Consider the following 144,179-nt stretch of genomic DNA (forward strand, 5'->3'; position numbering starts at 1 on the left):
GCAGCCACACACTATCATCAATGATTAACATCTCAAATGCTATCATTTCTACAGCAGTTTTAATCCAAAGGTAAAAAATCACTTCATATGTAGTCTCTACATATGTAGTCCATTATTTGGCTTGATTGAAAAACAAGTAATTGCGGAAACTAATGTGATAATTATGTTTGAGATTGACCCAACCGATACATCAGTATGAAGTGAGAAGACATGGAGAATCCAGCTGTTAACTGAGTTTCAAGCTTCATTATTCCTGTTTATCAAATCCTTCCATCTTCAGAAAAGATCTTCAGTTTTTTGTGTGTGCTGAGATGTGACGTGCTGGTGAGAACATGAAGTAATGTTTTACTGCACAAATGACGGAACAGAACACCATGAAAATGGTAGTAATAGATGAAACCCAAGATTTTTAATCTTTATTTTATTGATTGAAATACATAGAAGGACTTCAACATTTAGTTTGCAGAGTTTACAGTACAACTACATTTTCTATAAAATTTTTTTTTTTTTGCTTTTTCAGGGAAGAGTCAATAAAATATAAAGTTAAATAAGTCCAATGTGATAATATAGTAGAATCATCATCTTCTTCAGGACAAATGATATCAGCTGTCCTGTCTTGTGAAGTGCTGTCATATCTCAGTGACGTCCCAATAAGCATTCATGCATGTCATCAACCACTGAAGAGGAATAAGATGCTCTCATCCCTGTAATACCAATCATCACAACTACTACTCAGAGTAAACCTCACCTACAAAACCACACTTGCTCCACAGAAAGGGAGATATTTAGAAGTGCTTTAATTTCTAATCCTACTTTACAAATCAGCTAAAAAAGTGGAGTCACAGGTTGTTGCAATTAGCTTGTGTGGACACATGAGATTTTCTTAACAATATGAACATTCTACCACAACATATTGTCCTCAAGGTAAAAAAAAATCAAGGGTGACATACAGATATTTGCACCACTTGTATATGGAGAAAGCCTGTTCTCCTGTCTTCCCCAGTGTTCAGCACTATAGTGACTTTCACTCTCTTGCATTAACACTGATACAAATAAGACAAGACAGAGAGTCTTGGTGAAGTGCAATCTGCAAGCTGAAGAGAAAAAATAACCTGTTGCACAGACCTTTGCTGGTTATTTCTCACAACACCCCTGTGAGGTAGGAATAAAAACATCTCCTTTCCCAGCAACAGGAGACAAGGCAGAGAGCACAGATGACATTTGTCAAGGCAGTACGTGGAGAACTGGAAAAACTGAAACTCAGGAGTTCTTGGCTCTTACTTCTTTGCTTCAGAAAGCAAGGTGCTAACCTCTCAGACATCAGGTCATCAGTCTTTTTATAGCCATACATTAATGGCAAATATGGTTTCTGTGCGTATGCCAGCAAAGCACAGTTCTATGGTAGAAGCAGCATACTCCTGATGCTGCCCTTAAGACACTTCCCTTGTACTTTATATGTCAATAAATGTTTGCTGCAATAAACTAATCAGTCTTATAATTAATGTAGCAGAGTTAATTGCAGTAGATCCACATTTCACTTATAGACTTCTTAAAGACTTCCCAGCTATTTAAATACATTTTTGTTTGTTTGTTTGGATATATTAACAGTTACTCCCTTTCCTTGTATAATAGTTTTTATACTCCTCCCCTAAAACCAGCATCCATTCTGGTTATTCTTTATGAGAGCTTTGAGGGACGATGAACAAGACACTTTCAGGGATCACACACATCCATCCCATCAGAGCAGCTTTTCACCCATCAGTGGCTATGAAGGTAAAGGTAGCCACCTTTTGCTTGTGTACAGCACTCCACAAAGGTCAGAATTGTCACTGAAGTGTCTTTATGTATGGGAGAAGAGGCCTCTGGTCTGCTCTACACAAAACCAAAACTGTTTCATACTGAGCTAAAATGGAGTAAACTTTTCTTACGTAGAGAATTTTCATCTGCAAATACTCTGTGAGCAGAACTTCAGACTACCTCCATAGCAATAGAAATAGCCAAACTTTAAGAATGTCACTTGTTTGGAATGAGTAAGTCACATAGCAAATACACCTAAACAGAGACAACAGCTGAAAACTAAATCTAGGTAAAAACTAGCTTGTGCTAATCCTGCATTAAGATATTCTAAAGCACTTTGATCAATATAGTCTCAAGTCTTGCATGCAAATTAGTTATCAACAAAATCCCTAGCATATGTTTAGCAGTAGCCTTTGAACAACACATTTCTGTTCTGTGGGCTCAGCATCAGGCCTTGCCTACACATTCAGGCTGCACAACAGCCTATCACCCGTTAGCACCCACCAGCTCAAGTCATACAACTTGGTACTGTGGTAGTACTTTTATACTAGCATAAAAGTGCTTACAAAGGCATTTTGTTTATTCCTTTGTGGGAAGAGGGATAATATACGCTGTTATTGACAAGAAATTTAAAAAGAACTGTTTAGAGTTAAGTGTAACTAAACTAAATAATCTCACTAATCAAAACAGTTCTACTGCTTTCAATCCATGTGTGGATCAAGACAAATTTTAAAATTTTCCATTAGAAAAAGAAGCATTTCTTATTTCAGAATGGAAAAATGCAGTACAAAGGCTAGTACAGGAGCTAAGCATTGCTGGGATTTTTGTATATGATTTTTGGTTCCCTAGAAATGAGTTATACTTTTTCCACAACAAACACTGTCTATGGTGAATACCTCACCTATCTAGTATTCAGATGCCTTCCATACCATATCCCCATACTGTTTATCACTGCATATCACAGGTATGATAGGCATATATATACACATATTTATTCGTGCATCCATATTTTACATGTTTTTCAGTCACGTAATTTGCTCCAGTCCTGATGTCAAAATTATGTCAGGAACTATTGTAGCGGTAATGTTTAACACATTCCTGTTTACATGAATGACAGAAACCATTATACTTGGCGGGAACACTGCATTTTAGCAAATGCAGATCTCCAGTCAATTCATGATCTGTATAATAAAGACATATTGTGCCGATCAGGGATGTGATATCCAATGCTGTCATATTACCTATTTCAAAAATAACAGTAATTTTGTAATTAATAACAGGGAAAGGAAGATCTTTATCAAATAGCAGAATGAGCATGAGAGAATGACTTTTCATTTTGATTCTCTTGTGCTGATCATTCTAGTTATCACGAGTTTGGTTCCAAACTGTTAAACTGTTGCTGATTCCTCAATTGACAAGTGGTGCAAACTTAATGTTTTTACACTTTAACCAACTGTATTCCTTTAGAAAGAATCTTCAAAGTGCCCACAGTATTATCTTCCCAGTTCTCTGTGTAACACTGTAAGGACAGACTTCACTCCATAAACAATCTTAATTTGCCTTTGAATGGAGGCTAGGGAGAAGAATTGTACCTGGAAAGTAAGAGCAGTTCAAGTAGGAAAGTTGTGCAGCTACCGGTTGTATGCACTGGGGACAGAGACTAATCCTCCCCCTTCACATTAGGCCCATTCATGTTTGCATGATTTGATTTGCCATCCAGAGGGACTTTGACACACTTGTGAGGTGGGCTGATGCCAACTTTATGAAATTTAACCATGACAAGTGCAAGTTCCTACACCTGGGTCAGGGCAATCCCAGGCACAGCTACAGGTTGGGCAGAGAAGATATTCAGAGCAGCCCTGTGGAGAAGGACTTGGGGGTGCTGGGCAATGAGAAACTTAACATGAGCGCTCACAGCCCAGAAAGCCATCTGTATCCTGGGCTGTATCAAAAGGAGTGTGACCAGCAGGTCAAAGGAGGTGATCCTGCCCCTCTATTCTGCTCTCGTCAGAACTCACTTGGGAGTATTGTGTGCAGTTCTGGGGTCCTCAACATAAAAAGGACATGGAACTGTAGGAACAAGTCCAGAGGAGGGCCACGAAGATGATCAGGGGACTGGAGCACCTCCCATACGAAGACAGGCTGAGAAAGTTGGGGCTGTTCAGCCTGGAGAAGAGAAGGCTGCGTGGAGACCACAGAGCAGCCTTCCAGTATCTGAAGGGGGCCTACAGGGATGCTGGGGAGGGACTATTCATTAGGGACTGTAGTGACAGGACAAGGGGTAACGGGTTGAAACTCAAACAGCAGAGGTTTAGACTGGATATAAGGAAGAAATTCTTTACTGCTAGGGTGGTGAGGTACTGGAATGGGTTGCCCAGTGAGGTAGTGAATACTCCATCCCTGGCAGTGTTCAAGACCAGGTTGGATGAAGCCTTGGGTGATATGGTTTAGTGTGAGGTGTCCCTGCCCATGTCAGGGGGGTTGGAACTAGGTGATCTTGAGGTCCTTTCCAATCCTAACTATTCTATGATTCTACAATTTTATGAATTATAAGGGATCAGAGATTGACTGTGGGAGGTGTAGGACTGTTAACGTCAACAGATACACTGTGAAACATCAGATACAGCTAGGGCTAAGGACCTAGTTATTTCCATCAGTATAAAGAGTTTTGTCACTCATGAAAATGCTCAAGAAAAGGAAAGTTCATATTCCTGATATCTCTCTACAGGTGTGTACATTTGCTCTAGACCACTCTAGGAGAAAGCAACACATCTTTACAGGCACAGGAGAATGGCCATCCAAAGTGCTGTAGCTCCAGAGCAATGGAGTAACTGGTAAGTTTAATGACATCAGAAAAAGGAGAAGCAATTGTAAGTTTGCATGGACATTTTCTGGTTCTGTGTGAAAAATGTAATGTTTGGCAGAGAGACAACAGGGCTTATTTTTTTTTTGACAATGTTAATATTTAGCATAACCTCATTCAATAATTAGGGAATAATTTCACCCTTTCATTCAAATTGGTAAGGTAATGAAAGTAAAATACAATTCTGATAGTCACAGCCTGAGTTTAACTATCTGGAAACTACTTAACAAGCCCTTAGAAAAATTAAAAAAAAAAAAAGACAAAGAAGAAGTAAATTGCAAAACAGACATCAATTTCTCTTCACTGAGCTCCCGTTTGGAAACGAGCCTTCTGGCAAGTTAAGCCCAGTCTGTATTTCACGTTTAAATCTGCCTCATTGGTGTTAGTTTTGGTGAAACCTAGCAGAAAAAAGGGAAAAAACACAACAGTTGTCATAAAGATATAGCAATACAACCCACCGTTCACTGTCACCTCTATCAACACTGTGCCACTGAAGACTAGAGATACTGTATTTACTTAAACTAATATATTTACAGGATTTCTGAGATGAACATTCCCACTACTATATTTTCTGCTGCAGGAATGCAAAATATGTGTGGTGTGATAGTACCCATCCTCTAAACTTCATTTATCTTGAGTTGGGTTATTGATTTAAGAATGCAAGCAGATTAAATAAACGTGGAAAGCTGAACCTGTACTTGCCCCTGCTAACTGCATGGTCTTCTTGCATAGCTTCCAATGTCAGCAGAAGAGATAGCTGCACTCAGGTGCAGGAGCTCCTCAGCTGTACATTGCACGAACATCACTCAAAACCAGGCCTTGACCTATTTAATGCACTGGCCCATAAATTGTTATGGGTGCAGAAGTAGTCAACTGAGTTTTGGAGCATGCACATTAGAAAGGGATATACAATCAATTTTATATTACAATATACATACTGTACTTACAGCATACATAACCTTTGATTTGATATTAATTTGAAGATGACATAATTCAGTACTTCTAATCTTACCTATTTTTAAAAAAACTTTGCCTTCTTTCATTCACATTCATTTGATTTGTTTGATGATGATGTAGTTTAATATTTCTAATTTTATCTTTTTAAAAAAATTGCCTTTTTCCATTCATATTAATTTTTGTGTGACAACACATATATTCTATTGTTTTAATTCTATATACTTTTAAAAATAAATTAGTAATATTGGAAGACATCCAGCAGGACAAAAATAAAACACAGTAAGCTTAAATAGGAAACTAGATGAGGAAAGGTTTAAATGGAAACAATAAAAGACTTTGAAGAGTAGCAGTGGTTGAACCTGGACTGCAGGTCTACACAAGTATCCTGAAGAAAAGCTCTGCACTGAAGATCCAAGCCTCTTCAAATGTCTCCTGTTCCCAGCCCTACTTAAATATGTGCTCCACTATCAAAACCAAAACCAACTCGTGATCTTGTTCAGGATAAAAAACAATTCCATAGACAATGTAGCTCCTAGTTCATTAATTCATTCCTGTGAAATATCACATACTGCATTCCTTCTGCCTCCTTCTCCCATCTTTTTCACTTAATGGTACTGAACAAGCTAACTCATGCAAAAGTAATATATAAAGGTTTTCCCAAGCATTAAAGCCCTTTTTTCTTTTTAGAGTACAGGGCTGTATTTCCTGTACCAGTTATATTTTTACATTTTCCTTCCTCTAGCCATTATCTATCATTATTTATAATCTTATGAGAATAACCACCAAGAAAAGCTTAGTTCCTGAAGAATGTGTTTACTGTATCAAACACTAATGAAATGTCTTTAGGAGATGGAAACTATTCATTGATTTTTCAAAGTTGCATGTGAACTAGGATAATAAATAGACGGAATAGGTACAAGTGCAGAGATGGAGAAACTCCCTGAGTGCACCAGCTTCCCTTGACTAACTTCAGAAATGTTTCAGTATTCCTAACTCTAAGTACTTATGTGCCTCACTTAATTTGTGCCTACTTCTGCCTTACACAGGTGGAGGCAAAAACTAGAGAATGAAGATGGCAACATTAAAATTTTATGCTGCAAATAATGACAAAAGCCAATTACTGGAGATTATTCTTTTTCTGCTAACATAGATTTTGGTGCCATCAAAGCCTCAAGTGTTTTACATTTGAATAAGCATATTATGTTAAATGTAATGTCTGCACATCTGATGCTAACAGCTATCATTTGCGTGTACCACTGTCTGCTTCAGACATGGTCAGATCTTCACGACTGCTGAAGTGCCACAATGCTGGACAGAGCAGAGGTGGTGAGAACCCAGCACCACTCAGAAATGGACTCACATACAGCTGTTTACTCTAAATAAAATGGGATTAAATAAGCATAGAACTGCTAATGTAACAAAAAGGAAGGTTTGTGCTTGGAAAACAAGGGCTAATTAAGTCTGAAACACAGAGAGCCCTGCCTTTTAAATCCCATAAGAGTCAGTCAATTTGGTTAGGGCTGAATGTGCTTAATGATGTCTGTAAGGTACTGTACTTAGAAAGTTGTTACTTTCTTACAGTACCTCCTAAGCAATACATTCTTAGTACTATTTCACTTACAGGAAGAACAGCTTATCTTGGAAGAACAGCTTATCTTGGAAGCTTCACAGTACTTTGCTACCATTAAACAAGAAGGTATACTGGGGGAGAAGTTTGAATGGGCAGTTCTGTACACAGTCTCCAAACTGGTAAGAAAGAGGAGACAGGGCCTCCAGGATTTCCTGCAGTTCAAGCTCGCTGTCTCTGATTTCCAACCCGAACTACCCTTCCAGCTACACAACACAGCCCTATGCTTACTTAGTTTTATTTCCTTATAGCAAGCAGATCTTTCAAGACCTGGTTCTGAATGATGCTTAGTTCTAATAACTTCTAATGACCTCACCAGGTGTGTAAAAGCAAGTTATTGTTCAGGAATGTAAAGAATCAGAGAAAAGAAACACAAACCAAACCAAAAAGTTGGCCAGCTTTAGCATGTTTGTTAAAATAAGTTGCTTATCCCTTATTAACTCCTAATTATTTGAAATAGCAGATAAAAGCAAACTACATTTCCAACATCAACTTTTGTACAAAACTGTTCCTAATGTGACTCTGACAATGGGGGTGATTGATCAGTAGAAAACACAACATCCATTTAAAAATGGACTCAATACTTCACAGCTCGTTTCCTCAAAGGAAATGTTCTTCCAGAAAATAAAACTTTATCCTCTATTTTTTTTGCTCACTGGAAGATGCTTTTCCTAAACTCTATTATCTTTTAAGATCATTTTGTAAAAATGAACTTTTACATAAAATAAAAAAAAAAAAAAAAAAGAGACAGAGAGACTTATCCTGATTATTTTTATAATGAAATACAAATTCGGAAGTATTGTTCTCTCATGGTCTCCTCAATGATATAAACCAGTATCGGCCCAAACAGATTACCTGCCAAGGTGGTCTATATGCTAGGCTACAGCAAATCTGATTTAAGCATACAAAATAAACCAGCATTTTGTCTTTACAGCACAGTAAAAATCGGGGGTGAATTGTTAATTTTTTATGCAATGCCAGTCTTTAATGAAGATTGTTGACTCTAAATCACATGTTCTTTGACATTCTGTTGCTGAAAATGTCCTTTAGGAGATGTTTTCTCAAATAAGCAGGCTATGAAAATGGGGAATGCACAGCTGAATGCATCTCTAAGAAAGCTATATAGGCTATAAAATAGCCTATAAAGGAGTAGTCTGCACAGGGCAGATAGTTACATATAAAGTTACAGCTATCCCTTACAATCTCACTTGTAATGAACCTAGAGAGATGTTTGTTTCAGTTCAGATCACCCACTGCACTCACGGAGTAAAGCTACTAGAAAAGGGTCAACTCCTCATTTTCTACCCATCATTTGCTTCAAACTTGCGAAACATATGATCCAAAAACTGTAGCAATACAGTATCACTAAAGTTCCTGTCACTGATATAAACAAGAACAAGATGTCTCGTTTGGTGAACATAAATAATCAGAAGCACAACTGTTATTCTTGCAAGGAAGCCTGAGGCAAAGTCTTGAAATGTGGAAAAAAGGACCAAGGATGCTGCTTTCTTTGACAAAGTAGTAACTATGGCTCATGCTTCCTGTCTTTAGTGCTATAGAGATTTCAGGCACTTTCTTATTTAGCAATCAGTAGGTAACACTGACCCACACACATTCCCTGGCAGAGAGGTACATGCTCTGCAAGCAAGATCTGCTTTGCAAGCATTTAAGCAAGCTGAATGCTGTTAAGATAAGTATATAAAAGTGCATAAACCAAGCAGTATCTACATTTTTCGTGCCCACAGCTCCTTTAGTGCGGTTCATGATTTCATGCATGACCATGGCAGCTGTACAAAACACACTGCATCAGTTTGCCTCCAAGAGAACTAGGAAATGGTTCCTGTGAAATGTCCCTTTCTGATCCCAGTGAGACAGATCCCAGAGACCTAGATGGTGGACTCTTGCAATACCTCTCTTCAGTTGCTAACTTCAGAATACCCTAAAGATTCAAGATATATGCCACTGTTTTGTAACATTTACAGTAAAGTACTAAGGGATAGTGGGTGGTGCTAATCTTTTCTTTGGTCCTAATAGTCTTGCCCTATCATATGCACCATGCTGCTGTAAAGCTTAATCTCATAGCCATCATTTTAAGTTTACCACTTCTTTATCTGAATTCTTTGGCTGCTTCTGCTTTCATTGCCTTGAGCATAGGCTACGGACTTTGAGTAACTAACTCTCAATTAATACATATATACTTGTCACCTGAACCAAAAAGAAACCACTCCTTCCAAACAAGCAGGTTTGGAACGTGTAATGACTGGTGTCTTCTGAAAACAAAGGTCCCCTACTGTAGTGTCAGTCTATTTAAATGCTTACTATACATCATATCTTTAAATCATGAAGTTTATCCCCAAATTAAATATACAAGGCCAACACAAAGTTCCTGACTGTAAAAGGCACAAACTTAGAAGGTTGTCCTGGTTTCAGCTGCAACAGGTTTTTTTTTGGGGGTTTTTTTTCCTCCTTCCTAGTAGCTGGTGCAGTGCTTTGTTTTGGTTTCAGTCCAACAATAGTACTGATTGGTTTAATTGTTGCCAAGTAGCACTTACTCTGATCAAGGACTTTTCAGTCTCTCATGTTCTGCTGGTGAGGAGGGGTACAAGATGCCAGAAGGAAGCAGGGACAAGACACTTGACCCAGACTAGCCAAAGGGGTATTCCATACCACAGCACATCATACCCAGTATATAAACCGGGGGGGGAGGGAGGGGTCACCCAGAAGAGACCAGTCACTGCTCAAGTTGGGCTGGGTATCGGTCAATGGGTGGTGAGCAATTGTACTGTACATCACTTGTGTTTACTGTTTTTTTCCTTTCCCCTTTCAGTCTTACATTATCTCCCCTTGTTATTTCCCTTATCATTATTATTATTAGTAGTAGTTTTATATTATACTTTAGCTATTGGACTCCTATCTCAACCAGTGAGGTTTACATGCTTTCCATTCTCCTCCCTACCTCTCCCGGATGCTGAATGAATAATTTCTTTTAAACACAGAATTGTTGAGCATGGAAAGTTGCTTCTAGTGTAAATTAAAAAATGACAATGACCTCTATAAAATGTTACATGAAAAATTAATAAAGAAACAAAGAGAGTTTGTAGCAGTTTCCTGCCTCTGCAATTGCAGGACACTTGTCTCTAACCAAACAATTGTTTTCACATAAATGAATGTATTTTCAGAAGTAAACGTATTTTTACTTAGAATATTTAAGAAAAGTATACACTATCAAATTTAGTTATCAGAAATTACAGGAATTGTAGAGAAATTCCACAAGCTCATTCCTCAGATAGTTTTACTTACTACCAGTAGTACGCTCAACCCTTAATAATAAACACTTTTACTTACTAACTGCTCAGCAATCTTTCAATTATGTGTCCTAGCCCTGCCAAGTAACTGCAAAGAGGAAGAGGATTGCACTTGATTACCAAATATTCCCCAACTATTTTTACAGCAGTTTCTACACTGCCATATTCTCTGTCCTTGCCAAAAGAGGGCTGACCTGCCCCAGAAAACTTCACATTATGGAAGAAAAAATTTTGCAGTGTGCATGTAGGAGACAGTAAAGAAGCTGTATGTTGTCAATCACACATATGTAATTAGTTACAGTCCCCTGTGCTACAACTTTTCCACTGGGTTTCCCACTGATAAACCAGTTTTATGTTAGCATTGAGTAAGACTTCAGAATGAATGTGAAGGTCAAAAGGTAGTGGCTTTCTGAATTAATGCAGAGCATATGTTTCATTTGTACAGGGCAACGGGAGAGAAAAAGCAAAGATATCAACAGCAGAGTACTTAATTGATTGGTACTAGTAACAGAGTGATGTGCAGTCACCCCCGCTGAGAAGACTCAAACCCTACCTAAAGATAGCATGAAAACTTAGCAACAGTGTTAGGTAAACTAACTTACACAGTGGAAAAACAAATATTCCTCTACCTCTCAGATATGAATAAGCTCCTCTCTTCAAAGCATCATGAAAGTTCCATCTACACTTTGTCCTTTTAGTCTTCATCATTTCTCCATCTCTTCTGTTCATCCTAGCTGCTAATGCTTCCAATATAATAATATTACATTAGTCCTAAATTGTCTTCTTATTTTCACTGAAAATCCCACAGATAATCTATCCAGCCCTTACAAGTAAAGAGGAAGCTTACTGTGTCTCCAAGACTTCACGTGATGAGTATTTGTGGAGAATGTATGTTCTGATGCTAGACTAACTATATTTGTTTGTAAAATTACTTACTGCGAAGTCACAGCCAGTGCTTTTCTTGATATCATCCACTGTCAGTCCTTCCCAGATTTCCACAAGGGTCAATCCCTTCTTCTTGTCCACATCAAACACAGCCTGTCAGGTTCAAATAGCAAAAAATAATTTTTTTTATTATTAAAGCAGAAAATGAGGGTGTAAGTAGTAACATTGTACAAAATGGTGTGCTGAAGTAGGCAGTGTTCAGCCAGTAACAAAAGATGCCATTATCAGTGGATCTCACTTTTCACTTTTCTGACTGACCAGCTAAGATTTCTGCTACTTTTATATGTACATGAAAGAATCTAGAGTCTGAGACATTTAAATTCCGTGAGGAAAGTGTGCAACTGCTCTTCAGTGCACAAAATAAAGACCATGTTCCCAAACAACCTGGTGAGAACAGTTAGGTCCAAAAGAAAGGGCTGAGATGTTCTTTGCTGCAAGATAATGCTCATGAGGAGATTATGAAGAAAATCAGGAAAAGACAATGTCTTCCTCACTCTTTGATGTCGTGTTAAGGCCAGTAGAGAAGTACAGTGTGGTTGATCACCTTCATCAGATTATAAGATACTTCAACAGCTATTGCACACCCAGTACAAGTTTTAGCATTTCCATAAGCTAGCAATGGAAGAGAAGATTTCTTGTTTTTTTTATAGAAAGCCTGGGAGGAAGTGGCTGAAGGAGCAAAGGTTGTTCTTTCCCCTTGCAAGGCTCACAAGTGCATCAAATAAAAACATATGTAAAATGATACGCACTTTAATGACGCCTACCAGAGGGAGATATAAAGGTTGCAAGCTAGTTACCATGGAAACCGTAAGGTCTATAGTGATTTTTCTTAAAAAAAAAAGAAGTTAGTAGCAAAAGAACAATGAAGACTGAACTTGAAATTAAAGCAAAGTTTCAAACTTATCACATAAGTGTACTTAGGTCCAGCTGTCCTTTGAGCATAAGACTTATTTATAGGATGGAAAAACAACAGCTTCTCTAAGTCTTAACAGAAAATCTGGGCATAAGGAAGTTAGTGTGGAAATGGAATTTGTAACACTACCTAAGTATTGTATGTTTGTGTTATCACCTAATAAAGCAACCAGACACGACAACTGGTAACATAGTGAAAATTCTGTTTATTGTTTATTTTCTATCAGTCTTCGTTCACTCTAATTTTTTCTATACCTTACATTTGTATGAGGTCAGTTAGTAAAAGACTGAAAAAGTTTCAGTTTTAATTTGTTTTCCCTTACTTTGTAGAGAAAAAGAAAAAAAAACAAACCACATATCAAATTACAGTAGCAATATACCACCAGGAGAAAGCAAATTCTATACCAGCATCTTTGATGAATTCTATTTCGTATGACAGATGGCTTATAGAGGGACTATTCTAAGCTCTTAAAAATGTAAACACTAAAACTAAAAGGAGTATGACTGCAGAAAAAAATCTTAAGTCACTTATCCTTTGCTGTAAAGATCCACTAATGTACTTTGAGCAGCAGCGCTATCAGATGCTCACACGTACTTGCACTGGAGAAGAGAAACATATTGACAAGGATTCCAGAAAAGTATTTTACCTTCTCTGTAATGATGCGGTTTACACATTGTTTCCCAGTAAGTGGTAAATTGCACTTTTCCAGGATTTTATGAACATTGCCCTGTGTTTAACAATAGAAAGACAAATGTTAATTTTAAAAACCAACACAACTTACTTAGAATTCAAATGCTTACATGAAAATTGCAGATGTAGCCATTCAATGTTAGTGAAACATTCACTGTACTCAGAACACTCTTTGTATTAATTTCTATGACAGATTACATCTCCAGCAATTTGGGACAGTTATTACTTAAATCCCACATATAGGGAGATGAGTAATATGAATCTCACTGTACTACTGAGTGAGCTCCTGAGTTTAGAACTCCTGTATTCTGTTTTATAATTTGTCTTCTGCAATGTGAGGATAAAAGATACATTATAAGACCCCACTGATGAAAGACAAAAATAAGGGAAAGACATCACAGGCATGACATTTTTCTGTCTTGCACTTTATCACAAACTGTATGTGCAGGATCAGCCTTACACACAGGCATTTCAAATACCTAGAGCTCAAAAGCATAGTAATGCTCTGAAGTTACTAAATACAGTTTCTTTACCTACACTGCATTCACATTCCCTGTATCTCTCCAGGAAAGCCCAAAAGCACAAGATATGAGTGCAATAGGTGCATCTTCAAGTGCTACACAGTAGTTACATCTCCATTTTAGACAGAACAAATTAGCATGCAAACACAGAAGAAAATAATATATATATAATTGGATTTATTTTAAGGCACTTCCTCTTATGGGGCATTAAATGCCTGTTCCTCTAAACCTAGGAAAAATACTACCTAGTGAGAAGGAATAATTTCTGACAGAAAGGTTTGGGTGGTGAGTCTGGGGAGGTTTCTCTTCTTTTTTTTTTTTTTTTTAATAGGAGTTCACAAATGGCTTTATGTCCTCCTAAATGAATGTAGGCTGCAAAAGCTCTGAATGAATATAAAAGTGATGGATTATTTTATTTTCAGACAGTATTTGTAGGCGTAGCATTAAGTACACGATTCTCCCATTACCATATGCTTTTATTTTTTCTCTAATTATCAATTTTCAGCTATGCATTTTGAAACTCTCAGAGTATTACGTGTCTCATTTAACTAGCTGAATCTAATACTTTCTAAACTGACAATCATCAGCTTGCCTTAAGGCTTAATATAATCTCGGGAACCATCTCTCAGCCAGTTTGACTCCTGAATGATAACAAAATGAGCAATCCATGCACTTTTGAATTTATCTTTTTCTGTGAAGAACTATTTCTTCATTCTATTTCTAATTATACTGGCAAGATCCACTTCAGGTATCAAGGCAACTGCTTTGATGAAACTCCCTCACTCGTAATGAAAATAATGACTTGCCACTGTTACTTTCTATTCATCTACTTATATCTCATCCATCTCAGGGACCTTCCTGTGTGCTTTGCCTAAGAGACAAGATTAACCTGTGCTATTTGTAATATCTTCAGAAAGATATCAGGTATACTTTTTAGCCATATGAAATGAAGCGTCTCTTCAACTAAGATTGAAATGTACGTACTTGCAGAGGTGACAGCTTGAATACCTCCTGTGACCCTCAGAACTGGTACATTCCACCTTCCTAGCACTTCAGCTGAAAATCACTGTATTATCAGTTGGCATAGAAGGCCACTTTTGGAAGACATTCATCAGGGCACTATCAGAATAGGAATCCAAATGGAACTGCATGAATTTTTACTATCTTGAGTTCATACAGGATTTGTTCAGATAAAGGAAAAGGCTGCTGCGTAAATAAGTAAAGCCTTAAGGTGTTTAGCCTACTTTAAGCAAAAAATTCTGTTGTTGAAGAACATAAATGTCCTTAATCTTCCACAATAGATTAAATCAAAACTATTCACAATGATACGAAGGAGTTTTCAGTTCAGTGCTCCATGCTTCAGTCATGTCCAAATCAAGTGCTTAAAACTAGTTTCTGGGGTTTTTTTTTCTGAATGGTGTAGACAACTAATTTCACAACATGGAACAATTACCAGCCATTACTTTACTATGTTTTGCAAAATATGTCAATGATGCTATGAGGGTAAGAATTTGACTGTTATTTCTCTTAGGCAGTATTTAGCAGATTAAGCACAGCTGCACAGTGACTTTTAAAAGATTAAAAAGCAACCTTACATCCTATTATTTTTCCTCATGGTTATAAACAAAAACTTAATTTATCAAGAAGTACATGAAGAAATATTGTAATGAATTAAACTTAAGGTCTGTTTGCAAGGTCTTTCACTGTGGTCTAAGCACATGGAGCAATTGAGATACCATCCCAGAGATATGTACTCCTGGTTCCCACTATGCTGTGATGTATAGATTTTCTGACTTAGTGACTACTTCAGAGTAATGCTATATAATTGTCACTGGTGAACTTAAGATCGTAAAACAGTTTAGTCCCTTTCATATAAATATAATTCTTTGAGCTCCTGCATCATCCTGATGATCATATACAACTTCATTAGCTGGCTGTTTCTTATTGCTTTAAACATGGTGGTTGCTAATTTCAGTCAACTACCCCTACTTCTTTTATAAAGCAATGACTAGCCATTCTGCATCCATCTCCTCCATGGTGCTATAATTTTTTTTCATTTCTATGTCACCTTTCCACAAGATCATTTCTTAAGCCAAATAATCTTATCATAGAATCACAGAACAGTTAGGGTTGGAAAGGACCTCAAGATCATCTAGTTCTAACCCCCCGGACATTGGCAGGGACACCTCATACTAAACCATGTCACCCAAGGCTCTGTCCAACCTGGCCTTGAACACTGCCAGGGATGGAGCATTTACAGATTCCCTGGGTAACACATTCCAGTACCTCACCACCCTAACAGTAAAGAACTTCTTCCTTATATCTAATCTAAACCTCTGCTGTTTAAGTTTCAACCCCATTACCCCTTGTCCTATCACTACAGGCCCTAATGAAGAGTCTATCCCCAGCACCCTTATAGTCCCACTTCAGATACTGGAAGGCCGCTCTGATGTCTCCACGCAGCCTTCTCTTCTCCAGGCTGAAGAGCCCCAGCTTCCTCAAACCTGTCTTGTACAAAATTAATTTTATGCTCTGTCATCTTTCTTCTGTACCTTTTGGTTTTCATTACAAGTAAGAAGTTTAGTAATTAAAAATGCAAATAGTTTCTGGCAGAGTGTATTTAGGTTTAGTTGGAATATATTGTGTATCAGAGTTTATCGGTGTTCAGACAGATTGTAGTTTCACCTTCATAATTAAGTTAAATATTTTGCCTGCCCTGCAAGGACTTAGCCTATCCCTATGTTTAAAAACTACACGTGTACTCAAAAGGAGAATGCACTTTTAAACTCTTGGAAAACTTATTTTACTGCTTAATAATCCATTACTGTTACAAAAAAAAATGAAAAGGATTGAAATATCCTTCACAAGATCACAAATCAGACAAAACTGACTCCAACAGCTACCTATTGCAGCAACTCTTGAACACGTCCATTGCAGGTACTGTGTACATCTCATGCCTTTCACTTTATTTCCATCCTTCAGATCCTGACTGATGTTCATTTACAGAAGACTTTGGTGTCTAACGATAGATTTCTTATTATTTATTTGGAGATCAAGGTAACAAAAAGGCCCTTATTTTAAAAAGCCAGCAGACACCACAGACTGTCACAGTACATGCAGACATTTCTTTCACTCAGTAGGCACATTGAGCTTTGAGAAGGATAGAAGAATGTTCCTCTGATGCATAGATACAGATGCAGTAATTTCGTGAGAAAATATTTGGTGTAAAGAATTAGAAAGCTGTAGTGTGAGGTGTCCTTGACCATGGCAGGGGAGTTGAAACTGGATGATCTTGATCCTTTCCAACCCAAACTATTCTATGATCCTATGAATATAAAATCAGCTCTGTAAGAAACAGTCACTCCAACAAAAAGCTGAATTTCAGAACTGGTCTCACAGGTGCTATATCTGCTCGTGTTTAAAAAGATTAAAAAAAAAAAAAAGGAAAAAAATGATAGAGGAGCACCTGAAAACTCTAAGATCAGCTTTTGATTTCCAAATGTTAAATTTTCATATTTCATATCATCTTCACGTATGAGCAAACAAGAAGAAGCAGTATGAAGAGCCCCAAAACAGCTAAGGTAAAAGGAAAGAGGGCTAAGAATACCCTCTTTGAAAATAAGAGTAAAATTAAAAATCATGCATATAGTTTTGCTGTGCAGTCTCACAAAAGCAGAAGAAATAATATATGAAAGCCTACAACTGGATCTGTAGCAGTGCTCACCAAGCATCTCATGTACTTAAGAGCCCAAGCTATGTATACATATACCAATAAAAATAAGTCTGTGCCTGAACTGTTTGTAACAGTGAACATATCTATGTTTCCATCTTTTTCAGGTTTCTGTACTCCTGCTAACAGAAAAAAAAAAAATAAACCAACATGCAAACATTTCCAAATAACTGTACTGAAAAAAAAGATTTTGGTAATACTACTTTTAAGAGAAAAATTGGCATGAATAATTACATTTGTGGGGTCTCTGGGCCTTAACCAAATTCCACAACAACTAGAAATTTAGCATAAATATTTATTCAGATTATATTAGCAGCTCAGGTACATCTCTGAGTAAATGGATAATTACATATCCAGTTTTGGGGTGGCTGTGATATGGATGAGAATCACATAAATGAATTTGCTTTGTACATTAATTCACTGTGCACAGTGAATTCATTAATTCTGTGTGCACACAAATGCACACAGAAACCATCAGGTCAAACTCAGCTAATAATAAAAATGTGCTCCTTGAGATCACAGCTTAGTATAAACTGTAAAACTACTATATTTTATAACAATTTTTAAAGTGAAAATTCATTCTTCAAAGAATACTTAAAAACACACAACTGTTACTATATTTAGTCTTCCTATTTACATATTATAGTTTACCATGCAAATTCCTTGCGTTTGCCCTTATGTATCCTGAGAGGGACATTATCTTGAACAACACACAACTAATTCTTATTGCAAGCATTCAACAGACTTGGAATTACAAAAACACAGGAATAAAAGGAAAAAAAAATCATTTTTTAACCTTTGGTATACTTTCCCAAAAATCAAGATAGTTGTCCTTCAGTATATTTTTCTCATAATTTGGACAGTGCCATTTTAGAAGTTTCAAATTACAAGTTTATTTTACCTTCTGTGGGAAACTGTTTATACCTATAAAAACTGCCCCCCACACACAAAGAAGTCTCTAGATTAACCTCTTACCACATAATGTTGTAAGGCATCCAGCATTTCATCATGCCAAAAAGATTTGTGCTGTTAAGCTGTCAGTACCAATTTGACTGGCAACTTCAAGGTAAATACCTTTCCATCTAACAAGTATTTAACCATGGGGAATCTCATTTTCCAAATTATTCTGAGGCAAAGACTAAAACCTCTGGGGTAGCATCTACTGCAGCTTTAGCAATTGCCACCCTCCTTAAACTTGTATAAAGTAAATAAAAAACCATGTACAGCTTTTGAACATCAACTTACTATTTCTTTTTTTTTTTTTCCATAGTGAATGATTCGCTTACAAGAGGAAAGGATCCATACTATCCTAGCCCCCTGTTGCACCTCCATAATAATAAACAGCAAAACTGTCAAATTCTTACAAAGTAGCAGAATGAATGTAAGATGTCTTTTTCTTTTTTTTTCTTTTTTTTTCTGTCCTTTGTTTTTTGGTATAGTACAAAACACTTAACTAGGAAGAAGTGACAGAGCCTTACCTTGGCTGAGTGCTCCATGGTAACAACCACTTTGGTTTGTGCACTGGATACCAGGTCCATGGCACCTCCCATTCCTTTCACCATCTTACCCTAAAATAAAGTTTTTAACGGAAATGTAACATTCTGAATACTAAAAAAAAAAAAACAAGCAAACAAAAAAAAACCACCAACAAAAGATAGAATATGTTGGCTACAATGGCAGCACAAGATATTAATCTTTTCCTGAATAAAAATCCCACTTGTTTCATCACCACTGTATTCAAACACTAACAGAGCTTCACCAGACCAAAACCAACAGTCTCATTCTAGGCTCTATTCAATGCAAATAGAAGAATGGTGAGTAGAACAAGGACCTACTGCATGTAACTTAAATCTAAGCAGCACCACTGTCTTAATGGAAGCCCTGACATCCAGGAGTGATGAATTCGGTTCCAATGGCTCTGACATTAAAAAAGCAAAGTGTTCACTCTGATGTTGATAGAAATGTCATTACTTCCTCAAAAGAAATCTTTGCTTATGAAATGTAGCAACAAGAACATGTGAGCACTCTCTGCCTGCCAGTTTAGAAAGCCATTCTGATATCACTGTATCAGCACAAACCAACCTTTTTGTTCTATTCCAGATGCCTGTGGATATCATTTCAGAACATGGCCAAATAAATTAATGTGGATCAATATTCCCTTTTGTTTGCCCCTCAAACCACACAATGTTTTCTGCATCTGTAACTCATTCTTCTCTTAGAGTGCCTGAATTTCACCTGTTATCATAGCAGCTGTATTATGGCTTGGTGTTCAGCTACCTCTATTTTTATATTCTGTAATGCTACAAACAAGGCAACAACCTCATATTCAATTTGCTGAGAATGGCGAAAGGGGAGCAAAACGTCAAGGTATCTGCATGATACTGGAGGTCAGTAGGAAATACTAGGCAAGGAATTTTTACAGCTTAAAATAAATTAATTTCTGTCTCAAATGTTATGTATTTGCTCTCTTTTGACTGGTTATTATCTGTAATTAAAGTAAGTCATGGACAGTAATAGCATTTATTTTATGATTAACAACCTAAAAGTAAATGGTTAGTTGACTGGAAAACTTGCTAGTATAACCCTTCCCTCTTCTTTTTATTAGCTAGGTGATTCAGTACTTCACTAGTATGAGTACCTATAATCCATTATATAAAACATATGGAAGGAAAATTATTGGTCTCTTGATCATCATGAAGGCAATATGCACACACTCTTCCCTTAAAAAACAAACAAACAAACAAGAAAAAACAACCACATTTTCTCCCTGCACTGTAAATAATAAATAAAATCTTCCTGTATCTATAAACAACCCCTTTGGAATTTCTCACATCAGATTAATATTTAATGTTAATCACATTAATTAACATTACCATTAAGTATTTCTTGGCAAATACAAACCTGGAAGGAATGAAAATATTTATCTCTGTCCTTAACTTCCTAGCACTCGGATAATTCTCCATCTTACCTGGAAATACAGAGCTCTTACAGAGACTGCAATAATCTCCCATCTGTCTGGAAAAGGCTCACTGACAAGATACTGCAGAATAGCTGAAGGTGATGGATTATCTCCCTAGTAACTCAGAATGTGTTTGTATTGAGGATTATGCTACCAATACATCTGTCCTGGCAATGCAATTAGCTCATTTTCCAGGCCTTCTAGTTCAACTAGCTACTAACAACCTACAGCAAGTAGGAAATATCTGAAGAAATAAGTGATGATGAAGAACAAATCTACTTCTGGAGAAGATGTCATACAGGACTCAGAGAAAAAACTGCATCCTTTTGTGTATGCAGAAGACACAGAATGAAAGTTAAGTTCAAGAGAACGGACTTGTGTACCTTTAAATTGCTACATCTATGTCTCCTCTTTAAGCAAACATACTCATCAATGTAGGGTGCCTGATGAAGCAAAACAATTAAGCATTAACTCTAACTAGCCAAGTAATTGCATGTTTTTATTTTTTTTATCCAAAGCATAAGAGCTTTACATCACTCTCAGTGCATCTACCAAACTCCCATAACTTGCTCTTTCCCCCACACCATACTGGCATAGGGGACAGCTATATATTAGATTTGAATTAAAAATGCTTGAAACTCAAAGTGATTTCCCAAAGACATTTTGTTCCTTTTTGCCTAGGATAAGTACACAAAACAAAAGAGTTTTGATATTTACAAACACTGCACATTTACAAACAACAAGCAATTTCTGTTCCTTTTAAATTTTAATAGCATATTTGCATCTGACATAAGTCAGACTGTTTTATTTGAACACTTTGCATGTGTCATAAAAATAAATGTTTTCTCCTCCTGAAGACTGCTTGCCACAGCCACCTCTGAGGTGAAATCTCTGTTTTATAGTGCTGGATATTAGCTGAAGAGGGAACTATACACTTCATTTCAATAAAGTGTTAATTTTTATTTATTTTTTATTGAACAGAGCAAATTGCAGACAGTAAAACTATTCACTCTTGGTTACTTAGTAAGGCATTTAAGTGTAATGTAATAATGTGCACAAAGTTCAATTGTTTTAAACAAGAATAATAATATTAATAATATTAATAGAAGGTATTTCAAGCAACCGATGAAGTACTTTTCCAGGTTTCCTGCTCCTTCTTACCATGCTGATAAGTTTTGCATGCCCCTAAACTCTCATTTATTTAAGATTATTTTTGTGAGTTTCCAATTACATTGGTGGGGCTAGCATAAATAAACAGAAAGAAAGACTTACTTCAGTGGCAGAGCACTGGTAAGTTGAAGCACTATTATAAAGCCCACTTCAGCAGCAAAAGCTTGAAGTGAGAAGAAAAGACATTTAAATTAGCCATGTGCTTCCTGAGGGGTCTAAGGTTGACAATATTTATACAGAGGGAGAGGAAAAGGACAGAAACAAGCTGACAGTTTCCTTGTAGCTTCTTAGTTCCAGAAAAGGTCCATACTACAGACAAGAATTCTGCTTTTCCCATTGTGCTTAACCAAGAGTTCTTGTTAAGCTTCAGTTCAAACAACCTTGGGATGCAAGAGGTGGAAATTAATTTAAAACAGATATATTTTTTTTTAATTGAGATATTTAGATCTTCTGCAGCTTCACAGCCATAAACACGCAAAATTAGTGAAATATTTTATAGAATGCCTACTTTTTTACAAAATAAATTTTGTTATTGTGGTGATGCAGCATATTTAAGAAAATATGAAATAAGATACTTATCCTCTCATGATGTTTTCATATCTGAACATCATTTGAGTGGTCAAAATACAACATTAAAGGATGACCCACTGAGCTTTGTAGCTTTGTATAAAGCCGTGTAGCTTTGTAGCCAGTCAGTCTCACCTCAGTGCCTGGCAAGATCATGGAGCAGACTCTCTTGGAAACTGTGCTAAGAAACATGGAAAATAAGGAGGTGATTGGTGTCAGTCAGCATGGCTTCACTAAGGCAAATAGTGCCTGACATATATGTTGGCCTTCTACAATAGCGTTAGCACTGGTGAGTAATGGAATACCAGCTGATGTCACCTACCCAGACTTCTGCAAAGCATTTGACACTATACCAGGCAACATCCTTGTCTATAAACCATGGAGACATCAGTTTGATAGAAGGTCCACCCAGTAGATAAAGGCTGTATGGCCGCACAAAGAGAGTTGTGGTCAACAGCTCATTGTCCAACAGGAGACCAGTAACAAGTGGTGTCCCACAGAGGTCAGTGTTGGGACCAATCCTGTTCAACATCTTTGTCAGCGACATGGACAGTGGGATTGATGCACCCTCAGCAAGTTTGCCAATGACACCAATCTGTGTGGTTCAGTTGATACGCTGGAAGTAACAAATGTCATACAGAGGGACCTTGACACTCTTGAAACATGTCCAGTGCCAACCTCATGAAGTTCAACACGGCCAAGTCCAGGGTCCTACACCTGGGTTGGGGCAATCCTAAGCACAAATAAAGGCTGGATGGAAATTGAATTGAGAGCAGCCCAGAGAAGAAGGAATTGGGAGTGCTGGTGACGAGAAGCTAGACATGACCTGGCAATATGCCTTTCCAGTCCAGAAAGCCAGCCATATCTTGGACTGCATCAAAAGGAGTGTGACCAGCAGGTCAAGGGAAGCGATTTTTCCCTTGTACTCTGCTCTTGTGAGATCCCACCTGCAGTATTGCAGCTATGAGACTCAGAACACAAGAAGGACATCATCCTGCTGAAGCAAGCCCAGAGGAGGCCACAAAGATGATCAGAGAGCTGGAGAACCTCTCCTACCAAGACAGGCTGAGAGAGCTAAGGTTGTTCAGCCTAGAGAAAGAAGGCTCTGGGGAGACCTTAGAGCAGATTCCAGTGTCTAAAGGAGCTACAAGAAATCTGGAGAGGGCAATTTTGCGAGGGCATGTAAATATAGGACAAGGGGAATGGCTTTAAACTGGAATAAAGTAGGTTTAGATCAGACATTAGGAAGAAGTTCTTTATAAGTATGTGAGACACTGGCACAGGTTGTCCAGAGAAACTGGCTGCCCCATCCTGGCAGTGTTCAAGGCCAGGTTAGATGGGATTTTGGACAACCTGGTCTAGCAGAAGGTGTCCCTGGCTGTGGCAGAGGCATTGGAAGTAGATGGTCTTTCAGGTCACTTCCAACTCAGATCACTCCATGATCCTATGAAACAGCCTGAGAAAATAATTTAGCTTAATAGTAATCCCCAAACAGAAACCTTCCTGCTGGTTTGGTCACCTTTGCCATCCAAGACAATTTGTGGTGTCCCAGCAGAATGTTGTGTGTACCAGAAGGTGTGTGAGACAATAAAGATATTTTTTCAAGAGAATGTGAATTTTTTTTCACAATGATATAGCAAACAGGAAATAACTTATGAAAAAATTTAAACTGGATAAAAAGAGGTGGCTGAGAGTAAAGAGAACAAATCAGGAGCCTTCCAAGCTTTTGAAGGTCTTGAAACCATGCTGGTGTTTTAGACCTTTCCTTTAAATTCCCAGAGGAAAGGACTTTTCTTCCATAAACAAATCTTATAGCTAGTCCAAACATCATAAGATAAAATGCACCTAAACTGATCTGGTTGTGTTAAAACAACATAAACTTCCAAGACAAACACATATCACATTAACTGTACTGCAAAGCAGGTGCTAATGACATGTTTGAGGAACAGTGAGAACTGTGGTAACTGTGGAGTTTGAAGGATTAATACTCAGATTGAAGGAAACAAACACTTGAATAATTCCATTTAAAACTGAATATCAAAGGACAGCCAAGGTGAAAATATGTACCTGTTTGAAAAGGAACTAAGGTACTTCCTTATTGAGTCCCTGCCCATGTTACCAACTGACCTAATACTGTACTAAAGAAATACCATCCAGTCTGAAATTTCTTTCTTTCCATTAAATGAAAGAATATATATGCTTCACACTATGCCCAAAGTTAGTAAAAACTATTTCAAAAACTCTTACAGAAGATAATGAATGCTTCTAGTTCAAACTACAGTTGTCATGGAGGCTTCCCATTCAATCTGTACTTTAGTCATCTCCCTGGAAGCAGTTGAACGAGCTACTTAGGATGAGAGAGTGAAGATTTTAAAAATGTCAGTGTGGTCTCTGACAGCTACAAACACAGACTAAGTAGCAGGTATAGAATCCATCACCAGTATCAAGTTCCTTACAAAAGGAAATAATTACATCGTGCCAGTGATGGCTACTAAAACTTGCAGGAACTGGAATTGCATGAACTTAATGGAATTAAACCATGGTTTGTGTTGGAAGCGACTTTACAGACATCTAGTTCCAACCCGTTTGCCATGGGCAGGGACACAGAAATTAAAGTAATGTACTAGATACTTCCATGACCACCATCAATGGTTGTTAATACTGCAGTCAAGAAGATGAACTTCAGAATTTTGTGCTCTGCCCCTCTCTGCAGTGCTGTGTATGCACTAACATACATTAGTCACATAGGTTTCCCTATCCATATAGGTCTGTCTGTCTTCACAGATGTGCCAACTTCAAATGATATGCATAGCACAAGTTAGGAGGTCACCAGAGACATAAATAGTTATTTAACAAAAATATCTTGTTAACTGTTGTGCAGTTAGATGTTAGTTTGGGGGTGTTTTTTTTTGTTTGGTGGGTGCATGTTAACACAGAGCCTAGCTTTGTACAAAAGAGATACCAAGCAGAAGGTAATACGAAAAAATTACATGTGCAGAAACCTGCTCTAACTATATAACAATGTAGACAAAAATCCTTTGTCCATTGTTAGCAGTCCTGTCCAGTGTTTACAGGAAATGTACATCTATAGTTGATTACCAAATGAAGGCCACAACTCTTCCAGATTTCACTTCCCATTTCTTCAGTGAAAAAGACTGTGTAAATACTGTATCAAAAATTATGGATAAAGCTGAAGATTAAGTATTCTAAAATATACTTCCTTGTCCTATTTTCCATTGATTTGATGTCCTTATACGACACATTTACAGAATTATTGTAATTATGCTGTCAACTATGACAGCTAGATTAGATTTTACTCCAGGAATGTGACTGAATAAACATTACCAAGAAACAATGGGAAATCATTAATGGGATTTTTTAATCAGTAGAACTGATAATTCAACTATTCAACAACAGAGTTAATACTGGTTGAATGTAACAAAGCTGAGCAGACTCTACATGCATGAAGGTGAAGATAATTTTTAAAGGATATCAAAACAAAAAAATGACCTGTTTTTCCAGAATGCTAACCAAATATCTCCTAACACACACACACACAAAATGAAAACCAAATGTAAAAAGAAAATAGAATTATTTAAAAAAAAATGAAACAGAAGTTCTTGAGTGACTGATACTTCCTGACAAAATTAATAACTGTTCCCTAAAATGTAACATACACAAATATGTGCACTAACTATATTTATATTTTTAGTTGCTATAACCAGAAAATTAGGGAAGCATAAAATAAAGTGCAAAGAAAGTTGGCCTAGTTTTATTCTTTCATTAGTTGGTGACATTTTATTCCTTTATTCTCCCATTAAAATAATTTAAAAAAACCGTTGGCAACAGATTCAAATGACTGAACTAAATTCAAATGAATACACTGAGAAACTGCATCTCAAAAGCAACTCAAAACAGTCTGTAACATGCATACTGAAATGGATGTACTTCACAGTGATCTTAAGGTCCTTTCCAACCCCGACTATTCTATGTTTCCATGTTATTTCAGTGTGATAGGACAGTTAATCCTTCCATTTACCATTGCATACTGTTTCCAAAACACACAGCATAGCATGCAATAATTAAATATTACTGCCAACATAATACTAGTCTCACTTGAAAGTGATGGTTCTATATCATAGTCACAATTGTTACCACTAACCTGCAGATTTCGAGTCTTTTGACATACACTTGTATTCTTGGCAGAATTTCTTCAGCTGTTCTCATTTTACAAATGCCTAATGCAAAGCAGCCACTTCCCACATGAAAACTTAAGAAAGTATGAATAAAATACCAACAGTGAGCTCCTACATTCCCTCCATGCAGTCTGAAGAGAAAATAAAAACAAAATTGGTAGAACAACCCTCAAAAAGTTGGAAGAAGTAGAGCTAACGTAATACGCTCTCTTTCTCTTTTGAGGTTCCAGGACTCTTCAGTAGTGGTAATCATGTGCTGCAAGAGCTCTGAGGGCTTCCAGGTATATGTTTGTTGGGAGAGAAGCACCAAACTGATATACTACTGTAGGTTTTTATTCCAAGACATGTGCCTGCAAATACCTAACAGCTTTTAATATTAATATAATACCCCATTGAAATGTAAATTTCCAAGGAGAATAAGTAACTGCAGGTCCTGTCCTCTTTACTTCAGCTACTGCTGTATATCCCTTAGTCAGTCATGTCCTAAACATTAAAAAACTTCACATTGCTACTATGCGAAATACTGTCACTGAGCATAATTAACCTGCACATTTTCTATTCATACAGAATTTAGCTCATTTGTAGTACTTAATTAATTTTACAGTTAATAGTTAAAAAAAGTTTCCTAAAATTTCTTGTAATGCTGTACAACTTAAAACAAGAGTTTGATGCACTCAGTGTTACAGAAATACTAGAAGAGTGTTACTGGATGGTGCATTTTGATTCAAAAGTATAATAAGCCTTGTGCAAAGACTCTTCAAGCAAAGTGGCAAATACCTGGCAACAGGGCTTCTTGAAGATCTACAGTGTTCCCAGGCATGCAGGGATACATGTCCTTTCTCCCATCATTAAAATTACAATTTCAAGTAAGAAAATCATTTGCTGTGGAACCCTCTCCTATCAGATTTGGCATTACAAATAGTAATTAAAAACAAACCCAAACCCAAAAACCCATCCCACAGTCACATACTTAGCTAGCCTCTGCCAGTTTACTATCATTTTGAAAATATCTCTACCAATGAACATGCAGCTCACCTCATGGCCAAAGTGTCCAAAACTGTCAAGAAGATGTACTTTGAAGCTCTGCAGAAAAACTACCAATAATGTATAAAATTATATTCCTAACCTTAGGTTATACGGACCTCTACACCTAATAAATTAAATATTTATTACTAAATTTGATTTGTGCTTCCTGATGCCTTCTTTTCAGATAATCTTTTTTGCCAATGCTTAAAAGTTTTATATAATTTTCTTTTCATTTACGGTATTATTAGTGCTTTAATCATTTAGGTTTGACTAGAGCATTAAAAACTAAGACTGTTGCTTCTAAAATTTAAGGATTTTTTTTTTCAAGAATTATCAAGATTTATGTATCCAAACTGCATCACCCTACAAAAATTACATCACTCTCTTCTTCAGCCCCCTGACTGCACTACCTTACTTATCAAAACATGAATTTTATACTCCAGCAGAAGAATATACAAAGCTAGAGCTAATTTTCTTGCTCAGAATTGTATTTATTTTATTTTTTTTGTAGGGAACAGATATATTAAACAGCTCAGTCTCAGTAACACCCTCTCAGGCTGCTGCTTTTTAAATGAACTGGTAGCCACTAGGCTGTGAACCTGGTGGTTTAGGAAATTGCCGGCTCCCTTGACACCTTTGGATGTACCCTGTCTGCCCTTGTTCACTTACATGGGTCCAGTTTACTCAGTCGGTCCCTATTCCTCTTATACAATGCGTACTATACACCCTCCTTCACTGAAGTGTAGAGGTTGCTAACTATTTCTCCTTGGATTATCGGGCTTCATTCTGCTCCCTGTCCTTTTCTTCAGGCTCAGGGGGCTGATTACCGGATTTTACTACTAAAGAGGCAAAGAAGGCACTAAGTACCTCAGCATTTTCCTCATCCTTTGTCACTATGTTCCTCCCTCCCCCATTCAGTAAAGGATAGAGATTCTCCTTAGCCCTCCATTTGTTACTAATGGATCTATAGAAACACTTTTAATTGTCTTTTACGGCAGTACCAGATTAAATTCTAGTTGGGCTTTAGCCTTTCTCGTTTTCTTCATTCATAATCTCATGACAACTTTCTGGTCCTCCTGAGTATATTATCCTCTCATTAATGGTATGATCCCTAGGTATACTTTCACCCATAACAAATTTCTGCCTACTGGAATGCGACAACACAGACATTTCATCCGTTTTGCTTTTTCATATTCATGAACCTCCAGCTGCAGGGCTCCTCTGCCTGGTTCAAAGTTTTTTCTGCTGGTGTAGCATCTCAGCTGTATCAGTAGTCATATTATTAGTATGTTTTAATGGTTAAGGGATGTTCAGAAATTCATATTAAGAAGACAGAGGCTCTGGTGTTCTGTTTTGACCAATGCCCAGTCTCTTGACACATCAGAATGGCAATCAGGTACCTTCCATTAGGAAGGCTGTAGCAAATAAAGCCATACTTTGTAGTAAGGTATAGCAACCAAAAGGGCACAAAAACCTGTTTCATAAAATGTTCCTATTCTGAGGCTCTCAAAAATTCACCAACAGAAAGAAGCTACAGACAAAACAAGTAGGGGCAGGAAGATGTGCATTCAAACCCACAACTTTTAAAATCCCAAGCAACACAATGCAAACTGCCACAGGAGACAGGACTGCTGTGACAGCACAGGTTTATGCTGCTGTCCTGCCTGCAGCAATTTCTGACAGTTGCTTGAGAGACACAGACAGCTCAGACCCTGTGCCTGTCACTCACAAAGTGAACCGTGGCTCCACCCAGTGGCTCCTAGCAACCATGGGTTCCCATCTGCTCTGGCCTGTCTGCCTTACTGCATGGTGGTGGCCTGGCCGTTTCTCTTCCACTTCTCATCACCTTCTCCCAGCTACACTATGCTCCCAGGGACTCCACAGAGAATAACCTCCTTCTTTGCAGCCTCCTTCTCCTTTCCCTCTCCAGAAACCCTCTTGTTAGTTGGAGAAATACCAAAGGGAATAACATGAAAAGCCATTAAGTAGCAGTGCTTAACAGAATAAAACTACCAATTAATGACAGTGTTTAGGGAGTAACTTCTGCATAAGCAAACAGCACTGTTACTGCATGTACTTAAAATATTCTCACCCTCTTCATTTATTCATGGGATTTTCCTATGCATTAGAGATTAGCATATGAGAGCAAAGAAAAGGCTATTGTTGCAATGAGCCTTCTTAGCTCAGTTCCTAATAAGAGCAAGCAAATACTCACATGCACACACTAGGGCTCTTATGGGAGAAGGGTAGCTTCATGATGATACTATTCAAAACACAAAATTTAGAGTTATCACTTGCCTCTGAAATAATGGTGAATATCATCAATCCAAGCATCCAAAAGCTACTAGTGCATAAGAAGTACTTAAACCAAACCTAAATTCAAAACTAAGTAAAAAATGTTACAATAATACAGTTTAGTTTTGTTACACTATGAGCTTTCAGCAATCAATCTTTGTATCACCTCACACAAATCTTGTGACTAACAGAAGACGATTCATGCTCACAATTCAACTTAACTGATAATGACATATCAGCTTATTTACAGGAAAAGCAGGAAGTTCTGAATGCCTACATGCTGGTTAATCCCATTTTAAAAATCTGTACTGTAGAATAGTAATAACAGCAGTAAAGCAGATTAAAAATCATCTGAACAAATCTCAAAACAAAGTAACCCGAGGAAAATGATTGATGATTTGAAAGGCTGGATTTAGAGTCTCATAAGGCATATTTACTCGGAAGTATATACAAAGTCACTGCAAGGAAAATGTGCAGACAGACAAAGATTCGTAAGAGTGGCAAATGAAGACAGCAAAAAGTCACATATATGCATGTATGCTAGTAAAAAGGTACACCTCGAAGGTAAATAGAAAGACAAATAAAAGCTACCAAAAGTTTTATTTTATTCTTTCCTGTTTTAAAAATGCACACATAATTCCTAAATTTGGGACTGAACAGAATGAAAAGGCATTTTCATAAGCAGAATATAAAATTACAGATATGAAAAATAATGCCCTTGATATGGATGCTAAATTGAAATCAATATCTTAGAGAACATAAATCATTTAAAAAAGGAATATATAAGTCTGTTCAGTTTGAAGAAAAACTTAAAATACAATCTGAACTTCAATGTTTCATGAACTATATTTGTAAATACACCTGTTTTATTAATGCCAAATATTTGCTTCATCTTTCAATAGATCAGATCTTGAACGACAAGTCACAAAAGTTGTCAGTGAAGGAATGTCAACATCATGATCAGAAAAATGAGTTTAACTTCTATATGGGACAAAGTATTCTGAAAGAAAGTAAAAAATGCACAAAGCTACTGGAAAAGTCAATATTACTTAGAACCTGAAAGCATTGTATGATACCAATATTGAGATACCAATATGGTCAGTTAAATTACTGGGATTTTTTGGCATTAAAACCTATTCACCTATTCAGGGGTGCCTTTTTTCAAAAGTTTCATCTTCATGAGCTCACACTAGAGGTACATTTTTGCTAGTTTAATAGGAATACTTTAGTGCAGGAATATTTATTTATAACTTGTTCACTGAGTATTTTGAAGAATACTTCTCTTGCCACTTCAATTTACAAAATCAACAATAAACCAAATAGAGCTATTCTTCCTACCTAAAATTCAACCTACCCCCTTCCACTTTCTGATAGGCCTTTCAAAAACAGCTTGTGTAAATATAAGGCTTTAACAGGTGCAGGAACATATAAGACTGCTTTTGCAATACCAAAGGACTGTCAAAGAAGAAAATCCCAGGAGTTAAGTAATCTTGAATACAAAAGATAGTCTAGGGACACTTTTGTATATACAGTGTTACTTCATTTTGCAAAATTATAAAGAGAACATCAGTTTAAAGCAATTCATCTAAAGAAAACCTAGAACTTACCTGACAAAAGAAAAAGAGATATAGATTAAAATAATCTTGAACTATGCCAATAAGAAAACCTCTAAACACTACTAAACCCCCCCCCAAAAAAAATAAGTTTATACCATAACAGCATAACAACCTAAGTTTAAATGTTTTTTTCCCCTCTATCTTTAAAATTTTGACAGAGAATGTAATAATTCAGAATAATTTTTAAAAGCCACTATGGAAGCAAGTAATTTCTACTTATATAAAACACTATGGTCACCCCAAATTAACACAAAGGAAGTGCTTTCACAAAAACAGAACTACCTCACCCAGTGAAAGAAACAAGTAGTTCTTAGACTGACACAAAAAAAAATATCCTACTCAGCTTGTCAGTGACTGGACTGACAGTGTACATTTATTTATGGCGATCATCTGAAAACAGTACATTTGACTAAATAAGTGTTTCAAAGTTACGATTTAAAATTTGAGCTTGGGAGACTTATCCTACCTTTGAGATACAAAGCCACAGATAAATCAAGCAAACTCCAATTTCAGTTAAACAATGTTTTAACTCCTTGAAAACGTACACTATCATAATTTTGCCTTGGCTCAAACAGCAAACCTAGGGTCAAAATTTAATTTGATTTACCCCTCATATTTCAAAGTGTGTGGTGGTTACATGACAGAGGCTGGTTTCATTTTGGATTCTAGTGACAAGTTTTTGTAACTCTAGACAAAAAATAAATTGGAATTGAACAATGCAAAGCTAACCAGTATTAATTTAATGCATGTCATACTTGAACTCTTACAGCGTATCTGACTATCAGATTATGTTTAAAACACAGAGTTCCATCAAAACAGATAAAACAGCAATAGAAGAGCACACACAGGATCCCAGAGTGCTGCACTAACAGAAGCACTAATTTTCAGACCCTGCTTTTCATAGAATCATAGAATAGTTAGGGTTGGAAAGGACCTCAAGATCATCTAGTTCCAACCCCCCTGCCATAGGCAGGGACACCTCACACTAAACCATAACACCCAAGGCTTCATCCAACCTGGCCTTGAACACTGCCAGGGATGGAGCATTCACAACTTCCCTGGGCAACCCATTCCAGTACCTCACCACCCTCACAGTAAAGAATTTCTTCCTTATATCCAGTCTAAACCTCTGCTGTTTAAGTTTCAACCCATTACCCCTTGTCCTATCACTACAGTCCCTAATGAATAGTCCCTCACCAGCATCCCTGTAGGCCCCCTTCAGACACTGGAAGGCTGCTCTGAGGTCTCCACACAGCCTTCTCCTCTCCAGGCTGAACAGCCCCAACTTTCTGAGCCTGTCTCCATATGGGAGGTGCTCCAATCCCCTGATCATCCTCGTGGCCCTCCTCTGGACTTGTTCTAACAGTTCCATGCCCTTTTTATGTTGAGGACACCAGAACTGCACACAATACTCCAAGTGAGGTCTTACGAGAGCAGAGTAGAGGGGCAGGATCACCTCTTTTGACCTGCTGGTCACGCTTCTTTTGGTGCAGCCCAGAATACGGTTGGCTTTTTGGGCTGTAAGCGCACACTGCTGGCTCATGTTCATTTTCTCATCCACCAACACCCCTAAGTCCTTCTCTGCAGGACTGCCATGAATTTCCTTTTTGCCCAACACTCTATATACTTGATGACAGCACAAGTAAAAAAGTCTTGAAAAGCTAGCACCTCAATCAGTGGGGTCTGAAAAGATCTAGGCAGCACTAATCTGTCTGTTCTCAGTTGTGTGACCATAAAATCAGGTTATGCTGTGACATTTAAGGAAGACTGTTTTCTTATGGATTTCTCTTCTATATGCTGTATTCCAACCCAGCCATAACCCCTTCACATTCCCTTACAATCACTCACATGGAGACCTGGAATCACCCTTCACATATTCCATTCTCCCACATCTACCAGTACAGACCCTTTCTTTGTCCCCTCTTGCTAAAAGCAGCTTATGCTCCAGCCACTGCTCCATGACTTGTACATTCACAAGCCTGCTGGAAAAGTCACACAGACTGCTGGGCTCAACCAGTGCTCCTCCAAGAGACAGGACATTCATTGGGTTTTTTATCTCCTCTACCCAGCTTTCAGTTTTCAAAAGACTCTCCTGAAACTTTTAGCAGTGCTCAGACAGATAGAAATATGCCTCATTACCTTAAACCAGTCTAAAAAGAAAATTTGTTTCTAGACGTCTCTCACACAAACTGTATCAGAAAGAACCATATTGAAAATATTAAATTTGCAAACCACGTGAAAGGTAGATATGTTTTTCAATGCTAAAACAGAAAGTGTGTTCAAAGAATGGCTTAATGTCATCAACTGCTTTAATAATATACTGGGATTAGCTTGTATTTTTATGGAATTTTTTTGTGAACACCATAGTATTGCTGCCTTCTATATTTATTCAACATGGCAATGCTGTGAGCCTTTCACAGGAACACTGAGAAACATAATGCAGACATTTTAAAAATAATTTTATTATGAGCTACATATTATTTTACATTTTCCTTCAAGTTCTTGCTCCAGGTGCAACTATACAAGAGTTGACAGTCTCCAGAAACAGCACTAGATCTCACCAAAAGAAATGTAACATTTGAAAGGCATAGACCCAAGAGGAAGAAAAAAGTCTTGTGCATAAATAGTGTTTAGCTTTTCACAATGCTTAACACAAGAAAAATTTTAGGGGGCTCATTACTGATAATTGCAGTTTGGTGCCAGAAACAGGCAAAAAACCTATTAACCTTAAAATTGAATATATCCTATATTTTAATGCTTTAAACTTCGCAACACCCATTATGCTTCAGTCTTTTTCTCCTTTGCCTGACCCTCAGCTACATTTATATTATCCTAAATATAGTTCACTGACAGTAGTACAAGCATCTACTTACAGGAATCATCCAGTTGGCCAGGTCACCATACTTAGACACTTGCATAGCTCCAAGCATTGTCAAATCAACATGGCCTCTGGCAACAGAAAGTGTGTAATTAGCATTATCATGTTCAAGTAACAGCCCACAGACCATAACAAGCTTTTGTTCACATTATTATTACATCAATATAAAAAATGTCGCATACCACAAAGGTAGCAACCATTCTGTCACACACATAACCTGGGCATTTTTTCCCCCTGCAGATGTATCGCTGATGCAAATTTTTCTACTGAGCATCAAAAATGTTACTACTTTTTGTCTGGTTTTGGCTGCTGCATGCATAGTCAATCAGTTCTGAACTCATACTTTTAAGTGCACTCCTTTGCATGTTTACATGCAGTCATTATCTTTTCAGAGCCATTAGGATTTAGTGTTTGTTTGCATCCAACCTCCTTCCCCAAAAAACAAACAAAAAACAGGTGCAGATAGTGAATTTCCATTAGGGAGGTGGAATGATGATCACAGTTGCAAGCTGAGCAAAGAGAATATACAGAGTGCAAGTACAGATTAGGTACTTGGAAATGATGAAAAAGTAGCTGTTAAAACATAGTTACAAATGTGTTTATATATGGCCAGGTGGTGGTAGACATGAACATCACTATAGTATCTATTAGTTACAGCGTTTTTCTATTTCCAATAGTGTGACCTAATCCTCTGTAAACCGTCATTGCTTAAATCCATGTTTATTTTACAGGTTGTTAAATACTAACTACATTTCAAAGAATTACTAATGATTTCAGTCACTGACTCAATTTATTCTTTTCATGTTTCAAAAGATCAGGGTTTGTGTTGTTACGTACCCTCTTATCATTGCAAATGATTCATCACTAGAGAAATAGGAAGAACCTGGAAGGACAGTGACTGTCTCCTTACCTGTAAAACAAATAAGCTATAGTATGTGCATGTTATATCTCTTTGACAAATGAAGTCACAACTATTGATCAAGATAAGTTTTTTTTAATCAAATTCCTTTGGATTCTGCACAGCTGTGGACCTGATTACAGTTACTATGTCATATGTAAACCTAATCAATCATAATGAATTGTGTAGCAGTTTGTTACAGTTTTTAATAATAGGACTGTCCACTCTTCAACTACCAACAGTTCCAGGCAAGACACCGCTGACACCAGAGGCTAAGACATCTCTGAACATTTCAGTTTTCTGCTCTACCTACAGAAAAAGTGAGAGGTAACTCTTTTGAAACAGGGAGAGAGCACCATCAGGAAAGAGGGAGGTTGCAAGGAGGAGTGAGCAGATGGTTTTGAACAGTCTAGAGTGATAACAATGTACAATAGAGAAAAATGAATTATGGAACTAGTCTACTCTTGCTTTGTTAGAGTGCACCAGAGAATGTGCTTCTGTGTTCTGTCTTGTTCTTTCCACAGTGCACATGGAAGTGCCTTATTTTGACTCTGTCCAGACCCCTTTCCTTTCCCTCCTGCCAGCACAGAAACAGTCTAAGCAACAACCATGCATACAGAGTGCCTCTGGAAAAGCTTAAGAAACACAGCTGAAAGCAAAATTATAAACCAAGCGAGTCTTTATCACCAGATGACTTTATGAAGAAAAAGGGAAAGAGGAATGAGATACCTTTACAGTTTCCAGAAAACAGGGGAAAAGACAATGGGATTTATTAAGGGGATAGGGAAAAGGAAGAAAAAAGTGCTGGAAATTAAAATGGAGACCCAAGTTACTTGCTTTAATTTATTGAGTTCACTCGATATATATTATATGCCAAGATATTGCATGAGAATTCAATTTTGACACAAGAGCATAGAATTAAGGTTATACAGCAGTCCTGTAGTCAGACCTCATGAGTTAATTATGTTAATATACAGACCTTCTAAAACTGCTTCAGTTGTCTTTCCCTATCAGTTACCCTTCCAAGGCAGTGGGAGAGACAACACATCCTGCACGCAGCTAGATGGAGTAAGAACCCTGGGATAAAGTGACAAGCTAAGACAATGCTAAGTAGAAAGAGACACAGGCTGAGGATCACAGAATAACATAGAAGCACCACATTACACCGTAAGACCTAACTCTGCCTTGGGGAGAAAGAACCCATACATTTCTCAGAGAAATACAACTGCATTTGCAGATAATATCTGGCAAAAGCCCAAACCAGGAGTGTATTTTCAAAATGTGGACTTTGGGGGCCGATACAAGACCATTCAAGTAGATGAATACAAACAGAATTAAATCCTACTGTTTTGTCATATAGCTTCTGTTTTCTTCACATGTTTTTATATATTTAGCTAGAAAGTATCTAGAATGGTCTTAATCCAACTAAGTGTCTGAGAAGTTCAGCAGCTACTGAATGTTTCAGCAATGATAATGATAATTTTGGTGGTAGAGCTGAGGTTCGCCTATCCTGTGTCTTGTCTACTGCAGCTGCAGAGGAAGATGTAAAGGTGCTTAACAGTGAATTAACAATACTAGAATGATCTTATTTCCAGTGCTGCATTCTGACCTCCTAAATTAGCTTAATTCCTGCAAGATTACCTCTTCAAAAATATCTATCATCCATAAACAACAATTCAAGATCATCTTGACATCCATATAAGAGCACAGTGATTCTTCAGAGTATTTATCAAGTTCTTGGATATTTTTTCCCATCATCACTTTGTTAATGTGTTCATTTCTAATGCACCCATATTAGAACTTAAGTTCTAATGTGCATGCATATAATGTCACCTCTTATAGTAACCGGTTTTTTATTCTAAACATCTTTTCCTTTCAGTGATACCTTTAATTTTAAAAGCAAACAAACTAAACACAACATTTTCAGTTCAAGTGTTAACATAGCTCTCATATCCCTAAGACATTTTTCTTCATGCAGTTTATCACAACAGTTACCTAGCTACTATTGAAATGCTGGACTCAATTCCTTAACAATTTCTTGTTTCAAATCAATTTCTTATTTAAAACATTATACTGAAAGAGGGGCAATAACATAGCAGAATGATAATGGTATCAATTAGTTAAGCCAGGTAGCAAATATTTCAAGTCAGTGAACAACTGCTATACTTCATCCAGATATTAAATAAAAAGCAGATAACTAAAAAATAGAAAAGATTTTCTATATAAAAAAAAAGCAGCTCTAAGATGTCAGCTATGGGTCTATAACCTATACCATTAACATTAATGAGAATTTATACCATGCCATGGCCTACTTTTTTTTTGTCACAATGCAATATATAGGTGCAATTTTACATGGAAACAGAGAACAGATGCAGGCATAACTTTCCATAAAGAAAACAGGTATCAGAAAGACACATTAAGCCTTAAAAAGCTTACATTTTTACACTGTATGGCTACTTCTGAGGTGTCATGCCCCAAACCAGCTGGGCAAGAACAGTATGTGAGGACTGGCATCACTGGGATGCTCTTTCCCCCTAACCCGCCTACTGTTCTCTCTCTAAATGCAAATGAGTTACATTCCTGCAACTTACTAGGCTGGAATACAGCAGACCATCATATACAGGATGTTTTAAAACATGTCCCAAACACAAACCATTTTCTAGAAGACACAAGGTGAAAAGTATTAGGAAAATAAATCCACATTCGCATCTAGGCTTAACAAAATAATCTCACTTCTGAAAAGAAAGATTTGACCCTTTACAGCCTGGCCTCAAGGACAACTTCCTTTAGTAGCACCTAGAATGCATCAAACCATAAGCTCTTCAACTAGAATATTAAACATCTCCATTGATCAAAACCAACCTTCAGTTAAAAGAAGACAAATACATTCATATTCATAAACAAATAAAACAAGAGTCTGGGTTCATATACTGAATCAAAATTATATTTTTAGATTAATATTGATTAATAATTTCCCATTAAATACATTTATTTAAAATATTTTACCTGCATTAATCAGGTCTGGATCTACTTCATTTTCAAGTGGATAAGGACCCTGAAAACAACATAGATATATGTCTGCTTTATACTAAAATACATTCCAGAGAGAATTCACAACTTATATCTAATGCTTGATACTGAAAAGAGATCATCACAGACATGCATTTTTTTAATCTTCAGCAGAACAAAGTCTCTGACAAGAGAAGCCACAATTTACATCAACTATCATATGAGGACTGATGAACATATTGTTAGAGGTTGTCAGAATGACTACATAACCAGAAAGCTGGGGGTTTCTTTGGTTGTTTTGGTTTGGTTTTAACCAAAGTGACAGACATTTTTCAGAAAAAGGTAGATAGGTGAAACTTCATAAACCAAACAACAGTGAAAATAATGTTTACAATAAGATTTATTTAAAATTATATTTAATGAGGCTTACAAGACCTGGTGAAGGTTCTGACTCCTATCAAAACATGTATTTAAGAACATATTTAGCAAAGTAGTACTATAATCCTGAAATAAACATTTCTTGAAAAACTTCCCTCCACTAATGAGAGTTTTATCATTGTGAAATATCTGTTACAGCCCGCCAGATCAAGAGGACTCTGTGGATGAAGCGCTCTATAGACAGAGAGGAAGAGCCTCACGCTTGCAGGCCCTTGTGCTCATGGGGGACTTCAACCACCTTAATATCTGTTGGAGGGACGGTACAGTCTAGCACAAGCAATCCAGGAGGTTCCTTGATTGTGTGGAAGACAACTTCCTTCCACAAATAATAGAAGAGCCAACAAGAAGAGGTGTCATGCTTGACCTCGTGCTCACCAACAGGGAAGGCCTGGTTGGAAATGTGACACTCCAGGGCACCCTTGGTTGCAGCGATCATGAGATGGTTGAATTCAAGATCCTCAGGACAGTGAGAGCTCACTGGCCTGGACTTCAGAGAGCAGAATTTGGCCTCTTCAGGAACCTGCTTAGTAAGGTTCCATGGGATATAGCCCTAGAGGGAAGGGGGGCCCAAGACTGTTGGTTGATATTCAAGGAACATCTGCTCAGGAGTGTTGCATCTCAACTCGAAGGAAGACGAGCAGAAGGGCCAGGAGTCCTCCTTGGACAAATAAGGAGCTGCTGAGGAAACTTCAAAGGAAAAAATAGGCTTATAAAAGGTGTAAGCAAGGACAGACAGCCTGGGAAGAATACAGAGATGTTGTCCGTGAACTTAGAGACCAGGTTAGGAAAATAAGGCCCAGTTAGAATTAAATTTGGCTAGGGATGTTAAGGATAACAGCAAGGGATTCTATAGGTATGGAGCGGCTAAAAAACAGATTAGGAATAACGTAGGCCCCCTCCAGAAGATATCAGGAGAACTGGCTGCCCTGGATTTGGAGAAGGCTGAGGTTCTGAATAAGTCTTTGCCTCGGTCGTCACTGGCAAAGGCTCTGAACGCACCACCCAAGTCTTCGAAGGTGGATGCAGGGACTGTGAGAATGAAGACCCAGGCCCACTGTAGGAGAGGATCTGGTTCAAGACCATCTTAAGAACCTGAATGTATACAAGTGCATGGGACCTGATGAAATCCATCCACTGGTCCTGAAAGAGCTGGTGAATGAAGTTGCTAAGCCACTGGCCATCATATTTGAAAAATCATGGCAGTCAGGTGAAGTTCCCAACGACTGGAAAAAGGCCCCATTTTCCAATAGCCCCCATTTTCAAGAAGGGGAAAATGGATGACCCAGAGAATTACAGACCAGTGAGTCTCACCTCTGTGCCTGGTAAGATGATGGAGCAGATTCTTGTGGAAGGCATGCTAGGGCACATGAAAAACAACAAGGTGCTTGGTGACAGCCAGCATGGCTTCACTAAGTGGAAATCCTGCCTGACTGATTTGGTGGCCTTCTATGGTTGGGCTACAGAAATGATGGACAGGGGTGGAGCAGTTGACGTCATCTACTTGGACTTGTGCAAAGCATTCGACACTGTCCCACACAACATCCTTGTCTCTAAATTGGAGAGACGTCAATTTGATAGGTGGACCACTTGGTGGATAAAGAACTGGCTGGATGGCCGCATGCAGAGTTGTGGTCAAAGGCTCAGTGTCCAGTTGGAGACCAGTAATGGGTGGTGTCCCTCAGGAATCGGTGTTGGGACCGGTCTTGTTTAACATCTTTGTCTGTGACATGGACAGTGGGATTGAGTGCACCCTCAGCAAGTTTGCTGATGACACCAAGCTGTGTGGTTTGGTTGATACGATGAAGGGAAGGAATGCCATCCAGAGGGACCTTGACACGCTTGTGAGGTGGGCTGATGCCAACCTCATGAAGTTTAACCATGCAAAGTGCAAGGTCTTACACCTGGGTCAGGGCAATCCCAGGCACAGCTACAGGTTGCGCAGAGAAAATATTCAGAGCAGCCCTGCAGAGAAGGACTTCGGGGTGTTGGTGGATGAGAAAATGAACATGAGCCAGCTTCAGTGTGCGCTTACAGCCCAGAAAGCCATCTGTACCCTGGGCTGCATCAAAAGGAGAGCGACCAGCAGGTCAAAAGAGGTGATCCTGCCCCTCTACTCTGCTCTCGTAAGACCTCACTTGGAGTATTGTGTGCAGTTCTGGTGTCCTCAACATAAAAAGGGCATGGAACTGTTGGAACAAGTCCAGAGGAGGCCATGAGGATGATCAGGGGACTGGAGCACCTCCCATATGGAGACAGGCTGAGAAAGTTGGGGCTGTTCAGCCTGGAGAGAAGGCTGTGTGGAGACCTCAGAGCAGCCTTCCAGTATCTGAAGGGGGCCTAGAGGGATGCTGGTGAGGGACTATTCATTAGGGACTGTAGTGATAGGACAAGGGGTAATGGGTTGAAACTTAAACAGCAGAGGTTTAGACTGGATATAAGGAAGAAATTCTTTACTGTGAGGGTGGTGAGGTACTGGAATGGGTTGCCCAGGGAAGTTGTGAATGCTCCATCCCTGGCAGTGTTCAAGGCCAGGTTGGATGAAGCCTTGGGTGTTATGGTTTACTGTGAGGTGTCCCTGCCCATGCAGGCGGATTGGAACTAGATGATCTTAAGGTCCTTTCTAACCCTAACTATTCTATGATTCTATGATTATATGAAATATGGCATGTATTTGAATATGGCTTTTAGTAAAATTATAATGAAGTTGGGGGTGTGTGGGAACGAAACCCAGCCCCTGCAATGTAAGTACACCTCAGTAAGGGACTGAGATATGTTCTTACCAAGCCCAAGACTCCATTTTCACTCTGTAAGTGAACAGTTATGTCTGGACTGATGAAGTTACTGGCCAACAGTGGGATTCCAATACCGAGATTAGCTGAAGAGAATAGGTTAAGGCACAAACATGAACATACTGCAAACTTGTCAATTTAAAAAAAAAAAAAACCAACATTCTACTATGATTAGAACTGTTCTCTTCAGAAACACTTTCATTTTAAGTTAGATGCTTCATATTTGTGATGAATTATTTTGCCATTTGGATTGTCCAACTGCATTCTGTCAATGCTTTACACATTATAAAAACGCACAGTGCAAGTAAACTTCATTTCCAATGTACGTGACTTGTTTGAGAAATTCTTCAAAACATTTATCTGCTAATAAACTTTTCAGATATGCTTGGATAAAACCTCCATCTATCCTGTTCCTTAACATCCTATATATTTCAATAAGGTATTAATAAAATGACAGAAGGCCAGGCTCTGTGAAAGACAATGAGCATGGTAATTAACCCATCTTAAACAAACTAGCTGTGATATTATTCTAGTGAGTCATCACTTTAACCTATAGCACAGATGAAGGATACCATACATGCCATCCTCAAACTCTAAAGCAGCCCGTCTGATGATTCTCTCCCTCACATTGTCTCCTTGTTTTTGTTTGGCCTTTGAGTCTTCAGGCTTTCGAATTGATAAGCGCTAGAAAAAAATGAAGTAATCATAAGTAAAGATTAGAATCCAAATTCTTGCTTTTCACAGCACAAAAGCCTGATGTGTGATTGCTCAGAGGTACTTAGTGTAACGATAAAATTATTTATACATCTTCTACAAAAAAACAACCTTTAATTCTATCAGTTTATCTAAGCCAATGAAGTCATCAAATATCCCCAGTGATGGTCTTAGAGCAAAATGTTATTTCTTTGTCTGTATTGCCATGGCTGACGTAATACACAGACAACTGGTTAAGAAGGCACCAAGCATTAGTGCAAATATTAGCAAGTCTGAGATTCATTACCCAAGAGATACCTAAATAGATTTGTTAAATGTCAGCCTAAAATACAAATACTGCTCTCTTTCTGCATTTAATTCAGTGGTGCTAGTCTAGATTTATATGCATGAGACAGACAAATGACAGTCATCCAAAGATACTGGCAGCTAAACAACCAAATTTTCAAATATAAATCTGTATAATCTTGCAAAATATGCCTGAAGTTGTTTCCTGAGATTTTCTGCCCTTAAATTGATGCTTTCTAAATCACATGTTAGTGAAAATGCCATGACATTCCAAAAGTTTGCAAGACTTTTTTGAAAATTATTGTTTACATAGATAATGTTCCTCGCACACTTTTCCCATGTATATAAAACTGCTCTGGGTAGCACCATGTCCTGCACCCCCATATTTTTCACATGCTTTCCTACTTCAGGCCATAATGAACACATCATGCAATATTATCCTCTGTTACTTTTCATCAACACAAAAAAAATTTTGCAGTGTCTTTTTTCTCCATGTTGGAAGTTACTTTCCTCTCAGGCAGTCAGAAACAGTCAGTATAAATCCTATTGAATTCCCCAGAGGCTTTCTTTTTATGCCTTGGCTATTTTCCCTAGAATTGCTTCACTTACAAATTACAAAAAAAGAACAATCACAGCAGGTTTCTCGGCAGCAAAGAGAAGGTTGGAAGGAGTATGACTTGCACTAGAGGGACCATGTCTAGGCCAAATTAAGAAGGAAATGCTGTTTAAATCCAGCAAGAATTACAACAGACTAGTTTCTTTTATTGTCTTTATTTCTCATTTCTCCTCTTACCACTATCATACTCAGCAATTTCATATGTACAGCCACTTCCTTACACATAATCTTTTATGGAAGAGTAAATAAATCTACTGTTTCCTTCCTATGCTTCTATTAATGAAAGGCACCACTGCCAGAATTACAAAATTATACAACCAAAAATAACCTCTGTTACTTTGCTGAGCCATTTATAGTAGTTCTCCTCCTCCAGCCCTTAATTTTTTCCTGAAGCATATAGGGAAGAAGGCAGTTGACTAGGCAGGTGTATTCACTTATACAGGCAGCCCAAAGAAAATCAGGTGTTTGTACAAAGGTCTTCTCTAGACAGAGAGTCACCTTTTCATCTACTGCCAAACTGCAGTGAAAACAGCAATTTAATTAATGCAAAATGGATTTTGCTCATAAAAGGCAAAAGCTTTTATGTGAGATATTGCATCCTCAATAATACAGGACATTAACTTCAGTAGAACAAAACATACACAAAGAAAAAAAAAAGAGAAAGGAAGAAAATCTATTGTCACATTTGTTTCCAGTTAAATACTCAACAACATGCAATATGTTTTTGCAGAATGAACAGATGGAACAAAGCCAAAAAAAAACAGAAAAAGCTTTGTAACCTAACATTCATGAAAGAGTTTAATCAGAGAAAAAGCCTTGTATGACTTGCTAGGAATTTATGACTTGATTTTAATATTAAAAGTTTAATTATTACTAATTCTTTTCTGCACTGTTTTTTGAGATTTTTTTTTTCCTTGTGTCATATATCTCCCCCTCCACCAGCTATTCTCATGACATTCTGAATAATTCCCACCTCCGGAATATGGAGACATAGGAGAAATAAAAATTTTCAATTACACATTAAGAGCACTGTCAAATCACCAAAATTAATAACATAGGGACATAGTCTGAGTAGGAAAAGCCACAAAAACAAAGAACAATTATGTAATCCTCATTTTTTAGTGACGGAATATTATTGTCGTGATATTGCTATTGACACCTTATACAGACCAGAAATGCCACTGATTAAAGAAAGGGTCCTTTACAATGTAACAAAATTCAATACACAGCACAAAAGGGGCTGATGCTGGCTCTATGTGCTCATGTCAAAAGCCTTACAGTAGAAAATATCTGATCATCAAAGACAGCTCATACTTAGTCTATGTGTTCCCCTTGTTGTGTCTGCAGTAGGTGAAGTGAGAGAAGGAAGGAGAAAGAGGTAGCATTTTCCATCAAAATTTCAGCTGCGTTAGAACCCCCAGGACTACAGGCTGTTTAGTGTGAGGTATCCCTGCCCACGGCAGGGGGGTTGGAACTAGATGATCTTAAGGTTCTTTCCAACCCTAACTATTCTATGATTCTATGATTCTATTCAGAGAATGAACCAGAGAGGCTGAGGTATAAGAAACAATGCTTGATTCTCAGGCCCACACCTAACTACTAACTACATAAGTACCTACCCAAGCTTCTAGCAAAACTCAGCAAGTGTTTTCTAACACTATGTTCTCAGTGCTAAGATTTGGTGGCTAGAGTAAAAACCCTGTATATTCTAAAATACTCACCAAGCTGAAATATGTTGTGACCAAACACTCAGCTACTTACTTCAATTCTCTTCTCAAACTTCTCTCCTTGTATGAGACGATCAACATAGATTTTGGGAACATGAATGTCTTCTGGGGCAAATGCTCCTATGTCAACAATTTCTTCTACCTGTAGAGAGAAATGGAAAAGTGAAAAGTTTATTCAGCAAGACATTAGACATGAGGTTTCAAATATTAAATATACCCTCGATCAAATAAAGAAAACTAAGGAACAGGACAAAATAGATATACCCTTTAAAATAGGCTGGCTTAGATTCTTAGATTTCCTCTTCTTTCAAAGGACATTTCTACATACAAATTGAAAGTAGTTTACATTTTATCAGCATAATTTGTATGACCACCTTGAAAAAACATACAATATACAGTTACATCAGAACTGGTTTTACCTACGAATAATTTCCATCTAAATAGAGAGAAGCAATGTGCTGGTAATGAAACGTCAGAGTATAAAGCAGAACTGGGAATTTTAAGGCTACGAACAGAGAAGACGTCTTGAAGTTTCTCCATGGTGTACTTGAAAATAAAATTGAAAATATTTGAACTGTAATAATTGATTGTAAGAGTAGGATGAAAAAAATCTAGAAGTCTCTACGTTTAGTGAAGCAGAGATTCAGCACAAAATGTCACCATTCCACACAGAGTATATTTGAAATTTCACCTATTTGGAGCACCACAGACATCAGAATTTTCCTTCCTTCTATACCTGAATGGTATATGGTATATGGTAATGGTATATATATATATATATATATACCTGAATGGTCTATGTGGAGACCCTGCTCTGGCCAGATGCCTGCAGCACAGACCCTCAGCTGTGTCTGGTGCTTTTCCTATAAGCCTTATGTGCATAACGTTAAAGCTACAGGTCAAAGATAACATCTGAAACAATCTAATAAAAATAAATTAAGTTTCTAAACTGCTTTATCACCAAGAACTACTTAAGCTTTCAGGAATGTCTGAAGTCTAACCCAAAAAACAAGACCCAGATTATGACATATCCATAAAGGTACATCATTTAGCAGCCATCACCAGTGAAGCAAGATTAAAGAGTTTAAAATTCAGTTTGACATCCTACTGTTACTGCATAATTTGATCAATAATAAAATCTATAGTACATCTGATAAGCAATTACCTTCCTACCGTGCCTTGCAGTGTGACAGTAAACAAACAAACAAATCCACACTAAAAATGGCAGAGGGAGAGAAAAATTAAACTAAAGATGAGAAGGATCAGATTCAGATGATCCTTAACAGAAGCCCTGGGGTAAACAGACAGGATGAGACAAGTTGTGAAATCTGTAAGGCAAAGTCTGTAAGGAAGACACAATAACAGCAACACCAGTATCAGTGTCCATGAAGAGCAGACACTTCCAAAAAGTCCTTATCCACAAGATAAAGAGGGACAATCAGAACGCGTATTTTAAGAAGTCAGACTATTGTTTTCATGAAAAATGATGCAATCGCATAAATCCCCTGTCTCACTTAAAATTTGCTATTTTATACATGAAACTTAAAATGAAGATGGGGACCAAGTCAAACACAGGATAAATGAAAAAATCCTGAAGCACACAGCTGAAAGACATTGCACTTTTGGTGCAGTGACTACTATCAGAACATGCTCAGAGAAAAGACCTTTCAAGGAAGCCATGTACAAGCAGAGATGATCTGCTATCAGCAGAATTCCCAAATTCACCTTTCTTAATTAAATTTGTCCTCATTTATAAGGTGGAAAATTAGGCCTGAAGAATATTAATTGCTACTGATTTGAATTTTCTCATTGAAAGACTTGCATTTATTTGCTACAGTAGCTGAAATTATAAAACCAGAATCTTTGCTGGCACAATTCCAACAACTTCAACAGAATTATACCATCTGAAAACTTGACACACTGTATCTTTTCCCCATAGAATACACAGGATAAATAATTTATCCTACAATAAATTGGATATTGTTGTTAGTCACCCTATCCCTGTAATTGGTTAGTATTTTGTCTCTTTGGAAAGAGCAGTCAGTGTGATAGCTTTTCCCCTCAAGATCCATCACCATAATTATTTATTATTTCTGTATGTTTTCATAAATGAACATAACAGAGACAAATTGCATTTTGTCCCAGGGATTTCAAATGAGCTTAAGGATCCCTACAGACTGGACCGTCTTTGTGTTCACAGGCAGTCCCCCTACTATTCTTACTGGTGCTTTGCAATTTCCATCTTCTACTATTATGTGAAATAAGCACCAAATGTAATTAAAATTAAGCATATTCAAATATCCATTGAGCAATAAAAAGGAATTTTGAAAAGGGATTAAAAATTTGCATATAATTTCTGCAATACATATCATCCATCTCTGCAAGTGAAATTAATCAGCATGTTAATATGAAACAGAAAGAATTCACACAGTAGAAGTACAAATGTCACCTGATTGCTCCAAACCTCTCTCCCAACTCTGCTCACAGGGAACTAGAACATACTCCAGCTGAAACACTGTAGGTGGGCTGCCAGCTACCCCATCAGTATTGCCATACATGCTACCACAAATGAAGCTGTGCCAACGAAAGTGAAACCAGGAAATCTGATAGCAATGGGAATCGGCAACTTAACTTTCTGTGACCACTGCAAGACATAACCCCAGCATCTTTCCAGATAAGAATGATAATGCAAAAATAAATAGTTTCATATCTGAGCATATTCATTACCCTTTCAGGTTTCATGTACTCTTACTGAGTTTTCTGTAACATAAAGCTGCTAAACCTCAATGAGACATGCAGGCAAGCATTCACATAAATAGTTAAAAGGGGGTGTGTGAGTTTTCTTCCTGGCCTGCTCTTCTTCTTATCTATCCTTTAGTTCCTTCTTCCCTCTACTTACCTTGCCCTAGGCTTTATTTTGACACATACAGAAGAATCACTGCAAGCATAAAAAAAAAAAAATCATTCTATGGCATCCCACCCAAGAGACACAAACTCTGTCAAAAGCCTAATTAGGGCAGACCACCTCCTGCACTTTTTTAAATTAGGAAATAAATGAGCAAATTTTTAAATGAGCAAATACTCAAGATTGCTTTGATCATATTTGTAAATTTTAAATCTTAAGTTTACATTTTTGCTACACAGGTAAAGAGTAATATCAAGAGACCATACAGGCTGAGTTGCCTCTTCTGGGAAGACTCTGATGTGTGTGTGATCCAAAAGTCCTTTCATTGTTTCAAGAGTTTCACAGTATTGGTTTTCTTCCTGGGCATAAATCTTCTTGCAAATCTTGTCTGATTGCTGACAGAGACCAGAATGAATAAATTCAATCATTCTTGAATACTGGTTTATCTGCAAGTACACCCAGCACATAAAAGCTGTTCTCCGCTATGATTCACAGGAGCCTTCTGCCATTCCTTTTGGTATCAGCACTCATAGACTCAGTGGTCATTTGTTTTGCAATATCATTTCCTTCTGTAATTTACATCTACTTTTCCCTATTTCAAGTATTTTGACTTATTCTTGCTTATGGAAATTTAGCTACTCTTCTACAGCTTAATCTCAGAATTTCTCACGGCTTCCAGAGAGAGAAAAGGAGCCTCAAAGGTTATGGACTTCCATTAGAAAGATACAGAAATCAGGTTCTTGACCAAATATTGGCAAGGAAATCACAAGGACAAATATTCGTGCCAAAACATGCAGAAATAAAAAGGCCTTTCCTTTGAGTATGTACCTTTCAACCTATTTCTGCAGCCTAATTAGGTCCTCTATGATACATGAAATGTTTTCAGCTCTTTAGGTTTTAAATCTCAGTTTTCATAAAACCAAGCTATAACCAGAAATGACAATATAATTCCTTATTATGAGAAAAAAAAATAAAAAATGTGCATGTGTGGGTGAGTGACAGAGAGAAAGAGACTGGGAGAGAGAGAGAGAGAGAGCTTAGCAAAACCTGAGCATTTTTAAGTAGCTTATTTTTACACTGGCTTTATTAAATCTCTCTATCACTATCTTAATTATCCTAGTACACTTCAGAATTTCAAATTGAAATAATAAAACTACCTAGCAGAACATAAGTAGAACAAAATATTACAACCGGTCAAATATTCAAAACAACCTAAGAATGAAATAAAACTCAGCCCATTAAATGCTCAAGACAAATTCATGAGAGCAGTTATCCATTTCACTACTGGAAGAGTCAGCATGTCACTGCAAAATTCAGCATAACATTTACAAAATCATGAGAATTTAAAAGAGAAATTAAAAGCAAAATAGGGGCTATAAGGAAAAGTTGTGTGTGTCTGCTATACTCAAGATCCCGGAAAGCTCAATCATTCCCATGGCTAAAGACAAACAAAATTAAAAAAAAAAAAAAAAAAAAAAAGGTACAAGGTCAATTTTTTAGACTGAATTTTACAAGAAACTTTGATATTGGAAAATAGTGGAATACACTCTAACAACAGGTCACTGGAATTTAAAAACACACTATACATATATACTTACCAAGCTATAGGAAAGAGCAAACAGGTTAATATTTGCTCAGTTCTGCCTGCATGCAGCAAGGTAGAACAAGATCTTCTGAATTCCTTTCTGTCCTTTCTGACCAAGATCAGCCAGACTATGAAGTTTCTACTCCTGCCAAACTGCTATGGTAATGAAATAACAGTCAGAAGCCATCCTGAAAAAGAGACTTTTCCAACAACTTTAAAAACCAAGCAACTACCAAGTAGTTTTATAAAAGCACATCTTGGCCAATAATCACCATGTTATACTCACATAAGACTTGAAATAAATGCCTTCATAAGCCTAGTGAGAGGCAAGGGAACAGTAAAACTCAGTTAAAAAAAAAGATAAAGTTCAGGTTTATTAGAGAATAACCTAATGATACTGACCTCGGCCACACTAAAGGTCCATTTAGTCTAGAAGCCTTTCTTTTTTTGCGAAGAAAGGGAACTTAGAAGTGTGGTATTTCTGGTTGTATTCTTCCACCTCTAGCAATGTGCAGTTTAAGGACATAGTCAGAGGCTGGACATAGACCACCTTGCTTCATAGCTTCTAATGGACCATAAACTTGTAAAATATTTTTCTTGGAACCTAAGAGACCCTATCATGACATTACTACAATTTAACTAGCATGAAAAACATTTCTCATTAGCTCTTGCAATTTCACTGTATGCTTCCTTCTCTTTGCAAGACAGGAATAGCACTGTTCCTTCTTTGACTGTTCTACACCAATAAAGACCCTCGAAGGAATAACCTTAAGAAGATAACATTCTCAAAACAATGTATTTTCAACTTTCTTTTCCTTATAGCTGGGAAGTTCTACCCAAAATAAAAACTCACTTGGGCAGATTCACTTAAATCACAATAGAAGTGATCATATAAAAGAGTAGCTATCATGCCTATGAAGATATACTTTAAAATGTATTTCGTAAGTATAAGATGAAACTTGCAGGGCTTTCCTCAGTATGTTTGCAAAATAGGTAATGAAGAAAAAAAGCAAAGTCTGCTAACTGTTACTGGTGACTGAAGTTACTCCATTAAATTGATGGAACTGCTTGTTTGACAATTTGCACAAGTAGGTCTATATAAATCTATGTGCATCAAAAGCTAGTGACAAATGATAGCTATCTTCTTGCTTCCTTAAATTTATTCATTTGGATTTTACACTATTTTTCTACTGCAAAATAACCTAATTACTTTATAATCCAGTATTCTCTCAGTCCCAGTATTACCAACCAACCCAGCCTCCTGCACCAGGCACACCTAAGAAGTGATTCCTTCCTAATCCCTTCTTAAAATCTGGTTGGTTTTATATAAACCATCAGTGAACTCATGCTGGTTGTGATCACATTTTGTGACTTGTGCTTTCTTGGAGAAATTAGGTGATTTCAGAATACTCAGTGCTTATTTTTACTGTACTCAACTGAATGACAGTACTGACAGCAAAATCAAAAACATAACTATGTTCTTACATCTTAATTACAAACTGCCAAATTTCTATTCAGCCTAGGTTCTTCACACAAAATGAAACATAAACATCCACATGGAATACATATAAAATTGCCTTCTCAGATCTGGAAAAGACAATTTTGGAAGATTTTTTTTAGATTACATTATGAAATTATTTTTCAATCAGGTAACTAAATTAATGGGAGAAGAGCCAGAAGAAAACAAACAAAAATCCCACAATCAGTGGAACATAAGCTTCATCTGTTAAGGGCCAGCTAATGGTGAAAGGACCTGCTTAACCTGTACTAGGTACCCCTGCTGAATACAGTAACTGACCACATCTCTAACTTTTCCACTCCAGAAGGACTGCTAATAGAATTAACTCTACCAGAATGATATAATTCAACATTAAAAAAGAGAAGAAAAAAAAAAGGTGCATTGCTTTAAATACATTATTCCTGTACTTATTTTTAAAATACATGAAGACTGAAAGCCTTTGAACCATTAGAAAGTAAAAATAAATAACTGACAAATGGCGAGACTGAATGAAATCCCACCTCCTACGCATTCAAAGAAATATAAGTTAAAGGTCAGGAGCTAGATTTAAATTTTGCTTTCAAAAATGAACTAAGAGGAATTTAAGTACTGAAGGTAAAAAAGTAAAACCAAAAACAAAAAAGCCAAAAACCAAGAAAAAAGCACCAAAAAAAAACCAACCAACAAATCCAAACAAAACAAAACACCAAAACACAAATACAATTCAAATACAGCCCTTCGCGTTTCCCACGCTATGCAAGTCCAACTATACCACTCTCAAATCCAAGGAATACATCTCAAAATCAAACTAGAGTACATTAAGCATGAGACATACAGGAAGGTAATCAGGCCAAATCAATATATTAGCAACTATTTTGTAACAAATATGTTGCAGGGTCTCTCTGGTAAGTAAAAGAAACTCTGCTTGTACTTCAATAAAGGCAAAAAAGAGACCCATCATTTCTAAATGTCATTTTACATGCACATACGTATTAATTATCTTTATTTCAGATACTCATTATAGACAGTGGTAGTTACAAGGACGTCTGAAAACTACATGCTACCACTTTCTTTCTGAACAAAGGATCGTTGTGGTCCATTTTGCCTTCAAAACCACAGCAGATACCCCCAGACACCCAAATATCCATGATGCAACTTTTCTGCAATGTTAAGAAGGTAGTAAGAGTATTTTCAAGGAAAGGATCAGAAGAAAGAAAACAACTGATGGTAGTATGTCATGTGGCTTCTACACTACCAACAGATTAATCTGAAACCACAGGAATGTGGGCATCAAGAAATTGCAAGTAACAAATTTTAAGAAAAATAAAACTTAAATATACTTAATCATTATCCTTCCTGAAATCTGCCTGGAAAGCAAAGCACTAGACATGCATGGAAATAAAAAAACAAGTATAAAGTGCTTCACTGAACCAAAATTGTTATTTGATGATGAAGCTGATAGAAACATAAATCAGCTCTTCATGCCATAAAAATAAGAAGTTTTTGTGCTTATCACACTAATGAGAAAGCTTTTATTTCTTTTCCTCTTGCAATGGTGAAACATTGTCTTTAGCACACCTGATATTCAAAGTCATAACAGGTATGATCTCTAACCTCCTGATTATATCAAGTTTTCTATTCTGTCTCTGTGTTTATAAATCAGTTGGAACAACCTTGAAGAACATCAAGCCAATACTAATTGGCTTAAGATTCCCAACAGAGCTATTATGCAACTTATTTAAACTGATTTTTATATAAACTGCTTATTTGGGTTTGTAAGCCTTCCTTCCCTGACCCCTCAAAATAGAAATACATTATTGTTAGATTATGATTTAAAGTTAAGTGGCCAACTTTATATAACCCACATGGTTTTCCCCTTTCCCAAAAGCCTTCTGGCAGACAGCTAAATAGGATACATTAGTTTGGCATATGTTCAGCCTTGATGGAATCTGACAGAATCCATAGCAAACAGCAATTCATGTCTATTTGTACAATCGCTCAATTTGGTTCCTTGAATATGTTTTTTCTTAAAAACCCAAATTAGTTCTAATTGTGAATGAATGAAGCCCATCAACCATCATATTTCTGTAAAATTTAAGATCTAAACCATGCGAAGATAGCTTTTCTCAATGCACGCACACCAGGAGACACTGAGAGTATACATAGCTGAAGAAAATCAAGGGATAGTCTACTTCAATGTGGGGGACAGTAGTCTTTTTTAATTGCTGGTAGCAAAGGCAAACACAAAGCACAACCCCTCCTAAATGCCTTACAAGAGGTAACCAAATGCCACAGCACCAAGAACATGCTGCTGTCCAGGCAAGGAAGCCAATATCTCAGCTGGCCTCCTCCTAAAATGTTACAAAAGCTATGAGAATTTTCAAAATACACAATAATAAAAACATAAATCAATAAATGAAAACAGCAGTGCAAAAGCAACAGAAACAAGGGTGCACAAGAGCTTGCCTAATTCACTTAAAGACCAAGGAGAATCATGAGACATCAGTACAACTTCCACCAGCCTGGAATTCAAACAGGCAAAGATTTTGGTATAAAAAAAAAAAAACAAGTTTCTATTATGAAGGTACTGTGGGAAAAAATAAGTAATGCAAACTATTTTTATTAAGAAATCCAGTTTACTAGATTTCTTAATAAAATCAGTTAAACAACTAATTGTTAGTAGTGTTTGTACCTTTATTTGCAGTTCTTGATGCTCTTTCAGAAATTAAGCACTGAGAGTCTAGGGGCACAAGTGCTCCTTAGCATGTTGCTTATACAGCCACTTGGCTACATAGTTGCCCTATTTTCAACCAGAACATGTTCTAGCTCTCCTCTCTGCTTTCCCTTGCACCTTTCAACAAGAAAAAAACCTGGTATAACACATTTGCCTTAGCCCGAAAGCTAACAGAAAAGAGAAATGTGCTTGGTTTTCTATAATAATAATAATAATAATAATAACAACAATAATACAAAAACCCCAAACAAACAAACAAAAAAAAACCCACCAGTATAAACGTGGCAAACTAAGGAATTTGGTATCTAATTTGTGGTAATATCAGTGGGAGTGCACTTCCACACAGTGGACTTCATGATTGCAGAAGTACAAACGTAAAGTACAAAGCAATTTAATGCAGTTTTGGAAAGAAATGGAAGAGTAAGTGACTTTCTAATAAACACCAGAAAACTGGGAGACCGAAATAGAAAACTACTTTTGGTCCTCATCCATTTTTTTACCATCTTCCGCAGCCTGAGAAATAAACATGATTTGAAGTCAAGATAGTTTTTCTATCTCAATCCTTTTACTTCTCTTTAAATTATCACTTTCTTCACTGAATAATTCTATTCTGTAGCATTTGCAGGGAAGGATGCTGCAAAAGAATACTAAAGTTTGAGCTACTGATTCAAATGCTTACTCCAAAATTCTCACTGCAGCAATAGTTACAAAGCTGCAGCTTTTCAAAACTCTGCACTTGTTCACCTGAAAAAATGCATTTGCTTCAAGTCAGTAGGCACTTACATTGTGAATTTATTCTATTATTTGCAGTTTGAATGTCAAATCTTTCTCATTTTGTACTAGAGATCTCCATCAGGACTATTAATAGCACAGAAAATAAATTATTGCTTAACAACATAAATAAAAATACAGATACATATAAAATCCTTCAATCATGCCTAAAACTCTTTGTGCCATATTTTCAGTGATATATTCATATGTGATTTAAAAGGCAGAGACTGATAAATCATTGATTAACACATCTTACACACAAAGCAGGGGATAAGAATTATCATTAATTTATTGTACAGATTAGTATAGGCAATGAAAAGTTAAATCTAGAGTATTTAAAATCCTATTAATTTTCAAATTCCCATGATGCAGGACATGGATGAAATACATGGACATTAATGAAATATACCTCAAAGGCACAGCATATCAGGCTTTGTATAAATTTTTATGAAAAAATAACCCTGACTAAATTTAGATATAGAAGCAAAGGCTTTCTATCAGTTTCCCCAACACACGGACTTCCTCTCAATCTGCAATATCTACTGATCAACCCTGGGCTTGCCTTAGCTTGTGCTTTTTGAATGTCATTTTTGTTCTCAACACACGTGACAAGGATAAAAGGATTTTTTTCACTGACAATTATATTCATATCTGCAATGAGCTTCTGAAGCTGAAGGCTGAGAGAGCTCGTGAAACTCATTCAAGAAGGTATTGGTTTAGAAAGGAATAAAATATGACAGATTAAAAAAAGAAAATCAAATCTTTCAGCACAATGTTGTGCGAAAGTAAAACTATCTGAACAGCAGTCAGCAACAATTAGATCTGCTATGAATTTTAACCACTTAACATTCACTACTCCAGCAATGAAGTGCCAAATCTGTACCCACGTAATTAGAGGTTATATATAAAAGAAAGGCAACTGTAGGGAAAAAAGAAAAATAAATAAAACAAACAAAAAATAACAAACAAACCACAAAACAAAACCACATACCTAAATTAACTATTAAAGAAGGTCAGAAACATGTTAACTAAATGTAAAAATAACTCCCTTCTAGCTCACCCTACTAAAGTGCATCTCAAATCATTCTAAGACGGACTGCACAATGGCTGTAAAATTATTTTGCTTTTCTGTTCCATCTTTTAATAAACATATGCACACACAGAAGCAAGGAATCAAAAGCAATTAAGTGAAATAAAAACAACAAAAGGGCATTCAAGTCTGGTGCTGGGATTCTTTTTGGAAAACGAAAATTACTGTGGCACTGGTATGCAGCTGTTTTCTATGAGCTGCTTTTCCAAATCAGTACTAGCAGTCCCTGGGTTTAAATTCCAACCCTTCTCTTGACCCATTCTGTAACCTTCTATGATTGGAGCCACAATAGGCACCAAACTGCTTCTTAATGTTGTTAAGACTGAAGCAGAAAAGATATTAAACACTTCAGCCTTTTTTGTACTCTGTATTGGTAATTTTACTCTCCTCATGGAGCAGTGATATATCAACTTCTTTGGTCTCCCAGCCCACTACGTATGTAGTCTTACAGTTTCTTGCTGCTTTCAAGTCTACTTTATTTTGCTGGAGAGTTCTGATTTTGCTCCTCTGTGCCTAAATTATTTTGTTTGTCTGGGTTTTGTAATGTTTAGCCTCAGACATCTGATCTTGGTCTCATTTTCTGTCATTTTTCTTTTCTGTGTTTGAGAATACAATGATAGTGATCAAGGTCAAACTCCCACTGCTCTTCCAATGCTTTCTCCATGGCGGAAAAGTTTATTCGCAAGCTCTAACCACAGTCTTCCTCAACTTTCATTTCTACTTAGCTATATCCCCCAGAAGCCTTTATCTACCAAGTCTTTGAGCTGACAAAATCATTCTTCTTAAGAGATATTTTGCCATTTTCCCTTCTATATTTGCTAAGGATAATGAGCTTGCAGTTCATAGTCACTCTCAACAAGTGTTCACTCCAATCTTTTATCTAAGGCTCCTTTAAGAAAAGATGTTGTAATGTCTATACTCTATAATTTCGTTATCAAAATTCAGATCCACAAGCATTTCATATTCAGAATATAGCCAAAACCTAGGCATGTAAATCCAATCATATAGTTAAAAGACCTGACTAACCACCTAGGTGTTTAAGATGCAAAGACTTCTATACTTATATTAATAATATATATTTTTATATATAACATAACTTTTGTATATATTATATTAATGTATTATAGTAACTATCATTTACTGCCACTTGTACCAAATCCTTGTAGTAAGGTGGCAGGATTAAACAGCTCAGCATCCATCCTGTGCCAAGTGGGATTCTCAAACAAAACATTTCCCCACTGAAGATTTGTGGAACACCCCGTCAGCAACCACTGCCTCAGCACACAGAGTCATCACTGAGCAATTCAACAATATCAGAAAAGGCCATAACAACACAATGGTCACAGCATTTACACAGAAGGACCTAAATTCTGTACCATTCTTGGCATCAAATCCTGCTCTATGGCTTCCCGGAAATAGATCCCAATGCAAAGTCTCTGTCCATCCCAAATCCACTTCCTGTACTACGGTTCAGCTTCAAGTTCCTTAGATGGGGTGTCCAGGCAAGGAAAAAGGTTCTTCTAGACTCTGTTTTCCACTTTAAAATAGTACTTGCAGGTTTTTTTTACAATAAACTGTCTCTATGTAAAAACCTTGAAGAATTTCTCAGAACAGAGCTAGCTATGCACCTGAGGAAAGTTTTGCCTTTGTTAGAGCACTTAATAGAATAGACAGCAAAAAAGGGCATTCATTTTCTAGTTTCCTCAATAAAACACAATGCCATGATTTAGCACAGATAAGAGGATACAAATAGCTTATTCCAGTCTACTTCTGTCCCTTAGTGTGGTGCAGTTCATTGTACCTGAGATAATGGCATTCACTGACGTGGCTGTGTTGTCACTAGGCAACCAGAGATAAAATGCTGGGTTTAATGATTTTTATTTAATGCATTTTTATGAGAAAGTACACTCTCTTTATACCTCCCCTGATATTATTTGAGGTGGAAATGCTATTTACACAAGGAGATATATTTAGCCATCCTCTGCAATCTGAATAAGAAAATTATTCAAACTGGATATTCAAACAGTCAGTCAATAAATATTTCTAAACATACTGACTATTACCGCTATCAAACACTTATATCATGGTAGTGGCTGAGATCTCAAACCACTTCACCAGCAACAACTATTCAGCAGGTCTCACCAAAAAGAAGAGCAAGGGCAAGAAAACAGACAAGAGCTGAGGGGTGTTTGGGGCTGTTATGAATGTTTATGTACTCCTTCATGGCAGAGATCAAGCTCAAGTCTCTATCACCCTTCACCTCTCCCATGCTGAGATGAGGCCCACACATGCCAAGGTGACACCCTGTTTCATCCTGTGGCTTTGGGTTGCCCAGATTTTTTTCCATAAAAGAGGCATTATCATCAAAGGTTGACACTCACTGTGGGGCTGTGCTCTCAGATGCCTCTATAGGAAGAGGCACGTATTAGGGAGCATCCTAATATCACAGCCATTGCTCTATCAGTCTAGGCACACATAATCCCTGTAACTCTGAGGTGCTACACATTTAATTTCCCATCACACCATTCAACAGATCTGCTGAGGGCCTGACAACTGTGCTGGCTGCTGTATTCAGCAGATACCTCCCTCATTCAGCAGAGTGTTGGAAATGTTAGCACATACAAAAGGCCACATAAGCCCTCAAGTTTCTTCACATGCTGAGCCCTTCCTCTGCACCTTTTCAAGGGCTGGTGGCTCATATATGACTTGTCACCACTGATTTCCCAACTTTCCTGTCTTTCTGCAATAGGAGCAGGAAATCATTTATAGATTGGAAAAATCAACTGAAAGCCTCAGGCTGAGTGTGTGAGGGCCACACAAAGCTACAGGTCTGCACACCTAACTCAAGTTCTGCAAGATGAAGTGAGAAGCAGGTGCACAGAGAACTTTTAAAGTGCAACACTGTGTAACTATAAAACCAAATAAACCCCTTCATAATTTTGCCTACACATAGATAAAACCAAACTAACTAATGCTGCCAATACCGGCTTATTTAACCTTTTTCTCTGCAAAGGTTACCTTCCAAATAACAGGAATCATGAAGTTCAGTTGAAAACTTCTTTTGACCTTTAATACTAGTCATCTTTAAATTAAAATAAAAATTTAACTGGCCTCAGCCACAGCTGGATTTTCTGTGCCCCAACATATAACCTTATTATCTTGAATGTTAGCAGGTTCTATTTCCTATTTTGCTTAAACAAAAGAAATGTATGTAGCATTTCAAAATATTAGTTCAGGTCAGCAAACACCTCTTGCATTTTACTCTGACCCTAAAAAGGGTACTGGACAGCTACTTCTGACCATTTGCTTAGTCAAAATAAACAAGGCTGAGGGTCAGACACTTTAGTTACAAATTAATTCTGGGGAAATTTAATAATCAATAGCTCTTCAGTGTTTGCCATGGACATAGGTGGTGATGGTACAAGCCTGACTCTTTCTCCTTCAGAAGAGTGAGAAGCCCTGCTCCTCACAGCATAGAATAGTTTCTAAGCAAGCAATAGCTATCAGTCTGTGGGTTTGTGAGGTGGAGGGTTTTTTTTTTTGTCTCTACTCTTATCCTCCATACCTACAGGAAATGCTGCCAAGTTCTCCCACCTCTGAGTTGTCACAAAAATTGTCTTTACATACTTCACCTAAAAGAGTGCAAAATGCCACACTGACTTTGGTTTAAAAGACTAGCAGCTTTAACACATTAAAGAAAAAAGTGTCTTTTACTATTTAAGCATGTCAGGAGATCTCACAGGTCCTCAGGTTAACATAAAAGAACAAGTTAGCAAATGCGACTGATTCCTAGGGCACTTCCCACCTGTACCAATTTCACAGATACCTTCCAACTGGATTCACAGTAGTTTATTCTTCCCTTGGTATGGAATGCACTATGCTAATTGTAATCCTATATTTTTATCAATTATCAGAAATTAAAATAAATTGAGAGAAAGATTGGTTAGATAATAAACCCTATGAAGGAAGTATCGATAACGAGACACGCAGGTAAACTTGGTCTATGCAACTATAACATGCTTTATAACAAAAGTTAGACATCCGTGATGAAGAAATATCTGCCACATTTACAGAACGTATTTTGGAAAACACTGATTACACTTCCTGAAGGATGCTGGAAACTGATCAACAAGATGTAAGCAACGCTATAAGAGCCCCTGTATAATGATCAGCAGAGGGTTCAGGTATGCAAACAAGGAAGCAGCAGGACCAAAGAGTAACTTTACTTTTCAGGTGACATTAGTGGCAGCAGTGTTACAGTGCTGAAGACACTCCAATTAGTCACATTAGTAAAGTTCCAGAAAAAAAACAGAGCAAGAAGGAGATGGACGTAAAAAGGATAGGAGAGCTGAAGAAAATGTTTTATAGTTAGAATCCATGACTTCAATCTGTTCATCATATTAACAGCACTGAGAATTCATCTAGTGGGAAGGAAATGCCAACTTCAGAAAGTTTTCTAATCAGCAGAAGAGATGGAACCTACAACCAAAATAATTACAGTATGAAGACATATTTATACCAGTGAAGGTGATTAACCACTGGAATAAGCACAAACAGAAGGATGCTTTTTCCACCTCTTGTTTTATTTGCATCAAGGTAGGATAAGTTTCTGATTAAACCTATCATCCAAAATTCAAATTATACTCTGATTGAATATACTTACTGGCTTAATAGTGACATAAATGAACAGCCTAGCACCCATTCTTCTAACTTAGGAGTTTAACAAATCAAATTCTGTTTCTGAAAAAGATATTCTTTCTAAAGGACTAGATAAAACTTGAGAAATACATCAACTACCAGAGTTGCTATGGGAGAAAACAAAAAACACAATAAAAATCCACCAAAAACCCAAACCAAAACAGTTCCCTTTTTCTTAGTATTTACAGCACTCATTTTAAAGGAAAAAAATCAGCAACTCAAAAATCAGAATCAAATATTGGAGAGATATGCTTCTAATTTTTCCTAGCCACCTATCTCAACTTTGTTCTTCATGCCAGACAAGCAAACATTGACAGCAAAAGTCTGGTTGCATAACAGGTGGAAAGCTCCACCACCAAAATCAGGATGGGAACGCTAGACAGAGCAACTACAGTCCTGCAATTTCCAGTTAATCAGTGCATGACTCTGAAGACAGGCCTGACCTGTAGCTAGTTTGATGGAAAGTAGCACGGATGACTTCAAATCTCTAATTATAGGACTCTCTGCTTGAATTAAGGTAAATGGTCACTGAGTGATAAAGGGAAACAGAGCTGGAAACAGGAACCAGAATTCAGAAATCCCTCTGCCAAGAGAGTATCTGACTTACTACCCTACGCAAAATTTTTTGTTCTCCCTGTGTCATTGAATATTTCACACTTCAGCCTCAAACAATGTTAACTAAGGAGTTAGGCAAAACTCTTTTCAGTCACCTGGGTTCCCTAGTTAGCTCTAAACAGCCGCAAGCTGACAATGCTCTGTACTGAGCAAGTGCTAAATGCCATAACAAGTCTCTCCTTCTGACTCCCTGGGTCTGAACTCTTCAATCCAGGCACAACATTCTGAATTCCACTTTGGAAGAAAGACACTTAAAAGTTAAGCAAATAAGGCACTGCATTTGGTTCAAAATATGTATTTGTCCTAAATCTCTGATTATGCTTCTTCATCCATTAATTTATCCATAAAAAAAAAGAGTTGTGAAAAAGCATTAATGTACCATCTTGCAAGACGCCTGTCAGTTTCTAAGTGTTATTGAAAGTGCAACAAGATTCAAGGTGGACACAGTTCACAGCAGAACTGCTTAAGATTGCTAAGTGGAATTATAGCAAGAAGGGTGTCTCATAATTGTTGCTCACTGACAAGAAAATTCTACCCTATCACATGTGTATATAAGAGCAGACAGAGAGAATTAAATGGAATGTAGGTGGAAGGCTTTGATCTACTTAAATTCTCTAAATGCCAGACTGAACAAAGTATTGAAGGGCAACTGTCTAGAAGGAAACGGAATGATGGAAAATTATTTCATTTTAAATGGAAAAATATTTTAAACCTCTCTTGAAAACCAACTGAAAATTCATGTATTGCTGCTCAATCGTCACTATAAATCATGCAACAAATTCTATAGTACTTTTTGCCATAGTTCTTTTAAACACAAGGAAATAACTCAAATTCCCAAATGTATTATCCAGAGATGTTTATATAACAAATATGTTTTCCATGTGAGATTTAAAAAAAAAAATCCGAAACAGAGCAAAACCCAACACCCAAACAAAACCAAAGCAGAGCTCCTGAAGAAACAAAAGCCTATTTCATTTAGAATTTTCTACAAATAGTCCTGAAGAGTTTTTCTTGATCTTACTATCAAACCTTACATAGCTTTCATTAGGCACATAAAAAGCTAACAGATATTAAAAAATAAACAGAGCATTATATCTTTCAGATATTGCTATGCCTTAGCAACTCTTCAGTCACTAATATATTTCCAGTGTAGGCTGCTCCAATGTTTTAAACATTATTGTTTTAAACAACAAGGAAAAAAAAAACCAAAAGAAACTTACAGATCATCTAATCCAGCCTCTTTCTCAAGGCATAACCAAATGTCTGTATCTTATTCTGGACTTACATTTATGTAATTTATGAAATTTAGAGCCCACGGCTGTGATACGTCCATGATTTGCCCTATCTATGTTGTTATGTACTTATCCTTATTTTCAGGAATTTTTGTATAAGGTATTATGTTAATCATCTCAAGCACAGCCTAAGATTATTGTTTCTTCTTTCATCCACATGCTATTTAGAAATTTGAACATTTAGAAATTTGAACAATTTGGTTGATGCTCTGTTTCTCTTTCAAAGGCTGATCACAGAGAACATGAAGTCCTGGCCGGGATGAGATGAACAATAAGAAACCGAGGAACCATAGTGAACTAATTAATAAAACAGAGCATAGTGTTAGGAGTAGGCAACCCAAGTATACAATTTAAACCACTGTCCCCGATATGAAATCTAGCAAAGAGTCGAGAAAAGGAGAACTCTCTCCTCAGAATGCCATGTAAACCAGAGGGGTATGTTGACTACAGGGGTATAGGGCTTACTATGCTTCAGTTTCTTACCTCTACCACAGTTGTCTTGGCAGCTTTGCACATAGGTTGGTTGAAGTTTCTGGCAGTTTTCCTGAAAGAAAAAAATAAAACTAATAAATAGTAAAGCCTGTAACAGTATGAGGAAGGACTTTTCAGAGATAAGCTACTACAAGTGTCTCTGTAATATAAATATCACAAATCTTTTTGACAAATAGCTAGAGGACTAATAAAGAGACAGAAAGGAGGAAAAGTATTATGAATTGTGTAAGATACATATGAAATTAAACCATATTTTGTGACATTAGAAAATATTACAGATCTTTTTCGGTCAGCACCTTACCTAATTGGAATTGGGTATGTTACTTATATCTTCATTTAATAGATCCAAGAGCAGCAGCAAGCTGGGCTTTGCACAGTGTTCCTTCCCATTATTTCATTGCACAAAGAATTAAATTATCTTCACAGGGGGCAGCACAAGGCCTAACAACCTCTCAAATCCCACATGTGCCTTCATAGTTCAGACTAACACTTGGGATAGCATTTTTCACAGTAGTAAATTTAATCCAACCCTTCTGATTGAAAAGCCTGTGCCAGTTTTGGCACCCGTTGCAAAACTCTGGCATTCCTCCTAAGTATTCCCAAACAGTATTTCTGTTAACAAGGAAAAAGAACCTCCAAGGAATAAAACTAACACATGACATGTAGAGTTGTGCTGGGATCTGCACCGAGATTCTAGAAGACACAAGGAAAACAAGCTAGCTGTGTCAACACTTCTATGTATTTTTCAGAATATTTAAGAAAAAAATATTTTTAATGTGGTTCCTCTGATCGCATCTCAGCATTTTTCTCTTTTAAAAGGTAGAATTCTTGAAATTTTTTCATCAAAATGCATGAAACTAGAGTTCAAAACAAGCCAAACTCTCCTATTCCTTTTCCACAAACTTTTATTTTTCTCTGAACACCCTTATTTTCCAACACCTTCTCCTCCTCTTCACCCTTTTGCATGATGATCACGCCTAATGCCACAGCCGCAATGAACTTTGGGATGCTACTGCCATCTCGTGGCTCCGAGGGAGGTAGCGAATTGAAATGGCCAACTCCTGAGGCTACCTTTCAATTTTAACATGATTCTAGAGGAATCTGCAGAGACCTACAGAATCAAAGCTAAACCCAAAGACACATATCTTGGGAAAATCCTGTTTTACTGGCCATATGCAGCAGCTGTTAAGTCTCCAATGGAGGCTACAGAAGGGACAATACCTTTTGTCCATGGGTCTCCTTAGTGTGTAAACACAAAGGGATATAAGCCATTAAGAGTAAAGAGTGAACAATTAAAAAAACAACCCAAATTTCTATTCTTCTAGCTATCAGTAAATTGTCATCCTAAACTATGTAGAGTCAAAAATTAAAAGAAAAACAGAATTACAAAATCTGAATTAAAGGAGCAGGGAAATGGATATAGATGGGGGAAAGCAGACATGAGTACTTTTCTGAGCCAAAGAATTTACAAGATAGTAGTAACTAGTCTGCCAGTAAAAGAAATTGATATGAAATTATTTTTACATGGGGAAAAAGTTACGATAAAACATTTTAATGTCAAATTATGAAGAGATAATGAGCTTGATTCTGCCAATTTATACAAGTTTATGCAATTTAGAATTTTCTGATGTTAGTAAAGTTGTTTTAGAAGCAGCAATCTTTTACGAAATCAAATATCTAATTCCTAAAAAACACATCATGTCAAGAGAAACATTCTAGAAAGAGTCCCACACTGCTGTGAAAGTGGTGGCAGATTTGAGTAAACAAAGCCTATGTCTATCTAGGCACACCTCAGCAAACAAAAACAGAAGTTATGCAATTAAAAAAGTATGCAAGAGTCCCATTGACAGTGAATATATGGATTCTATGTGGCATAATGTGAAAAACACATTTTACTTTCCATCCTGCAGAACACAGAAATATTACTGTTACATTATTACCTACAATAATCTACTCTGTTGTCTCCCGCAAGATCTGAAATGAGCCTGTATTCTCTGTTCTAGGCCATCTGGCAATGTGTCTCATCCAAAACCAGAATGGGTCACTGCTTATTATGAGCAAATTCTTTTAAGTTAGCAGTACTCAGCATAGAGTAAGACACTGGATGATGATGTTCCCATCTTTGATTAGTTACATTTGAAAGAAGGAATCAAGATTTTCAGGTGTTTACTCCAGCCAGAGGTAGTATCTGGTATCAACTGACCAAAAGAACATAAAAGAAGGGCCGGGAGGGGAGGGGAGAGGGGGGCCAGGGAGGGAACAGACAGAGCCAGTTTGGTTTCTGTGAAGAAGACAAGAATTTTTCAGAAATAACTATCAGTAGACAGGGTAAAAGCACAGACAGCAGAGGCTCAAGATCAAAGACAAGCCTAAGGAGACTTTCCTGTATTCCATGTCCCAGACTCTAAGGAAAGAAGTTTAGCTCCATCAAATTCACATGCATGCACAAAAGAAAGTTCAGTTTTCAATCAGAAACCAGTGGGCAAGACAGGATGTCAAGAGTTTTAGATTAGAGAGATTTAGATTAGACATTAGGAAGTTCTTCACTGTGAGGGTGGTGAGGTGCTGGCACAGGTTGCCCAGAAAAATTGTGGCTGCCCCATCCCTGGCAGTGTTGAAGGCCAGGCTGGATGAGGCTTTGAGCAACTTGATCTAATAGAAGGTGTCCCTGCCCATAACAGGGGACTTAAAACTAGATGATCATTAGCATTCCTTGCAACCCAAACCATTCTGTGATTCTATAATTCAGCATCTCGTAGTAAACTGCAACTGATTACCACAACATTTGCCTTTTCATCTGATAGCCATAAACAAACAAATAAACACCAGGCATTAAACATAAGTAAACCTCTCCTGCTTCAGTTCAGGACAAACCAGAGCACAAATGCAGCAACTCAATAAATCCACAAGTTAAATATCTATTAGCAGTAACATCAAATAAATTACATTCTCACTAGCACAACACTCAAACTTTTCACTGCAAAAGATGTTTAAATTCATATAATGCCTCTCCCTGTATTACTGAGATCAATTTGACTTTAAATACAGTTTTCGGGGGCAGGATCAAGTTTTCCCATCACTGACTGGCCAGGACACTGACTCCGGTCCCTTCTCTTCTGATGTACATAAACTTGTGATTCTTGAGTCAGCCTTCAGATGCACAAGAAGAACGACCCAAACTAACATGAAAATTGAAATTAAAAGAATGTCACTACATTTGTCCAAAGACATCATAACAACTTTGGTCTGCTAAGTCACATTTTTAACTACCAATGCCTTATTTGACAGCTACATTTGAATTCTCAAAAGTCATTATAAAAAGCAATTATATTTTGGTTTTTCAAGCAGTATAATTTGACAACAGGAAAGGCAATATAAAAGAAAGTTAAATCAGTGGAATATTATTTTGCCATTGCACAAGAGACAGGACTCTCCTTCTCTTTCATTATCTAAACTGTTAAAGAATCTTTTCCCACTGGCAAACAAGTCATACCTGAAAATTATGTTTCCTGCACGATCAGCTTTCCATGCCTTCACGAGAGCAAAGTCTCCTGTAATTGACTTCTCCAGAATAAAGTGACGGCCATCAAACTCTCGCACCTGCAGAGAAAAGTACACTATTGAGATGTAGGATTGCTCAAACAGATCTCCCATGTAATATTTGTTTATGGGATTAATTTTATGAACTATTATATTTAGACCTCTTCTGGTACTACACAAAGCTTTATCTGAAAAACTGCAGCTCAGCTGTATAATAACAGAGAAATGCAAAGGTTATAAACCCCAGTTTCATGATAGTATCTCTCCTTAGTGAAACTGTGAGAAACATATCCACATTCCTGCTGTTCCATCTGCTGGAATTAGACACGCTTTTTCCTTCATAGCTACCAGCTAACCAAAAACTGAAGTGCTAAAACAGAAGTACTGAGTAAGTTTGTAATCACTGCCCATCATCAGACACCCCAAATGTAAAATGAAATGGACAAAGTGAGACATATTACTCAATTCACAACATGTGATGGGTGGAATTTCATTCGTTTTTTTTCTGCATTTATGATCAATATTTGTAATTATATAGTGCCTGAAGTGAGAATATGTAACTGATGAACAGCTAATATTTTAAAACTATATAGAAACATGAAATAGCATTTCTCTTAACAATGCAGAAAGTCAGAGAATACACAAATACTTGAGACCTGGTTAAAATTCCTGAGAAGGGGAGGAAATATGTTAAAAGTCAAGAGTCAGGTTTTCGGTCCTGTAAGAGGAGATCTGAGCTTTTAAAAATGACAGCTGCATCCAAAATGGATTTGATCAAATCATGCTAGTCACATTATTGGCCTCCCAAATGCCTGAGGAGGGTAAGAGAGATGTTTCCACAACTGTTAAAAGTAGAAAAAAAAAGTTATCAAAATTATAAGCTATTTTATAAACAAAACGTTCCTTCTAATTGTAAAACATCATAATGACATATTCAGTAAGACAATTGGGGGGGGGGGGGGGTAAAACCCCAACCCTAAGTTATTAATTAAATACTGAAAATAACCACATATAAAATATAAAAAAATACAAGGGGGGAAATTACCTTTACCCAGACATGTTCTTGAGGTAGAATTTAATGCAGTTTGCATCCTATTTGGAATTTACAGCATTAGCTGCATCCACTTCTTGAAGTAGAGTTATGGTACCCAGAACCTATTTTCTTTATGACTCCCTTGTTTCCCACTTGGAAGCCACACTTTTTTCTCTCTTTGCAATTTCTATGTTCCAACTAAACTGCACCTCTGAAAAGCATTTTCTGAAAGGCTTTGTCAGCTGAACTCTTCCCCATCTAACAGGAAAACTTACCATCTCTGCTACTGCTAAAGCTTCATGTATAGTGGCAGGGCTGCTTACTCCATTCCACAGTATTTAAGGAGCACCTGCCCCACTAGCAGGATGCTGTTCTTAATCCATGCGGTGCACTGTGCTGACCTGTGTATGGTTTTGTTTGAATACACAGGGAATCTGGTCAGAAAGCTCTCAAGTGAAGAGTAACTCAGCAAGGCAGGCATTCACCTGGACCCGTTTTTGGTACTAAGTCACCGTGAAGCTGTAAAAAAATACCTAACACATCACAGAGGACAGAAGCAGTGGAAGCAAAACTAATGTGTCTGGTACAACAAAAAACCTCTTAACGCAATATATACCAAGGTTAAACTTGGACAGGAGGTGCTTAAACTACTATTTATCTTGGAAATATGTAAGAAATTCAGTTTTTTAAAAAGGCTTCCTAGTAACAATTGATGTCTTACCTCTCTTGGCTGGCTGGCAATAGCAATGGTGCCATCTGTGTTGTATTTGATAGGTGCACCCCCTTCCTGCACCAGTGTCCCATAACCAGTACTGGTGTAAAATGCTGGGATTCCTGCTCCTCCTGCTCTAATACGTTCAGCAAGTGTACCCTATGGGAAAACATACTTAAGAATTAGTCACTTCAGAACAACAAATCAAACCTTGCTGAATGGGTAACTAACTTATTTTTACATCCTGTCATTTGGAGGTTTTCCTTCTGAACTCAGTAGACCATTGCATCTATTTTTCCTCCCATTTTAGCTCTCCTTTGTGGGACTGGTACTGGGTATGGCAAGAAATGCTTCACACATGGCCATAAACTGCTCAAAAGTACACAACTTGCTGTCAGCTCTCAAGCCCTAGCACTTTGTTGTGGCTCCTCTCCTTCAGCTTGTTTTCCAATTCATTACTGTAAGAACAGAGGTTTGGGTTTTTTTTTTTCTCTTTCCCAGCTAAATAAGCTAGAATGTTTTTGTTTTGTACAGCCTAAACTAAAAAAAAATATGTTTCTACATACTACATAAATATATTTTATTCTCCAACATCTTAAGAAAAACTTCATACCTCACTCCAAGATAAATAAGCCACACACAGCAGACCAAGAGAATCCAGTGATCTAGATTGTTCATGCTGAGAATACCAAGAAGCTGAGAGGACATAATTTCTGCTGTATTTGGCCACCAAATCTACACTCTGTTCTATGTCCAACTATACTGTGAATATTAACAGTCCAAATTTCTCATCAGTCTTAATTACAGACTTATGGCCAAAGACATGTCTGCCTGCTTTTCATTAGTATCTTTTCTTTTGTTTTTTTTTTTTGGTCAGTCTTCTTTTTTTTCTTTTTCTTTTCCATTTTTTTTTTTTAAATATATATAAGTACATGTATTTCTGGATTCCAAGCAAGACAAGACTGTCATGGTCAATTATCTATCCTGGCAGCTTTCAAAATACAGGTTGCATTTTCACCAGTTATCTTGTAAGAAACACAATGTGTTTCCAAGCAGCCTTCACATTTCAAGATCTCACCAGGACCTCTCCCTTACAATGTAACAAGGACACAGCAGTCCCCCATTTTGACTAAGTCATACCAACTTGAAGCATATTTTCCAAAAGCCTATTTTATCTTGAAACAAATATTTCAAATCCCACATATCCTAGCAGGTCATTAATTCACCCATTTACCATTGCACACTGTAGACCCATTATTTTCATTCTGGATCTACACAACTTGTCTGTGCAGTCCACAAAACCAATTATATGCCTAAGGAGTTCAAGATCTTCTAGACGAAAGCATTCAACATTAAGTAGGAAAAAAAACCCAACAAATTGTAAGATTTGTGACCTTTGAAACACGGGAAGTGACAAGTGCCTAGTTATTTCCTGGCTGACTGGGTATAAAATGAGCTTTTCTATCCATCTCTGGGCTTCTAAGAGATACTCCCAAGAGATGGACTCTTCTCTGAAAAAAAACACAGGACTGTTGCTTTACCCAGACACTTTAAAAAAATAGCTGTTTAAAGCAGAAAGGTTATGTGTCACCTTTGGAATTGCCATACGCTAACACAGTTGTCCTGGGTTCAGCAGTAGCAGTCATTTTTTCTCCTTCTTGGTAGCTGGTGCAGTGCTATGTTTTGACTTTTGGGCTGGGAACAGTTGCTGATAGCAAGTATGTTTTCAGTTACTGCTCAAATGTTTGGTTTGTCCAAGGACTTTCTAAGCCTCATGCTCTGCCAGGGAGGAGGGGAGGCCGGGAGGAAGGAGAGACAGGACACCTGAGCCAGGCTAGCCAAAGAGGTATTCCATACCATAGCACATCATGCCCAGGATGTAACCGAGAGTTACCCAGAAGGGCTAGTACTCTGGGGGTTGGAGGAGGTTGCGGTCGGTGCTCAGTTGGGCAGGGTGGGGTGAGTTATGGGTCAGTGGCTGGTGAGGTGTTGTATTCTCTTCACTTGTTATTTCCTTTATCATTATGATTAGTAGTAGCAGTAGTGATTTGTGTTATTCCTTAGTTATTAAACTGTTCTTATCTCAACCTGTGGGAGCTACATTCTTTGGATTCTCCTCCCCAACTCTCTGGGAGTTGGGGGAGCAAGGTGGGGAGGGAAGTGAGTGAACAAGCTGTGCGACTTAAACCACGACAACAGAGTACGCTTTAAATTTTAAACTGATTTTACAAAGCTCCATCTCAATAGAATGTGACTGATATTATTTTAGCATCTCATTGCATTTGGGCTATTTAGGTAGCTTGGCAGTGCTAAAATAATTAAAACTATGTTACTAAAAAGTAAAGTTATAAATACTGGCTGATAACTCTACATAGAGATTTACTTAAGATTTAATGACCAAGCCCAAAAGAGTTATCTCACAATGAACTGAAATCCAAGTTGATGTCTACCCACTAGATGGCAGACACTGTACACACAACATCCCCTAAAGCACACAAGAGCTGACACTACTACAGGAATTCACGAGCTGCTGATTTTGCCCTTAAATAGGCCATAGTAGCCCACAGTCTAGGAAGAACTACCAAATATCAAACACTGTACAATAAAATGTTTATATGTGTGTGTGTATACATACATATATATATACATATGCACACACTCAAAGTTAATATAATGTAACTAGCCATAAAAGGAATTCACTTAATACGACCAGTCAGTTTTTAACAGGCTATCTGTTTCTTAACAGACTAGCTGCAGTGCACCTCCCATGAGCCGAAGAGGGCGTACTGGGCTTGTGTGGCAAAGTTCTGGTAGCAGGGGGCTACAGTGATGGCTTCTATGAGAAGCTCCTAGAAGCTTTCCCTGTGTCCAATGAAGGCAAAGCCAGCCAGCTGCAAAATACATCCACTGCTATCCAGTGCCAAGCCCACCAGAAGCAGTGCTGGGCCTCTGGGATAACATATGTAAGAAGAGTGGGGTGGGGGTGGAAACTGTGCAACACCAGCTGCAGTCAGAAGGCAGAGAACTGAGAATGTATGTGAGAAACAGCTCTGCAGTCACCAAGGTCAGTAAAGGAGGGGAGAAGCTGCTCCAGGCACCTCTGCAGACCATGACAAAGACCATGGTGAAGCAGGTTGTCCTTCTATTAAACTCATTTCCCCAAGTCAAGTCTGTTTTGTCCATGACAGTAACAAGTGAGTGATCTCTCCCTGTCCTTATCTCAACCCACCTTTCATTATATTTCCTTTTCCTTGCCCAGCTGAGGAGGGAGAGTGATAGAGCAGCTATGGTGGGCACCTAGCATCAGCCAGGGTCAACCTACCACAGGCAGCAACTGCTGTCTGTCTTCACCATACATCTCTGCACAGAGGTGAAACATTTAGACTGCAAAATCATTTTGTAAGAACACGTCAGCACTATTCTACTCAGTATTTCAGAAGAAATCACTAATCTCCTAGAGACAATTCTTACCTGAGGTGTAAGCTCAACTTCAAGCTCACCAGATAAATACTGGCGTTCAAATTCAGCATTCTCTCCGACATATGATGACACCATGCGTTTTATCTGCTTCGTCTGAAGCAGAAGACCAAGTCCAAAATTGTCAACGCTGTGTGGAAAAAGCCAGAAAATACTCAGCATTTATAACAGATTTGGGATATTCAAAGCACTTGATAAGCTTTAATGACTTAAAAAGACAGAACAAAGGTATCTCCTTCCACTTTAGACATAAGGAATTCGAGATAAAAATCGAATTCCATCGTTCAGAAGGAGAAACATCAAAGATACAATTAAAATTTTGGAGTCCACTGCTCAGACCTCACCTCTTCCAAGGCACTGAATAGATCCAAAACTTCCTTTTAAAGTTATTTCACATAAAACAGCTACAAATACCAGCTTAACAAGTGGTGTTATTTTACTTACCTGCTCCTTTACAAAGCCTTACTAATTAATAAAAAGTCACACATGGCATAATCTGATTTTGAGTGAACAAAGAGCTCTTTCTGTTTAAACTCTTATTCCTGAGGAAAAAGGCAAGTGATCGACTAGCAGCTCAATGAGAAAGGCACATTCACATTTATAGTGCTAGTTTGTATATAAGGCAAAAGAATATTTGTAGTTAAATTTTCTTATTACAGTAAGTAATTCAATTTGAAATTGCCTACTTCAGCAAAAAATATTAACACTGAGGTCCAGATTTTCTTGTCTGTATCATAAAATCAGCTTAAACTGAATGCCAAAGATAACACATTACACTTTTCTTGTCCCAGTGCTTCTAGATTCTGATATTGTGAAGACATTACTCTCTATCAGTCTTTAGAAATTTTGTGATGTTTGTCACCCTTTATTGTGTAGTGATAGGACAAAAACATATTCCAAGAGTTCCTGTGACCAAGGGTAAAAGAACGCATCTCAGTTCGAAAAAACAGTAAATTAAAATATAAAAATTGAGATTATCAGATTATATTGCAAAGGCATGTTTCTTTAACATTCCCAACACATTATGCAGGATGTTGGCAGGCTGGCATGTGTGTGCAAAACTCCACTACATTTCTGTTGGTCATGCAACACAAGTAAAGAACAGAAAGAAGTCATGGTCCAGAAGCACCCCCGAAAAAGTGATGTATGACCACTAGATGTCTCAACTCAGTACGACTTCATTATCTGCACAATGGCTTGAGATTTCAGCATTAAAAATATTGAAAAATATCAAAGGAATACTTTGAGAAACCAAACCTAGTATCCAGCATGCTATAACAAGGATGAACATGTACTAACAATATATGCATCCTGTTGAAAACACCACCCCCAAAGATGAGCTCCAAAAAGGCTGTATGTATTTTTGCAATTCTATTCCTTGTTTTAATGAAATATATCCCTTTGCTATACAGATCTCACCCTTTTGGTATTCCTACATCACCACATCTTCAATCCTGGCTTCCTTCTCTATGTAATCAGAAATTAGCTCTTTTTCCACTAACGACAAGATGGAGAAAGCAGTGTGTCAGATCATTTTCCCTCTACTATCCCTCCTTATACCTTACCCAAATTATCAGTCAATATATCCCCTGTGTGTTGTGTAAACTATGGTGATGGAGAAAAAAAAGAATGTAAAGGAGACATGTGTAAGTACTGCAATACAAATCTATTCTCCCCATACAAATGAGAAAAAACTCAAAAAAAAAACCCTAAAAAAATCCTCCAAAAGAAAAAAAAAAACAAAACAACAAAAAAAACCACCACACCTATGTTACTCAAGGCAGGAGTTGGGGGGAGGGATGGATGGACAATTTACAAATCAAGATACATTGTTGAGTACAACAGCACCCCTATCTTATTGCTTGCCAGCATCAATGTCCCATATCACATGCTGCAGTGCTGCAGAAGAAGGAACTGGGGCTGAGCAGAGCAATATCAGCATCACCTTGTACCACAACACTCACAATAGATGCACGGAAAGACTTGCAATCCAAAAGAATTCTCAGCTGCATTCCGAACAAGGACTATTTTAAGGTCAGGACTATTTTAAGAAGATATCCCACTTCTATGCATTCTCGGTTGTTTTGGAAACTGCAATGCAAGGACATGGAATAAGTTCTCTGACCTGAGTCTCTGAATTTATTCTATATTCTTTAATCATAAAGAATGTGAGTTACTATGAAAGCTTGCTCCACTCTCTGAGTCTGACCTGTTAAATAAATAAATAAATAAACAAACAAAAAATCTGACTCTGATGCAATATTTAAAATGTCGCAGTGCCAAAGCCTTGAGACTAAAATGTGTGTTGCCTGGAAACAACCTATATTCCTACCTCCCCACAGGAAAAGATTCCAGCAGTTTCAAACTAGAAAATGTGAGAATAGAGAAGAAAGAGGAGTCTGCGAGCAAAGAAAGAGATTAAAACAAATAAAAAATAAAATAAAATACAAATGCCAAAACTCCCACTCATAGCAGAACAACTTCTCTTACAAGAAAACCACCAAACCCTGAGCTGTCATTCTAAAAGGCAGCAGACCAGCCAATACCTGACAGCAGTTTAATGGGTTTGTGTTACTAAAGTACTGTGTAGCAAAAATACAGAAGTTAAACAAAACCATGCAGTGCTTTATAGTGCGGTAACAAATAGGGGCAGCTTGAACTGGTTACAAACCAGTCTGCCACTTCTGTGTATCATTCAGGTGGTTAACATTGCTCTTACCACTGCAAAATTTGCAAGCTACTGAACAGAAAGAGCCAGACAAGAGACTTTTGTATACAGAGGACAAAATTCTAAGTGCGTGCTCACGTGAGAAAGGGATAGCAACAAAGCTTCTGAAGATTTGCAAAGATTAAAGAAATTTCTGCCTCATTTTACTAAGATCTATAATCCATCCTCCTACACTCTCAGAAGCAGCTATTGCAACCTACTGTCCTCAGTAGGATTTTGCTTATCATCCTGCAGGATCTCACATGGACACACTTGATTTTTTCATCTGCTACAGGCAGGTATTTTTCTCTCAAGCAAAACTTAGTACTGTTATGATGTCCCATGTAGAAATGAAATAGAAAGTTGCACAGAAGTTAGGCTCTGTCACACTCATCCTAAATTGTTCCTCACATCTTAAGTAATTTCTTTCTCCTCACCACAAAGGCTGTCTGCTTATTAAACAAAACAAAAAAAAAAATGCAGTGAGGAGCAGTCACTGAGCACACAGGTCATACAACATTATTTCCCCAGCACAATGAGTAGAAGAAATTTACCTTCAGAAAGTCATGCACCAAGAGTCTCTGATTGCCTGATAACAAAAAACTACTTTGATTCCCAGGCACATTTCATCTTCGGAGCAGCATCACAAAATCCAATTGCCGTTACTCATATGCTTATTTTAGATGCAAATTTCTTAAAAGAAATACAGTACTATCCATCTTTTTAAGGATGTAGTCTTCATTCAGTTTTCCAGCTAAAATAACCTTTTTGCTATCCATGCTCATCCTTCCCAAAACTCACTCTGAGCACTTCAGCCTGTTTCACACTTCCTATATTTTTTTCTTATATTTAAATGTCCTACGAAACACACATTTCACATAGGAGTGAAAATGCTGTTTATACAGTATTATTCTCCCTACCTTTTGCTCTTCACCTGACATGACTATCCCAGAATACAAATAAAAATTTCCAATTTAAGAAAATTCCTTTCAATCTAGCATTTTTTTTATGGCAATTATTAACTACTTGCTCTCTCCATATTTTGCTGCTTTCATGGTTCTTTTGGTTTAGGCACAAAAATTTCTCTGAACTTTTCAACTTGAATTATGATTATACCGAAAATATTACGATAGAAAGGGCATTGCCTGCAAGACAGATATTTTAGGGGTAGCCATGAAAAGAAAACCAGATCCTTTAATGAGTGCGTTGATTGCATGCATCCCATATGTCTATTTTAAAAGCTGGATTGAGTGCTTTAAAAATTCAAACAAAGGTGAGTGCAATAAAAATGTGTTGCCCAAGAGAGGAAGGAAAAAGGCATGGTGTAAGTAGATACAGTTGTGTGATGTCGGAAGAGGGAAAGTACACATTAGTGCCAAGACAGAGAATGCATTCTTCAGCTCTTAAAAATGTTCCGATTTCTAGAAGTTTTCCCTTTCTGTATTAATACAAAATTTGAATCAAGAGTATACATGAAACATATAGAAAAAGAGATTTAAGCTGGCACTCACAGGTAGCCTAATTTTCCCATTCTATTGATGTGGAGAAGAAACATTAAGGAGGTTTGGTTGTTTAGCAATACATTCCTTCCGATTGTTTTGTTCCTTTCAGACCAACGAAACCTCCCTGTCAAAAACTAATGTCTGCCTTCTCTAATAAAAAATTTGGCAGAGATGACTTCCAGAAAAAAAGACTTGAATGTCATGCTACTGTGACAAGAGACACAAGATGGCTTACAGATAGGGGTGGGGGTGAGTAAAAGGAGATAATTATGCTCTCCTCATTCTCTCTGCATTTGTAAAGACATGTATATGTGTCTAAGAAAAATGGGAGTGGTAAGGACAGACTGGCTGCCCTTACTGGGAACACTGGAAACCCGTGGTGAGCAGCATCAATTAGCATGATGGCTTCATTCCACATCTCTTAAAAAACAGTCATCCTCTATATTAATTGCTCAAAGAATCTCCAGGAGCTGTAGTGGATATTTCTGGGAGACCCCACCAAGACCAGAAGTTACTGGTTAGGAAAGATTAAAATAAATATATGTGTTTTGGAGAACTAAAATACATTGCTCAAAGAGAAGATAACACGATGACCTACCTGACCTTGCTCTTCTCATAATTTGGTGATTGGAGGGATGGGAGGATAACTACATCACCCCTGAAGACTATAGGTATAGAAGATGACACTAGTCAGCTTCTGGAGAACCATGAGCAGTCTCTGCAGGCATTAAGCAGGTCCCAGTGCTGCAGAACTGTGTGTGAAGTTTGATAACAGATAGACCTGTTCCAGAGCTAGTCATATTCCTGACAAGAAACTAGGATGGGAGAGGAAAACAACTCCCTCTACCATTCTTCAATTAAAAGAGTCATCTTGTCTGCTTTACTATCACATGAATCTTTACCAACATGAAAAAAGGTATGAAGATACCATCCAAGTTCTTACTGATGCACATTCATAGGTCCACAAAATATAATTATGAAGTATAATCCTGGAAGCACCACAAAGTGATTCTTTCTAGACTTTGTGCAGAAAATGATGACTACTAGATGGTGACTGCTAGAAGCCACTGCACAGAAGTGCAGGCATACAAGGAGTAAAATAAACATGGACAATCACCCATATACGAGTTCTTCATTACTTATCTTTCCCAGTCTTCTAGTTGCCTCTTAACAGTGAGACTATGTCCCACAATAATCCCCCCATGTTATGCTGGAAGATTACTAAGGAGCCAGCTCAGATGATACTCTTCCAGAAAGTGGAGGAAAGAAAGAGAGCAAGATGAGGAATGGCAGTCAACTAACCTGAAAACAGATTCAGTTCATAGGAAGGTCAACTAGACAAAGGCATAATGTTTATTTGTCCCATTGATTCTTGAGAAATTGTCTATAGCCACCTTTCTTCTTTCCTGCTTCCGAGGACATTTTTCCACCTGTCCTAATGGGAAATTCTTAATGGAAAGCAGAAAGGGGAGATAGAATCTCTCTGAGGGAAAGTGACCAAGAAAAGATAAGGAAGAGAGAAGTAGGGGTGCTGCCATATGCTAAGGCAGCCTTGATCAGGAGAAGTAAGAACTAGGACAGAAAAAAGGGCAGTGGGTCAGCTCCCAGAAATCGTCTCACCCCCTTTTCAGCCCATGACAAAGGACAAAAGAAACAGTGCACTGAATCTCTCTCAGCTCAGCAGCCTGGGACTTCTGCCACTCCTGAGGGGAGAAAGAATAATGAAAATAAGGGAGCCCAAGGCTGTGGGTATCATGAAGCCCTGAGTGCAAGTTGGAGTGACTAAGCCATAACCTTCCTCTACTCCTTCTCTGCAGTGTTTGCCCTGAAAAATACTCCACTGCTAAAGCCTTCTTAAGTGAATTCTGTCCTCCCTGCTCCAGTAACTTTACCTCAGCTCCAGCCTCTCCGCAAAATGGCAGTATTCTTCCCCCACCATCCTCCTCCAAAAACAATGGTCCACTACTGTGGGAATGATGGAGGCATATAAGCCAAGTCCATCAAAAGATTGCAAAGGCAGGTAATTTTTGAAGAGAACAACTGCTGTATAATACATGGTTAAGTCAGCAGCAAAGTCTCTTCTTTCTACATAAATTTCTGCTATGAAATCGTAAACTGTGTTTTAAGTTCAACAAATAAAACAACTTTATTCAAAACTTCAAAAATTTACCATATTTTTCCTTCTCAGTGAAGCTATATTGTACAGACTTAATCTGATAAGTATTTTCATTTCATCATGAATGCATCATACTTCAAAAGTTTCCTGGCTGAAAGCTTAGTTAAACCTTTATTGTCACTTTTCTGAAACCAGCTTGAAACAGTTCCTCAACAAAGCTGAGTTCTATACCTATTATGTTTTCATTTGTAATCACAACAAGAAAGTCACAGGCACAGCTGATTTCTCAATCATGTTCCATGTAGTGCAAAGTTTAGTACAATTCATGCTGCTAAAATGCTAACTAACCTCTATACTAAAATCAGCAACATGACCTGGTCAGATTTTCAGGGATTTGCAGTTCACACAGTGTCACCAATTTAACATCTGTAATAAAGCAACTGGTTAGATATATTACAAAGAATGAAGATGATAAAAAGAGAAATAAATTGCTTAAAGGAATCAACATTTAAAATATTGTAAATATCTTGTTTCATTCTTTTGGCAACTTGCCATGTGTAGTATTTTACTTCACTTCTCACTTTCCACCAAGAGAGACAAAAGGTACTGGTGACCTTGCATTTCACTTCTGAAAGTATATTTGAGATGTTTAAGGAATTTCTTTATGCATATACAAAAATGACTCACACATGGTAAGATACTCTGAGCATCACCTTGATCACATCTTTATGGACATACAGGCTTTTTTCCGAGGCCTTCAGAGACTTTTTCAGTAATATTTCACTTCTCTGAATCAACAGATTGTTGAATTCATGCCATTAAACCACTTGCCGCCTTACTTCATGTGAAAAAACTTCTAAACTCTCTGTGAATTCAGAATGCAACTCCCACCTGACTATAAATTTTACATATAATTTTAATATATATAAAGTAATATAAATACATATGTATATATATGTAAGTATATATAACAGTTATATAGATATATATATAAAAGTATTAATAAGGATGCAAGAACAAATATGGCGTCTGTGGGAAAGGTGGCTGACATTTTGGTTTTAGCAGAAATATACAATTCAAAGTAATGATTGAAAAATGAGATAACCTTAAACTTTAATACAACTAGCAGTTAAATATTTTGAATTTAAGGCAGGTTTGATAAATGCTAAGGACAGAAAAACACCCTTTCTGTTTCAAAATATGGGGTGCAGCAAGTCTACTATTGCATCTTATGCCATATAGTGCCTTATCTAGAGATGTGGCAATTGCAAATAGCCCATTAGGAAAACAAGGGTATTGAGTTCAACAGAACTAAATAACAGTGTACTCAGGAATCATGATCAACAGTTAAAATGTTTATTTCAAAGCCATTTTCTCCTTTTTTTTCGTATAACACTTTAAAATAATGTTGAAAACAGCTTGGAGACTAAAGGTTCAAAAAACTGATAATGCCTTTTAATAAGACAGCCTGCACCTGTGATAATCTGACAGCATGCTGTCAATCTCATTCTAGATGAGCATCTACGTGATTAGTAATTTAAGACATTAACTGTGAGTTCTCTATTTTTACTGTAAGTGAAGATCTACTGCTCAACACTATTGCATTCAAGAAGAATGTGCATTTAAGTCCCCAAAGCAGATAAAGCCAGAGGGAAGTAGCTTGTTTGACATTTGACAACATTTGATAACAGTAAGACCACATGTGCAGCTACTCAAGTAACGGACTTCATTTTTACCGAGTACAAATTCAACCTATTTATGTGGTAGAGACAGAATGGAAGTATTGATCTCAGAATGTGATTACAGCCAAAATTAGTTATCAATTTCATTAAGCAAAATTGATAATAATAATTTGGTGCCAATTTATTAAAATATCACTTTAAATGTCTGGCTATGTTGACAGGTTAAAAAAAATAGGGTTTTTTTTTTCTAAATTTAGAGGGCTTATAATAATATAGCATCAAAGAAGTATTTAAAATATGAACAACCTAGGCAAAAGAAGTTATAAAGGAAGGTGTGACAGGTGGTATTTTAGAAGCACACACACCCACCATGGTATCTTTCCCTATCTCTGGTTCACAAGCTCCAGTTTCCCCTGAAGCAAGTTGTGTAAATACCAGAGATAGCGGATATTTGTACTGCTTCCCTTTCAAACACTTTGCCTTGTTTGGCTTTGCAAAGTGTAACTATGGTGCTGTTTCACTAGCTAGCACAAAGCATATGTACTAACATAATCCACAGCAACAGACAGTAAGTTTAGCAATATATTCTAACTTAGGGTGCCTAAGAACACTCCACACTACTGTACAACTTGTCCTTGGCAAGCCTTTCAAAGGCTGGAACAAGGACTTTACCTGCCAGCAATTATGTGACTTGAACAAGGATTTGTGGGAGAAATCTCATTCCTATTACACTGCAGCACAGAACAGCAGGGTGTGAACTTGAGAACATTCTTCTTCTTTAAAGCTGTCTCCAGCCACTGCCAAGCATTTTTAGGCTTTGCTGAACCTTCTTTCCAGCTAAAAGAGAGTTGATAAGAGTGCTTCAGGACTTCCTAATTACTGCTTTTTACCCAGGTATAAGTGAAGCACTGTCCCCACTGATGCTATTTTAGGTATGAACAGATAGCTCTGTAACACATTTTGTGGTTCACGCGTATTGAAAAACATGTGACTTAATCCACGCAGCTGCACTGTTCTCCAGAATTCGTCTGTCTGCATACTTGGCTCCTTCCCTGCTCCGATTGCAAGCTGCCTGCTAACCCTGCTGCAGGATGAGAAAACCCAATCACAACCAATTTCCTTCTGCTTGCTGGAAAAGCTGGAGAAATTAGCTGCAGTGAGGAAGACGAAACACAGCAAGGCATCAAGTGCAGCACAACAGCACCAAAACAAAACACACTGAATCCTGAGGCATGTTTGAAAGTAACAAATTACTCATCCCACAAAGCACCTGACAACTCACCTTTTGAATACTGTTGCTGCAGGATACATAATTGCTGTGCTACTTCAACTTAAAATTTGAATTTAATGTTGTAATACTTTTTAATATCACTGTACTTTTGGACATGGTATTGGAAGATGCTTAAATGATATATACTGCTGTGATAAGGATCATGACCCTACTAATGATGACATTGGTGTTTTAACCTGGGTCCCAAACCATGATGAACTATAGCAGAAGTTCCATATAACAGTAATACAACTAGAACAAGCAACAGATAAGACTATACTTTATTATGAGTTAAATTTCAAAATAAATTATACCATTCACCATGAGAGCAAAAGAAGGACTTTTACAAACTAGACTTCATGAAAATCTAAATGCCCTTGGGCACTTTCAAATCAATACACTGTTGTATGAGAAACTTGTCAAACTCCCACGAATGACCATGGAAAACTAGTTTCAAGTAAAAATAAATTAAATTTTGTTTTTCTGCCAGCAACCAAGCATTTTACAGTAAGCATTCCAGCCTCAAACTCCAAAGAATTTTCAGGAAAGACAGCATTATTTCAATCAAAATTGATTCTAAGCTGCAACACCACCAATGATGTGCAGAAATGCAATGCAAAATGTCTTCTCCATTCTATTCCAGTGTTTCTCTTTTCACTTTTCCTCACACTCTAACCCTTCTCTCCAACGCAGAAGCATCTGTGTAGTCTGTCTATCTACATATATCTGTGTCATTCAGAGGTAAGAGTATGAGGGGAGTGAATGATCTCTACATGATTGATCTTTCCATTCAAATTATTTCTGTCTCTTTCTCTCTTCTTTTTATCATCCAGCAGAAATAGCTCCCCATTGTCATGGTTTAAGCCCAGCCACTGGTGTGTTATCACTGTTGTTCTGAGGCTAAAGCCAAAACACAGCACTGCACCAGCTACTAGGAAGGATTAAAATAACTGTTACAGCTGAAATCAGGACACCCACAAGAGTCTAAGGAGCTTGAGTTTGGCAGTGTATGTGCCAAATACCAACACAAATCATATCTATTGCCCAATGAATATGTAAGAGCAAGCATGAAGGACAAAAAAAAACAGATAAACATATTATAAACTTCAGCCTCAGAAGCCTGAAATACATATATAAGCTAAATCTGTGGGTTTTAAATGGTATTGTGGTTTTAACTTATGTTAAAATGTTGAAACAAACCAGACTGAGATGCAAATCTATAGAGAAAGTGTATGTGAGATGTAATGACACAGCTGAAAATTGCACAAGGCATTATTAGATAAATCCTACCTAATTCACTTCTTCGGCAAGGCTGGAGGAATTGAAGGAGCAAGATTTGACATCTATTTTCATTTTGTACGAAGAACAAGGTTCTTAATACCCAAACAACCTTTCTAGCTCACATAAACTTGTCTCTCTTTCATTCTAAAGTAGGTACACAAGAAAACAGTTTCCCAGTGATATTTTTTTCCCCCTTCAGTAAGTAAGTAAAAGCTGAGCTCCTACAGAACAGATGGGAGGCTACCTACATGAGAAAATGGCTCATAATTACAAGCATTATAAATTCCATGGAAACAATACAAAATTATCATTATTATTTCACCACAAATACAGAATTCAAAAGTAAAAAGTTCACAGAAAATGTAATAATGCAGTATACATAACTAAGTACTGAACTTTCTGGACTCATTCCAAAACTAACATTTTCAAACAAAGCATATAGTTAATGAAAAATTCTTATGAGAAAAGGTAAGACTTTTTCATACATATCAGCTTTTTCACATGAGCATAATATTTAGTCTGTACTTATCAAACCACAAAGATATGAATACCTACCCTGCATTATTACTGACTGCTGTTATTCCCTTTACCCCAGTCTTCAATAAACCCCCAATGAGGTTTTCAGGAATCCCACACAATCCAAAACCTATGTAAAATAAAAGAAAATTGAATATGTAACAAGTGTTTGAAAGAACACAGATTAATCAGAAGTCTAAGAATTTGCACTGCTTTATTGAAAACCTTTTTTGAGCAGAACAAGCTCCTTCTAGTTGACTTCAATAAAACAACACTTCTGAAAAGAGCTGCACCCTAGTACTGGAATCTTCCAGTCTCTAGATGGTTTCCAGTTTGGAGGAAAGCCATTTAACCATCTCCGCTCACACACAAGTGGCCTTTGGAGAAGGGTCCAGGACCTTGATTTGTGTCCTATCCATGATACTCATTATTCCTTGTTCCCTTTCTACCAAATTAATCTTCACTGGTTTGCTGTACATAAAGTCAAACAGGAGGAGCAAGGAGCTATTCCATACAGCCTAGCCTATAATTAGGTATTAAAAATCTGGGAAACTTAATGCTCTCAGGAAGATGTGTAACTGGAGGTACAGTAACCCAGATCTCTACCCAGTCTAAGATGCCTCACACTCCTACCTATTATGCAAGAGCCCAGTATGCCTGAAATGAAACACTGCGCCACATATGAGGTGCTGAAGTCTTAGGCCAGGCCCTAACACTACAACTACTACCATTTTCCTCCCAGCTACTAGCCCCAGACCTTCTTTTGCTCCAAAACCAACAACAAATACAATAATTCTTCCTAGAAGGAATTTTATCTCATAATACATCTCCAGTGAGGTTTCTCGTGTTTCACATTATATTAAGTACTTCTTCAATATTGAAAATCACTTATAACTTGCTACATAGAGAGATAACTTTTCTCTCAGTAGATCAAAAAGCATGAAATTGTGGAATCATATAGAATATTCAAAAGCTCAAGTCACAGTGAAAGTCAGTATGACATAACTACTTCATTCCTGTGGAAATGCTATACATAACCATTTAGTGTAATGTTGATAAGTATTATCTTCACTTCCTACAGCCACAAACAGTTTAGGTGATTTGTTCAAGGTCACAGAGCTCAAGTCACTTGGCAGATATAGAATACAGAAAATGCTAGCACAAGAAAAAAAAAATTAAAATAATTTTATTTCCTCACCATCTGAAGTAACAATGCTAACTTGAAAAATCCTAAATTGATTTTTTGCATTCAAACTGGCATGAATGAAGTCTAATCACTTCACTAATGGGGAAAAAAAAATAATGATTTTTCTAAGACTTTTTCTCTCCCTTAAGGCACAAAGCAGGATTTTCTCACTGAAAGTGTGTCCCCCTTTTAGCACAATTAGCAAATCACTTGTTTAAAATACCCACAGAAGCATATGTATTCTCAAATTAGTTAATATTAAAACAAACATTGTAGACCAGTAAAAAGTATCTCATTAACAGAATATAATTGCATCCAGAAATAATTTAAATATTTACCACCAACAAGTATAGTTGCCCCATTAGGTATATCTTTTACAGCTTCAACAGGATCAGTATAAAATTTGGTGTTGCGATGACAGCTAGTGGAAAAACAGTATCCAAAACTCTGGAACAATATTAAAATAAACAATTGCATTAATAAAAAGCATTACATAGTAGGTTTATAATGATGACCATCTCTCTGGGTAGGTAAGTGGGAAAACATTGAATAAATATTGCTATTATAAACAGTAAACACTGGGGGGGGAGGGGAAGAGAAGGGTTCAGGTCTCCAAAACAAGGACTCTATTGTCTCTTCCCTGCACCCATATCTTACGATGTCCACATGCATAATGAAGGCTTTAGGCTTAATATGAATCAATTTGACAATATCCAAACCGATTTTATATTTCTGAATTCCATTCTAAACTGCTGACAAATTGTGCCTACTGTGAATGGATCAACAAATGCAACTCCTCAGCACAAGTCAGAGCAACACAAGGGCTGCTTTAAACAATATGTTGTTACTTGCAGCTTCAAAGATATCCAGACACCAGGCATAACAAGAAATAGCTGAAGCAGAGCCAACACCACTACAAAATTTGAGTGGAGGCCAAGGACCAATATGAAGTACCTTACTGTGCTGGCAGCAAAGTAAGAAAAGATCCCTTTCAACAAGGTAAACCTTTCTCCAGTTTCCTAACACAGTCTTATAGGTCTTTAACAATTTAAGTTGAAGGATCAGGAGACTTAAACAAACTGACAAAATAGGGAGGGCAAAAGGGAAACCAATACAGATCTCACTCCCAAAACTAGACTTCACAACACAAGGCCATTGCAGAGTTACCATCATGACTAATCTATGATATTCTTAGGTCACAGAAACCTATTTTTTGTTGTTGTTTATTTTTCTTTAAAATGGGAAAGAGGGAGAAGAATGAGTAAATATATAATGAAGCTAACCTATGCACTCTTTAAAGACAGTAGCCTAATTCTTCCCTAAAGAGTTGCCTGAAGATCCAGTTACAATCAGACCAATAATGTTTGGCTCAGTTTCAAGATGACACAAACTGCCTTCTTTTATAAAATTAAGGCTGCAAGAGTTTATATTGGATATTAACAAAATCTTTCTGAATGGAGGCTCATCTACTTCCCAGTGGAAATACTGATGTTTCTTTGTTCTGGTGGGCTCAAAAATAAAAAGAAAAATCAGTACATGGGTCATACAGAACAGTGCCAGGTGAGAAAAACACCCTTCTCCATGCTCAACTATACCATGTTTCTCTTCGAAATGGTTTTTTCAGAAGGACAGTAAGACTGCAAAGCATGTCTCTTCCAGTTACATTCAGCAGACAAGGGACAAAACAAATATTATGGCTGGCAGCCTCAAGAAACTTGGTACAAACACGACTGCAAGTAGACATGAGGACTAGGGCTTGAGGTGTCCAGACCACTGCCATATCACTGTACCCACACGTCAGAAAAGATTTTCAAAAGACCATGTGCTACCTTTTCCTTAATCTTCCCAACTGCCTGCCACAGAGGGGAACAACAGAGCAGCATGTGTTACATATGCGTGTGCTCCCAGGACGGATGTCTCTAATGAGGGTACATGCCCTTCTACACTAAACAGGTTCTTCCCAGTCCCTTTCCCACCCACTCTGCTCTTTGAAGGCAATGAGATCTTAAGGAACCAAGGTGCCTGGGATCACCCATGCTGCCCTGCAAACGGAGGCAGCAAGCTAAGACCTCAGGACCTGGCTGCAATTCTGACATCTCAGATTCAAAACAGAAGTAACATGGAGACAGACAAGCTTCTAGAACGATCCTCAAAAATCTAAATAAACTTTATAGAAGAGCAAAATACAACTTATCAAAACAAAGACTGAAAGAGCTATGATTATTTGCCCATAAAGACATCAGGAAGAGTAAACATGGGTATGAGAAGAACAGATGAGCTGCTTCAATTAAAATAAGAAAAGCCACAGAAACAATTTTGGCTGAAGAAACTAAAAATTAACTTGGCTACGACTGCATGTGGGCTGGAAACCATTATATCAGTGAGGTCAGGAAGAGGAAATTGAGCAAAGGAGCAAGTTGCGTGGCTGAGCTCCACCCTGTATGAATGGCAGTGAATGAAGGGCTGCAGGGAGCTGTGTTCCTGACCGGGGCTCTTCCTCCCGACACCTTACCCTACCTCAAGGAAACACCAACGTGGCGAGAGGACAAGACTGGAATATGCAGCAACACACTGCAGTGGTGCAGCGATTTCAAATGCGGGGTAAGGAACCAAATTAAACCTTAAGCCAAACCTCCAGGCTGCCCCTCAAGGTCACCGCATCCTAACGCGCTGTGGGGGCCGGGCTTGCCCTGGAGCCGCGCTCTACCCTTTTCCTCGCCGCCCAGCCCCCGCGGGCCAAAACCGGCACCAAACCCGTTGTTCTTATAGACAAACCCAGGCTCATGGGTCGGTTTTGTCTATGAACGGCTTCCCCTCAGGCTGTAGGCGCCCGACCGGGCAGGGGTCCGCTGAGGGGGAGCAAAGAGCCTAGTGCCTGCCCATGGTCTGTGTCCGAGGGCTCGTCTTTACCTCAACCGCGGTGCCCCGCGCCCGGGCGGCGGGAAGAAGGATGCGGCGACTGAGCGGCGGCAGGAGGAATTTGTACGCCGCCATCTTCGCGCTGCTGGGCTCTCGGCGAAGGGGAGCGGGGGGGCAGGCAGAGGGGCAGGGCCGAGGTGGTGGCTGCTGCTGTCCAACGCCTGGAGAGGGAGCGGCGGCGGGCGGGATGGCGCAGCCTGAGGGCGGAGGAAAAGAGGGAGGCTGAGGGGCTCGGCCCTGACGTCGGCTGCGACCGAGGCGGGGCCGGTGGAGAAACGGGTGGGCCGCCTCGGAGATGAGGCGGCAGCCGCCGAGGCTCAGCCTGCCGCCTCTCCCCCTGCGGCGGTGCCCCCCGCCAAGCCAAGCCGGGACGCGAGAGCTGCGCAGCCCACGGATACCAACAGTTTTGCTCCATAAGCCCTTCAGAGATACGGAAAAGGCATGTGGGGAAACCCGTCAGTGCTACAGACCCTTCAGTTTTAAAGGATGGGGATCTCCCCTTCCATCACTTCCACAGACAACTCCTATGTGCCATTGCACATATCTCCCTGTGAAGTCAAGGTGGCTTAAATTTCTGCCTACCATTTTCACAGGATCATTAGGGTTGGAAGGGCCCTCTGGAAATCATCTAGTCCACCCCCCTGCCAACGCAGGGCCACCTTGAGCAAGTTGCACAGGATCATGTCCAAGCAGGTTTTGAATGGCTCCAGAGAGGGATGCTCCACAACCCCCTCTGGTTCCAGTGCTCTGCCACCCTCAGTGTAAAACTCGTCCTCATGTTGAGGTGAAGCTTCTTGTGTTTTAGTTTATGGCCATTGGTCCTTGTCCTGCTGCCAGATGATTATTTATGTTGATGTTTATTTATCATGATATCACCTCTCAGCCTCCTCTAAACAGTCTCAGCTCCAACAAGCTCTCCTCATAGGAGAGGTGCTCCAGACCCCTGGTCATCCTTGAGCTGCTTCACAGGACTCTTTCCACTACCTTCTTGTCTTTCTTGTATTGAGAAGCCCAGAACTGGACACAGTGTTCCAGATGTGGGCTCACCAGGGTCAAGTAGAAGGGGAGGATCACCTCCATTGACCTCCTAGCCACATTCCTCCTGATGCATCGCAGGATACTATTTGCCCTCCTGGCCGAAAGGGCACACTGTTGGCTCATAGTCCTTTAAGGACTAACATCACAAGAAACAATGGAAGGACAGAGGCTTTGAATGGTTAAGTTTCCACCGTACAGCCCTTGGGAGTGAGCCAGGCTCCAGTAAGCACGTGGTTTCCACAGGGCACTTGGATGCTATGTTTGGGTGGGAAAATGTTACTAGAATAGATGTATACTCGTTTAGGCAGCCATGTGATGTGAACTGCTGGTATTTCTGCTCCTGCTAGAAGGAAAATTCAAAGCATGCCTCTGCCATTATTTACACTGTCTAAAAATACTCTAAATGATTAGTGCATGCCATAATGATGTCTGATGGAAGAGAAGGATTCACAGAAAATTGTGACCATTTGTTCAGATGGAGGAAAAGCCCAATTCCCCTCATACACGTGACGAAAGGGCACACTTCTTGCAGGTCACCCTACTTTTCCTTTGTTTCCAGCCTGTCTCCAACACAGCTGCTGTGCTTAGCCATTGAGATATGAACATGCAGCAGGATAGTTTACAATGAAGAAACCAAGGTTTTAAAAGAGTGCTGCCAGTTTCCAGAGTGTTAGTGCACACCCAGCCCATTGTATTCAAAGCACTGACCAAGCCTTGCTGCCTGTGGCCCTGCCATGCACATTTTAAAAGGTGGCAATACCAGTTGTTACAGTCTATGTTACAAACCTTCCAGATGCCCATAAAGTGCTGCGGAGACACCTTAGGGTTAGCTTTTTCCTAAGTATTCACTGTATCTAACTAGTCAGTTAAGTCTGGGGCAGTTCCAGGTGTAAAAAGCTACAAATTACACAGGCTTAAAGAATTGAAAATCAAAGTAACTGTACAGCTTGCATTCTTCCATGGCTAAGTATCAACATAAAAGTTTTAGAGGATAGATTGCTGAGATTCAGTTCTACCTAAATTTCATATAAACATGTATATTCCTTAAGTCAAGTTTCCTTTCTTGAAATAAATTTCATAAGCATTGAAAAACTTTTGTAAAACAAGTTTATTCTCTTCAGTTCAATAAACATCTTCCTTTAAATCAACAGTGTGCATTCTCAAACTTACCAAAGCATTCACTCCTGAGCACTTGTTTATTAAACTTGGCTAGGGATGTTAAGGATAACAGGAAGGGACTTTATAGGTATGTAGTGGCTAAAAAACAGATTAGGAATAATGTAGGCCCCCTCCAGAAGATATCAGGAGAACTGGCTGCCCCGGATTTGGAGAAGGCTGAGGTTCTGAATGACTTCTTTGCCTCGGTCTTCACTGGCAAAGGCTCTGACAGCAGCACCCGAGTCTTGGAAGGCAGACGCGGGGGCTGTGAAAACTTAGACCTTGGGCCCACTGTATGAGAGGATCTGCTTCGAGACCATCTTAAGAACCTGAATGTACACAAGTGCATGGGACCTGATGAAATCCATCCACTGGTCCTGAAGGAGCTGGCGAATGAAGTTGCTAAGCCACGGTCCATCATATTTGAAAAATCATGGCAGTCAGGTGAAGTTCCCGACAACTGGAAGAAGGGAAATATAACCCCCATTTTCAAGAAGGGGAAAATGGATGACCCGGGGAATTACAGACCAGTCAGCCTCACCTCTGTGCCTGGCAAACTCTTATAGCAGATTCTCTTAGAAGGCATGCTAGGGCACATAAAGAATAACAGGGTGCTTGGTGACAGCCAGCATGGCTTCACTAAGGGGAAATCCTGCCTGACTGATTTGGTGGCCTTCTATGATGGGACTATGGAACACATAGACAGGGGTGGAGCAGTTGACATCATCTTACCTGGACTTGTGCAAAGTGTTCGACACTGTCCCACACGACATCCTTGTCTCTAAATAGGAGAGACATCAGTTTGATAGGTGAACCACTCAGTGGATAAAGAACTGGCTGGATGGCTGCATGCAGAGTTGTGGTCAATGGCTCAATGTCCAGCTGGAGACCAGTAATGAGTGGTGTCCCTCAGGGATCGGTGTTGGGAGCAGTATTGTTCAACATCTTTGTCGGTGACATGGACATTGGGATTGAGTGCACCCTCAGCAAGTTTGCCGATGACACTAAGCTATGTCCTTTGGTTGATACGCTACTAGAGGGAAGGAATGCCATCCAGAGGGACCTTGACACACTTGTGAGGTGGGCTGATGCCAGCCTCATGAAGTTTAACCATGACAAGTGCAAGGTCCTACACCTGGGTGGGAGCAATCCCAGGCACATTTACGGGTTGGGCAGAGAAGAGATCCAGAGCAGCCCTGTGGAGAAGGACTTGGGGGTGTTGGTGGATGAGAAAATGAACATGAACTAGCTTCAGTATGCGCTTGTAGCCCAGAAAGCCAACTGTATCCTGGGCTGCATCAAAGGAGGTGATCCTGCCCTTCTACTCTGCTCCCATGAGACCTCACCTGGAGTATTGTGTGCAGTTCTGGTGTCCTCAACATAAAAAGGAGATGGAACTGTTGGAACAAGTCCAGAGGAGGGCCACGAGGATGATCAGGGGCCTGGAGCACCTCCCGTAAGAAGACAGGCTGAGAAAGTTGGGACTGTTCAGCCTGAAGAAGAGAAGGCTGCATGGAGACCTCATAGCAGCCTTCCAGAATCTGAAGGGGGGCTATAGGGATACTGGGGATGGACTATTAATTAGGGATTGTAGTGATAGGACAAGGGGTAATGGGTTAAAACTTATACAGGGGAGATTAAGATTGGATATAAAGAAGAAGTTCTTTACTGTGAGTGTGGTGAGGCACTGGAATGGATTGTCCAGGGAAGTTGTGAGTGCTCCGTCCCTGGCGGTATTCAAGGTCAGATTGGAGAGAACTCTGGGTGACATGGTTTAGTGTGAGGCATCCCTGCCTATGGCAGGGGGGTTGGAACTAGACGATATTAAGGTCCTTTCCAGCACTAACTGTTCTATGATTCTACCCTGAGAGCATTTTTTTTGCATGGGGTTTGGGCTATTTGTGACTGCAACAACGTTCCTCCTTGCAGGCTGAAGGAAGAGGGCTAACTGCATGCAGTTGGTATAGTGCATAAGTATTTGTACTTCCTTGGAACAACTATTTGCAAAGCTGGTAATTCTGCTTATATAAATTACAAGTTTTGACCTAGATACCTGGGGGAATATACCTTCTCCTTTTCAGGTGCTATGGATTATCTAAAATCAAAATTATTCAAAAAAAAAAAAAAGGAAAATTGTACACAGCCTATATGCTTCAGACTGCAAACCCTCTTACTTCGGCTTAGAAAAGCTTCAAACATACCTGAATGAGTAGATAAAAAAATTTGTTCTGGAGTAGTTTATAAAGCATAGCAGATCATCTACTTTGTCTTAATTTTTAAGATGTCTTAAAGCTCTTCACACAAAGACTACAACTAAGCAGCCAACATGAAATAAGCCTCTGAAATGATCAAGAATACTTTTAATATGATCTTAGTTTATTCATTGAAGTAAATCACATGACAGGGTAGCATGCAAGCCAAACACTTTTCAAGGTCAATAGCATTTACAAATGGGTAGTGGGAGAGTTTTGAGTCATTGATGCAAAAATATGTCAGTAGGGAGGCATTCTGGAGCTCCTACAGGTTAATCATTATACACACCATATAACACCAGCTTACTTATACTACTAGCAAGTATAATAAAATGTCAAAGTCAGCACTCCAATACAGTGAAATAATATTTCCCAAACACGCCACCAGAGTCAGCAGATAGGCAGGCTATTTTTGTATGTTTGATTTATTTGTAAAGGGGGGAGAACCAGAACTCTGAGACTAACAACTTTGTTTCTAGACAAATTTCTTAAAATTTATTTATCCTCAACCCTGATTCTAGCTAACTGAAATTTAGCAATTTACCTTTCCTTCCAATCCATTGCAATCTGGCAAAGAAATTCACTTACTGAGGCAAGAAAATCACATATGGAGTCACATAGAAGGAAAATGCTTTAAACTGTGAAGAATATACAGAGAACACCTAAACTGACATCCAATGTCTTAATAGATCTCAGTCCTGAAACAAGGGTGTTTAAGTACTTCTGAGTATTACTCAAAGTACTGTAGTATTTTTTATATTAATTATTGAAAATCACTTGAAATCCATCTTTGGATAAATTGGAATGAACCTGAGTCCCTTGTTACAGGATGAAAATTAAAAAAAAAAAAAAAAAAAGGATTATTTAACAGCTTACTCATCTTCCTGCAAGGATAGAGTACTACAGGGAAAACAAATAAAGAAAGAATATAAAACTTTTGATACAGACCTAAAAGCATTGTACAGTTATAAATACATTCTGGCTGAGAACATAGAAATAATTATGGGCTGCTGTGTGGTACATTCAATTATTTTAAGACCAACTCAGAGAGCTTACAGGAGATATATTTAACTAGGGAAAACAAAAGGGCTGCCACCTGCATCACCAATGATTACACAAGTAAGCCACATGAACTTAAATATTCAACTTATTAACAAGGTTCCAGTGAAAGGAAGGTCATTGCAAAGAAAAATGGATATTTACAGGTATAGTGGAAAGGATACTTGTTAAAAAATCAGCAGGGATTTGGCAAACAAAAATTCATACATAATTAAATATAAACACCAAAGTCAAAATTAAATTGGTAAACAAACAAAATACTCAAAAGCCATCTTCTAGACAGTTATGGAAATGTAAAGCAAATGAGAGAACAACAGAGCCAAGATTTTTGGAGGAAATAACATGCAAGGTATGGAGGAATCCCTTTGCTGATTAACTCTGTCATCATTTTCTCTTCACAGTCCTAAGCTTAAGATGAAAGGCAATACCAAACTATGAAAGGATCCTGGAGCTTTGTAATAAGAAGAATTAATAACCTTCTCTTTGGCAAAAGAAGTTCTTTTTATCTGAAGGAACTCTGAGCAAACAATAGAAGGTCAACAATAATTTTTGTTACAGTATCATAGTAGAAGACAGGAGCTCACCTAATGAAGAAAATTTCAAAAACCTAATTGGATGAGGAGCTGGACATTGTGAAAAATAATCTGGCATGATTTTCTCATAAAAATCCAGTTACCATTAGAGCAGTCTTACATAAATACAAACATTTCAGGCAGGATGCCCTGCTTTCATATAAATAATGCAGAAGTTTCTAGATAATGTCGGTTTATTTTGTCATAAGCATCTATGAAGAACTTAGACACCATTGAACATTTTATACTCGGTCAAGATCAGAAAATTAAAGTTACCACAGCAACTTACTCACTTACTAACTTTGACAGCACTAAGAAATAGCCACTGAAATACCAGCAGTTAAAAGTTAAGTAGTTACAACAATTCTAGTCCTAAAAATACAAAACTTCAGACTTTCTGCCCACTGCAAATGTTCCATCTCAATTCAAAACTGCAATATTTACAAGGTGTAATTAGGCAGTACTTAAAATTAAGGTGTAATTTATTTAAATAGAGTCACAAAGTCTGTTACTGAGCATTATCCTTGGCACTACTATTTATGTTCGTATATTGCTTAGCTAGTAACTGTCACCAACACTGTCTAAATTGGTTAAGTGTAATAACCTTCAATAGTGGCAGTCAGTATGTCTACTAGTCCTGAAGAAGGGATAAGTGACTTATCACTCCGTTACAGCAGGAGCAAGATAAAAACAAAATGCCTATTCAGCGGATACTTACAGATACCAGCTGCACAAGTTCCATATGTTTGTGTACTGATACAGAGGCTGCTCTAAACTCTTATTCAGAAAACCCTACTAATCTCTTATTCATCATTTTTGACAGGAGTTTTGTTTGTTTGTTTCAAGAATGCAACAGAACAGGAAAGTCTGTTCACTCTCTTCACCTGTCAAGCTGAAAGAATGGGATTATATTACAAGTCCATACCAACAGTGCTGTAAAAGAGTAAAGGTAAACATAGCAAAAGAAGCTATAGAAATAATGAACTGCAAACAGGAATCCTATGCAGCTGTAATGCTGCAAGTCAGTTCATGTTTGGTAGCACTACTGTAACAAGCTTTTCTGGATTCTGCAATGCAACTCTATATTAATAAGCTTTTAAACAAACCTCATCAACAAGAGTATACTTTACATGCAGAGCCTATGAGGACTTTGTAAAATTACTAGTGAAGAAATCTTCTTTCTTTTGTTCAGTACACAACTTAGGACAAAAAGCACAAAGACTTAGGTTGATAGTGTTGAACTTTGTTTGCAGATGTGCACAGTAAACAGATCACACACACAATCCCCATACCTCACAGCAGCTTGTGCCGTACAGTAACACTACAGGACAGTTGCCAGAGCTGGAAGTGAAGAAAGCAACACCTGCCTGTCTGCAAGTTTTACCCATCTCTAGTTTCCTCTCTGAAACTTGGACTTTGTCATCCATTTCATGGGTGTGGAGCTTTGTTGGCAAACACCTTTTCTTGGCTAGAAGAGTCTTCTAGCATGCAAACTCACACATGCAATCCAAGCCCATGTAACAATCCATCATCTACTGACTAGGGAGACAGTTCCCTGCATGCACTGACAAAAACAAGTGCCAATATATTCTCATCAGAATTGATGTGCCTAATTCTTCTAGTCCACCCAGCTGTCAGAGGAACAGCTGTCTGGAGTTCAGAACAGCTTCTCCTCTACAGTGGGCAACTCATCAACGGTTTGGTTAATATTCTCAGAGATGTAAAACTAACAAGAAAAGCAGACAGTCATTTCATGTGATATTTCATTTCTGTCACAATCAATGAACGGAAGAATTAGTAATGAAGGTAACTTACTTTTCACATGGGATGTATGGTAAAACAGGAAACTTCAGTTGTTACATGTTTTGTAAAATTATTTAAAATGAGTGCCTATTATTCATTCCTCCATCTTTTTAAAAGGCCTCTTCGAATCACTCAGCCTGGGGTTTCCCTTGCCTCTTCCCCAGTTTCAGTAAAGTTTGTCTGTCTGACTTCTAGCCTAGTTCTACAAATACACACTCAAAAGGAGCCTGGAAGCCTGTCAAGATTAACCAGAAGGTTCCCTGCATTTGCAAGCACAAGGCTACTTGCTGCAAAGCTCGGGGGCCTCTTGCTCTTAATTTCTATACTGAGGTTTTGCAGAATTTCACTTTCATATTGACATAACTACCACAAAACATCCCCATTAAAAGCTCGACGATTCTGAGCGCACTGGTGACACCCCGTGGCAACCTGCTGAACTCTCAAACACAAAAGAGTTCAACGTGTTTGACACTCTTTTCGTCCAGCAAAGGTGCCTCTTCTCAGCTGACTCGGAGGCCCTAATAAGGTGCTACTACTATAGCGAGTTTGGCATAGGGAACTTTACGTACCAGTGGTAACCACAAAGACTGAGTCGAAGCTAGCTACTGTGGGAATGTCATACGGAGTCTCAGATCCCACATAATTTTAAAGCACCTTTAGAATGTGTCATTCACATGACTGTAGATTATTCACCCAAGTGATATACATGATGCTTTTTGGTTGTAGTGCATTTAAATTGTCAATAAATTAAAACAAGTGCTTCCTGAATTTCATTCACCCTGCAAGTTATCCATACCAGGAATCAGAACACGTCAACAATCTTGGATTTCCCAATTACCTTACAGGCAAAACTCTGATTATCATTAACATGGTTTGCAACTCCAGCAGCTGTACACTATAAAGGAGGAACTACCTGCAACAAGAACAAGTCTTCAAAATCAGTGTGCTTGTATCTATTTTCCTGTGCCTTTGAAAGTTAGGGTATTTGGTTGAACTTAGGTTGAAGCGAGTTCCCTTGGCAGTTACATTCCCAGGTAGCAGACTTCCAGCAAGCCAACCAGAACACCTCAGATACTTAAGATCCCACTCCATGTTTAACATACAAGAAACATGGACTTCTTGCCCTAGCCAGGACAGTACATGCATTTGCATGGTTGAACATTCAATTGCAATACAGGAAAAGGGGCAGGAAAGCTTTTAACATACCTGAGATTCCCAGTGATGTTCATCTGAAAGACACAATTACATGAGAACAATTTAAAAAACAGTATCGTAAAGTGAGAAGGAGGGGAAAGAGAGCAGAACAGCTGTTCAAACTGGTACTCTTTCAAGAGAAACACTTGCTAAACTACAGCTTGACATGTCTGTCTTGCATTCTCAAGTACACACTGTATCTTATCCACCCCATGATCCTTTCAGGAATTTTGCAGTTTGGTTTTGTTTCTCAAGAGAATCCCCAGAAGAACGAGAAAAGCATTAATGCTAAGTGCTACACAGATTGATACAATACCCCAATTAATAGATTTAATATTTCTATGATCCAAAAGATTCAAATTTAGAAAGCATAAAACTTTACTAAAAGCCAGGTAAAGGTTATCCAAGAGTAAGTTATACATTACAATTTCAGAAGAAAGTTAAAGTCTCAGCTTAAAGCACTCAGATCAGCTTGTGATCCAACTGCAGGCTAAGTCTGTGGAAAAAAAATGAAAGCTTTCAGTCAGATAAGCGAGCTGAGCTTACACACGAAACCAACACATGACTCTGGGATTTATACAGTCACAGATGGAAACATGCAGTTAGGGACATGAGTCTGGTCACTGTGACATATTGACATTACTTCTGCATTAGCTAGAAGTCAGCCATGAATTACATACATCCTAAATTAGATACACAGTTATCAGGTGCAGACTGGGGTGAAGACTGCTGTAAGCAAGTTCTCCCAAACCGACACGTACACCATAAATGAGATGTGGCAGACACAGGCATTCTTCTGGATAAAGGCATTCACAGTGCACACCTTTCTTTGATTATTAACACTGTAATAGAAAAACACAGGTTTCTTTGTTGCAAGTAAACTATTTCCTTCCATTACAGAATATTGTACACTTTATACTTGCTTTCTGAAAAGAAACTACTTCATCTCTCCCTCAAACATCACAAAGCAGTTCCTATTTGTCCATTCCTAATGCTCCCTTATTTCAGGAAGGTCATTTTCAGAAGAGAGTGGTTCCAATACCAAAGTTCAGTGTATGCCACTTTTAAGAACCAAAAACCAAACTGTTAAATTAGTTTGTACATCCAGAATCTATTTAAATGTGAATCAGATACCATGTTGTCTTAGTTGCAGGTGACTACAATGTAAGAAAGCAGCTGGTTTACATTTTGTCAGGGTATCAGCCAACCTACATACAGTGCAGGAAGCAGGTAAAACAAAGAACAGTCATGCCAGGTTAGGAAAACAAATGTTCAACACACCTACAGTGTCTACTGATAGTTGGCCCTCACATGTCTCCAGAATAAATATATTTCACATCTATTGACACAAAGGGAAAATTCCATTACAGGTCTCCCTTATACCCTGATTTCCCATTTGGCATCAACAGTATGAATATCAAGTGCTCTGATTAGGATATATTTCAGACTGAATACATAAAGGACTAAATTTCATACTTTCTTATTCAGTTCCATGACATTATCCACTTTAACACTGAGTTCTGGAAATTATTTCATAGTGCTTAATCCCATGAACATGGAGGCAATTTTTGGTAACTATATTCCACTTTCTTAGCATTATTCTGAATAAATTCCAGGTTAGCCTTCCCTGGTATCCACAAAGCCACATAGTGAAAGACAGAGAACATGCTGCTTCTTTTTTGAATCTGAAGAACATTTGAAAGGTAATACCATAATATTGACCATCTTTCTCACAGATATTATTAGATACAATAAACTCATGAAGTTCACATACAATAAACACCCTTGATTATTAGTTTCTGTAAAAAAAAAAAATTTTAAGAGCAGAAGTATTTCATTTCAACAATACAGTGATGAAAGGCATGAGAAGGACAGAATATTCTATAACATAGTTTAATAAATTCAGATTCTTTTAAGTATCTATATAAAAAAACATTTCTTGTAATCCTCAGCACAGTTTATGGTGCAAGTTTGACATCTGAATGCAACAATCCAGTTGTTAGTGATGCAGCTCTGACAAGCTGAGCCACAAAACAGATTTTGAAGCTGGCACCTCCCTTCAGTTAACCTTTTTGCTCACCAAAGCTCCTTTTTTGATTCAAACTGAAACAAGATAGACCAGAAGAACACTTCAAACTTATTTTGAGCAAACTTCTGTTGCTCAAATCCACATGAGATAAGTATGAGTAAATGTCATTAGTCCATATAAGCAAGTAAAAAGAGCAAGTACCTTGAATTAATTTTTTTAAACTGCTCCTTAGTCACTACAGGAACATTACAATAGCAAAGCCTCATTTCTAAGACAGCTAAATCAGCATAATGCTCACCATACACAAAAATTCGAATTAAATACTGAATTCATACTAACACCCAAGAGAGTGAAATTTGTCCCTAGTTTAGGCAATTATGTTTTTCCAACAATATCAAAGATTGTAATTTTCTTAAACAAAAGAACACTAAAGAAAGTAATTTACTTCTAATTTCTTTGCTGACAAGAATATACCATTACTACTTAACATTTTACAAATATCCCCTAATTTAATTAATTCACCAGATATCAAATGCATATGTGAAATCTATTGCACAGCTGAATAAGCCTACCTCATCTTTCCTTAGTCAACTCACATGTGTCTCAAGTTACAACTACAGTGTCAAACTCAGAAACAGTTGCGTGACACTTAAATTACCTACAAAATTTATGAGGATCACACATAAGTCATGCTTGCAAAATAAGGGAAAGAATTCATTCTGAAATCATAGTAATTCAGTGTCATTCTAAAATGCTGTACCACACACAGTATTATAATTTCTCACAGTTTTTACAGGACTTGAAGCATGCTGCTATAAACTCATATTAGCTAAGTACATTCGTATTAATATCCATGATGTCTTCCCTTTTCATTTCAAAGACACACTTTGATCACAGACTCTACAACTGTTATGAATCTGCTACATAAGGGATCATTTCTAACATCTTTTGGGTGTTGTTTGACCAAGTCTAATCTAATTGTTCCATCTCTGCCTTTCAATTAAATTTTCCCATTACAAAGTACTCCACCTCCATACATAATCCCTTTTTTTCCTTCCCCCCCCCCCTTTTTTTAACTCCTTTTTTTTTTTATTAAACATTAAGCATCAGCTCATAACCAAAGCAAATAGTAAGTGATCTGGTAATCATCACCAGGTTTGGTAACCTCTGGCCAAAGGACTAATTTGCTGAAAGGAAAGTGTCTTAGAGCTTTCATTCTAGAGCTCAAAACCACACAGAATCAGAGGGCTGAGAACTCCCCTCCTTGAAGTCTACAACTTCCTAACTACTGGCCACTTTCTCCCCAAGAATTACTATGACTTCATTATCACTGCACTTAACTGCCATAATTAAAGAAAATTTGCAAAACCTTGTCCTGGGTTCAGCAGTAGCAGTCATTTTTTTCTCCTTCTTAGTAGCTGGTGCAGTGCTGTGGTTTTGACTCAGCCTGAGAACAGTGCTGATAACACCGATGTTTTTAGTTGCTGCTCAGTAATGTTTACTCTGACCAAGGACTTGCTGAGACTCATGATCTGCCAGGGAGGAGGGGAAGCTGGGAGGAAGTAGAGACAGGACACCTGACCCAAGCTGACCAAAGAGGTATTCCATACCACAGCATGTCACGTCCAGTATATAAAGTGGGGGCAGTTACCCAGAAGGCTGGGGTATCAGTCAGGCTGGGTATCAGTCAGTGGGTGCTGAGCTGTTGTATTCTCTTCCCTTGTTATTTCCCTGATCATTATTATTATTGGCGGTAGCAATAGTGGTTTGTGTTATACCTTAGTTACTGGACTGTTCTTATCTCAACCCATGGGAGTTATATTCTTTTGATTCTCCTCCCCATCCCTCTGGGAGCGGGGGGAAGGAAAGGTGGGAAGGGAATGAGTGAGCAGGCTTTGTGACTGAGTTGCCAACTGGGCTTAAACCACAATAAACCTGCTGTGAGAAAATGGGGGAAATTACTCTCCCAGACCCATGAAGTTATATTACAACACTAAGGGAACCTTAGGGTAAAACACAGCTGCTACTTCCAGGGTGGGATGCAGTTGGCATGCATGGAATCTACCCAGTGACAGCTCACCATGCAATCCTGCAGCCTTGCACATCCTGAGAGAAACTGACCAGAATGTGGAGCAGAGCAAAGGCTCCAAGGCCAGGCTCTGCTGTACACCCTGCAGGAGTGTGAGCTCGCGGGCACCATATACTGATAAACCACACAGCAGTTGCCAAACAAAGAAACTGGATTTGAACTTCAAAAAGCAAAGCAAGGGAATTTTACACCAATTGGTAACAAAGTGTGTGTGACCAGAGTCACTCAGCTTCATAGGCACAGAGCAAAACACTGAAACCTGTGTTGCTATGGAGAAGCCTGGACAGATGCAAGGACCTCCCACAAGACAAAGGTGAGAAACACTGATGAACGAAGAATTGACAACAGGAGAGGTGGCCTTGCCCTTGTGTAGATAGATTAAGAAACAGGGCTAATAAATTTCTAATTGGGAAGGACTATCCTTGAAGCCTGATACATCTTGGAAGCACATGGACATTGTCAACATATGGCTTCACACATCAGCACAACTTGATTAGGGTGTCCTTTTGATGAACATGATGTGACCTTATACAAATTAACTGGCACTATACAAATTAAGTGACACCTTCATACACGGTGGGAGTGTTACAGGGAGTTACTAACCTGAATCACGTTGTATAAATATGTGAAATTGGGAAAGGGAAAGTCGGGATGACTCCATCATAACTTCTGGGATCAGTCAATGAGCTGAAGCTGTCTTCTCCCCATAGAGATGCCTATAGGATAACAACTTTATCTTATGCATGCTGAATGACTAACTCACACTAGCTGTTATTAGTGATTATAGTCTGGTTGTGTATCACTTCAAGCTTGTTTTTATAAACACTACCTTAGCACTAGCAATCTCTGGAACTTACCCTGTCACAAACTTGTATTTTATATATACACTTATATATTTATACTGCATATGTACAATTGTATTTTTATATAAACTTGTATATATAATAAAAGACTTCAACTGAAGTCTATTTTGTGTAATTCTGCAGAGACCTGAACATTTGAAAAACAGGATTTGACTCGGTGATGCTGTCAGTGCAGGTCCCTGAATAGGTTGGTCAAATCACCCCCCGATTTTGTGGGCAGTCAAGTAAGGTCCCCATAACAAGACATGAACAGGTTAGTTGGGCACAAGGGTCTCATCTTTCCTGGGACACTGGCATTCTGGTCAAAATATAATGTGACAGTGTTGGTGTGCAGAACAAATTTCGACAGATAGGTGAAAGCACTATACAATCTTCAGGCAAAAGCCATTGACCAAGTCTGAGACTAGGATTGGATTCAGATGCACACAGCTCTTCTGATATCTGGGGATCAGCTGGGAAACAAGGGTCTCCCTGCTGAACCCTGTGACTCAGCAGCAGCGTCTCCAGAACACATCTTGCCCACTGGCCTAAGGCCAACACCCCTTCTCTGACACCTGCACCAGTTAAAAGCTCTTGAATAACAGTAACTAATCTTGCCAATAATGGTAAAAGAGTATCAATCATTGCAGTGCAAAGCTGCTTTCTCCAGACAATTATATATTATTGATTAAAGCTAAAAACAATTTTCTAGTTTGGATAAGACTAAACATAGAAGAATGACACATTTGTGTTTACATATTGTTTCGTTACCTTAGAGAAATAAAAGATGTCACAGACATCTATAGCAAGGTAGATTATGCATGTTCAAGACATGCTAGGGCACATGAAAAACAAGGTGCTTGGTGACAGCCAGCATGGCTTCACTAAGGGGAAATCCTGCCTGACCAATTTGGTGGCCTTCTATGGTTGGGCTACAGAAATGATGGACGGGGTGGAGCAGTTGATGTCATCTACCTGGACTTGTGCAAAGCGTTCGACACTGTCCCACACAACATCCTTGTCTCTAAATTGGAGTGTCATCAATTTGATAGGTGGACCACTTGGTGGATAAAGAACTGGCTGGATGGCTGCACACAAAGAGTTGTGGTCAATGGCTCAATGTCCGGATGGAGACCAGTAACGAGTGGTGTCCCTCAGGGGCTGTTGTTGGGACCAGTCTTGTTTAACATCTTTGCCGGTGACATGGACAGCGGGATTGAGTGTGCCCTCAGCAAGTTTGCCGATGACACCAAGCTGTGTGGTTCTGTTGATACGCTGGAGGGAAGGAATGGCATCCAGAGGGACCTTGACACACTTGTGAGGTGGGCTGATGCCAACCTCATGAAGTTTAACCATGCCAAGTGCAAGGTCCTACACCTGGGTCAGAGCAATCCCAGGCAGAGCTACAGGCTGGGCAAAAAGAAAATTCTGGGCAGCCCTGCAGAGAAGGACTTGGGGGTGTTGATCAATGAGAAAATGAACATGAGCTGGCTTCAGTGTGTGCTTGCAGCCCAGAAAGCCAGCTGTATCCTGGGCTGCATCAAAAGAAGTGTGACCAGCAGGTCAAAGGAGGTGATCCTGCCCCCTTACCCTGCTCTTCTGAGACCTCCCTTGGAGTATTGTGTGCAGTTCTGGTGTCCTCAACATAAAAAGGAGATGGAACTGTTGGAACAAGTCCAGAGGAGGGCCACGAGGATGATCAGGGGCCTGGAGCACCTCCTGTATGAAGAGAGGCTGAGAAAGTTGGGGATGTTCAGCCTGGTGAAGAGAAGGCTGAGTGGAGACCACAGAGCAGCCTTCCAGTATCTGAAGGGGGCCTACAGGGATGCTGGTGAGGGACTATTCATTAGGGATTGTAGTGACAGGACAAGGGGTAATGGATTAGAACTTAAACAGCGAAGGTTTAGATAGGATATAAGGAAGAAATTCTTTACTGTGAGGGTGCTGAGGCACTGGAATGGATTGCCCAGGGAGGTAGTGAATGCTCCATCCCTGGCAGTGTTCAAGGCCAGGTCGGACGAAGCCTTGGGTGACATGGTTTAGTATGAGGTGTCCCTGCCCATGTCAGGGGGGTTGGAACTAGATGATCTTAAGTTCCTTTCCAACCCTAACTATTCTATGATTCTAACTGAAAGATCATAAATCCCACATCTATCCCTTAATATTTTTACCATCTTTTCTTTTTTTTTTTTACATCATTTTACTATAGTGCAATTATTCCCAAATGTAACTCTACGCAGTGAAACAGTTTTCTGCTTCAAAATAATCTGTGTTAAGTATCACCCAGAAACAGGGTTTCAGAGAAATACTGGATGCAAATCTTTGTGGGACGCTCTGAGAATCTGAAGATCCCCCAGCTCTGAAAAATACAGTTAGAGGGAGCAGACCTCAAATCAGACCATGCTCTCTTACATATCTAGGAGGGATCCATCTAAACAGGTTTTAAGTAAAAACAAAAATATAAGGCAAATTGAGCACACTGTTCTCTCAGATAGTCAGACACCTAGTCTTTCACCAGCCTTCAGATCAAAGCACTTTGCAATGTGTAGGGAGAAGTCTACCATAGCAGCTCCACAAACTACAAAATGCAGCTTGGGGGCCTACTGCTGGAGGAACTACATCTTGAGGAATGATGGACAAAGGCCACAGCAGTCAGGAGTGAGGCAGGGCCCATGGGGAGGGTTTGCTCACTGCAGTGAGGAGACAGCACCCCAGCCTGCTGAGCCCCGATGCTCTTCCACTGCTTCCTTGCACATTTCATGGCAAAATTAGGTTGGGGGCTGGGTGTGTAAATAAATTAATTAACAAAGAAACAAACAAATCAACCCACTAAAAATCTTCAAGGTCCGCTTTTCCTCAGGGAAGTAGACATCACCCCCCTTTTTAACATTTGTATCAACTTCTATTTCACCAGTTTATATACAGAAACACACCTCTTCCATCTCAGACACTGATGAGAAACATCAAAACCAGATTTCACTGTATATTTAAACAAAGAGGATACAACAATTTCTATGAGAAAAAGAAAAGCTATTGCACAAACATCTAGCTTTCAAAATAGATATAGATAAACTGTAACAGTGCCTGAAGCACAGTAAGAAAAAAAGGGACCACTTCCTTAATCAAATGACTCAGTACAGAAACATTTTAGGTTTATGTTTTGTTCTCTTTTGTTTTTCAAAAGACATCTCCTGCACCATTAAGGGCTGACCCACCTGCTCACTCAACTAGTTATAAAGAAAGAACTAAGAAAGCAACACAGTACTGAAACAGAGAAGGGCAGGCAGGACCAAGCAAGCAAAGGATCTAAGAAAGGCCATTCTTCAGTCCCAAAACTTACAATAGGGAAAGTGTTGTAGTCCACTTCAAACATGAAGCACCACCTCTTCTACTCCTAGGTATGATATGGTTAACTACCATAGTATTTTTTTATTGGCAACACAACTGTTCCTTATATCTGTTCCACGTATCTGGCTACAGGCTAAGCAGGAATGCATGACAATACACATCCAACCAAAATATTAAGAGATTTCTCCTAGGAAAAAAAAATTATTTATCGACAGAAAATATGGGTTTCGTCTTAGAAAACGCAGCTGCCTTTCATTTTAGTTCACTTATGGGCAAGACCTATCTCACAGTGAAGCTGTAGAGCACCCTTCTGGGAGCAACATATGGACACGCCATGTGTTTCTGGGGACCCCTAAACAAATCTGCACTAGCCATAAACGTCTCTTGTAAGCGAGAGCTTTAAACCCCACATAAAACAAATACCGAAGTCCCGCCTCCAGGCCGCGCAAGGCCTGCCCAGCAGGCCTGTCCTCCTCCTGCGGCCTCGCGCTGGAGGTCAGGAGAGCCCTATGAGCCCTCAGCGCCGCTGCGGAAGGCCCAGCCGGCAAGAACGGAGAGTGAGCTCCACGAGCATCCTCCCGGTCCCATCCCGCCCCGCCGGGGAAGATACCGCTCACTACCGGTGAAGCGCCAACACCCGGCGACCGCGGCCACAGCGCGCCTGCGCCTGCGTGCCTTTCCCCGTCAGCAGCCGCCGTCGCGGCAGCCTCGCCTGCCCTCCCTCCCGGTGCCGGGCGGCGGCGATGGGGGAGCCGGGCGGCGCAGAGGCACGGGGTACGGTGTCCGCTCTGCGGCCCCGGCTGGCAGCTCTGGGCCGGCGGCTAGCGGCGTCCGGGGGAGCAGGCAGCGACGGTGAGAGGCTGCAGGAGAAAGGGGACGGGGTTGGGCCCTGCCCGGCTTCGCGGGGCAGCTCCGCCTTCTGCTGCCGCCGCGTTGTGCAGCGTCTCGGAGCTCAGCGAGACGGGCCCGGGAGCGGAGCCCTCCTTGGGCAGCGGCTGAGGGCTCCGCGTCTCCCTCCTGCAGGAGGCGTGAAGTGTGCGAGTTGTGCTTGTAAATGCACGACTTCTTCGGGATTGGAGTGTGTGGAATTGGTTTTGAAGCATCAGACCACTGCCATGAATGTCCTTAAGCAGTGAAAGGTGTAGTCCGACAAAACAGTGGGCCTGTTGGAATGCTGTATTCAGCCGCCCTTGTAGATACCGCAAGGGAGGATAAAGCCACATGAAATGAAACGGGAGAGCAAGGAAGGCTCAGAGTGCTTTCCAGCGCTAAGGAAGTAATTGTGTTCTTCCTTCAGATACCTTCTTAACAAAGGGCTCTGCTACTCTGGATAAATTGAAGGACTTCCATAACGAAGGGAAAGAACATCCTTCCACGCTTTTGCAGCTCTATACACAGGTAGTATGTGTAAGGCCTTAAGAGTGCCCTTTCAAGAAAGTCTGCTGTGTAGGGTGTGAGAGAGGGTTGGGTGTAGGCAAGAGAGTATACCAGAAGGAGATCTCTATAACTTGATAGCTGCAATGCACATCCATTAAGTGCAGGACTGCATTTGTTTCAGTAAGAAGATAACTTAGAGTTGGTAATAATTGTGCTGGTACTGAAGGACAGAAAGGGGTTTGAGTTTGTATTCACTGTCAACATGCTTAAAATATTTCTAACTTACAGCGTTTGTAACCTAAATGTGAAAAATTACCTTAAAATCATAAAATTCTAGAAACTGTATCAAGCTTGTATGTTACTGCACACTACTACCTGATTATTTTGCTAGTAGCATTTCTACATTGCTTATCTTGTTTTCATAGGCTGTCTTAGACATTACATATTTTGAGGAGAACCAGCTTGTGGATGAAGATTTTCCAGAACAATCCTCCTTGCAGAAAGTTAAAGAACTTACTTGTATTCTTTCAGAGCCAGAAGTCCTAGTGAGGGAATGCAACGTAAATGAAGAAGTGAGTACTGATGTTATTCAGCCAGAGAATTAGCTACTGCAGTATTTTAAAATAAAAAATCTGAAACAGGATGTCAGTATCTTGTGTTTTTGATGGGCAGTATTTAAGATCTTCTGAAAATTTTTCAAGTCTTATTTGTATTTAAATTGTTAAAGTATTTTTTTCTGAACAGCTTGTTGCATGCTCACGTTTTTTCTTGCGAATATTGCATGATTCTGTGTGCTTTTGGCAGTTGAGTTCCAAACAATTAAGCTTGTGTCTGTGACTGTTGCTGTCAAGTACATCCTCTAAAGTTAGAGGCTTAATATAATGCTATTTGCATGTGTAAGTATGTAAGTATGTATATGAGTGGTTCAGATATTTTTTTGGGGTTAGCCCAGTTTGTTGGATTTTATTTCAGCCAGTGAACATCCTTGGTGCAGAGTTGCTAGAATGTCTTTACTGGAGAAAAGGAGCCCTGCTATACATGTATTGTCATACAGCAAAAGAAAGGAGTGAATGGCTACGAGAAAACATTGCCATATTTAAGAAGGTAAAGGAGATTGAAAAGTTCTATGAGCACGTGAATACAGTTTTAAAATTTGACTATTTGCTTTGAAAATACAGCTTCCTTTCCCTGTCCCTTCCCCCTTTTCTCCCCCTTTAAATAGCGTTTTGGGAAATTCATAGCAAGAAATATTTCTGGCTGTCATTAAACTAATTAGAACTTAGGTTTTGCCTTTTTTTGTTTTAACTGTACATAGTGTCTTAATGATGGCGTTCATTACCTGATGAAGATGCTTAGCTTTAGATGCCCTCTTCAGCTAAATGAAGATGTCTCACTTCAAGATAAAGACTCAGCTAGATTACTCAGTGAAGGTAAAAAAACCCCGAACAACTCCAAAAACCCCATGACCCCAAGCTCCTCTTACTAACTGCTCCACTTTATGAAATGCTTTGTTGCACATTTTTGTTGTTTGACTTCATTTGTGTTTGAAAACTGTCACTTTTTAAAACAAAACAGATGAAACTGATAAGCTGTCAGCAGTGCTTTGTCCCAGCCTCTCCCTTTTCTTCTTGACTCACAGAATTTAGGAGGTGGCAGTGTTCATTTTCTCTGTTTTTGAGTGCACTGGAGAAAGGCAGTCTGAGGCAATGAATGTTTCTTGCACAGTATGAATGTTTTACAGCCATCCAGTTGTCAAATGTTGAAAGCACAATCATGACAGCAGATGGTGCTACATGTTCTCATATTGGCCTTGCTGTTTACATATATGGGAACATAGACACAAGCGCTGAATTACTGACTTCACACAAGTGTGTACAGAACTGGTTAGATTTGGCAAATTTTTAGTCTCTCTACACGCACTTTATGTAGCTTTATGTAAGTTGCATTACTACAGTATATGTACATGAGAATCTGTGGCTGCATGAGTGTGATGCAGGTAGGGTGGTGCAGGAGGAGGGGATTTGTAGGGCTGGCGCTGAGGACATGGTGCCCTCATTATAAACACTCAAAACTAGCTGTATTCTAGCTATGGGTGTTGGACCATCTTCTTGCTCAATTTCATCTGAAAGTAACATTGCTCCATTTAAGCTCCACAGACAGAGCCAAGTTCAGTAACTGATTTGTAGATTTATTTAGCAGGATATTTTGATTTTTTTTTTTAATTTTTTTTTCAGTGACCATGGACACATGTGGCTTTCTATTACAATATTCAGACTGCTGCTGATTGACCCAAGTTAAGATGATGGATGATCAAACAGCATCATCTTTTAGGCTTAAATTGGGGGAGGCAAAGAAGTATTCTAAAATAAATATGCACAATCATGCCTGTGCTAAATGTATTGCAAAGAAATACTGAAATTTTCTAAGATAAACAGGCAAGCACAATTATCAGAACAACATTTGTATGGCAGTCTTAAAAGATTTTAGCAGTATGGAGAGGCAAAATGGATAAATAATGATCCAGAACTCGATCCAGGTTCTCTTCTGGCCAGTGTCAGTCATCTCATGGTTAAATTTGGGGGGGTTTTGGTGTACCCAGTTAATAGACTTACGCTACGTATTTGGACTTTTTTTTTTTCAGTGTTACTGAAAAAAGATACTGAAGTTTTTAAGCTGTGTACTTACTTAGAACAATAAAGTCCTTGATCTAAATTGCTTTTGCAGGTGTATTTAGTGACACTCACTTACTGGCAATGATGTACGGTGGAGAAATGTGCTACTGGGGACTGCAACACTGTGGAGAAGGGAAGCAGGAAAGCCTTGAGACAACAGATCCTGTCTCTAACAGTGACCTGGGTTGCAGATCAAAGACTGTGTGGCTGGATTTCCGAGAAACGGGCAAAAACATGTTAGAGAAATATGTGGCTGCATGCGAGGGACCTTTAAAAGGCCAAGGGTGGAACACAGCAGCTGCAAAACAAATGTTGTGTTACCTCATGAAACCCCGCAACTGAAACAGGATGGGCTGGGAAAAAATCTTGTGTCTGAAGAGCTCGCTTAGAGAGCTCGCAGTTCAGGATCTGACCATCCTTCTTATGCAAACTTACACTTTTCTTGCATTAAAAACGGGCATTCAGAGAACTCCCGGAATACAGGTCCATATCAACTATTCCTAAAGCAAAACCAAGAACGACTGCAGTGAGCTGGCACACACGGAGGACCGCCTGTCTCTCCGCCCCAGCGCCGGCGCGATAGCTCCGAGGGGCGGTGGCAGAGACAGTGGTGGTCGGTGCGATGGCGGCTGGTGGAGCGGAGCAGCGGGGCGGGTTGGAGGCTGCTGTGCGGGGTCGTCTCCGTATCCTTAGGGAACGATGGAGGCGAGGGACCCGAGAAGGCGGTCCTACCGCCGCGTTCGCGGGTCTTTCTCCTCCTTCGTTCCCGGAGGAGGCGGAGAAGGTGAGCGCCTTGCAGACACTGCCGGTGAGTGAGGCCCCGTCAGGGGTAGGGGGGAAAGCCTCTGAGATCTTCACTGCTCTGGTCCCGGGTTGTTAAACCGCTGCTCTCGACGGTTTTCAGATCGACGTGCAGCTGAACATTATGTCCTATCTCTCCCCCCAAGACTTGTGCCATTTGGGAAGCACGAGTTGTTACTGGAGGGCTGCTGTGCAAGATCCGTTGTTATGGAGGTATTTTCTCCTGAGGGATCTCCCTTTTTGGACATCTGTTGATTGGAAATCACTCCCAGATGTCGAGATTTTTAATAAAGCCTTTTCAGAGGTCAGCGATAATGCACTGTATGATTACATGGCAGTGTAAGTATCTTCATACTGTCTTGCACAACTTACTACAGCAGTAATAATCAGCCCAGAGGCATGTTTCATATTGACAGGAGTAACACTGTGCTTTAAGCTACTGCTTAAATTTTTGATGGGTCTCAAATCCACTGTTTATTTTGGAAGTACAGTTGCCTGGTTTTGTTTGACAGTTTGTTCAGCTCTTTTTGTTTGGAACAAAGAATGTAAAATGTTGGAACTGTCAAAGCTAACATTACAAAAACTGCATGTTCATCATGCCACAGAAATACAGTCCTCTCAGAATCTGTGTGTAGTGTTAGTCTTGATAAAGATGTGTGCTTCACTCTCAGTACAATGACATGATTTCTTACTTTAATAAAAGTACCAAGGAGTCTTTAAGTGGAATGAATTTTTATTTTTAGTTTTTTAATCTTACCTGGAAGAGTTAGGGGGTGGGGCAAAAAAAAAGAGGATTTATTTGAATGTGCACAGAAAAACAAGTAGTATTCTTTTAGCTCAATAGCTGTAAGACAGACTGTGGTTTCAGCTAGTATAGTTGGAAAGTGTAACAACACTTTAATGTGGTTGGATGACTCAGAAGATCTCTTAAGTAGATTAGTTTTTGTGGTGGTGGTTTTGTGTTTTTTTTGTTGTTTTTTTTTTAATTTTTTTGATTACAGGTTTTTTACGACCTGATTTCATGAAGCTGTTGCTTCAGGATAAGTGCCCTAACCTCTGCAATGTCCGTGCTTTTCATCTGTATGTTACAGATGAGGGAGAAACACCCAGAATTTGAAGTGCAAAATATCTACTGATTTTGAACATTGGATTTAAATCTCTTCAGGCCTGAATACTGTTCAGCTGAATCACATATTGGGAACCACCTACCACTAATTCTCATTGTGTCTGTGAGCACTTAATGGTTTTGCTGAGGTCAACTGAAGCATCTCAGTTTGGGTGTATGGGAGCACATGTTTAAGGTTTCCTAGAACAGGTTTGTCCAGCAGCAGCCTACTGTGACCACAGAAGCAGAGACTGAAGCTATTTCTCTAAGATGTCTGCCACTGGTATGACTGTTACCTCTTCCCTTTGATTACCAAAACTTTTCCATGCCTTCCAGTTTCTGCTTCAAGTGAGTACATCATAAGCTTGCAGACAACACTTGTTTCATATATGTTCTCTGTGCCTACAGGGGAAATGGTCTTTTTTAGGTGGTGTCACCTGTTCATGGTTAATACGTTTAAAACCAGTCTACTTGATGTTTGAAATGCACTCAGTCTCACACTTTTTACATTGTGTGTGACTCATCAGCTTGGATGTTATTTTACCAACTGTGCTCAGTGAGGTTGGCGAATTTGTAACTTTATTTTATATTTTAAATCAAATTAAAAGATCCATAGACAGAAGTGCACTAAAGATTGAGAAGTCAATATTTGGACTTCAGAAGGACTGATGCCTTTCCTGCTTGAAACCATCAGTTTGAAACTTCCATCGTTTTTGATGTGTGCTTGAGTTGTGACAAAGCATGAGAAGTGTGGGACTTGAATCAGTTTATGTTGTTTGGTTAATATCTCTTTTGTATTTGTGTTTAATTCCTAGTTACATCTATTTTACACAGATACAAAAAAAGCTGTCCCCAGAGCAGAAGAAGTTTGAAATCAAGCCGTCCCCGGTATGGGGCCGTCACTTCCTTTTTGCAATCACTGGTCACTCAGGCAGAACCTCGCTTTGCTATGTTTGGGCCAGGTTTGGAAGAGCTGGATGACTCTTTAGTACAAAAGATGATGACGTGCCCAGAAATTCTGCTGCTGGCTGGCCTACCTCAAAGGCAAATTCATGGTAATGCTGGTTTTGTTTTCAGCTTTTTATTTTATAAGGAGATATAGCAGAAAAAACTCTGGAGAGAAATGGAGAAAAAGGATGCTTTATTCTTTGCTTGAAACTCGTAATAGTACAAAATATAATGATGGAAAAATAATCTGTCTTTGTATTGCTTTGGATAATTGCAGTAAACATTTGAGATAAAATTACGGCTTCAGTGAATTTATGATTAAATTTGGACAATGTCAGAGGATTCATTTTGCTCCTTGTAGTTCCATTCTGATCCTGAATTCCATGTTATACCTGCTTTTGTAATAGATAAATGAAGACAGAACTTTATTTACACACTGCCTGCAGTAAGTGGCTAAAAACCACACTTTTGTTTTTATAAGGATGTCAAGACTGATCCTTTATATGATTCAGTATTTTGGTGTCAAATGGTGAAAATTTAGTTTAGAAGAGTTACAGGAGGAGAGAAGGATTTTTTTTTTCAATGTTTAGAAAGATAGGCTTGAACATCTGTAATTTTACTTCAGTCCAAACCAGAGCAAAAGATTTCTTAATTTTAACTAGTGTTTCTTTCAGCACAGGAGAATTTTAATAATTACACTATGTGTATAAAGTGTGAAAATACTATTTTAGTGGTGTTACCTTTTTTTCTCTCTCATGTCCTTTTCAATGCAGTTTGTAGTAAATAGACTAGAACCTTTCTTATCCCTATTTCAGCTGAAGAACCCAAGTCTGGCTCCTCTCTGACTTAGGTTTCAAGATTCAACCTAAGTATCAGAAATACAGAAATTCCTCGTTATGATGTTTTAATACCATTTGATTGATTTTAGTTAAATTGTCATAGCAATTAGAGCATATATGAAATCTAATTGTAAAATAGAAAATATGCTACCCTTAACAGCAACACCATAGGCTTGGATGAACCCATTTTATAGCATCACTGAAATTTTCAGCCTACCACTTAGTTGAATTCAGTAACCAAGTGATTGTAACCTCATACAATCATTTTTCCCCTGTAGGAATTGGATCAGGAGTCAGTTTTCAGCTTAATAACAATCAAAAATTCAATATTCTGACATTGTATTCAACCACCAGGTAAGATATGGTCTCCACCAAAAAAAAAGAAAAAGTACAATTTCTAGGTTAGTTTATACTTTTCCTCATATTTTCATCATATGATTTTTTATGTGTGCATTCACATGCATGGCTGTCTCTTACAGTCTGAAGCTTCAATGCATATCTTTACTTTTTCCAGCTGTTAATTTTTCATGTGTGCATCTTTCAGATTGCTAACCATCTGCATAGGTATACTAGAGAAAAAGTAAGGATGGGAGCGGGCAGGGAGAAAGAAAACTGTTTTGCTGGCTCAGGCTCTTTTCTTTCCCTCTCCTGTGCTACCAGGACTCACAAAATGCAGTTTTTGCATTCTCAAATAACCTGACTACTGAAATACTGAAATATCTTTCAGTGTGGAAAGGAGGAGAGCAAAGGCAGAGCAAGCTGTTGCTGTGAATAAGATGTTCTACCAAGAGAACAGCATCACAGGGAACCAGCAAGCCGTGCACTACAGTGTAATAGCCCAAGTGAAAAAGGTGTGCGAAGTAGTGGATGGATTCATTTATGTTGCTAATGCAGAAGCTCATAAAAGTAAGGGGTTTATCTTTATCCATATTTTGCAAATGATTGGAACATCATAAAAGATGCAAAGAATGTGCAATACATCAAAATCCATGTTCCGATTCTTTAAAAATTTCTTAACTAATTAGCTTCACTAATGCTATTTCCTAATGGATTATCCAGTAAAAGAGGTTCTTTATCAGATACTCCCCCTCATTTCCCTTTGAGGAGTTATGGCACTTTTTCTTGCGACAGATACTGATAAGGTTGCTATCTAAGCTACAGGTGGAAAATGATCTAGATTAAAAACAAAATAGACAAACCAACAAAATAACAAAACAAAAAAAAAACCCAAAAGCAAAAAACCCTAGGCATGGCTAGGAGAAGCAGCCTGAAATGGGTTGATGTTGGCATAATAGCCTTAATAGCCTCAAAATAGACCCTTCACTGCTAAAACTGCAGTAAAGATGCAATTAGTCCAAATCAGGGTAGTTCTGTAAGAGGATAAGCCAAATACCTATTCTGATAATTGTCTTTACGTTCATAAACTTTAAATGGAGAGAAGGGGATTGCTCAGAAGAGAGTGAAAAAGAGTGAAGGAGTATAGTAAGGAGAAAAGTATGGTCAGTGGGAAAGGGCTGCTGACTTTGCAGTGTGTATTAGTGGCTTATTGCAGTTTTGATCACTTTGAGGTACTTGAAAAACACTCAGGTGCTGAGGATGGGAATAGGCTGCCTGTAGAATCTGTGGAGATCTTTGAATAACATCTAAGTGTGACATGATCCATCTGTGTGATGACATGAATGTGGATGATCCACCCTTGTGACAAGGAAGCTCATGTCCCTTCCAGCCCTCTGTTTCCCCACCTATGAAATTGTAAATTCTTGTAAAAAAGATAGTTTCTTGTGATTTGCATGTATTTAATACTTTTGTATTTAAAAATTATTTCTTAGAGCATGATCGTCAAGAGGAACTGGCTCATATTTTGGCAATGATTGATCCAGCCCTCGGGCCTCCGAGCAGACCTCTGCTGGTTTTGTCTTGTGTCTCTCACACTGATGTGAAAAGAATTCCGTGTGTTTACATGGCACATCAGTTGCAACTAAATCTGCTACATCAGCCCTGGATGGTACCTGCTTTTAAACCTTTTATTGTTTTTTTTTCCCCATATCTCTGTGGCTTAAATTTAATTTAGTCTTGTATTTCTGAACTGTACTGGCCTAAGCAAGTGTGCAGCTTTCAAAACTAGTACATGAGGTCTCCACCAAAGTGAAGAATTTAATTGCTTTGGTCCACTAGGACGAAGCATTAGCCTGGCTAAGCATAGGGAAGCTAAGTGGCTTGCCCACTTAAACACAAGAAAGTTAAGATGGACCCAGAACGTAAGGAAAGACAAAATGCTGGCCATGAAGAGACTAAAAGGAAGCTTCATTTAATTTAAATATGAATTTTCTGATTCATGATCCAAGGTCTTGGACACATGGTAGATTTTTCTGCCAATTTGAGAGCACAGTTAATTGTCACTTGCTTGATGAGTTTTTGACAAATGGGTTTTTACCTAGCATGTGGTGCCCTGAACCTGTTCCTTTATGCTTGTCAAGCACAGTATATATCAGTATGTCTCAGCCACACATAATTTCTTTTTTGTGGTGTTATGTAACTAAAGAGTAATACTTAATAAAACCCCCCAAAATTCTGATTTAATTCCTTTGATTTCATAAGGAACATGTTTACAGGCTTTTTAAAAAACATACCTCCTTATACTACATTACAAAATCTGAGAAGAATGTGCATTGAATTGTAAAGCTAGCAGCTTTTTTGCTTTAAGAGTTATGAGAAGAATTTTCAAGTAGATTCTCATTCATAAAGTAAGTATAATGTTCCAGAATAGCTTATTGAATGAATAAACTTCACCTTGATACAAAGAATTAAAGGCCTGCCTAATGGATCTTGCAATTAATTTTATACAGTAGTATTTTCTTTTTGTACTTAACTCTTAAGTAATCTCTGTCTAAGGGACCTTTAAACCAGTGATAAAAATTTAGACTTGGTACAAGTATTTCTCACTTTAAGGATAGATGGAGTGATGCTAAAATGTTAGGTCTTGTTACATGTTATCTCTAGTTTGAGAGAGCTGGGGCTGTTTAGCCTGGAGGAGAGACATCTGAGAGAGAATCTTACTAAGGAATGCAAGTATCCTCAGGGCAGGCATGGAGAGGACGGGGGCAGGCTCTTTTCAGTGTTGCCCAGCGGTAAGATAAGGGTCAACAGGCACAAACTGAAACACAGGAAGTGCCACCTGAACATGAGGAAAGACTTCACTGTGAGAGTGATTGAACTGGAATGGGCTACCCAGAGAGGTTGTGGAGTCTTCTCTGGAGATACTCAGAATCCCCCTGCATACAATCCTGTGCAGCCTGCTCTGCATGAAGCTGCTTTAGCAAGAGGGTTGGACTAGATATGGTTACTTCCAACCCCCACTATTCTGTAATTCTGTGATCTCCACTACAGCTTTTTTTATCTTCACAGGTGCAGGACACTGTAGCTGCAACTTTAGCTGGATTGCTAAACGGAATTGAGTGGCTCCTGGAAGAGGCAAATTGTAAAAATGCACAGTAATGGAACTGTGCATTGTTTTACTGCATAGAGGCTTTGTGTCCTGACAGAGCGCTGTCGGAGATTTTAAAGACAAACCTGCATGTATTTCTCTGCATGTACTTTAATAATTAATGTTCTTCCAACTGTAGTCCTAAGTTAGAAGTACAAGTAGAATTACCTGGATTCCAGCATCTGACGCAGAAGTTATTTGGGGGCACTCTGGGTGTTCTGTTCTTTTCCTTTCTTTCAAGATGGTGCATTTAAGATTCAATCTCGGTATATCTGATAATATAATCTCTTCTGTAAGTATACCTAACACTATGGCACACATTGCTCATTTAGTAAATACTTCTGGTGTAGATCTTGACAGTGATGGTTTCCAGCCAAAGAGGATGTACTGTACAGTGATACTGTACAGAAAGACACTATCTTTTTCAAAAGAGTAAATTCCCATATATTTTGTTCCAGAAACAATACCAAGACAAGAAATAGCACCTACACAAGAAGTTATTCCACATCAAAATTCTTAAAGTAAACAAACAAGATACCATATATGAGTTGTTTCTTGTTTGTGATCTTATTTAATAACCAGCCACAAAAGACTTCAACTGATCTTGCTTTCTGCTGCAGTGAAATTATTAGCTTGAACCTTTGATGTAATGAGAAAATGTTGAATGGAATTGTTAGTACTTCAGGACATTTATTCAGTACATAGGACCTACTAGTTATTCAAATAGCTGTGGCTTGAAATTTTCTATGTAGTTACAAGTATTTTTATAAAAAGGTCAACAACATTTTAGAGCTGGAATTGCATTTTCTATGTTAATGTCATTTGGGATAGTTCTAGTCTTTGCCTTTTTTATGTTTTTTTTGATGTTTTGCCTATGCATTTATTTGTTTTGTTCTGGTTTTCTGGGTGTTTTTGTTTGTTTGTTTGTTTGTTTTGTCATCTCTCTCTCTCTCCGTGAAAATGCGAAAGTCCTACAGTCTTGTCTTGGGCCTAAATATATGATTGTATTCAGCTGTAACTGCCCTCAGTCTGGTTTATGTGTGATGCACAACACAGCTATGTCAGAAATGTTCCATTTAAGACATTTGAGAAGTTTTAAATTTTTTTTTTAAAAAAAAAAAGACACAGGAACTGTGTATTTTTGTTTTTAATATTTTTTTTTTCATTTTTATTTCCGCCTTTGCACAACTCAGCTTTCTAGATGATTTTGTATATTTTCTAACCAGGACATAAGGAAGTTTCAAGGAAAATCCATGGGAAGCTATAATATGGTAATTCTGTGTTTTATCCTTGGTTGGTTTGGTTTTGTGTTGGGGATTTTTTTAGTAGGGTGTGTGTGCTTTGCCCTTCAAAATAGAGAAGACACAAAAGCTTGTAAGTATCTCGGGGCAAATTCCATACTTTGTAGCTGGCTGTATGTGATTTTCCTGCTAATCATCATAATTCCATAATGATCTGTCTGTAGGGCATTGAAACCAGCAACCAGTTGCAATGTTAACTACAACAAATGCATTTTTTAATGCAAAATCTTTCTTCTGCTTTCTTTATAAGGAATAAATTGATTTTTAAGGAACAGTATTTCCAGTCTTTCTCTGTGTTGAGCCCCCACATATCTGCATACACACGTGCACACTCACAATGTCTGCAGTTACACTGTCATAACAGGTAACATTATCATTGTCATCATTAGTTGTTAATGAACAGTTCTATTGTATGTTTTCTGATTAACATATAGTAATTCATTGTCATTTTAAATGGTCAAGATAATGTAGGGATTTTCGTTTTTCTTAATCTAAAGAGCATAATTTGTATTAGCTTAAAGATACGTAACTTAAAGAATTACGAACTGCAAGTTTTAAGGATGCAACCTAGAAAACAAACCTAGGAGGAAATCTGAGGTGCAGAGCTGATAGTGCTCCAGCTTCTTAGGAATTGCAGAGCTGATAGTGGGATAGTTTGTGTGACTGAGTACTGTGGTGGATCAATGCAGACAAGGTAGATGGGGGTGTGTGCTGTGCAAAGGGGCAGCTTGCATGCACAGAGGTATGCTATGGAAGAGGCAACCCAGCCTGTTAAGAATTCATGTGCCGGCTGCAGAAATGGATGCACTGCAGATTTCACCTAGCACTACTTAGATTTCACGTTAAAGCCTTCCTACTATTTAAATTCCTAAGTCTGCTAGTGCAGAACTGTAAGTCAGTTATGCTTGCCACTTAAATTTTTACAAATTCAAAATTAGTTTGATATGGAATTAGAACATCACTGAAATGTATTTTTAAACACATACCTGTATATATATAAAATACATTTGTTTTTGTCCCAGCACACATTCCCTATTAGTGGGTGAACAATCCGACACTTGATGAATTCTGCTTCACAGTGATAGGAAGGGCTGACTGGAAGGACTTGCTCTCACTTGTCAGTATGGACAGGTGAGGGTCGAACCGGTAGGTGACAAGGTACACGGGTAGCAGCAGATCCAACCTTGCGTGCAAGCGGACCAGTGCATGGGTAGCTTGAGATTACTCAGAAGATGACAGTCCCAGTCGGACACTCCCTGATTGCCTAAACATCCTTTTCAAACCACACTTGCGTATCCCACTTGCCCTTAGTCATTGTGCTTGAAGTAAGCGTGGTTAAAGCCCTTCCCAAAATCTTCGCTCGTGAAGCCAAGCCATCATGGTTTTGTATTTGTCACAATAAAGGCAACTGTGATGCATCTATGTGAAATAAAACTGTGGAAAAAAAGAAATCAGGATCTGGAGCCCAGAAATCTTGTATGAAGGACTCTAATGGTGTTACAAAGAAAATCACTTTCATGCCCACAGGATGTTTATCTAACAAAATTCACAAAATAAAAGCAAAATGTGAAAATGACAATACCTGTGATTTATAAAACTCAATTACTGAGGCTTCACCTGAGCAGCGTTCCCAAAAAGAAAGGGGTTGTGCGGGTGCTAATTTTCAAGTCTTTGATATTTCAAATAACTGAAGTGCCTGCTGCTGTCTCAAAAGCAGTATGTGAGGGTACCTACACAACTCACAGGTCGCAGGCAGCAGCATACTGACAGTTTTCCCAAAACTTGCTGGGTTTCTCGACGTTTCTTCTAACGAAGTGGACCTTCGGATCCTACCGGGAGCGGCAGCGGGGACGCCGTGCTCCCCTACAGCTTCAGAGGGGTGTTGTGTCATACTCTGTCCCACTGGATGGCACTGCTGATCCACATCAGCCTCTGACGCTTTTCAGGCATCATCCCTAAACCACCCTGTGCCAAACTGCTTGAACTAATCCATTTACCCGTTCTCTGGTACGGCAGAAGCAGCTACAGCTTCAGAAGAGCCTGTGAGAAAATCAGCATGCTTTTCAAAGGTTTATAGAGAGGGATGTGCTGCCTATTCTTTCATGCTGGTGGGTATCAATATCAATTTGTATGGTAGGATGAGCAGAACAGAAAATATCTGGAGTCACTGCCAGGAAGCTGTATGGAAATAATTGCTGGTGTCATTTCAAGGTGATCGATACTTTAGTCTGTGATTTTTTTGTCTTTTGTGTCATTTTAGCGCTAGTGGTTTTTCCTCATGTATGAGAGTAAAGAAATAATATTCCTCAGCCAGTTACAGAAGATTATATTGTAGCTAGAACTTATGCTTAAATCTCAAGCCAAAGGGTGTTTGCATACAGGCTGCTCTCAGTTCCCTTGGGAGGTGAAACTACAAATCAAGAATGCAGGCAGGTGTATAGCAGAGATGTTCAACAGGCAAGACAGAGCAAACAGCAAAACACAGTGGGTCTGGATAGAGGGGTGTATTTAAGAACCAGTAATAGACTATCCCCTTCCAGCCTTATGTTTGCTACCTGTATCCTTCCCTACAGGGAGGTCACAGCCGGTCCATTGGTCAGGCAGAAAGCCCTGTCTGTTTGTCCTGTGCAACTGCTTGCAGGTACCAGTATGAGCATTGCTGGCCAAGGTCCCTGGGCAGCTGCTCCAGCCTCTTGACCTTTTCTAGATTCTGTGTAGTTTATATCTCACATACTGCAGCCTTTAAACTGGGCATCCTGTTCCAGATTGAGACCCACAAGTTCTGGGCAGAGGGGAATGAGCGCTTGTCCTCAGTGTAGTCCAGTATGTGGTTAGCCTTTATCACTGCATGGGCACACTGCTGAATCCAGGCTCACTGTTTCACCAGGAGCTCAAGTATCTTTTGCAGAGCTGCTCCCAAAACAGTCGGTCCCTGGCCTACACTGGTGCATACTGCGTTCCTTCCCGGATGCAGGACTTTGCATTCATCTTTGCTCAACATATGGAGGTTCCTGAAGCACCTGTTGGCCGACTGAATGCATGCAATCTTTCTGGCTGCTCGAGCACAAGGAGCTTAGTATCTCTGGAAACACTGTCCCCACACATGAGAGCATGCAGAATCAGTCACCTGATGGGGGAGAAAGGCATTTAGTCTTTTCTGGAAGGCTGAAAACTATGAAGCCATCTGCTATTGTTCAAAAAGGTTGAACAATACAGTATTAGAGCCTCAAAATAAATTCCATGGTTTGGCAAACTGGGAGATGAGGGCTGTGAGTATGAAAGGCTGATATTGTCTCAGAAGTATATTTCAGCAGCCTCTGAAAAGTGTAACATTGTGAAATGATCCTTGTGACAACACAGGAACACCTACTGTATTCACTAAATTATTTAATACTACTCTGCAAAATTATAACAATAAAATAAACTCTCTGTTCTCAGGAATCACAGTCAAGGAACTGAGCTAGATAGGGAAGGACTGTGGGATAGAGCTGTATTTCTTTACCAGTAATGTTCTGTTGTAAAAAATATATAATTTTAGTGTAGCATCTTTCACGTCTTCTCCATAGACTTGAATTACAAAGGCAATTCTACAGCCTGATGTCAGGGGAGACATGTTCTACAAATGTGAGCATATAATGGCTACTTGCCAAGAACAAAACCAAGCCTTTTTCTGTACTTTGAATCAAATCCAGCTTGTCTTATGAAAGGTTTTTATACAGGTTTCCTAAGGAAATGAGTCTAGAAACAGCAGTTGCTTAGGGAGTTCTCCTGTAAGAGTGATAGTATTCACAGCCAGTTAACTTTGAAATTCAACTGGTTTCTTCATATATTTTGTGGAGATTTAAAGCAAGTAACTTTAATTCACATGAAAGCGATAACTTAAATTTAACCTGTATATGTGCTATACATTAAATTCTGTGGGATAAATTATGTCAAATTTTGCCATGAATTGGAATCACAAGGATTTAAGTAAATGAGTTGTGTAACAATTCTCATTTTAGAATATAAACTTCATTCATCACATGTCCAAAGCTTGCACAATAGAGCATAAAGATGCACTGACACAGTGCACATTATGCTTCTTTTAAAAAGTACAAGTTATTTGCAAAATGATAAATGCAAATTACAATTTCAACTAACAAAAATCTGAAAAGAATCTTGTCTTTTTTTCTGCAATTAGAGACTCAAATTTTGTAAAAACACAAATTATTGAGAGCAAAGAAGCTAATTACCTGATTATTGCTACACTTATGTAAAATAAGATGAGCAACTCCTGAGTATAATTAACATGTGGTTGAATTGTGTGCTTATTTAGGCATCTTTCAGCCTTTTGTTGAAAAGAATTGCTGCTGAGAAAATACCAGTATCCTTCTTTTTAGCTGACAGACTTAAACTGCTTTTGAGCTCACTAAAACCAAAAACTTCCACTAAGTATTTATGTTTTTTAATTTGCTTTTCACCACAGGAAGTGGGTTGATATAAATCAGCTGGTGTACAGACACACAATGACACTTTCTTTCTCCTAGCAATTCTCTCACCAGTTGTTCTAGTCACAAGTAGCTAATAATTTAGAAATAAATAAGCTTAAGGAAGTATTAGGATAAAGATTTGTAAGAGTGTCTTGGTATGCTTGAGTATACAGAGGCATAAAAGGAGGCATTGGAAACTGCTGCCACAGCAGCCAACAAGATTCATGGTAGTCAATCAAAATCACCAAAAATGGAAAATTCTGCCTAACATCTAAACCCTCAATACTGATATTTCCACAGTGTCCATTGTATATGGGTGTTCCTATTGCCACCTGAGTCATTCGCCATGTCTCACATGCTGAGTACAAGACTCACAGTCAGCTCGTGCCTCACTTTCTCCCAGGGGTATACTCCCTGTGTCTCAGATCTCTAAGCAGTACAGCACAGCAGTTTCCTTCCTGCTCTATTATTCTGTACACCAAATTCATTTCATTGGCCTGACCTGTGATTTGCTGAACAGATGATCCTGAAGTCAGGAGTGGAAGAAAATGTAGAACTGAGCCAAATCCACAGAATGTCACAATATCCTGTGAAATTCCTGAAGTCTGATCTTGTATTTCTGGTGCAAATGCTGTCCAGGTATTTCTGTGCATTTGCACATTACTAATTCAGTTTCTTCAAGGTGAGATAGAGATATTTGGATGCTGGAATATCAGTGTTGTCACACTGCTACCTGCATGGCAAAAAGGCCAGTTTGCTCCAGAAAGGCACTTGCTGAGAGAATGTACTATACTGAGAGAATGTCAGGCTGCATATATTTCTGAGTGCAGGTAGAAACTGGCATGACAGCTAGGGCACCACTCCTAAGAAAGGGTATCTTCTCTTTGACTCCTCTGTGAAATGCCTTAGCAGATTTTCCACATTTGAAAGCTGCCTCCAGTTATAGAGTGAATTCGGGACAAATTTGCTGTTCTCAAAAAACTTCAAGTTTATTACTGCATGACTATTTCAAAATAAGAGAACTTTGTTCATTCAGACTACACCAGAACAACATACTCGTGTCCTGGGAAAAGACCATCAGCACACTGGGTTTAACTCAGGGTTAAAATTTTATGAAATAGTTCCAAAATAAATTAATGAAAGGTAAGCCTCAAGTAATAATGTCCTGTAAGCTAAACAAATATTGTATTTCCAAAATGCAAGTGCAGTTGAGTTAAATCTTTGAATTAAGTCTTTCTGTTTCTTCCTGGGTCATTGTTTGACACACGGTGATCACAAGGGTCCTGTGAAGCACACATCCTGTTCTGTGGGCCATGCAGGCCATGCTTATACTGTACATCAGCTGCAGCACATCCTAGAGAGATATACTGCTCACAGCTTGACAGCCCTGGTTGGTTGCTTATTGTCAAGAAAGTGCATTGTGAGCTGTATGTTTGTGGACCCAGGTCCAGAAGGCACAGCTTGCACAGTTCATCGAGGGTGACAGCAAACCATAACAAGGAGTAACCTGGTCTAATCTCCCCTGAGGTGCCAGACTACTGGATCCCACTGGATACCTAAAACTTGGTCATAATGATAGTGAGCCAGTGCCTAAATAGAGCATTGACATAGCCTGGATCCACTAAAAGTGTGTTCCTTCCAGCTTGAGTGGGGGTTGGGATCCTCTAACTTGCTACTCTAGATTAAGGAATCATAAATAGTGTGTCACACCACCACCTCCCCTTCTCTCTTTCTCCCTTACCCCTTCCCCCCAGTATTTATCAGCAAGGTTTCTAAAGATAGGTTTTCATCATATAACTATTCAAGGGTAATTAAGTAGTATATTGTTGAGATTATCTAAAGTTAGTAACACACAGTTCCTATACAGAGAGAAAGGGGTTGTATGGGGAGGGAGAGGAAAAGGGAGAGAGAGAGAGGCAGAGAGGGGGGCAGAGACAGGGAGAGAGATGCATCCCCAGAGAGAATTTCGGAAATTCTGTTTTACTTTAGCATATTGCAACCTCACTGCTCTTGAAGAATTTAGTTTATGATATTTAATTATTTTGTGCTTTATCTCTTTGAGACAGCCTGAAAGTCTTCAATAAAATAGTGCTGGAGTCTCTCCCAACTAATACTCTGCTTTGTCTCGACAGTGGCAATATCGTGTCTTGCTCCTTGCTATCAATCACACACAGAGGTCACAGTGCTGTTCCCTCCGGAAAATTACCCCATTGTTTGCAGAATAATAAGGCCTTCCAGTACAGACTGTTTATTTTAAAGTCTAGGACATCAGAGTGCGTTTTTGCCATAAATATGATGAGGTCAGTGTTATTGCTCCTTTAATATGCTTAATATGCTCTAGAATCTGACTACAGATTCAAATCCTTCAGCTACCACATATGTGGCAAGGGTCATCAAAGCCAAAAGTACTAACATTTTGCAAAACCTCACAGACTAAATTTAAGGCATGAGTGCCTTGGTTGCCCTTTAGAAATTTTAAGGGATATAAATAATTTATCAAATTTGTTCCTTATTCAGTTGAAGTTTTGTAATCAGATTGATTTTGAAGCTTTATATTTAGGTTCAACTGGTTACTGGCATAACTCGATCAACAACATAATGAAGAATCACTCTAACCAGGGGAGGCTAGAAGAACTAAGTTTAACAATTAAACAAAAATGAATTAGCAGTATAATTTTCTGCCAAAGGGCATAAATCAATACCAGTAAGGGAAAAAAATCTACTCAAGTCACTATTTACTGAAGACTGTTTACTGTGATTCAAGAGCTGAATGCATTTTTATTGCTCTGTGCATGGACCCTTTTTCAAGTAACAATCAATCTCTTCTCCCTCCCTCCCTCTCTTTGTCCCTCCTTCATTTCCTCCCTCCCTCCCTCCCTCCTTTCCTTCTTTTCCTACCTTTCCCTCTTTTCCCTCCCTCCCCTCCCTTCCTTCCTTTCCTTCCTTCCTTCCCTCCCTCCTTCCTTCCTTCCTTCCTTCCTTCCTTCCTTCCTTCCTTCCCTCCCTCCCTCCCTCCTTCCTTCCTTCCTTCCTTCCTTCCTTCCTTCCTTCCTTCCTTCCTTCCTTCCTTCCTTCCTTCCTTCCTTCCTTCCTTCCGTCCTTCCTTCCTTCCTTCCTTCTTTCCTTCCTTCCTTCCTTCCCTCCCCTCTTTCCCTCCCTCCCTCCCCTCCTTCTCTCCCGCCCTCTCTCCCACCCTTCATCCCTTCCTCCCTCCTTCCCTCCCTTTCATTTCTTTCCTCCCTCACTTCCCTCCCTTCCTTTCCTTCTTCCCTTCCTCCCTCCTTTCCTCCCTCCCTCCCTCTGTTTCCTCTCTTCCTTTCTTCCTCCCTCCCTCCCCCATCCCTCCTTCTTTCCTTCCTTCCTTCTTTCCTTCCTTCCTTCCTTCCTTCCTTCCTTCCTTCCTTCCTTCCTTCCTTCCTTCCTTCCTTCCTTCCTTCCTTCCTTCCTTCCTTCCTTCCTTCCTTCCTTCCTTCCTTCCTTCCTTCCTTCCTTCCTTCCTTCCTTCCTTCCTTCCTTCCTTCCTTCCTTCCTTCCTTCCTTCCTTCCTTCCTTCCTTCCTTCCTTCCTTCCTTCCTTCCTTCCTTCCTTCCTTCCTTCCTTCCTTCCTTCCTTCCTTCCTTTCCTTCCAACCTGTTTGCAATGGGTTTGAATAGGGTGGACAGAGGTGTATCACGTTCTCCATATCCTCAGCATATGTACTCTCAGAACTCAACATCCATGCTTCACACTTGTCCCCACAACTCCTCTGACCTTCTTCCTCCCACCGGACCTAATCCTGCCCCCACAATCCCAGTGAGAACATAGATTATCCATTCCGATTCCCCTCTGTCTCCGTGCAGAGTGTGTCTGACTTCTCAATACCAAGGTGGGTGAAATCCAGCAGCGTTTGATCTGCCTTCCACAGTCCCTCTTCCTCCTATTTCAGGTATCCAGGTTGTTTTTCAGTTCTAACAGTTGCATTTTAGATTGAGCTCTGACTTTCTGCCATTACCTGTACTTCTCAGAACTACACCTTTCTCAGGCTTTCCAGACTTTCCAGTTTTCTTTTCCTTCTTTGTCTGTTTCCTTAAGTATCTCTTTATCATTTACATAAGGCCATCAAAATGGCTATTGTGGGTCAGCCCATCATTTCCAGCAGATAGATGTATCATCTACAGTTGCTGGACATGAAATGTACTTTCCTGGCCCCCAGCTATTCATTTTGCAGACATTCTGAAGCGGTCATGATATCTTTGCATTTATTAGCAGTAGCAATTTATCCGCTTTCCCTTTTTTTATATGGATGTCTCGTTTTGTTTTACATGTTTTTGAAGCCAAGCTCATCTCTTTGTCTAGGTGAATTATGGTATATCTTTACCAACAGCACTGGATCTGGATTTTATTTTTTTTTCTGCAGCACCTACTGTTCTCAGCCAGACACACTGGATCAATATGTGCAAGGTACTGTTCACACACAAAGTAGCAAGGTAAATCTTAACTCCAGTGCACTCACCATTTAATTTCAGATGAGAAACAGAGGTAGATAAAAGTGAGTGGGAGTGCTTGGGTGGGATGAGAGTGCATGGCTCTGTACAGTGATACAGACATCTCAATAAGCCAGTTTTAAAGACATTTTCCTTTACTTACCCACTTCCTTTCTGATATTGCTTTATGTAAACACTCATCTCCTCTGTGTTTCAGGCTTGTGCATTTGTGAGTTATCTTCATGGTGGCTTCTTTCTCTTTGCAAAACCAGATTGTGGAAACTTTTATTGCTGCTTCTTTCATTTTATTGAGAAGAATCAAAGCTTATTTTCCTGTCCACATCTCTAAATCGAGGGATCGGTGTCCCTGCCCATGGCAGGGGTGTTGGAACTAGATGATCTTGAGGTCCTTTCCAATCCTAACTATTCTATGATCCTACGATTCTATGAGTGCGAAGAAGCTGGAAACCCCAACTTGCTTATGTTTGATAACAGAATAATTCTATCTAAATAGACTTCTCACAAATTCTGTGTCCCACTCTTTTGATGATCATCAGTTTTACACACTACATGAGGAGAACCATTTCATATACTGCCCTTGAAAAGAGCTTGTGAGTTTCTGGACCATGTGATGATCTGCTGGCTAATAAGAAATAATAAAAACTGAAGCAGTGAAAACATGAGCTGGAGGCTGGAAGAGAAACTGGGTAGTTGAGACATATTTTTTTTTCTGTGGTGCTGCTCTCAGATTCACTGAATTCTTAGAATTTAAAAGGCAAACAAAATCAGACATATTTCAATGCATGTCTGATCAGAGTCTTCTCTCTCAGCTCAGAATGAAGTCTTATAAAAATATCAGACCGACAATGTCTTAGTTCCTATTTGCTCCATAGGTAAAAGTTCAGGAAATAGATTTTTATTTCCAGAAAATCTGTGAGTTATTTTTAACTATTGTATCAAATGTGTTATTTTCATATGAAAATATGAAGATACAGCTTTCTTGAAGACAAGAAAATTACTTTGTACTCCTAAAAATAACTGTGATACTCATAATGAAAGCTACTGAGTACTTAGAAATTCATTCTCATAAGGGCCATACATGAATTTGTCCTGTTGATTTTTTTTTCCATTTATTTTGCTAAATCCAGAAAAAGACTTTGGTTATGGTCATCTTCCCCAAAACTAACCAAACAAGAAAAGTGTGCAGAAAATATTGGAAAATGAATTTTAAATATGTGGTAACAATTCATCCGTTGTCTGCAAGCATTGTGATGGAAAGAATATGCATCTTCAAAACTGTTTATGGAAAACGGAGTATGGAAATGTTGGGCAATGTGTAATAGCAGACAGCACCTCTCAGATTAAAGATCGACAGCCAGACATCCACAGGCTTAAAGTTCTATCTTTCTAACAGAATTTTACACGAAGTGATCAATATTTCTCTCCTTATTGACACTGAAGGAGAATATCACTGTTGTCTAATTAGTTCTCTATCTATCTCCTGCAGAAATGACAATGAATGTGCTTATCACTGAGAAAAGAGCAGAAAACACTAAAATAGCTGCCACGGTGGTGACACAGAGCCATAGAATCAAAAAATGTTTTGAGTTGCAAGGAATCTTTAAAGGTCATCTAGTTCAGCCCTCATGCTGCAGGGGGAATACTAATAAGCTTGAACAGTACCACTGGGGAGAAAAGACCTCATATTTCACAGAATACTATAAAAAACAGCCTCAGTACTTGAAAGGGATCATTAACAGTATAGCAAGATATAGTTCAGTACTGGCTTTGCAATGCTTATACCAAGTGTCTTCTTTCATTTGCCTGGAAGTAAAAAAGAAACTTGAAGAGTTTGAGATTGGTATGCTTATTACTAAATGTACAAAAGCAGTGAAGCAATATGGGGAACATTTTGCTTTTTTTTTTTTTTTTTTTACCCAAGTACAGCTGCTCTTGTGTGACTAGTGGCAGAATTTATGATAAAAATAGATTTAACTACTTTATAAATGCTTACTATTTCATATTGATTACTGGTGGTTTAAGCCAAAAGTTGCACCATTTTCACCAGACCAATTAGCGTTATTAAATCCTAGAATTAATTTTGAGTAGAACTTGCCACATAGTTACAAAAATATAAACAAGTTTTTTTTTCCTTTTTTTCTTCCCATACAGCCTGGTATGTTAGACAGGACATTAATTCCAGTTTTTATAATACTGCTTAGGCAATTTGGGAAGGATGCAAATAAGATGAACTGGAAGATAAGAGGTGGAGAATAAGTTAGATGACTTTTCTCATGGAGGATAAAGAACTAAAGGAATATCCTACCTGCAGCAGGATGTTTGTTTGCTTGGTTTGGATGTAGTTATTCAGTTATTTTGGTCTTAGATTTTAGGTGTGGAGATACCTAAAATAGGTGTGCATATCTAAAATAGGATGGGAGTTCAGCATTATTAATGGGAAAGAAAATGCATATATACATCATGCAAGAGGCCTGATGGCATTCTGCCTTCTCAAGAGCACCCTGCTTGTTTTGTCTTTGGGTCTGTAAAGAAACTTACTACCTGATTGTTAAAAGTCAGTGCACCCAGAATTGCTGTTACTGATTTCATGTGCATCCTCAAATATTTCTCTTTATATTTCACATGTAGCTTTCTCGATTATAAGTGTCACTAACATGCCCATGTTACTCAATAATTAAGGACCTGTGATGGGAGACTGCAAAATCTAGTAATTCAAGAATACTACTCTGTGTTTCAGTCCTAAGTCTTTACTAAATCACATCTGCTGTAAATTCAGCACATTATACAGCAACATTGGAACAACAACCATGTCTGTAATTTAATACCACTGTTGTAAATAGGCTGCTTGACTGCAGACAGTGCTATAAAGTCCATTCATATACAGCTTTCCTGAAGCACAAATAAACCAAACAAACTTAATAATCTGAACAACATAAATTCAATTAATTATCACTCCAATCTATTTCTGGAGGTCTTCATTGCCAGTAGGAGGAAAAAGGAAGGGATTAAATGAAAAACATGGCTTTTATCTTTAAGCTGGGTGAGGTCATCAGACTGCAATGCCTTCTAGGTGTAATGTATTTTCAGGTTTATTTGAAAAAAGAGGTTCATACTTCTGTCTCCATTTAGTTTTTTAAATCTTGGGCATAGATACATGTAACTATTGGGTCATAAAGTGCTATTTGCTAGAATATCAGGGAATGACACAACAGGATCCTGCAGCCCTAACAGAAAGACGGACTGAGTACCTCAAGAAATCTACATTACTGCACCCAGTTGAACCCAGGGGTATTTTGTTTATGCAGTGCCATGTGGGCATATGAGCTCACTCAGAAGGAGCTGATACAGTACTGAGTGGCATGTTCTGTATACCATGACCCTGCATGGCTCATGAAGGTGTCAGTTCACATACATGTGTAGGGCTGCATATGACAATATGATATGTATGACTTCTTTAAAGGGTTGAGCCAAACCTCTCTATTAATGAGAGCTTAGGACTGTTCTTTCAGCATGTGGAAATCTTGGTTCAAACCAGGCACTCTGTGAGGCAGAGGAGGACCTAGAATTTCTATTTCTTCTGAAGACTGGGTGAACTTCTTATGATCTATACTGTGTAAAAGACAGCAACACCATTAATGCAACTGCCTCTTCCTCAGCTGCATTTCTTTAGTTATAGTCTAAACATTTGAAATATTCTGTTATGATAATTGTAAATTAATTCTTTTGCCACCCTGGACATATATTTCTTGTTCTTTTTCCCTTTGGCAAATACTATTCACTGAATTCAGTCATCACTGAAACTGGAAAAATGGTTGTCAAATAAACTATGCCTAAACCCCGGTTAAAAAAAAAAAATCAGTTTGCCTAGCCATGCTTGTCTGGCTAGAGACAAGCATGGCTAGACAAGCATGAGACAGATTTCTTCAAACAAAATGTAGTCTTCAGAGTGGGTCTCATAAACAACTGAAAAATCTGGACATACATGAAATAAGGTATTTTAGGTGCATCACCAGCAAATGTGGTGCAAATGGCAGTTGTGAGATCTTTAAAGCAGTGCTACTCAGCAACACTGATAGAACAACAAGATACTTTCCAATGTAAAGGGCTAAATAAGACTGAAGAGTTTGGGATTCAGAACTTAAGATCTTTTTCGTATATAATGGAGAAGCTTTCAAGGATGAGAAAAAAATCTTTAGTTTAATAGTTTTGTGCTATGACGGATCCCAGAATGAGGAAACACACTGTTGACTTTCAACAGCCTGCAGAGACTTTACCCCACTGTTCTAGCTTTAAAGAAAGAGGAAAACACTCTGCAAGGCTAAGCCAGTGCAATGGGAATGCAAAACTCATGGCACCAAAGAGACAATAATCAAGAGAAATTCTGAATTAGCCATTCAGTGGGAAGACTGTTGTCGTGGTTTAAAACCCAAAGCTGCACAGCTCGTTCACTTACTCCCCCCCTTGCTCCCCCAACTCCCGGAGAGTTAGGAAGGAGAATCCAAAGAATGTAGCCCCACAGGTTGAGATAAGAACAGTTTAATAACTAAGGTATAACACAAATCATTACTGCTACTACTACTACAAACAATAATGATAAAGCCAATAACAAGTGAAGAGAATACAACACCTCACCAGCCACCGACCCATTAACTCACCCCACCCTGCCCAACTGAGCACCGACCAATACCTCCTCCATCCCCCCCAGACTCCCAGCGCTTCCAGGTAATTCTCGGTTACATCCTGGGTATGACGTGCTATGGTATGGAATACCTCTTTGGCTAGCCTGGGTCAGGTGTCCTGCCTCTCCTTCCTCCTGGCCTCCCTCCTTCCCTGGCAGAGCATGAGCTCAGAAAAGGCCTTGGACAAACCAAACATTTGAGCAGCAACTCAAAACATACTTGCTATCAGCAACCGTTCCCAGCCCGAGAGTCAAAACACAGCACTGCACCAGCTACCAAGAAGGAGAAAAATGACTGCTACTGCTAAAACCAGGACAACTGTCTTAAGGTCCGTTTCTTGCTCCTAGAGCTTATTTATTCAACTGCTTTTAAGTGGAAAACATGCACATGGTTCTCACAGAGATCAGAAACTATTTTTTTTCCTTATCTACCTAACCAGCCAAAAGAGTAAGTTGTTCACAGGCTCTTGCATTTCTGGTTGTGTATTGGTGTTTCCTTGCCTTCAGTCTGATGAGGAAACACACTCTCACGCACTGTCATGTGAAGCTGAAGGGCTTGATCCTGAATCTCCTGTTTCCTTTGCAAGTCTTTTGCCTCTAAGCTACTTTGGAAAGGTCCTGTCAACCTCCTCTTTCATTTTTAAGTATATTCTATTTGAACAGGGTATGATGGCATGTAAGAGGGAATGTAGGTAAAGTATGTCTGAATTGCAATAGAACTTAGACACAATGCGTTTAGGCAACTTAAACAATTAGGAAATGGTTGACAGTGGTTGTTCTTTTTGCACATCTTAGAAAGTCCCAGCTATGACATCTGAGCATGGCCTGAGTTTGCTCATAGTAGCACAGAAACTCTGCAGATAAGCAAGATGAGCAATGAATTCAACCCATACTGAAGAATTCAGTGTCAGTCTTGCACTTTCAATTTTAATTTGGGTAACTCATTGAACAGCTGGTGACAGTTTGTCAAGTGAAAATATGAATGACAAATTGGACTCCCTCCCTGCAGAGAAAGTAGATATTAACTCATAATAAAACTTTTCTTAGCTGCAAAGGAGCTAATAAGACACAATAATAATTGTATTACAAGTATTCATAGTGGTATGTGAGTAGTACATTATGAGTCCAATTCTCTGCTGCCAGCAAGGGGTTTTCCCCTCAGCAGAGTCTTAAATTGCTTTTCTATCCAATTTTCTTATCACACTAATTAAACTTCAGGAAGTGATTTCATGTTCTTCTCTGTGCCATTACCTTAGCCAAAAGAGGAAACGCTATACTGTATAAATGACAGAAGAAAGCACATTTCACTGGGAGAGGACGTCAAACCTTCTCCCATATCAGAGGCCCCATGATAGACAATCCAGAGCAGGACCTGGGGCAGAAGAGAGGGACATGGGCAAGTGGCTTAGTGATTTCTGTTTACCAGTTCAAGGGGAATGGCACTGTATTGAGACCACCTTTACCACCTGAACCAAAAGTTAAACAAAAACCCCCAAAAACATCAAAACTTGTAACTGCCCCTCTTGTGAAAGGAAAAAAAACACAGCACACTTTCTGTGCTTTGCTCTGCCTATGGCTTCTCTGCCATATGGGAAATGACTGTTATCTTCATTTGACTTGCATGTTGGGTTACAAAGCTTAATGATTGAGAAAAATGCATATACAGAGAGGGGGAAGAGGTAATAAATTCCTTTTGGCTCACCTGTAGTGACAGATACACAGAAGTTCATTCTGAAGACTGATTGCCCCATTCCCATTTGATATAAATGGTCTGACCCTTCCTCTGGCGTACAAGTAGCATTACACTGGGTAGAAATTGCATTAGTTAAATTTATGCCTGCTTACAACAAGCTCTTTTATGCAGCTCAGAGAAGACAGCTGCCTCCCAGCTGCTCCTGTGAGGACCCTGGGCCTGGGTCACCACACAGGGACCAACCATGTTCTGTTTGCTTCAGCAGGCTCTGGGCTGCCTGTGGTGTCTTGCTGCAGCCTCCTGTTGAGCTGCAGACCCTCCTGCTGAGGGAAGAGGCCAGGCTTTAAAAAGCAGAGTGCTGTGTTTAGGTGGTGAAGGTTCCAGCTGGCTGCCAGGAATGTTCCATTGAGTGTTTTCGCACGAAGCCTGTGAGAGATACCAGACCCTGCTGCCCTATGGGGCATCTCTTTGCAGTGACAATGGCCAACATGGTGCTCCCAGCCCGCTGCTGCCCTCTCTGGGCTTGCACAGAGCCCAGATGCCTTTAGAAAGTAAGGTAGTAGCTGGCTTTGCTAGGTGTTGAAGCAATGCAGCTGGAGAGCAGAGGAGTTTGGTTTTGTCCATTTTGTTTCCCACCCTGCCTCTCTGCTTTGCCTTCAGACAGCACCTAAGGAGACAGAGGGGAATGGAAAAGAAGTGGAGTAGATATTACTACTTTAAACAAACAAGTAATAATAAAATTGAAAGATTCAGCTGCACCGTTGATCTCCTCAGAAATGAGGTGCGTGCAAGATTCCATTCTGATGTTACTGCCTTTTGTCTAGAGCAGTGGAGGCTGTAAAGCTGTTTATTGCACACAGAACTAAAATAAGTTGAAGTAATTTGGGAAAAAGACTGCGTGGGATCTTTGTCAGCAGTGTGCCCCTGCAGTGAGGAAGACTTCCTGTATATTGGGCTGCAGCACAAGCCAAGAGCCTGCAGGCTGAAGGAAATGATGTGTTTCTCCTGTGCCATGTTTTGGAGGCCACTTCTGGAGCACCACATCTGATTTGGGGAGATGATGTCCCAGAGGTGTTGATGTACTGGAGGGCAGCAAAATCCCATTTAGTGGATTAAGGGACAGTCAGAGACTGAATTTATAGAGTCCTTGTAATTTGTGGTAGTAACGCAGAAGACCATGGACCCCCCAGTGGAGGTGTTTTAAAATGAGTGAATCAAAGATCTTTTACTAGTTTCAATACTTAAAGCCATAATTTTGCTTGCAAGATAGTTCTCAAGGCTGCTCTGCATTTACCTGGTATAAAGCAAGAGGAGAATGCCAATATAAAAATCTCACTGCAAAGTTTTGAAATGCATGTCAGCAGCCTCCAAATCACACAGATCTAACATTCCCTCTCCCTTCTTCCCTTGTGTGAGAGCTGGATGTCAGGATATGCATCCCCCATCCTTGCTGAGTGTTCCTGCCACATCACTTGCTTAAACCAATCATGAAGCTCTACAGGACAGAGAGCTTAAAGGCTGAAAGCAGTGCCACTTCTTCTCTGCTGGAATACCTGTCAGACTATATGGGTATCAGAAAGCCAGACGCTTCCATAGAGCTTTAACTTTCATCCAATATAAGTGTCTGAGATTAGACAACAGAAATCATTTGACAACAGACACTGGAGCATTTGGCCCCATGAGGTCACTGCAGATGGAATTGTCCTACACACAGAAATGTGGTTCTCATTTTCTGAGATGAAACAGAAGGTGATATAAAACATTCTTGCAAATAAATTGTATGCATGTAAGGCAGCTCGAAGGCACTTGCTGTGTGTGCTTAACATTCCTGTTAGACAGGTATGTACATATGTCAATGTGATTGCATATTATTTTAGGTAATTGTGTAATTTGTATGGGTATTTTTTTAGTTATTTAATATTTTTCAAGAAATACACAATCTTCTTTAACACTGTAATACCTACATTTACTGATAAGGTAACAGGATATTGAAAGTGTAATTGATCAGTTGCTTCAGACGTCTACTTCTCTGACTGGCATTAATAGGAAACTTTGACTTTTGAAATTTAGCATTATCTTCTAGGGAAAAAAAAGTGCAGCTTATGAATTGGGAAGGGATCAAAGTAATAACATCTTTATAGGCAGACTTTTCATCTGTATTCCTGGCTTTAGGAGACAAATTACTTCAGAACCTCAGCTTTGACAAACATTTTATTAGTACTAAAGGACTTAAGACATTTTCTATCAGACCCAGGGAAATTGGGTTTAGTTTTTGTTCCTGCCCCTCTAGTCTAACAAATATATTCTCTCTGGATATATTTATTTTATATTCTGGCACCAGATGAATATTCAGTCCACATTATAACACCAACCGCTTTGTCCCCTCTCCTTTAGCACTGAAATTCAGAAGTTATCCACCTTGCATTTCACCTATTATTATCAGTGACGGTACAGCTTAGATAGCTAACACCTTTCATACTCATTTTAGCAAATTCTTACAAAATGGGCTATTTCTATGAAATAGTTTTTTCTAATACTTTTAAATTACAGATCACTGAAAAATATTGGGACTGCATTGCAATGATGTAAGTACATTTCTTCAATGCCTGTTAGAGATTGCTTTAATTAGTAGTAGTGAGAGGGTTGTGCATCTCACTTTTCAGTGGGTTTATGGAATACAGGAAGTAAATTATTTGATGTATTCGTATAGTTGTTGTCTTTCACAAACATAGGCAGAGGGAGCTTTTGCTTGCAGATCAGCCGTTGGACCTGACTTCTGATACAACTGAAACCTTGCAAATGCAAGACAGTTTCCTTTCCAGGATGTTTTTTGTAAACAAAGTATTCATGTCAAAATGGTATCATGTTTTTAAATATTAGTAAGTGTGCATATGCATATATGGAACACAAACACTGCATTGCTAATGTCCCCATTCAGTATACACAGCACATCCTCAGAAATAACTCAAAATTCTAACTAAAAAAAAAAAGAAAAATAATTTTAAAAGACAGAGAAAGAAGACCTGTTGAATACAATGAAAAATGTTCAGTGAATTTAATTGAGCAAATATGTCTTATTTTACAAGATTGGATAAACAGTAAAGGGATTAGGAAAAAAGACCCAAAATTGACGGAAGTACATGTAAAAGAGAAATTTTTACTAGCGTAAATATTCTACAATAAATATATTTAGTAGATAAGCACAAGATAAATATTTATTATTATTATTCTTATTAGGCATTTACAGATTATAAGAACACATTCATAAAAGACCTAGTGCTGTAAATCTCCAATTTAATTGCTGCTGGCCAAGAAGAAGACGTCAGTTTCATAAAGCTTGAGCATATCACAACTTTATACAAAGTTTATTTTCTATTTTCAGTTTGCATGTGTAAAGAGAGAAAAATCTGTCTTTCCTTCTTTTCATAGGAGGAATTTAGTAGAAATACAAACAGAAGTAAAACCTAGGAAACCAAATAGAAATTTAATTTGCTAACCTATGCAGTTCTTGGTCTCAGTTTTGGGAATGGACACACAAGATTTCATCAGTTCAGTATTTCAGAACTTGCTGCATATTCATTTGACATTTAGAAGTACTTTAGCAAAACTGTAATAAATTTTGTACTCAAATACTTGTTTTGCCTTCTCATTAGAGGCTTACTAGTTACTGCTGATCACATTTAAACCAGTACATCTATTCCTACTTTAGAAGTCTAACTCAAAATGTTGAGCAACCTCTGTGTGGATCCACCATGCTTTACATAATGCAACATCTAATGAACATGAGATCCTGTATATTCTATGTAAGAATTATTTGGCCTAAATATTCTCAATCAGGTATTTTGACTCTCTTCCAAACTTCCAGGAGGCTTTTGTGAGACATTGTCTTTTGTCTCTATGATGAACTTGCAGTGTATTTACTTTTTTTAAAGTTTTTGGAATCTTAACACCTATATAAGCCATGGAGTTTGATGCCATAAGAAATTAATAAAATAGTAAATGTAATAAGCTTAAACCAATCTGAGAGATTAGAATGACATTCATACAGATTATATTGCTTTCTTTGTTTGAGATTCTTGCAGTCTTTTGGCATGTTAACTGTTTTCTCCTGACAGAGTCAGGAAAACAAACTAGTTGTTTGGATCAGTTTCTGAATGGCAAGTTCAAAATGTGAAATCATCTTTATTATTTTAAGATAATGGCAAATGATCTTAAAGTTCAGTGTAGACTTATCTGAGGCTGACAATTTTGTCTAAATTTGCCCTTCTAAGTTCTATGTAATTATAGTAAAAGCAGTATCCAAGATAGTAAACTTAGAGTTAGGTCAGGAATTTTTCCATTATTCTATGAACACTGCTTTAGCTACAGCATAGACACATTCTTTCCCTTTCTTATTTTTATTTGTCTCCTGACTGGAGTCTGGAATTGGCCCATCTTTCTATTCTTATTAAAGATAAAAGATTCTTTTGTTCTTTCTGAAATTAAACTCTACACTGTTTCTGAACAGTGTTGAAAATACTTTAAACATCTCCTTTTCTGTTTCATCTTATAGGAATCCCTTTGTTTTTATTGGCCTTGCTCTAAGTCAGATCAGGTAATTCTCTAGAAAAAGAAACAAGGAAGAAGGCTTCTATCATGCAGTATCTGCCTCCAAACTCCCCTCTTCTCAGTGAAAGTACTTTTAAAAGTACATTAAAAAGTACTGATTTGTGGATCAATCAGCATGCCTTTTTCTCTTCTCTGACTCATTCTCTGTCTTTTCAGAATGGTTTGAAAAACAAAGTATAAATTGATGAATAAACCCATGCAGTCTTGGACTGCAATTAGATGCACATAATGGAACAGAAAGAGATCCCTGCTGTCGTGTTAAAAGGCTAGGTACTTACTTTCTGGTTTGAATTTCTTTGATTAATTCAAAAGATTCCAGTTGCAGATCAGATGCTTGAACTCAAATGAGATCATACACTAATAGAATGGTTAGGGTGGGAAGGGACCTTAAAGATCATTTAGTAGGCTTCCTAAATCTACACCAAGAAACACTACACAGTATCTATAGCAGCAGAAAAATGGCACATTGAACTGAGTGGTATTTTCTGGAAGGATGGCTGCAGCCAGTACTGGATAGGACTAGCAACCTGTTCACTCAGCCTGACAAACAGGACAGTGTGTCTGACTTGAATCTGAGATTCTTGGATGACCTGTTTTGGAAATTCAAATCAAATGCTCTCTTTCGTGCTATCTGCTTATCATCTCTCATCTACTATGGCTTTAGGTCTTCACCTCTTCAAAAGACATCAAATCTGCAAGATATTGAAAAATCCAGTACTCCTGCCTCATTTTGCAGAATACTTGAGGTTTTGTGCCTTGTCTTCTGCAAGGGTCTCTGTTGAGGACATCTCTCTGGAGGCCAAAACTTTAATCATATTTTCAAATGGTAGGTTAGTTTCCAGAGCTCTGAATACCATGAAAAGAAGACCAAGCCTTCATGTGTGCCTGGTATTGTGATGCTATCCATCTCACTGCCTGATTAGGCAGTAGAACTTCTGTTCTATTTGTTGTTTTCAGATTGGTACAGTGAGCTGCAATGATTTTCAAATTTTCTTCAGCTGCAGAAAACACCTATCTAATCTAGCCACAGTAAGAAGCAGGCACCTGTAGTGACATGCTATTCAGCTTACACTGCAGCTTACAGGAATCTTTTAATTTATGTTACTTGAATACAGCTTTGCAGGTTTTCACACAAAATAGGCTATTCTGATGTGACATGTTTATTTCAAAAAATAGGCAGTCACAGTGGGTTTATACACATTTTTCTGTAAATTGTCTAGTGGAAGAGCATGCCAGAGGCTTAATATAGTTACATTTTATTTTTAATGTGGATTGTTTGCCAAGAAACAAACAGTGTGAAGGGCTAGCAGGTGAGACAACTACTACGAGCTTGATCTCCAGATGCTTATATTTTCAAGCTAATAGAGATCATAGCTTGTAAACTCTTGACTAGAGCCCTAACAGCTGCCCTGCAGCTGCTTTTTCTATCCTTTTATGCAGCACTGTGACTTTTTAGGACAAGACATATTAATTTCATCTACAGTGGTAACTTCACAAGATGTTTCAATGTATTTTCTTTCATGCATTTACCTTAAAACTTCTGTAAGATTAAAAATTAAAGAATGAGTTTTGCCTAGGAAGATGCTTCCTGGTTATTTGCACGATGCTACAAGAAAAGATGATCTACTTTTTCAGGAATCATGGAAAAATAGAATAACTTAGGTTGGAAAAGACCTTTAAGATCATTGAGTCTAAACTTTAGCATAACACTGCAAAGTCCACCACTAAACCATGTCCCTGAGTGCCACATCTACATGTCTTTTAACTACCTCCAGGGATGGTGACTCCACCACTTCCCTGGGCAGCCTGTTCCAATGCTTGACAACCCACCCTGTGAAGAAGTTTTGCCTAATAACCAATCTAAACTTCCCCTAGTGCAACTTGAGTTTGTTTACTTTTTCCCACCACTTCTTACTTGGGAGAAACGACCAACACTCACCTCACTCCATCCTTCTTTCAGGTACTTGTAGAGAGAAGTAACATCTCCTCTGAACCTCCTTTTCTCCAGGTTAAACAGCCGCAGTTCCCTTGGTTGTTTCCCATCATTCTTGTGCTCTAAACCCTTCAGTAGCTTTGTTGCCCTTCATTGTACCTGCTACAGCACCTCAGTTTCTGGCTTGCAGTGAGGGGCTGTGTTGGTTTTGGCTGAGGCAGCTCAGTGTATGAAGCTGGGGGAAAAAGGAAGGGGGGACATTCGGATTGACGGCATTTGTCTTCCCAAGTAACCATGACGTGTGATGGAGCCCTGTTTTCATCTGCCTGATCATTGGCAGTAATTAATGTATTCTTTGCTTGGCTCCCAGGCATGGCTTTTGCTTTACATATTAAATCCTGTGGTGCTTAGTTACCATCTGAGACTAAGCCATGACAGTGGCCTGAAACTGAACACAGTATTTAAGGTGCCAAGTACTGGGTGACAATCACTCTCCTAGTCCTGGTGGCCACACTTTTTGTGATATGAAACAGGATGCTGTTGGCCTTCTTGTCACCCAGTCATGCTGCCAGCTCATCTTCAGCCAGCTGAATATGAAGCAATGCTATTGTTTATTTATTTGGCATTTTGTTCAATATACTTTCCCTTTGAAGAAGAATTCCACGCTGACTATCAAGAGAGAGAACCTGAAAGACCTTTCAGGATAGCTCAAATTTGTTTCTGGAAGTCTTGAACTCTTACATCATAAGTTCTAGATATCCTAGTGTAGCAGGCTTTTTAATAGAATAGGGTAAGTTACAACAAGCAAAAAGGATGCACACAACATGTGTGACTTCTTTTCTGCCCTGTAGAAGAGTCCAGGTCTCAGCGTAAGTTTGTGGAGCAGCTCGTGTGTTTATGAACCAGGGGGTTTATGGTCTTTTTCTAATATTATGGAAATTACTACGGACTGCCTCTTCCCTTCCTGAGTTCTCAGAGTTCCTATCTGAAGTTAACCATACCCTAATTTCAGAATTTATATTCCTTTTGAGTTCCTAAGTGAAATAATCCTGATTCAACTGCTATTATTTCTGCATTATTTTAAAACGGTATAAAACTTTTAGAAATGTCAACATGCACACACCTTAAAAATATTAATTATTTCCACTTCATTTTTGGTTTTGCCCGGAAAGCACACATTAAAAATACCAGGTTCTCTCTAAGACCTACAAGTTAGAATACTTTTGTACCTCTTTCCCACCCACTGCAAGTCACAGAATCCTTGTAGAATAGACTCATAGAAACATAGAGTCATAGAATTATATCTGCAGGTCTCTAAGGACAGCTTGCGGTGCACATGCTCAGCACTTCTCCACCCAAGGGCATGAAGAACAGAACAGCAATAACTCTAAACTGCCACTTTATAACAGTGCAGTGTTAGTAATTCTCCCCTTGCTATTCTCAATGATTTCTTCTCTGTTGCCAATCTGATAAAGCTGGAGGAACATCTCTCATTCATTTTCACGTGTGCTTTCAAACCACTTCTCAGTCTTACACCCTCTCTCTAGGGGTCAATCTGTCCTTAGAAAAAAGAGTGTTTCAAAGGCTTCAAGTATCCTAAACCTCTTGTGATACGGAAGCTGCCGATGCTGGCTCAATTTCCTGGCTAAGCACTGGAAAAAGAAACCAAAACTGGAACTGGTACCACTTTCAGCAACATCCACACCACCTAATCTATCCAAAATAATGGAACTCACTGGGGATAGCTGGTAAATGCTAATAGTGTAAATATGACTTATTCCTTATAGGAACAAAAATTATCCACTTTGGATCCTTCTCCAATGACTGCTACTTTGAGGCGGGGAACTTGAGACACTCTCTGTGGGAAAAGTCCCTAGAGTAGGTGGGGAAGGAAACAACGAATAGTCATGGTCTCGGTGTGAAGGTGAAGATTTGGATTCATGGCTTCCAGTAAGTATCTGCTGTTGGAAAAGTAGCCTTCTGGGCTCTTCAGAGATTTTGGCTGTGATTTTTTAAGCGTGGAAACCTCTTTATTCGTAACTAAAGATACAACATTGTATTTTACCTGATTTGATAGAATTATATCCATCTGTGCATCTCCAGATATACTATATATATTCTTGGTAGTTAAATGTTAGAGCTTTGTGATACAGCAGTAATTTCTGTTCATAAGTATGGAGGTTAGATCGTTGTTAATATTAGGCTATTGAAAACAAAATGAAGCAAAGACTTAAGAAAAGTAAGTCTTATAATAATGACAGGCACTAAAACAGTAAATGAATTGTAGAAATGAAGTAACATATGTTGAAAAACAGTCCTCACTTCACATGTGCAATATAGTCTGTGATAGTTCCTTTTCCTTCTAGTCATATTAGTTGAATGAGCTTCCTTATGTGTGTAATTTACAGATGTTAACAGCACCTAGCAATCTCTTGCTTTCTCTTTGAGCATGAAGTCTTCTGACTAGCACTCAGCAATTCAGGCACTTTACAGCTCTGCAACAAACCTACGAAAATACTGATTTTTTTTTTGTGGCTAAAACAGGAACAATTTAGAAACTGACAGAAGCTTCCTTGTTTTGTAAGTATTCATAGCAGGCTTCCAAAAGGTTTTGCTGGTTTTGAATACTGATTAATACTATTAATCATCTCTTCAGTGTAGGTGGAATTCTGACCTTTCTCCTGTTAACAAATTTTGCCATTGTGTTTCATAGAGTCAAAAATCATATTTTGCTTTCGATGAGTTTACTAAGTCTTGGTTCTGCATCTAGGCAGTCCCAGTCAGTATTATGAGATCTCTTCAGGACTGGGCATGGCCATTTTCCTCATGTGTTTTTGTAATCAGTGCAGAAGCTTAAGAAGATTTTTCAGGAAATTAAATTTTCAGAAGAGAAGTGTTAGGATGCTGCATGTCACAACAGTTATTCTTACATACTAATTAATTATAGGTCATCTTATTAAAAAAGTTAATGATGTAATATAAAGTCGAACCTTTATTTCATATTGACTGTAATTGCTGTTATAGGTAGTTGGTTTTGTACGTTAAATTAAAAATTATAGTGACACAACTATGTGTATAAGTAAAAGCAACACAGTGAATGTCTGGGAAAGTTTTGGTTTCTTTACCAGCTTTACTTATGTAATGCAAAGGCCCCAGATAAAGTCAGAATTCAGCTGAAGTGGCTGTTGTGGGTTTCTACCTCAAATAATTTACTATCAGAATAGCTTTCAAAGAATAGGAAAATTATAGTATTAATTCAAGCAATCTCCAAGTGCTCCTTAATCATGAAAATCTGTCAAGATTCTTACAGTGTATTTTGTTGATTGCTGATTCATTAAATTGTGTTGCACATGAACAAAAATGAAACTTTGAAAAGATATGAGAGGTTAAAATTATTTGCCCAGGTTCATTAATACCTTAACTAGAATGCTGTGTATCTGCTTTGTATGTGGATCAGTTTAATTTTTTTTCCTGACACACTGGACACTGAATATATATCCTACCTATTCTTCAAGCTTTTTAGGTTTTAGCAAATAGTTAGGTGCCAAATGACCTATTGTACAGGGATACTGTTAGGGTTAGGTTTAGGGTTAGGGTTACGTGCATACTCATGACCCTCCTAAAGTGACTGTGACTTAAAGTTTGCTGATTATTCAGAATTGTTGTGGTTTAAGCCCAGCTGGTAATTAAGCCACTCAGCCACTTGCTCACTCCCTCCCCTTCCTCCTCCCCACTCCTGAAGGGATGGGGTGGAGAATCAAAAGAATGTAACTCCTGTAGGTTGAGATAAGAACAGTCCAGTAACTAAGGTGTAACACAAACCACTACTGCTACCACCAGTAATAACAATGATAAGGGAAATAACAAGGGAAGAGAATGCAACTGCTCAGCACCTGCCAATCAATTCCCAGCCTGACCGAGCAGTGATCTAACCCTTCCGGGTGACTGCCCCCAGTTCATATAGTGGGCATTATGTGCTGTGGTATGGAATAGCTCTTTGGCTAGTTTGGGTCAGGTGTCCTGTCTCTGCTTCCTCCCAGCTTCCCCTCCTCCCTGGAAGATCATAAATCTCAGAAAGTCCTTGCTCAGACTAAACATTACTGAGCAGCAACTAAAAACATTGGTGTTATCAGCAGTGTTCCCAGGCTGAGAGTCAAAAACACAGCACTGCACTAGCTACTAAGAAGAAGAAAAATGACTGCTACTGCTGAACCCAGGACAAGAATAATGGGACATGCAGAGAAGGTAAGACCGTAGCTCCCCCCCTAAAAAGCCACCTCACAACATTTTTTCCTTTCTGTATTGACCATGTTAGAAACATTAAGAAAGTTTACATCAGAACCCTTTTCTAGAGGGACTTAGCAGAGAATCTTTCTCAAACCAAAGTGTTGGAGAAAATGTAATGAACACAGGGACAAAAATGAGCAGTAAGTAGAAGTGTATCGATAATTTTTGCTGGTTCTAAAATAACTGAGGACTTAAAATGTCTGAATCGGTCAAAATACTGATAGTTCTAGGACCCAAAGCTGCAATCTGAAGTACATTATGGGGACTAGATAAGGCTGAGACTGTAAGTTGGCACTGCTCTTATTCCTGTTTCATCAGAGAATAAATACAGAAATTGTACCTTCACTAAAATTATTTAATCAAAAACATATTGCTATAAATAGAGAAAAAAATAAAGCATACATAAGACTTTAAAAACCTGGTGTGGTGAGAGCAGAATCAGCTTAGCAAAATTGTGTTACATTGTTACTTCTGTTTTGAATGCCATGGCAATATTGCATCAGGAAAAAATGTTCCTGAATTTATATGTTTGGCTTTAACTTAAATCTGACCCTGTACAAGCAAGTATTTAGTTTAACCAGAAAAACAAAATGTGAAGTGGTTTGTTCAGTCAAGGTAAAAGAAGAAGCATGACTTTTGATGAGAAGAACCTGCATGTCTTATCTGAAAAGGGTATTTGAAAGCTTTAGTTCTTTGCTGGTAAACACCTAGAGAAATGTTCGCTTTTAGACACATGTACATTTTCCTGGCATTGTAGTCCTAGAACCATTTACTACATCTGCAGAGCACATGGCTTGGGAGTCTTGCTGGTCCCCAAATACAGGAGTCCAGGAGAATCTTTCTGCAAGAGAGGGAAGAAAAAAGAAAACCCTGTGGGCAGTCCTCTTTCTAACATGTGCTGAGATAAGACTGCCTGAAGCAAAGTAGAGGGACTTCAGGGAAAGTCTGTTTAGTAGGTTAGTCATGCCTGTTCCTTTTGTTGTTTACAAGAGAATATCTGTTTGGAAAGGTTTTTTTTCATGTCTTAGAAGGAAAGGCCTAATTTGATGAGGACCAGATGGCAGAGATAGCTTTTCCCCAGTGCTGGTGAGGACTGGCTATTTTAATTATAATATTGAGAGTGTTTTTATGAGGGAGCAACGTACACTTTTCTTGGATGAAAAAGATCAATATTTGCAGAATTTTGAACTGATCTAGGGCCAGTTTAGAACAAGGTTAGTTGCATGGATATGTACAAGTATTTTCCTCAAAATGTGATGTCTGAAAAAGCAAATGTGGTTTTTGGAAATAAATAGGAGCCAATGCTGGCTTCCTCTGAGGCTGTTTTGAGATGAATCAAACTTTCTGTAATCAATAAAGTACAGTAATGCTGGGACAAGGATTGAAAGTTCTTGAAAATGAAGATGGACTATAAGATTGTCATACTTGTTCTGGTAAATTCATGAGAAGTTTGTAGCATTTTCTGGATGTTCTAAAGCCCTTCCTACCCTTTGATAAGCCAGCTGTACACCAGTTTGACTTGTTGCTTATGTCTGTCAGTTGCTAATTACTGCTATCGACCTATCTCTGAATGGTATACTAAAAAAGAATTAACTTTTCACTTATTCTTTTAAATATTAGGTCAGTATTAAAGCAGCAAGGAAGAACAGACCTTTTAGGATTTGAAGTAGTTCACAGAAATCTATTTTGGCTTCAAATCTCCAGTCTCTGCTCATCCCTTAAACTCACTGATCATATATGTATTATTTCTTCTACCATTTTAAGCTCTTCAGTATTCTGTCATCAGTCATTTGGAATTATTTCTGGGATACTTAGAATTGGCCCTATGGTTGTGACTTGCTGAATGAGATATGCAAGGTCTTCCTTACACTTCCTTTGGAAGGCAGCTTTTTGCCCAGAGAACTTTTACCCTGTCAAATACCTTAGTTTTCATTAAAATAAATTAAAATTATCACCAGGGTACA

At 38.6% G+C, this 144,179-nt stretch overlaps 3 protein-coding genes across 3 annotated transcripts; 2 read left to right on the forward strand and 1 right to left on the reverse strand.

Moving 5' to 3' along the window:
• Window positions 1-4,230: 4,230 nt before the first annotated feature.
• OXCT1 (3-oxoacid CoA-transferase 1) lies at window positions 4,231-86,330 on the reverse strand. Its single transcript, XM_034073064.1, has 17 exons — window positions 86,144-86,330; window positions 83,572-83,680; window positions 82,087-82,177; window positions 70,968-71,103; window positions 67,506-67,655; window positions 65,705-65,811; window positions 62,203-62,263; window positions 44,566-44,673; window positions 41,762-41,873; window positions 41,181-41,275; window positions 37,960-38,008; window positions 34,893-34,965; window positions 34,051-34,126; window positions 18,827-18,916; window positions 13,054-13,134; window positions 11,486-11,587; window positions 4,231-5,058 (listed from the first exon to the last, which is right to left on the reverse strand). The coding sequence occupies exons 1-17, from the start codon at window positions 86,225-86,227 to the stop codon at window positions 5,023-5,025; spliced, it is 1,560 nt and encodes a 519-aa protein (XP_033928955.1). The 5' UTR covers window positions 86,228-86,330; the 3' UTR covers window positions 4,231-5,022.
• A 17,694-nt stretch (window positions 86,331-104,024) lies between these two features.
• RIMOC1 (RAB7A interacting MON1-CCZ1 complex subunit 1) lies at window positions 104,025-107,955 on the forward strand. Its single transcript, XM_013129735.3, has 6 exons — window positions 104,025-104,388; window positions 104,834-104,934; window positions 105,339-105,485; window positions 105,886-106,017; window positions 106,229-106,343; window positions 107,638-107,955. Exons 1-6 carry the CDS (start codon window positions 104,280-104,282, stop codon window positions 107,925-107,927), a joined length of 894 nt encoding a protein of 297 aa, XP_012985189.2. The 5' UTR covers window positions 104,025-104,279; the 3' UTR covers window positions 107,928-107,955.
• Window positions 107,956-108,174: 219 nt separating this feature from the next.
• On the forward strand, window positions 108,175-115,869 carry FBXO4 (F-box protein 4). The gene is made up of 7 exons (XM_005151975.3): window positions 108,175-108,393; window positions 108,490-108,725; window positions 110,326-110,546; window positions 111,557-111,632; window positions 112,006-112,184; window positions 113,108-113,283; window positions 114,684-115,869. Exons 1-7 carry the CDS (start codon window positions 108,208-108,210, stop codon window positions 114,771-114,773), a joined length of 1,164 nt encoding a protein of 387 aa, XP_005152032.1. The 5' UTR covers window positions 108,175-108,207; the 3' UTR covers window positions 114,774-115,869.
• The last annotated feature ends 28,310 nt before the right edge of the window (window positions 115,870-144,179 follow it).

This window comes from Melopsittacus undulatus, chromosome Z (genome assembly GCF_012275295.1).
Source record: "Melopsittacus undulatus isolate bMelUnd1 chromosome Z, bMelUnd1.mat.Z, whole genome shotgun sequence".
NCBI classification, from domain to species: Eukaryota; Metazoa; Chordata; class Aves; order Psittaciformes; family Psittaculidae; genus Melopsittacus; species Melopsittacus undulatus.

Bases quoted from the DNA above. Each gene is read 5' to 3' on its own strand.
- OXCT1 (XM_034073064.1), bottom strand. From the start codon at position 86,227: ATGGCGGCGTACAAATTCCTCCTGCCGCCGCTCAGTCGCCGCATCCTT. The intron at 65,812-67,505 runs GTAAGACATCAA...TTTTCTCTGCAG, and splicing joins TTGCCAGCCAGCCAAGAGAG to GTGCGAGAGTTTGATGGCCG. The intron at 5,059-11,485 runs GTAAGTAATTTT...TTTTTCTGCTAG, and splicing joins GCACTGGCTGTGACTTCGCA to GTTTCACCAAAACTAACACC.
- RIMOC1 (XM_013129735.3), top strand. From the start codon at position 104,280: ATGGGGGAGCCGGGCGGCGCAGAGGCACGGGGTACGGTGTCCGCTCTG. The intron at 104,389-104,833 runs GTGAGAGGCTGC...TTCTTCCTTCAG, and splicing joins CGGGGGAGCAGGCAGCGACG to ATACCTTCTTAACAAAGGGC. The intron at 104,935-105,338 runs GTAGTATGTGTA...TTGTTTTCATAG, and splicing joins TTTTGCAGCTCTATACACAG to GCTGTCTTAGACATTACATA.
- FBXO4 (XM_005151975.3), top strand. From the start codon at position 108,208: ATGGCGGCTGGTGGAGCGGAGCAGCGGGGCGGGTTGGAGGCTGCTGTG. The intron at 110,547-111,556 runs GTAATGCTGGTT...TTTCCCCTGTAG, and splicing joins ACCTCAAAGGCAAATTCATG to GAATTGGATCAGGAGTCAGT. The intron at 113,284-114,683 runs GTACCTGCTTTT...TTATCTTCACAG, and splicing joins TGCTACATCAGCCCTGGATG to GTGCAGGACACTGTAGCTGC.